The sequence below is a fragment of the Cebidichthys violaceus genome, unplaced genomic scaffold, assembly GCF_023349555.1.
Source record: "Cebidichthys violaceus isolate CVI_PGR_0920_01 unplaced genomic scaffold, fCebVio1.0.p SCAF_2, whole genome shotgun sequence".
In the NCBI taxonomy this organism is placed as follows: Eukaryota; Metazoa; Chordata; class Actinopteri; order Perciformes; family Stichaeidae; genus Cebidichthys; species Cebidichthys violaceus.
Genome location: NW_027176372.1, coordinates 9224081 through 9337180, shown reverse-complemented (window position 1 = coordinate 9337180; position 113100 = coordinate 9224081). Strand labels below are relative to the sequence as shown.

The window sequence follows — 113100 nt, the reverse complement described above, 5'->3', positions numbered from 1 at the left end:
AATTAATGGATAAATTAATATTAAATCGCATAGTCAACTATTGTTGCTAGCATACTCCCATCGGCCCAGTTTATTTATTTATATTTATTTATTTTTTCTTCTAATGTTACCTTGGTGTGTGCTTGCATCATAGACTAACAGTTGACTTGCATACGGTCATTTTATTGCCTTCACTTTTATTTTGACATTTGTTTACTTCCGGACTACCTGTCTTACTTTGCGTCGCTCTTCAAAAGAAAAAAACAAATAATCCATAAAACAGACAATCAAAACGTACACGGACCAGAGGGGCAACAATCCTCTGACGCCTAGTGGCACTGCTCTGACTACTGGCGACACTCCTGTGACAACTGTTGGCACTGGCAGCTTGTGGCACATAATGACACCTACATATAAGCAGAGGAAGAGTGAAAATATTACTTTTTTTTTTTTTTAATGATTCGAAAATTTAGGCATAACCACTTGTCAGGGTCATTTGGCACTTTGTAGATGCTTGGATGTCACGAAAAAGTGAAAAACAAACAAAAAGAGTGAAAAACGTATTAGTTATTGATTATTGCAGCTGGTAATCTTTGACTATTAAGGCCTAATAATAAAGATAGTAAAGATTGTATTTTTATTTCAAAACGGTCTAAATCATGACGTTGATGGCGGAAGTATTTAAATAAAGTAAAAGTTGAACCTGGTTGCTCACAGGCATACCGTTATAAGCCAGCTACATAGATTGACTTATTCGGACCGTTACTGAGTTACATTTCCCATCCGATTTCAATGGGTGCTGTTTATATTCAGGGGTTTATGATCTACGTGTTAGAAAACACGTTTTTTCTCCAGTTAATTAGAATCTACTATGATGATAAAACTGATATATGGCAGCTGACCTATCGTAACAACAATGGGTGCTCTCAGGAAATGTGGCTCAGCTCGGCAGCTTATTGACGGGTGCCGAACGAGTGTCGCTCGCTTGCCACAGTTGTGGCGCCTGACTGACGCCTGACTGACGCTTGCCGCTGAAGTGCCACTGACTAGTCACTGAGGTGCCACAGTCCTGACGCCTGACTGGCGCTTGCCACAGACTAGCCACTGCGGTGCCAGTGCCACAAGGAGGATCTCGGCCTTGCACCATGCAGATCATCACCCTGGCGTCTGCAGAAATCCAACAGTTGCAGCTGCAGTTAAACAACGAGCAGCAAACATCCGCTCAGCTGGAGGCAGAGAATCGACACCAGCGCTCGATCCTGTTCTCCAGCAGACTGTCGTTCCTGTGGACTTTCTGCAACAACGAGTCCCTGCAGTGCTCCCGCTGCATGCCAGGCTGGATTGAACACTCATCCCGCTGCTTCCTCCTGTCAAAGGAAGCAGAGAAGTGGGTATCTGCACGACGGCACTGCATGGACATGGGGGGTGACCTGGCCACCGTCTGGAATGCAGACGATCAGTCATTTTTAACACACATGACGTATCAATTTGCACAGCAGCACCCGTAGGGCCCCAATTCTGTATGGAGAGGGTTGCACGACTTGGTGAAGGAGGGCCTCTACCTTTGGGTGAGTGGACACACAGTGGACAGGGATGTCAGTTATTGGGTGCACGGGGAATAATCTCATCCCCTCCTGGGACATCGACGGGCCAGGGCAGGACTGTGTGGGCATCGTCCCACCGGCACAAATCGGAGCGGAGGATTGGCTGAACTCCTGGGACGATATTATCTGTGCCGGTGAGCGACACTACATATGTGAGACAATGGCCCTCAGCCTGTCCTGAGTGACAGAGCTGTGATGCACATGAATGTTATTGCTTAAGATGTGCACGCTCAATTACAGTCACTGGTATCGGATATTACCAAAATGTTGATAGTTTTTAAATTCCTCTTGTGTCTTGTGTATGTCATCAAATTAATGACATTTGTTCTGCATGTTTAAATAGTTATGATTTTTGTTTACCATAAAGTGTCATCAAATAAATTGCATTGTTCTTTATATTTAAGGTCTGTGTGGTTCTATCTTTTCTTTATGAAAAGTTCCTTTATGAAGATCTAACTATGACTTCACTTGAGCCAACACCCAGAACAATAATTACTATGGAAATCAAGTAATCTACTTTTTTTAACTGCCTGGATTAATTAAGCCACAAGATGGCGCTATCAGTCTTTGAAAAAAAGATAACTCTCCTTCAGCATCTACCAAAATATGTTTTATTGAATAGTCAAATACTTTCTGGGTTGATTTCTAAAATTCTTCTCAAAATTGGTTAATGTGGTAGTTGCATTTCTTCGTGACCTTATATGCAACATGTTCTTGATGAAATATATAATCTGATGATGCATATTGCTGTAGTGAGTAGATTTATGTAAGCAGGACAGTGCGTGTTGGATCAGCTCAACATAAACTTAACGTAGGAACATGTCACCCTGTGCAACAGTGTGCCTCATGTTATAGCGATTAACAGAGAGATTCACTGATTCACAGAGAGACTCAGTCGTGATTACAATGATTAGTCCAGATTACCTTCTGCAGCTTGTTGTCGCAGAGCTGGAGACTAACCAACACTCCTGGAAAGAAAACGAAAATGTGTTAATTGATAGATCCCCTTGTTGCACATTGTATCTGTTATCTAAGTAAATCAAACATGTTGAGGAAGGTCGTGTCCAAGATAACATGTTCAGAAGGGTGTATGAGGCACAGAGAGGATGACTGGCAGACATCACTTGCCATGTTGGAAAAGCCCCATGTTCTGACAACTGACAAATATAAACCGTGTCAAATCATTTGAATGCAAAGAGTTCTAAAGCACTGTAGTCCAACAGGTAAGATTTGGGATTAGAACTATCACAGAGACTTGTTAAATACCCACAGAGGGCAGCCGAGCTGCACACAGCTGCTTTATGTCATGTCTACTCAAAACATGTAAAAAGGATAAGAGCAGCTACTTTGAAAAGGTGGTCATGGGGACAAAAACAACTATGAAATGCACATTAACCTGTTGTAAGAATAATACAATCAGAAGCAGTCATGCTTTTCAATACACATGCATGTTTTTAAGAGAAGTGATTTTGGCCCCTTGACAATTACACTTGGATTGTTAATCAATATGAGCAGTAACATAAAACATGTTTTCACACTGATCCAGCTGCAGTAGTTGACTAACAAAGAAAGAACACTGCCACAGCTGCTTAAGGATATACAGGAACACACACTTTATTTTGAACAGTATCTTCTCAAACATTTTTCATTATGAAGTACTAGTAAAAAGCACAGATGATACCAAAATCACCATTCATCTTTAACACCTTGATTCTCAATAACAAAAAACAAAGATTTGCAGTGGAAATATACAAATGAAGGTGAAAAAGGCAGATCTAACATAAGAATTTTCAACTGCTCAAAACAAAGAACGGAAAAGCAAGTGCTGTTACCAAACAGATGGTTCTCAAGGCAAAAAAACTAAACAAGAGTAACTAGCTTACTTGTCTATCATTGTGGAAATGTGACTTTACAAACATCCATTACAGACTACTGTAAGCTGTGCATCAGCCCCGACCACATATACCGGTCAATAAAAGTCAGTGGTTAGTGACAACTGAATGAATTTGTTTTTTAATTCGATTTTTTTTTTTAACCAAAGAAAGCTGCCTTGGCATACTGAGGCCATGGCTACCGTGATGAAAGGTGTGGGCAGAGGTTAGTCTCTTCACAGGTCAGGTCCAAAGGCCACACATACAAAATGATATAAATAAGGAAGTTACCCATTACAAAATAGTTTGTTGGCTTTAAAGTGCTGTTTTTTAACACACACACACACACACACACACACACACACACCTCTGAAGCGAGGCAAAACCTTGAATGCCGGGTCACATCGTTATAGGAGTCGTTATCGAGGCTGCTCTGCAATGTTGTCACGATGTTGTTCAGTTGGTCATTTGACATTATGTCACTGTCCTGATCAATTCCATGTCCACTGTGCTGACTCACACTATCACTCACTGACAATGTGTGGTTGTTGTGAACACTACCATGTCTGCTACGCTGGCTGCTGTAATTTTCACTTGAAACTGTGTCGTTGATTATTTTGGCATTGGTTTCAAAAGGCCCTCTTGTCTTCCTGACAGACTTCAAGCAGGCCTTGGTGTTGGTCCAGATCTCCACTGGAGCAAAGTTGCTCTGACTGAGTTGACTGAGAGGCACCGACTCAGCCATCACCATATCTTCAGACACTGTTTGGACGATATTGAGGCTCCACAAATCTCCAGTCCCTCTTGTGTTTTTGCTCGGGGTGAGGTCCTTGCTCAGGTCAACAAGGATGCAGTCGGAGTCCTTTTCACCACTTTCTGTGTCCATCTCTTCCTCAGAAGCATCCTGCTCCAGGCACTCTGCCTCCCAGGCTTCTTCGCATGGCTTCTTGGATCCCCTTTCAGGAGACTCAAACACCACCCCTCTGGGAACAAGAGGTTGGAAACGTCTGTGGCGAAGGCTGGTGTATGCGGAGGAGCTGAGTTGGCTCTCAGGCTGTCTCAACATGTAGTGTCCGACGGACTCGGGCACCAAGATTTCATGGCGCTTTTTGGTGGGCAGTAAGGCAAAGAAATTTCCGAGTACGTGGTTTCCTACAATGGGTACAAGGGAGGTAGGTTTAAGTGTGGAGACCTTTAACCTAATAATGGCCTCCTTCACTTGCATTGACACCTTTTTGATCCGCATGCTGAGAGCTCCAAGGACCAACTACCAACTGCAAATATAACATTTTGAATCCTATTGTTGGCATCATTTGTCATGAAATAGTGACAGAATAGAACACATCTGGCCATGAAACCGTTTCAGACAATTATCCAATTACTTCTGAGCCTGAAAATGTGGGTGGCTGTGTAGAAGTGGCTGTAATTCCTAAACGGTCATTGAGATTCTTTTGTTTTAGACATTGAATTAAAACTGAAAGTCTACAGTTCAACCACATATTGACTGATTAGTTTCAAATCCATTGGGGTTGTGTAAATAAGCAAAATTAGAAAAGTGTCACAGTCCAAATGCTTATGGACCTGACCATGTTTTCTGCTTACAAACAGGCCAAACAAGCTCATTTAGATGTTTTTATTGGTTTGCTGTTTACATAGTAAATATCAATGTGGTAAAAATATAAGTGACTTGCTATGAGGAAACCTCATTCCAGTAAAGACATAAAGGAAACTCACATTTGATGTTTCGCTACAATTAAAGAGTAGAACAGCTGTTATAAAATAAGTTAAACGTACATCAAAATACAATTACACAGGAAGGGAATAAATCAAAAGCAACTTTTAAAAATAAAAATGATTAAACTTCGCAAAAGTGACATAGAAACCAAAATGTTAGACAGCGGCCCTAAAGGTAACAACTCGGCGAGGTGAATACCTGCAGTGATGAGGTTAGAAGAGAGACAACCTGCTGATGTGGAACTATTTGTCAAAAGTGTCAGAAGACATGACTGGTCTTAAAGAAACAGAACACCAAAAGTGACCCGTTGAAAATATATATTTTAGTGACTTCGCACAGTATAAGAGGGACGTTACCTTCTTCTCAAAACTGCATATTGGTACGGTCAGTTGTTGTTTCCAAAGCTTATCACATGCTGCAAGCTTATGAACTACATTATGTGCATTAATTACCTCCGCCAGGAGGATCGTGCTATTGGTCGAGTGTGTCTGTGACTGAGTAATTCTGCTGCAGGATAATGCATAATATTTTGGGTGGCCAGTAATGGCTGCAAGCTCAAGGACCTCTCGTGGTTGCGGCGACTCACACGTTCTCAAAAGACATTTTGTTTTCCCGTCTCATGCTGACTCCTCACTCACTGCTCTCAACTCTTAGCTGAGTGCGTTGGCGAGCCCCAGTCGCTACTCTGCGCCCACAATCAAAAGTGAGGGGATTACAGTTTGCACACATTATTGTTTGAGAAGGTGTGTATGGCTAACAGCTAACTGAACTTGATGTTGACAGCGGTCGGTTCAGACCCACCTGGCGGAGATCTGCACTCTCCTGAGTGCACCTACTACTTTAATGAGGAATGCTTACGAAGCTAAATGTGCAATTGTTAGGGAATGGTAAGAGCGACTTCATCTTATTAATCAACAATAGGATCACAATGTTCCGTCTGTCGGGGCTTCTCCAGCCAAGTTCGTTCCCTTTGAGTCAAGAAAAAAAAAAAAAAAATATATATATATTCTCTGTTCCAAAACTACAAGGTGCATATTCACTGTTTGTTGATGAATTCCTGAGGTCTTCAGTGCAAAAACTGTCCACAGAGGGAGGTACTACTGGCCGGGCAGCTGTGTGCGGTCTGCCCTTGAGATGAACGTCTTCGGGGACGCGGCGCCCCCGATAGCGGTGGGAAGTGGAGGTCAGTTCTGGGGGGTGGAGTAGAACGAGTGGTGCTGGTGGCTCTGGTCTGGGGGGTTGCTGGCAAACAGGAGAGGAGCGGTCTCTGCTCCGTACCAGCTGAAACGGTGAGAAGAAGCACACATGAGGACACAATGCCTCATCTAAAAAACACTTTGTTAGTCTGTTCTAGATTTATTAAGGCTCTATGCTCATGATATGCATTTTTAAACCTTGCAGGACTTGACAGACACCCTGGAGGACCTTTTTTTTTTTTTTTTTTTTTTTTTATAAATCAGTGATTAATCTACCAACTATTTTCTCTATAAGTCTGTTACTTGTTTGGTCTATAGAATGTTAGACATTTTTTTTCAAATAACGAGTAATCGATTAAGTGTGAAAGTGATCTGCAGGTTAATCAATGACTGAAATGATTGTGTATCTGCAGCCCTACATGAAATAAACAGCAACAGATCACATTGGAGAAGCTGGGGCAGAGGGAACGTTTGTATTTTCTTTTCTTGATAACCAACTTTAATCATTAAACAAATAGAGAAGTGGATGAGTAGCTTTCTGTTGACTGACGAACTGACTGACTGATAACGGTTCCAGCACCTGTGTGATGACAGTACCTCGAGTGTGGATGTGACCCGCGTGCCCATGGAACAGGTGCATCTTCGTCGCTGCCTTGAGGGTCATCAAAGAAATAGGGACGAGGTAGGACCCTGTTGTTGACGGCCATGCTGCTGGTCTGTGAAGAAAAAAAACCACACAGCTTTAAAAGACTTTCACTGCTTCATTTCTTGTTTTCATTTGTTTTTTTAATCCGATTGTGCCGACTACCTCTTGAGCCGGCCGGCGAACTCTGAAGATGAGGATGAGCAGACTGGTCGGGAGCAGCTCCCATATGAAGAGGATGGCGCCAAAGGCCAGGTAGCCTCGGTCGCCCAGTTCACTTTGCAAGTCAGCCTGCACACACACACACACACACACACACACACACACACACACACACACACACACACACACACACACACACACACACACACACACACACACACACACACACACACACACACACACACACACAGTTATCTCGTGGTGTGTTGGCATCTTTACTGGCCGTGCCTTATCGTGACTTTTTTGAGCTATGAACATTTTGACAACCATTACTGCCAACTGGAACAATGCGCTGTGCTTTCACACTCAAACACTCACCTGGTCGGAGACGTTGTACCAGTCAAAGTTGAACGACTCCACGCGCTGGCTCTGGGACAGAACGAGCACCGTCAGGTTGTAGCAGGCTCGGCTGGCAAACAACAAGATCACTGCTGCTCCCAGTGTCGCTGTGCGGCACACTGTGGTCCCCTGGTCAGGTAGAAAGAAACAAGACACGGTCAGCCTGGAACACAACCAGAACCACAGAGAAGTGGCTTATATTTTAGGGGGCGCTGCAGTGACTTGTATTGCACTTCCCTAAAGTATGCCCCTAGTATGGGATACTACAATTCCCATAATCCAACTCGATATTCCCTTTCAGCAGACCCACCCAGATTGGTAAACAGCCCCAATTCCAGTTTGTAAGTTTATAAATGTGCATTCTCTGAGCCCAAGCTGAGATAACCCTGATGATGTCATAGTGATGTCATCAGGGTCGCCTTCTCAGACTTGACAAAACTCCTCCAGAGCCAGAGGCGACATAAGACTAAGAGTAGGACCAATCATGAGGGGTCAACTAATCTTGACGCGCCCCTTTCATTTATAAGTTAATTTCCACATTTTGCTCAAAATAAAGTCAACGCCGCGTCACTTCAAAGCCCGATGCCGAGCACACCTTGCTGATCAGGTAGGGGCTGGTGGAGCGCGAGTGTCTGGTCAGCAGCAGCAGCAAGGCGGCCAGCAGCACCGCGTCCAGGGTGAAGAGCAAGTCGTTGACCAGGACTCGGACCAGGACCAGGTTCCAGGTCCACTCCCCCGACCCGCCGTCTCTGTCCCCGAGGGCCGCGCAGACCACGTTGACACAGAGGAAGACGGTGCTCAGGGCGCCGTACATGCACCGTGCCAGCCACCTGAGGAGGACGGGGAAGCCAGAGTGGCGGATGGATTAGTTCTCATCGAGGTTTAATCGAGATCAGAGTGCAGAACAAAGGCTTGATACTGTATTATTCTGACGGTGGAGTGAAACTTACATTCCTCTGTCCACGTCTGAGCTATACGTCTCTCTCACTTTGAGTAGTACCTGCGGTACAAGAGAGAAATACGCAACAGAGTAAACACAAACGTGACAATAAGAAGGAAACTGAAAGCGAACGACTTGTTTATTAGCCAGTCTCTCGATAGCCTTACAAGGTTTCACTTAAAAGCGGTTATACAGATGGCTTGTGAAAGGAATTCTCCCTGCTCAAAGACCATGAAACTTGTTTTTACTTTCACTTATTTACCTATGGCATGACATCTTTTTTTATCAGTACTCCCCTCTGCATTGCAGCAGGTGTGTCCTAGCTTCAAGAAAACAACCCCTGTCCTGTTCTCCCCGGTCATACCTGAGTGAAATACAGGTTGATGAGGCTGAGAGTGAAGAACTGCAGACAGACGGGGAAGCAGTAGAGCATCCAGTAGACCGCGACGGGCAGGTGGTTGGCCTGCAGAGCGTTGCAGAAGTAGAAGGAGAACAGAGTGGTGCGGATGGCAGCCCAGAGCAGGCAGAGGAACAGGAAGACGCTCTGGTAGCTCCAGCGCTTGTGCCTGTAGAGGTAGAGGAGCCAGAGCTGCGCGTATACCACCAGGAACAGAGCGCCGTACAGGGTGGTGTAGAGGATGGTGAAGCCCAGCTGGACCGACGGGGCGATGGCCGGACCCAGGGGGACCGGGACAGGCAGGGAGGAGTTGGGAGGAGGGGCGGCTGTGACCGGAGCTTCCATTGCTGAGTACTGACGGGACGGACTAACTGTCCATCATCACACAAAATACGCTGCTAAACCTTCCCCCTCTCAGCCCGAACAGTTCATATGGGAGACCTGAAACAAAATCACCAGAGGTCAGCACGTCACGGGCAGAACACTGAGCAAGAGATGGGCACTAATATTTCATATACACCATGAGACCATACGAGTTTGTGGCCAATACTTTTGTTTTTCATCAAATATTTACATCACTATGATAATGCATCTTAATTAGCCCGCTGTTTAATTTGCTTGATTTAGCCAAATATCAGACATTCCTATTTTTTATTTGAAGCATGAAGCGGAAAATTTGTGCTATTTCAGGAAATGTAATTATATAAACCTATTACAATCTTTTATCCCCATTGCCCACCACTATTATACATTGTTTTAGTCTTATAATATTCTGCAATGACCAATAGATCACAAAATATTGTCCAAATGCTGTTATTTTATGCTGTTATCACTGGCCTCGATGGTGAGGTGAAGTCTAAACTGGAACTTTCATTTTCAGGTGCTTTTCTTTAGCATTTCAGAACAAATTGAAGCAGAAACCTGACAGAAATGCAATGCTCATGGGGCATCACATTGTACACGTTGTTCACGTGCCCTGGGTTTTGTTCGGTGACCTTTGACACTCAGTAACCCAGCTAGCTAGCTACATGTCTCTACTCTGCTCTTTGGAACATAAACAACCAGGTCGGTTCAAGTTCCGTTCAGGCAGCTCAACAACGACTCAGCTAACTGAAACTAACTTTGTTCACTAGAGTGAATGTCAACTCTTCCGTCGCTCTGTTACGCTTTTGCTTTCTCGCAGTAGAACACCAAATGTAAGAGCTGTCAGTCATCATGTAACAATAATAACAGACCTTATTTGAAGTGAACACCGAGCTCCTGGATAAACAGCAGACGACGGTGATCCCTCGTTTCCGTGTTGTGTGCTCTACGTATGTCTGGTGGGCGGAGCCACTGCTTTGAATCCAACCGCCAATCAGCGGTGACGGGAAATCGCGGTTTCTTCAAGTTGTTGTTTACTTGTCTCAAGAAGCACGGCGCGTTCATATCGGGTTAAACGTTAAGGGTGGTTTTTATGTCACTGAGAAAGGTGTTTTAATAACCCTGGCAGCTGTTCAATGTGACCCTTTTCCTACTCGACTTTAGCCAGAGTGGAGTCTCATCAGCAAGTCAAACGTGCCTGCTGTTTGCGTTCCGTCCGTTAATCTCGTGCATCACGAAGGAGCTGCTGCATTGTTTACGTGGTCCAACATGCCGATGGTGCTGCGATCCAGAAAATCCCTCCACCCCAGTGAGGCGATTGAGGTGGAGTTGCTGGACGCGACGCCGCCGGTAACTCTGAGAAGGTCGACCCGCCCGCTCGGGACAACTACGTACGAGGTGGGTATTTTTATTACTCAGCTTCTCCGCCTCCTCTTCCTCCCTCCGCTGCGGAAAACTTCACAGTCGGCCACGTAGCTTGCTCGCTAACGTCAACGGCGGCGACGTTAGCTCGCCAACCCGAGAGAAACACTCCAGGAGGGCTTATATAGGAACCAGCCTGCCTTAAACTGTCGTATATATACTGCTATTACCACTTTACGTCTGTCATAGTTGTTTTTCCGGTTAGCATAACCGTTAATAGCTAATAACTGCATCGTGAGTGTCAAACCCCTGCGCCCAGCCAGAACTTACCTAGCAAGTTACTGCATCATGGTAAGTTGTTGTTTTTTCACGCTGACGGTGTTCACTATGTGAAGAAGATGACACGACGTCTTTACTTTTGTCATTGGCCTTTTGTAGATTAAAATACACGTCTTTCAACTTTACACTGTGGAATATAACCGATGCTTTGTTGCGGTGTCTCTTTAACTGAACGTTACCGATCTTGTCTCGTCAGGAGTCTGACGAGTCCGACTCTGAGTCTGTCCGGGGCCAAGTGATGGAGACGCATCCAAGTGTCCCTGCTGACCTGGAGGAGGAAACTGCTGAGGAGGCTGGTGTAACGGTAGTCTATAATTCACCTCGCACCCAAAAACCCGAACAAACACACCTCATGCTGTTCGGTGCTTCGTACAGGCCGGAGAAGCGTATCCACCTAGACTGGATAACTGTTATTTATGCAGCCACGTGGTGAGAGAAATGAAGCTCTGTGTCTGTGCTGCAGCATGTTATCGCCATCAGGAAATATTCGCAGACTAGTGCGGAAGTGTCCTAATCTCATTTAGCCTATACAGTCTATGGTTGTAGAGCAGTGCAGCTCTATATTTAGCATCATGTGAACGAGACTTTACCTTTTGCATATCTACAAGTTAAATGAAATGTTAATTAATGTCAGTCAGGCTTTAAGTTAACGTATTTATATATAGCCAGAGATATATTGGTATCAGTGTACGGGCTGGCAGATCATTAACTATAAATTGTGGTTTAAAATGTTACAGTGAATTCCCAAATATGTTTCAAGTCACTTAAAAACAATGTTTAAATGACAATGTTTTTTAGTCTAACTGCAAAATGTCCTGTTCGGAATATATCATAGGTGTAATTCTTTAGCTGGACTGGATAGTTGTTTTTTTCACAGCAGACATTGTGTCTTGTCATTGTGGGACAAGCACAGGTGGTACTGATAACATTAACGAGGGCTCTGCTCATGATTCAGATGTGACAGGTTGTGACAGTGAGCCAGGGTGTAGGCCTGTAACACCAGCACAGGTGTTACTGATAACATTAATGAGGGCCTTGCCCCCCCCCCCCCAGTTAACCGTGACGGTGAGCCACTATGCTCAATAGCAGGGCCCTGAAACTGAAGCAGCTCGATGGAGTCCACCATGAATTATTTACACCAGGGGTTGTCCTACTGTGACAAGTAAAAACTGTCGCTGGACAATAAGACAAGTACAAATTAAAAAACATTGGAGGAAAATAATCAGTTATTAGTAGCATCAATGTAAATCAAACACTGTTTGGAAAGTTACATGTCATTGTTAACGGGAGGACTACAATACATCTTGTAAAATGAATGCAGCAGCCGCAGAAATATGACCAGTAGACCGGCCACGCCTTTGTGGGCTATCCCGGCTTTCTTCTTTGGAACAATGAAAGACGGCTGCCATGAGATTCCGGTGTATGTTTATTGAAAATGAAGCTTGAAGCAAAGCGAGTTGGGTGTTCAGCGCTAACTGCTATCAGAAAGTAAAGGTAAAGAATAGCCATGGTAACACTCATGTTGTGTTCATAAACAAGTAGGACAACATGTTGAACAGTGTGTGCTGGCCATGCTGACGTGTACCAGACAGACAGAGCTTATTTGAATAGGCGTCGCTACTCTAGCTATTGCAGTGCCACGGAAGCATCTCCAGGTAATATTCAGTGTTACTGTATTGTTGTTACACAGTGTCAAGACGAGGGAAAAAAGACTACAATTTGAGTTTGCAAAAGTCTTTTTAACTGCTGGCTTTAAAAAAAAACATTTCAGGTGTTATGTGCAGCTAAAGGTGTCGTCATAGAGCCACTGGGTTAAAACTTAGATAGATTTTCAAATAAGCTACACACAAGATGCATGTTTGTTTGTTTCTGTCTCATAAAGTGCTGTCTTCCTCAGGAGCTGAAGTATTGCAGCGTTGTGCTGGACCGCCTGCGGGTTGACGACAAGGCTGCAAGAAGAGAGCTCGAGGAGAAAGAAGACATGAACCGCAAAGGTGGGAAACCCGTCTCCCGGATCCCCACTTTCCACAAACGGCCGGCCAATGCAAGCCAGATCCCAGAGCCGCCCGCTCCCAAGAAAGATGCCCCTGTCCCTGGAGCCGCAAGTGGGAGTGCGGAGGCCTTGAAATCCAAGCCGTCCGACGTCAGAGAAACAACACTCCCCCTACCAACGGTCCGCGTCCCCAGTGTCGGCCTGGAAGCCCCCTCTCTGTTCGGCAGCACAGAACTATCAGCGGCAGCCCGTAGCTCCCTGGTTACTGCACCGAAGAGCTGGGGTTTGTCCGAGTCTGCGCAGTACTCTTCAATGACTGCGAGCCCCAGGCCTGCCCTCAGACCAGAGCAAGGGTTGGAGCAGGAAGGGTTGGAGCAGCACATACCAGAGCGAGACCAGCCCCAGGCCTTTGAAACAGAAGCTGGCGCTGCACAGGATGCCCCTGTATCTCACCATCCAGCGGAGGGATCCGTCGGCCAAAAGCCACCGGAGGACCCAGAAGAGGAGTACGGTGTTGTGGTCAGAAGCAGGATCATCCTCACCGCCTCTGGAGACGTGGAAAAGTCGGTGCCTGCGGACATCCTTCACTCGACCAAGGTTAGCCAAGAGGAGGCTATTATGGACGAACAGCCGCCGTGGGAGACGGAGCCGACGCACTCACTCAAATTTAGGGACAGCAGATCCTCGTCAGACGTTGAATGCGAGGACGAGTCTGCGGATGAGAAGTCTGAGGGCCACGATTCAGTGGAGGAGCATCGCGAACCGCTCACAATAAGCCAGCCCGAGGTTTCAGATCTTGCCGAAGAAAGAGCGGACGTCGCCGACTCCACCTCTCCTGTAGCGCCAGAGAAGCCCGCCAGAGCTCAGTCAGCCAGGTCAACTAAGGTGAGCCGTGTTGATCTTACTGCCTCACACGGTGGTCTCAGCAGAGTCAGCCACACACAAAGGAATGTCACCACGCCCTGCAGTGACAGCTTTGGCATGCAACACGGTCCTCAGCTGTTTGGCAGTCTCCTGTCAAAGCTGTCATCGTAGCTTCACACATTTGCTCACGAGTTAAACTGGTGCTGGTCTTGTTCCGCAGAGCTCGGGATGCTCCAGTTTCGCCCTCTTCTGCTTCCTGCCCACCACCTTGCTGCTTCTAGGGGGGTTCGGCCAGCATGTTTGGCACTACGGCCTTCCCCTGTCCGTGGCTCAGCTTGCAGCTCAGCTGGAGCTGCACTGGCTGGAGGGCTTCGGCTTTGTACCAGAGCCTTGCAGCACCGATTGTCGGTAAGACGCTTTGTTCTCGTGGGCCATTGGCTGTGACAAAAGTGAGAATTTGAAGAAATCATTATAAACCAGTCCAACTTCAAAGTTGAGCAGCTCTAGTCTAAGATGATGGCAGCACTCTGTTTTGTTTGTAAGTGGTTGTAGCTTTAGTGTCTCCCCCCCTTTGCTCAGAGTGCAGCTGGTGGAGAGCATCCCTGTGGGTCTCTACCAGTCTGCTCCCTCGTCCAGACGGAGCATCGCAGACAGCTGGCTACGTCTGCTGGACGGGGCCAACAGCTCGGTCCATATCGCCGCTTTCTACTTCACTCTGCGGGGCGGCGAGTTCGCGGACTCCTCTGACTCTCAGGTTAGCTCAGTGGCATGCTCTAATCTTATGATGCAGTAATCGTTTGACCCTCCAATGTGTGTGATATCACGTCTACGCACTTTGTAGGGACGACTGGTTTTTGAGCAACTTAAACGGCTCAAATCCAAAGGTGTGAAACTCCAGATCGCTGTCAACGCCCCCCAGACCTCAAGTGAAGATACGGCAGAACTGGCTGCAGCAGGTACGTTGTCACCCACAATATGGATTTAGTTGTGTTGCCTCTGTGTCGAGGCCACATCATTTGTATGTTAAAATACACACACTAAGGCTGGGTTGCACCAACACAGATTCATTTAATTTAAGATTAGTCTTAATCAGAGTTTAGCAAAACTAGGTTTAAACTGAGCAAATTCATAAGTAAGCAGAGCTTTGTTGCACAAAGAAACTAGCCTTGATTTAGTATATTCAAGTTTAAACCCAAATCCAAGTTTAATCTGCTCTGTATTCCTTAACAAGACATTATATTGTTTGCTAGCTAGCTAGCTAATAAGTCAGTTAGTTAGCCCGATGGTGCACACCATGGCTCTACAGAAAACTTGTTGGCCGAATTAATGCAGAAATATGCCAAAATAATTTTAAAAAAGCAGCAAAATAACACATAAAACAAATAAAAACACAACACACAACAAAAAATCCATTTGAAAGTTAAACTCCTCAAGTGTAATTTAACTTAATTCTGGACCACACTTTTAATTGGTGTTTAAAGTTTTGGTGCAACAGAATCAAATTTGATCTAGATTAAAAAAAAAAAAAAAATTACACTAACGTTTAAAGTTTTATGAATTTAAGCTAGTTCTAAAGTCTGGTGCAACATGATTAAAAGTCAAACCATGATTTAATCAGGTTTAAAAATGAATTACTATGATCCAACTCTGCAGTCATTTCTGATCGTCTGCGTGTTTTTATATTTATTTTCAGGTGCAGAAGTCAGAGAGGTAGACCTCGAGGCTGTAACTGGAGGCATCGTCCACACCAAGCTGTGGGTGGTGGATCAGAAGCACTTCTACCTGGGTAGTGCCAACATGGACTGGCGCTCTCTAAGTCAGGTAGCACGTGTGTCCGCATGTAGCAGTAGATTTGACCTCAGTTGAACTGATGTGGCAACCAGTTAATAGCATTTCTACAGACGGATGTCCACTCTAGATGTCCGACAGAAAGTAACACCGCTGTGTGCTTTGTTGAAACGAGGTGAAGGAGGTGGGCCTGTCGGTGGAGCACTGCAGCTGCCTGGCTCAGGACGCCTCTCGGATCTTTGGGGTGTACTGGAGCATCGGCGGCGCAAGCAACGGCTCCCTGCCGCCGTACTGGCCGGCTCGTCTCTCCGCCCTGTCCAGCGCCCAGAATCCCCTGCGCCTGAAGTTCAACGGCGTGCCTGCACAAGTCTACCTGTCTGTAAGTACAGATCGACTCTGCGAGCTTCCTCCAACAGGAATGCTTTTTTTTTTTTTTTTTTTTTTTTTTAAATGGCCGATCCAGATGTTTTTATACATAATGCATCCAAACCTGACATATTGTGCAGATTTTAGTGGAATAGGAGAATAGCATTTACATCATCATAAAGCAAATTAGTTTAAACTAAACTAGGTTTGGCGGTGAACTAGACTCGTTCACCACCAAATTAGTTTAAACCATTTTCACATTTAAAATGAATTATTCTAACAATGCATGTTCTCTCTGGTTGCTCCCGTGTTTCTCACCTCCTACAGAGCGCCCCTCCGCAGATCTCCGCCCGCGGCCGCTCCGACGATCTCTCCACCATCCTGTCCGTCATCGACGACGCCCAGAGATTCGTTCACATCTCTGTCATGGACTACCTCCCTCTGTCTCAGTACACGGAGCCGCTCAGGTGACCAGCTGCTTGACCTCAGTGATTACCGCTGCACTGTTACAATGGTAGGCACAGACCAACATAATGGTGTGAATCTCAATGCTGAGTCCCTTATTTATTAGATACAGGTGTTACAGTGACAAATAATGCAATGCATGATGGGTACTTAGTCACAACACTGGACCCTGATTGGCTGACGAAGCAGCTCCTCTGAGTAAGATGAGCTTCATCTGCTGACTTTTCTAGTTCAAATGCTGGACACTTGCATAACTGGACTAAAGCTGATCGGCACGGTGATGCTTTTAGAAGTGTCCAAACACATGACAGAGGAAAAATCTCTTGTGTAATCTTTTTTTTAAGTAGCGCACACATTATCCCTTCCTCCAGCAAGAAAGACATCTTGATATCTGCCCGTCTTCTAGAAAGCTAAAGGGTTCTTCTCTCTCAGGTTCTGGCCGGCCATCGACTCGGCCCTGCGTGCTGCGGCCTGCACCAGAGACGTGCAGGTCCGCCTCCTAGTCAGCTGCTGGAAGCACTCTCCCGCCCCCATGTTTCCCTTCCTGCAGTCCCTGCTGGCGCTCAACAGGCCTCAACTGAAGTGTGACATTGACGTGGTGCGTTGGGAGATTTTCTATTTCCTGCACACTGACACTCCGACATAGTGACCTAAACAGAATGCTGTTGTACCCTAAACTCCTGATGTTTTGTCTCCGTGCAGAAAATGTTTACAGTGCCTTCAACAGCTGAGCAGATGAAGATTCCCTTTGCGCGAGTCAATCATGCCAAGTACATGGTCACAGACAGAGTGGTCTACATTGGTATGCTATTAGCAATTTTATTTTATTTCTAACTAAAAAAAGTTCCACTGTGACGGGCTCAGATTGTTATTTTAAGGGTCTGACAACATTTAAGTCTGGAGTTGAGTTGAGTTTTATCTTTAAGTGTGCCAGTGGAGCAGACACATTTCAACCTGTTTCATTGCAGATCAACTTGCCTCGAGTGTCTAAAATCCCCTTTTTCTTTAATGGAGCGAACCCATGCGGTGGGGAGAGTATAAATCGTAGTCCCATTAGCTCCTGTGACGGTTGTGCGTTCTTACTGACATGTCCGTGTTCACAGGGACGTCCAACTGGTCGGAGAACTACTTCACCCAGACAGCCGGAGCGGGCTTGGTGGTGAACCAGACCGGCTCTGTGGTAGAAAAAGGCCAAGAGACCCTGCAGAGCCAAGCAGAGGAGCTGTTCCTCAGAGACTGGACATCCGAGTACGCCAGCAGCCTGTCTCTGGACGACGTGGACATCTGCCCCCGCGGCCCACACTGAGGGATCCTCGTTCAATAAAGCACATTGCGTTGTAGATGAGCATCCTGCCTGCTGCTGCCACTTGAACTTTATTGGGCTTCTGCACAATCCGCTTGCTGTACCGTGTGAATACACACACTTTATTTCATTGCCGTTTACCGGCCAGCTGCCTAGTTTTTGTATATAATTTTTTTTTTTTGTTTTTTTTTACATTTTGTTCCGAAACGTGTTCTTTTTATACTCCCGTTTTGTGCTGAAGATTTTCTTAAAAGCAAAGGAGCTCGCTTTGTATAATTTAATTTTATGCCTGGAGCATTCTGTATATTTTCCCTTTTAAACATGTCGGTGCCAAGCTTCACCAATCTCACGCAGGAGATAAAACATTTCCAAAGAGGTTCATACACCAACGGCCATGTTTGCACTGCTGAAGCAATCGGCTGTTAATGTTTGTGTGCAGTGAAACTATATGATGGGTCAGTCCATAATGCTTGTAAATACTCTACATTTTCCATTCATAACTGATCTGTCTGGCTCACAAAGAACCCAATTTGACAGTAAATAGTGAGCATGCTTTAAAGGGGATTAAAGTGTTCTGTGTTTGGGAAGGAAAACCACTTCTCTAGAAACTCTATTTGACTATTGATGATTAGTGAACATGTCCGTTTCCTTCATCATTACTTACCAGGGTTATGTTTCTGTTATTAATGGACCTGTTGCTTCAGTAACTGATCAGTTTACTGGATGTTTCAGTATGAATAAAACCTTCATGGTTGATGATCTTTCAGAGCTTCATGACAACAATGAAAGGAGTGTTGTCGATTCATCCTAACTACCGAACTTGATTCTTAAATACCTCTCCTGTTATCTAGCCATGCACTTAGCTTTGGTTTAATTCTACTGGTTTTAAAAGGTGCAATATATGGAATTCAGAGCATTAATAGAGCAGTAAACTATTTGTTGTATAAAGATACATAGTGGAGTAATGTCTACCTGAGCAGAGAAGTCACGTCCCCTCTGTGTGTGCTGTTATCAGAGCTTCTCCTTTTGCGAGGCAACAGAAATTCTCCCAATCCCATATATTGCACTTTTAAGATATTTGTCTCCGACGCTGTCAATGGTGAATGGGATTTCATTTGTGGTAAAACTATCTGCATGGACAGACGTTTTATGGGTGAACTGACCCTTTAAATGTTTGACCATTTTTGTGCCACAAAGACCCAGACCATTCATTACGCTTATCTGACTGTCTCAGGACTGATAATCAAGACATTGGCTGATGGTTAATGTATCTTTATTTTCACATCTGAGAATCTTGATTTCACTACACAAATGACAAAAAACATTTAATAAACAAGTAAAAAACAAACAAACAGAAACCAACTAGAAGCTACATTAGATCTGAAGGATCGTGTTATATGTGCAAAAATAATCTTCATGATTAACGTTTTTAAATCTCAGTGACATCTGCTGCAGTTGCAGCTTCATCACCTCTCAATCCATGTTAGAGTCTCTGCTCCATGCCAGAATCTCCCTGTGCTGCTTCTCCATCCATCCGGCTGCGTTTACTCCACTAGTGATAGACGACAAAGAGACAACAAGAAGGTGAACGAAGACGCCTCTCAGCGCAGCGTCTTCTGCTCCATCTCTGATCGGTTCAGCCATTTAAATCCCTCCATTTCCACGCACAGAGGGCTCCAACACGCAGGAGTGTTTCCTCTGACGAGGTGGATGACTTTCTTTCTGCTCTCATTCCATGGAGAGCTGCACACTGTCTGTCTGGCCCTGCTGCTGGTCAAATTTCCTGGCTAAAGAGCAGGAGAACATTTTAATGTACCCAGAATGAAACATGAAACACGTTTGAGGTCATCAAACTAAAACAAACATTGGTCTGTTATTAGAGGTTTACATGAGTGCACTTCCTGGTGTTTAACCAGAAAATAATGTTGAAACATTATTTAATAATCATATCTCTTTTCTATAGAATGGGACAGGGTGAGCGATACATTTTGCATTATAAGCTCAGATCCTGTGAGAGCTACACTGACGCTCACCCAGAGAGTACATCTCCAGCTGCTGCCGCAGGCGGACCTTCTGCAGGCTGTCGTAGAAGTTGGGCTCCGGGCTGCTGCCAACGGTGGGGGGCAGAGTGAAGATACGCATGATCTTCCTCTTGTTTCTAGGTTAGGTTAGAGGTGAACACAGAGAGATTTCAGGGAGAGAGAGAGAGAGACAGAGAGAGAGAGGCCATATTGCTTATAGAGAATATCACCGTTCATTTCTGACGACTCACACCAATAATTTAAATGGACATATTATTAAAATGCATTGTTTGGCGGGTTACATGAATGCAGAATTACCCAGACGACCCGACAAATGATTCTTTGTTTTGATAAAAAAAAATGTATCTGTTATTGTCTTATCAAGATGAAACGTTCTTCCTTCTTTAACATATTCAAAGTGACCTTTAGTGGGACATAATGTCTTTTTGTGGGACACATAAGAGAACCCAAAATGATCTCAAAATATGTAAAAGAAAACAGCTGACTATTGCGTTATGGGAAATATAACCATCACTTATCTTAAATTTGTTACATCTCTTAACAGTGTGGAAAGGATGGCAGCAAATTTATGTCAAATAAATATATTTATGAATAAATAACACTGTATGAAAATAGGTGTCGCTATGAACATGCCATTTTTATATTATGTAAGATTTTCTTAAATGTTTTATGCCACACATGTACGGTGCAGGTCAGTGAGATGTTCAACAAACAGTGAAAGAATTTAGTGATATAATATGTATTTATTTCTTTAAAAATTGTGTTAAAATATATATTGTACTGCATATCAATCAACTACCCGTTGTAACTCTATATATAAGCAACAAATTCATCAACCAAATGATTGAGTGAAGAACTGACTGCGTCCTTACTTTCTGGCGTACATCAGCAGGCCGAAGCTGACCAGGATCACCAGCAGGTACACGTTAGTCGCCTCATTCCAGGCCTCGTGCACCGAGTAGTCGATCGACTCGGGCTCGCTCCCGTGACCCCCCATTTGAAATACGACAACAACGCGGGGAAATGTGTGAAATGGAGATTCTACTGTAGGCGCTTTCTCAGCTCACGTTCAGCTCGCGACGGGACACAGCCGAGTGCTGTAAACACCGACGTCATCTCCACCTCCTTCGTCTTTTCCGTTTCCGGGTAGCGCGCGAGCTCCGGGGCGCGTTGTTGCCTCCTACAGTCCAAGTGAGAACCCGAGCATGCACGTGACATGTTTCTAAACGCAGGTTTGGAGAGGAGTCGAACGAACACACTTCCGGTACAGTAGCTGTCTAATGACATGCTGTTGTTTCTGAACCGAATAGTCGAGATACCTGACCAAAAGTTTAATGAATGAGCCTACTGTTTTTAATGACTAAAATAAATATACGTTATATCTTCAGCTTCACTTCATCACACTTGCTATATGACCCTTGTTGCCTCATTGCATTAAGTACAAGTATTTCCATTTTCTGCTCCTTCACACTTTACATTCAAGATATTCTAAGTATTTTTACTCTACTGCACCCTGATAAAAAGACAGTGTCCGCTGAGTCTTAAGAGGCAGTCTGTATTGGTAATGACTAATTCCCTGCACAGGTGTAGAGACTCAAGAATGAGAATCAGAATCAGACCCTGTTAACTCCAAAGGTGGCCAGCAGGTGGGGGACGAGAAGTCCCAGGAGATGAATGTTAAAGTCAAAATCTGGAAGAAGACAAGCTAGCTCTGCTCCAAAAGACAGAGGAGCTGGAGACATTTAAAAATATGTCCTTAGCGTTGACAGAACAGAGACAAACACAGCAATGAGAGGAGGAAGCCATGGAGGAGACAGTTTGTTTATGGCGGCGAGAGTGGAAGTCGCTCCACAGCAGGACAGCATGTTGAGGGAAAACAGCACAAGGAAAGTGAAGAAGTTCTTCTCCTCCAGGTGGAAAAAAATCAAGAGGATTCTTCTCCAGAGAATCGACTCAGAGAGAGTGCAGGTTTGTGGACCTGTGTGAATATGGTGGTGTTCCTCCTCTAGAGGGAAACTGGATCGAGGAAGACGGATGGGAATCCGCTTCAGACGATTATGTTCAAAGGCACAAACTTTAGGGTTTTCCTTAGAGTTCTTCAGAGTGTTTTTCCCAAATCAAAAAAACATCTTACTCTGGCAATTAACAAATAAAAAAATAATTAAATAAGTATAGAGTTTAAATTTTTCATATGTTCCGTCAGAGGTCATCTTTAACAGCTCAAAAACACTTAACATTTTTAATCACCTTCATACTTCATCTGAGAATTACTGATAAACATGATTTTCAGAAAGTGACTCGTATACCCGTGTTGGCATTTTTTAGAGACCCCAACTGTAAAACATAATCAATTGGAGTAATATACAACATTCAGAGCATTAATAAAGTATTTTTTCTTACAACATTATCCTTATAGAGTATGCAGTCCAGGAAAAAAAGTCATAAGCTTAGCCTGTTAGTCAAATAGCTTGATGCCATTTACTGAATGTAGAGTGATTGCAGACACATTCACACATTGGCACTTACAGGATGGTGTGTTGAGCTGCCTTCCAAGTCGCATACTTTTTCTTTTTACGTTAAGTACGTACTGCAGCTGCTCTCACAAAGTAAGCACTGTTTCATTCAGTATGCACTCAATTGGGACAAACTACTTCCTCATAACGTGGCACCTTGGACTTTGCATTTGTTCCCATTAGCTCTTTCACATGGGTTGGTTGGCACAATGCTACGTCACCACAGACGAGAACAATAGGATGCAACAATGGAAGTTTATTGGTCAAGTTTACAGTCGATCAGAGCCATTCAGTGGTCTGCACTCAGTCCTGCCTGAAGCACCAACATGGCATCTCTGGTATTCAATATGTGACAACACAGGGGACAACTGCAGGCAGCACTGATCCACTGTGGTCTGTGAGGAACCAATACATGTAGAAACACTGGTATTATCGGAGTTGATGAATACAATAGATTTGACTCAAGTCTGCCTGCTGTTCAATCATTCGGAGGGAAAAACTTAAAAGTTCAGTTCAAACTCAAACTGCTTTTTAAACCACATTTAAATCAGTTAAATTATCAGCAAGTACATGATACTTTATATACACAAACACCTTTGTTGCATCACACAGGCTTATTTTTAGTATTTTTTTCAAAAGTATCTTATTTTTCAAAATAGAGTTTTACTAATTCATAACTACAGAATACATAAAGCTGCATTTAGCATAATTGCTGCGATGAATAACTTCATACATGAGACAGAGACGAGAGCCAAAGCTCAGTACACACAAAGTAAATGACTGCAGTGGTTCATCGTGGGTGTAACAGCCGAGGCGCTGCGGGAAAGTGTTTCTTACACGGTAGACAGAACGGGGAACAAAATATATAACAATACAAAAACAAACACACAATCTCTCTGGTTGCTACTCCTAGTGAATATGACCACGGTATGGGAGCGACAACTCCACAAAAAGCTGAGGGGTGAGTGCTTTGTCTACATGAGCACGCTTCTGAAAGGTAATGGCTCAATGTCGGATGCACACGCGCTTAAGAAACCAGCTCCAAGTTCAGCGTCAGAAACCAAACCGGCCATACCGTACGTGGACAGACGCAATATGATCTGTAAAAACTTCTTAGAAAACCTTTTACCGACGCTCGAATGCTTCAAAGTTATCACGGTGGTCAAATCGTTAAAGAAATAAAATACGTTCGCAGAAGTAAACGATTATTTAGGTCCGTCTGGGGCAAAAACACACAGTAGGAGTGCTGGCGGAGGAACAAAAGAGGACTTTTCAAAAGAGGTCCGAGACGTTGACCCAACTCAAGTACTTGTGACGAAACAGCTAAATGCTTCAAAATAAGACTCGAAATATAGCAAAGAACCAGTGGCAATTCACAGCGTTTCAGCAACGATAACCAATTAGTTCACTAACACACACACACACACACACACACACACACACACACACACACACACACACACACACACACACACACACACACACACACACACACACACACACACACACACACACCAAATCAAATCTTTATCACCAAGGAAAACCAGAAAGCGAGCGGTAAATATGCTGTTATTTATCATGTATTTACAACACACAAGCTATTTTTTTTTTTTTTTTTTAAACAGGTGTAAGCGAATAACAAAGCCAGTTAGTTATTGGACCACACGGGGCCTCGGTGTGGGTGACGACCTAAACATGCAGATTCAGTGCTCCCTCTAGGCCTTCGGGGTGAAAAGGGGACCACGACACTCGGCGGGTAGAAAGACAGAGCGGCTCGCGTCAGTGTCCACATCAGGAAGCTCTCAATCTCAGATGGACATTTGTCTGCTTTGGAGGATGACTTCAAGCATCCCCCCATGTAGAAAAAAAGGTTTCAATCTCAGGATTTGTTTTCCCCAGATGTGTCGCCATGACGACACTCCTATTTACAGTCGATCTGCTGTCACGTTAAAAACTGCTTCTGATACTTTCAAGCCACTTTGACTTCGGGTGTAGAGTCCACCTGCAGCAGTTTAAACTGGAGCCGCGGGTGAACAGAGTGTGGATGTAAAATACTGCCACTGTGCATATAGCTCCGCCGCCTTGCACGTCAAAGAAGAAATAAACACCTGGTTTCTGCATGACGTGGTCTGAACTCTCTGCTTCTCATGCTCAATCTGCCCTTCTGCCAGCGGTGGCTGTATTAGTAGCAGTGGATGTGTGCCGTTACAGCATCTACAAGCTTGTTAACTGTATTAAGCTGAAACATCTGTCCTTAGTGCTGTGTGTGTGTGTGTGTGTGTGTGTGTGTGTGTGTGTGTGTGGGGCTTTAAGCAGGCTGGACTGAGGTCAGCATTTCATCAAAGCATTGGCAGTATTTTAGCATTATTGCTGTAGCCAGGCTTAGTCGTGATCGCGGCAGCTAGCGGCTTTAGCAACTAGCGGCTCTACACTAGTATCAGCCACCGGGGTGTCAAGCTGTGTTGGAGGATACTGCAAGCTATTCCTGCCCGTCGGACATTACTCGGTAGGTTAGCCTTCTCGAAGCGGATGCGTGCGGCGGTTCGGGGAGCGGCGTGGGCCGTGAGCTCTGAGGGGGAACAGGCGTAGAGGGAGCACTGATTGATTCACTGGTGTCACATCAGTATGTCCAAGTCGTCGCCGCGGTCGACCTCCTCCGTCACCCGCAGCGCCAGCACCTCCTCGTTCAGGAACAGGCCGCTCAGGTGCTCCTTGCGGGCCTGCCGCTGCTCTTTCAGCTGCCGCTTGCGCAGAGCCTTCTGCTGGAGCTTGCGCTGCTTAGAACGTTTCTGAGACGGTGTGGAGAGAGAGAAAGAGGTTAGAGAGGGTACCAAGATGAGGATTAAGGTGTTGAAAATGAGGCAACAAATTAACCAGAGTAGGATCGGAAACAGTGAGGACCAGTACCCCTTCACACACACTTCTTACTTTTGAGTCTCGTATACGTTCCGCGGCGCTGGAGAGGTTGCCATCGCTGTGAGCTCTGCTAATGTTAGCAACACTGCCTCCACTACAGGCCGACGCCGTACCACCTGGAACACAACGTGACACAAACAGTTTAACAACCAGGAAGAGTCTTGAAAATAGTTGAAATTGAGCTTAAAAATTGAGCTCAATGTTAAAATTTCTCATTCCTTTCCGCCCCTCCGGTGGCGGCGCTGTTGCTGCATCTCACCTGCCACGGAGTTGGAGGCCGTGGAGCCGGCGGAGGAGCTGGCAGAGCTGACCATGCTGGCGTTGCTGCTGCTGGCCGCGCTGACCCCGCCGGTGCTGGCGCTGCTGTGGCTGCTCCTCTTCCAGCCCTCTCTGGTGCTGCTGGCCCGCTGCCTGGGACTGTGCTCTCTGATGTAGTTACGCACCTGGTGACATCACATGGATCGAGAAGAAGGAAAAAATGAATAAATGAGCTTTTCACATGCTGCGCTATCTATGGGTCACCGTCTTGACGAAGATCAAGCCAAAATGAATTCATATTTATGCTTATGTGCATTTAATATATAATCTGACTTTCATGAACAACTCTTAAAGCTTTTCACAAAATTAAATTACTTTGCAGACTGTTAGTGAATCCCTGAAAATGTGGCAAGAATGCAGCCAATGAAAATCTTTTTTTTTTTTTTTTGTATGAATCGGTTTCATCCATGGGTTCATTAGACTTGCGCGGTTGAAGCGGTGCTTTTCAGAGTTTCTGCCCACCTGCTTGAGTTTCTCGTCCGTGAGACAGTTGAGCTCTATGATGAACTCGCTGTCGGTGGGGGAGATCTGGGCACAGGGGTCGATGATCTTGATGATGTCCAGCTGCTCTCTCAGGCCCATCTCCGTGCTCACCTTCCGGCTCAGGTACTCGATGTATTCCACCTGGGAAACAAGACGCATGGGTGAGATGTTTCTTCCTTTCAGCCAGGTATCAGCCTGTTTTTGACTGCTGGGGTAATACGGCTTTGTTCACCTGCTCGTCATTGGTCATGGCGCTCCATGGTAACTCATCCAGGTTGCGATGAGGGTGGGGTTTGGGCTTCCTCTTAGAAAACAGACAGGGCGAGCTCGGCACGCTCGGGATGATGTCAGAGAGGACATCGCTGCCGCTGGCGATGTCACTTCCTGGCAACTGGGAAGACAGAAGTGAGACCGATTATCTCTTCCGTCCTCAAAGCACTTGAATTAAAACCAACGAAATCACTTCTAGGTTAGATAAGAACAGCTAACAACCAACCTGCCACTCAAACTCGCTGTCGGACCAATCCCAGTAGGTGCTGATAGAGGAGGAGACGTCACTGCAAACGCTGCCCTCTGGAAACAGGTCCAGAGAGGTCAGTTCCTGGTCATCCAGAAGGGAGTAGCAGTCGTCCTGGTCCCCCACGGACACAGAGGAGAAGAGCTCCTCGCTGCACTCCGAGCTGGCAACGCTGGTCCCACAGGAAGTAAGGTTCCACCTGTGGAGAACAGTGAGTGAACGTCAAAGCGCTTTCTGTGACGCGCTTCTGGAAAAGGTTTAGAACGTTTTCCTGAGACAGAGTGGTGTACACACAAGGGAAGGATACACTTCAACTATGTCAAGGCCTTTTCACATTAAAAAAAACAAACAATAGGGTGCAGGAGTCACTGAGGGCAATGTTTAGACCTATGATTCTTTAAAACAAGAGATTAAAACGCTGCTCTTTCACATGATGCACAGTCAATTTTGTCTGCCACTACTTCAACTACTCTGCCATGAGGGTGGATATCTTAAATTCAATTTTGGGAAAAGTTTACCAAACAAACAAGTGACACACGTGTTTGAACAGAAAGACACACACTCTCTCCACTTGCCTGTTGCTGTGGAAGCGGTGCAGGGGATCTGTTCTGTGACAAGATGAGAGCTGACAGCCAAAGTCGCTGACATCCAGGGTTCCCACATCGCTGAGGTTGGCTCTTTGGGAGAGGAGAGGGAACGGCTCCTCCGGGGCCAAGAACTTCTCATACAGAGACTCAGACATGGCTAGATGTTCCTGACACAGAAACAAAAAAAAAGGTAAGACAAACAAAACGGGGCACTTTTTAAACAGAGCCACAGTCTCAATAATCACCACCAAATTGAATAAACACATCTGGCACAAATTAAAAAAAAAAGAAAAAAAAAAGGCAGTATTGCCTGTATTGGTTGCAGGGAGTATTTGACAGCACTGGGTTGTACAGGTGTCCATAACTGTGTCCACATGATATTCAACTTTCATTTCATTTGTTTGTTTGTGTACAAAAAGACACACTGCTGATGTTCTTCTATACCAACGCAGCATGCTGCATTTAGAATGAATACATCATCAACACCGCATCATTAACAAAGCTGAAGTATACTATTGGATTTTACATATTTTCTGTAAAGAAAATGTTGGAACGAGTCAGGCAAAAATATAGGGTTTTTGCAATTTTCATAATTAGGCTAAGGGATATAATGTATCTATTTTCCCAGATATGCAGAGATATATTAATAGTTACTCATGTGCAGCAGATTAATGTATTCTATGATACCTTCTGTTGTGGGGGCTTAGCAGTGAAATAAACGTCACACTGAGAAACCCAAGTGGACTGCTTTTAACGTGTTATCTTTCTCCAGCTGTATGGGCCATACAGTGCGATACCTTTAATTACAGACATAATGAGCTGAAACAAAGTAAATAACGAATGCACTTCAATAGTCTCTCTAATACGTAGTGTACACTCTGTGTACACTAAAACAACATGCAGTACTACAGCAATGTTGCTCAACAAAGCTGAACTTTCTTTCATTCAAATATTAAGAAGCAGCAACATTAGCTACTTGAGCTAATTTGCTGGTAACATTTGCAACGTTTGCGGACACGGCTAGTTGTTATGGGTGTAATTTAGGATGCTAAAGAGACAGCTAACACTAGTATTACTTGTTGACAATAGGCGTCATCCACGTTAAGCATAGCTAATTGTTGTTTATCTCAACAGACTCAAATGCTGTCTTTGAACACAATGTCGTACGAAAATAAAAAATAAAAAACAGTGCAGCATTAAAGTATAGCTACATTAGTGTGGATACACCTTAACGTTACATAAACCGTAATCGTGTTTGGTAAAGGCGAACAGCCTGTGATTTGAGCACAACACAAGCTAACATCGTTAGCTAACGTTAGTTGCTAATCCTCTACATGTCCACGTAGCGATTACCGAGCCACAAAACGACTCTTAACTAACGCTGACGTCAATCTTTCCCCGACAAAACAAATACAGACGGTTTATGCAGCTTGGCAGCGTTGTGATCGAGGAGCTATCTACCTCAAAACACCAACCTTTTTGTCGTTCAGAGAATGATCATTTCTGCCACCTCCATTTGCAAATCCTTTCTTTTCTAGCGATGACCTAAGTTGTCACCGCGAGACTCCCGGGAGTGAGCGCAGCGTCACGTGACGTGAAGGCGGAAGCTATCACGTAAACACAAGAACTAGCTTTAAAGAAAGAGCACAAACGACCGTATATGCGTACATTTCTCACGTTTCTATTTGTTAACGCCACATAAGGCATATTAGTGCATGGTGAGTCATGTCTGCAAGCCATACAAAGGACTCCAGCTTTTTGGGAGGCAGGATACCAGCAGAAATCGACTCATTGTCGAAAAATCTCAAGGATGTGGACCAGGAGATGTTCAGAAGACTACTGAAAGGTAAATAATATTACTAACGTTAACGATAGCGGTTTACGAGATCGTTACATGTTATTATCTCTATAAAACAGAACATTTTAGGTTTAAATGTCTGTTGCTAATACGTGTATTAGTTGCTCAATGAGTAATATATTGGGGCACCAGCAACCTCAAGTGTTATTCTGATAGAAGACTAACGGTACCTGCTGGAGACTCCGGACCTGCCCCGTGTCCCTCTGCTTGTGTCTGCTCCGGGGACCCTGAACGAGTGCAGCACTAGCAGTTGAAAGCCATTACATAAGTGAGCCAAACGTGTGTGTTGGATTCCTGTTCTGTCCAGCTGTGGTGAGCGCCCTGGAGGGGAAGGACTGCAGGGAGCTGATGAAGTCCATAGCGGAGAGCAGCCTCGTGCCCCAGGAGAGGCTCAGTCATGTCGTCGCCGGGATGTACCGAGTGCTGTCTGAGGCCATCCGCGTACCCACGTCATCACTGAAACAGGAGGTGAGCTGCGGTTACACGCTGGAGAGATCAGATGTTGGAGGTACATATAGGCACAAGACAGCGCAGGCCTTACTATAACAATAAGGACTGCTTTGGATTGAGCTGTTTCACTTTTAGGAACCAATCCACCGAAATGGAGAAAAAATCATTAATGTTATTAGTTCCACATGTCCTTCTCTTGCTCTTTTACAAGACATGTGATGTGTCTTAACTCCATGCTCCATACTAATTCCTATTGAGTGTGTGTGTGCTGACACAGGAAACAATAGGCCTGTCTCACTGAGGACATTTTACATGTCACAGGAAAAAAAGAAAAAAGCAAAGGTGTAAATAATACAGTTAATTAAGAATTCCAAACAACCCGTCTGTGTGGGTATCTAGGGCAACACATGCTAATGTAATCACGAGCATGAAATTACAAATTTTTAAGATGTAAACATTTTAAATCTTGCATGAAATAATAGTCAACGTTGTGTTTTTGTCCACGTTTAGGCCTTCAGAGAAGATCTTAGAGAACTGAGGTAAGTTTTATCACACCCTTAATGTTTTGATGCTCGTTCTTACGCACAGCGCAGTTTCAACCCCAAATGCTGAATTTGCCGTTGTCTCCTTTGTCTATTAGGATACCTGAAGACTTTATCACAGATTTCTCCAGTGTGGTTTTTGGCAACAGGTTCGTTGAATTTACAGCCTCTAAATTTAGACTTTTATACATTTAGTCTCTGTTTTTGTGTCTTCTCGTGAAGCTCACAGAGCTCCTTCGGTCAGAGTTGTGTCTGGTTTTCATCACCACAGGACTGGGGTCAAAATATTTGAATGCCATTCACGGAGAAATCATTGCTGTGTGACCCCTCTCTTCGTACTTGCAGGCGTGCCGCTCTAGACGCAGCGACCTCGCGGAACGACCCACACCTCTCCACGGTAGAAGACTTTAAATGGAGGGTGGATGTCGCCATTTCCACAAGGTAATGTACCAACAAGTTCATTGACGCTTTTCTTCGTGTTGTTTGGTGTGCGGTAGTTCTTTCTTGGGGGAAAAAAATCTCTTACAGGGTGTGAGGTGTTTTTAAACATTTCTTAAGGAAATATCATTTTGTCTCCACAGCTCTTTAGCCAGGGCCCTGCAGCCTTCTGTTCTGATGCAGATGAAACTGTCTGATGGGAGCTTTCACCGCTTTGAGGTACTCAAAACAGTTGATTTGTTCCTGATGGTACAGGCAGGTTTACATTCTCTTTGAAATGACCAGTTTTCTCTCAGAATGTATGTGTTCCAGATCATAAATACAGACCCTACTCAGTCGAATGCTTGCTTTTTGACACCAGTGCTAAAGATGTATAGACCAATATGCCGATATTCATTAGATAAGCATTGATTCTAGTGGTTGTTGAAAGAGAGAGCTCACCTAGTTCCAGGTGTTGGGCAATATTTAATCGTGGACAACGTCATTTTGTCCACATGGCTAGTGTTCCTTCTGCACCGTAGTGTGTGTGCTTCCAGTTTATCTCCAGCCGGTGGATTGAAGGAAGGTGGTTGTTAGCCAGTGGGCTAATGTAGGTCTGTTTCAGTCGTTACATAACAGGATCACAGGGGAATAATTAAGGTAATATTTATTAACTACAGCCTAACCTAGAACCTATTTCTGATACACTGCGACGGTGAAGTCTATTTGTTTATGCAGTAACAGGACGTTACACTTTTATACATTCACTACAAAGCAGAACAGATGCTATAGAACTGTTCTATCTCTCAGCAAATCCGCCTTTTTCTAACAGAATAATGGCAGATCCTCTGACTGTGTCTCTCCTCTGTTCTTACAAACCTATCAGTTCAACTGACGGTAGAACACATCCAATCCGACAAAGTGTTGTAGTTTCACTGTGCTAACAGTAGCAACCATTCTGCCTTCACTACCCAGAAACAACCATTATGACATCAGAATGACATTCATAACTTGTGTTATAAACATACAAATGGGCTCATTATAAATAATTAGTTATAAAAGAAATAAAAAGAGAAACTCAACAGCAAAATGGATCAACCCTTCAACGAGTTAGTGAGTTAGCTCAACAGGGGGCGCCTGATGATTTCAGGATAGATGCAGCTTTCAAAGTAGGCTGCTAATGTGGACACTGTACACACCGCAGCAGTTACGTGATCCGATTACACCAGAATTAGAAGATTAGCAGCAGCAGCATCCGGTGTGCAGATTCTATTGATGGATGCACCTTATCTCCACCTGATATGTGTTTCTCAGGATCTGATCCAGAGTCTGCTGCTGGAATCTCTCTTCTTGATCAGTGGGTGCATCTTTTTTAGTTCAGTGACAAAAGGGATGATGACTCACTGTCAGCTTGAGTCTTTAATACAAGAATGAGAGGCACAGAAATGATAGTAGATACAAAGAAGACCACATGTATGTGTGGTGGTTTAGAATACATTGGTTTGGGAGTGGCCCACTTTCACCCTGTAGGGAGGTCAGAGGTCAAACTCAGACAAGGCTCGTTAAATGTGTATTATTTTCACATGTTTTTCTGAGATATTTACCATATTTACAGTAGGCTACCTTGAAAACATCTCACAAATGGTAAAAAATCATAGATATATTTTTTCCAAATATATACGTATAATGGAATAAAATATATTAACAACAGTGAATGTTCATAAGTTGTTTGTTTTAATTCTGAACAATTTGTAAATGTATTATTTTAGTATCACTAGCTTTTTTTTTAAACTGGTTAAGTTTTTTTTTCTTCCCTTTTTTCCTTGCTGAATTTGACACAATACACATAAACATTAACTAAACAACAAACTAAAAATCACAGCAGTGCATCATTTCCAGACAGTTTCAAATCATTCAAAGTTACGAGTTCAACAAGCGAACAAAGCTCTAGTCTTTTCTTTTTACAATATAAGTTGGTCTCTCCAAAGCAAGACAGACGGCCACTTCCTTTATCCACATTCCATTAGAAAGAACATCCATATTCTTCCACAATAGTGTAATTATCCTGCTGGCTTGTAAAAGTCCAACGTCAATGAGCCGAGACATTCTGCAGAGTTACAAAAAAGTCTTGAGACTATTTTCCCAGAACACCAATTTTGGCTTATAAAGAGATTTATAAGCCAAAATTATAACTATAAGGCTTATACATTCAAGCACACTCTTCTAGCATCACTTCCTTTATCACTAAATGACAATCAACTGTTTGGTAGAGCATGTTTTTATAAAATGATTCGACCCTTATTAGACTTTTTTGTAAACAACAGCAAACAGAGTCCTCATCATGCTCAGTGGGACTTTTTGTTGCCAACTTCCTGTAAGGCAGCGAACTGAAGAGGCCTACTATTTAAAGACGGCGATATCCTGTGGATTTTTTTTCAGCCTACCATACCTAAACCGAGTTGAAGAGATGGCTCAATCAGGTCGACTTAAGTTCAACACATATTTCAATAAGGTGCAGTGATTTGAAAAAACGTGCCGTACCGAGCAGTCGGGCAGAACGTTTATGGGTTTTAAAAGACGGCTGTGGAGAAAAATGGTCATCTGTAATATTGTGCTGTATCTAACTGGACACCTCGTCTGTGCTTCCTTGTCAGTGAACTGTTGTTTTCTCGTTCAGGTGCCTGTGTCTAAATTCCAGGAGCTCCGGTACAACGTGGCTCTGATTCTCAAAGAGATGAACGATCTGGAGAAGAGAAACATCCTCAAAATCCAAGACTGATTTACCACGCTGGCCTGTTAATTCATCTGTTATGTAATCGGCCTCTCATGGTGTTCTGATTTGATGGTGTTGGCATCCATCTTAACTGCTGACAGAGTGCAAAATGATAAGAATAGTTATCTAGCTGGCTGCACCACAGGAGTAGCCAACACTGGCCAAACTGAAGACAAAAAGGCGAGGACTCGTGGCCTTTATTTAAGAAGAAATCTATAAGTTCACTCTTTCCCTTGCCTTGTTGTAAACTGTGCATATTAGCATTATTTGATTCAGTGGTTGATTCGGGAGATTTGAGACTGCTGCAAAGCCTCCATTGTGCCAAAATATGAATGCAGTCAAGTGAGCACTCAGACACTCTCTTACTAAGTAGCCACTTTCACTGGTGTCATGTGATCTGGTCTGAACATTTTGTCCACATGCGTCTGAAACACGAGGATTCACAAATCAATGAATGAACCTTTTTTCTACTCATGTTTTGTTTTTATTTCTACATGTGTTTCAAACCACTGAAAGAACAACAATGTGTGCTGGTCCTTTGGGTTGTAGCACTGTTGTATAAAAAGAAAAATGGTGGATTCTTATGGTTCTTTTGTATGTTTGCCATAATAACATCAAGACTTTTTACCTCTTAAAATCACATTTTTCTAATAAAATCTCTCCATTACTGTACAAACAAAGACTGATTTGTTCAGATTTCATTCAACACTTTTCCCCTACACAACGCCATCACACACACGAGGGAAGTCAGTCGACACACAAACGCCTAAAGGAGTAGCCTCAACAGAAGCGATAAATAGATGAAAAGTCATATAACAATGCTGTTATAAAAAGTCTTATTCAACAGTCCTCAATCATACAGTGAGTCAAGGCTTATGCACCTTATTGTGTAAGCAAATGAACTGAACCAGAAAGGGAGTGCCTCGTAAAGCCTTCACCCAAGAGTTCATTTAGCTCTACCTTATAGAAATTCTTTTCAACACAAGAATTGCTCTCCAAAATGACTCATTTAAAATTCACTTGAATTCCCATTACTCTCTTCTGAACATATCTTTTATCAGCTTCATTGCTTTAAACAGTTTGAGCCGCATCGATTCTACGCTATGACTCTAGGTGATGTCTGTCGATCCACCACTTTGGTCCAGACTGAAATAGCTCAACAGCTATATGAGGGATTTTACAGACATTCATAGTCCCCAGAGGATGAATCCTGTTGAATTTGATGATCTCTTGACTTTTCATCTTGCACAACACTGAGGTTGACATGTTTGGTTTTAGGTGAAATGTCTAAAAATATTGGAAGGTTGTTGATAAAAGTTGGTGCACATATTCATGTTCCCCTCAGGATGATGATCTGTAATAACGTTGATCACTTGACTTTTCCCATTTTAATTCTACCAATAGTTAAGTTGATGATCAAATAGCTGCAAAACTAATGACATTCCCGTCAGCCTCAACTGTGCTTTGTGTTTACCACCAATTATCAAATATTAGCAATTATTCTGAAATAGAACACCGCAGATGTCCACCTATGAGACCACACACCAAGAATGATGTGACTTAAGTTTCCCCAGTTGAGCCTCCCAGTAGCTCCCTGAAGTCTGTGTCAGCAGAGTCTTCGAGGCAAATACTGTAATATATCAATATTTAATATAAAAAAGTAGTATAAAATGCATTATTATTCAAAAAGCACGAAATAGGCTTTTAAAACAGAAAGTACAGAAATAGAAAATGTAAGGCTCAATAACTATATAGTATTTAAAATCTGTAAATTATTTGGATTAAACATTTAAAAGAAAACACAAGAATTGTCTTTGTGTAGGATTTTGAAGTGAAAGTTGCAGACACTTCACTTCACATCACTGTTATGAGTCTCCATCCTTCCGTTATGACCATACAGATAAAAAGAAGGTTATATCTTACACAACAGATCTGTTCTTTACTTTAATAAGTGACAGACCTGTTCCCGTCTTGCTCTACCGAACAGACACCAACACAAATCTGCCTGTTAAGGCAACCATTAAAGACCACATCTGTTCAATGAAGTACCAGTAGCTCAAGTTTAAATCTGATTAAAGACCCTTGCCACATGCAAACTCGGTTCTTTTGTGCCTCTCACTCCTGTGTGTATAAGCGCTGTTTCCACAAGGAACAAAACATGAGATATCTCTGGTGTTTTAGACAAGCGCAAGTGTATGCTTGTTATCCATCACATCTCTCTTTCTTGTATAATAGTGTGTGAAGAGAACTGCTGGTCTCTCTCAGCCCAGTACACACTGTCCAGACAGCCTGTGCTATGAATACCTGGCTAGACTGCATTGTTGGCCTATTTAGATACACAAATAAGGACATTTTAAGATGTGGAGGGACACAAGGATCTATGATTATTGCGTGTGTGTGTGTGTGTGTGTGTGTGTGTGTGTATGTTTGCGTGCTTGCGTAACACTCTTGATTGTCCTCATTTGCATTTATGTCAGTCTGTCTGTTTTTGCATGTGTGTCAGTCTGTCTGCTGCCCTGTGCATGTCAGTCAGCGGTTGCGTCTGTGCGTGGGATTGAGTTCACGGGCCAGACCGGCCGACCTATATTTCCAGCACCGCTACTACTGACATGGACACTGATGGACTGACTGGCCTCTAATCTCCACTCACACACACACACACACACACACACACACACACACATACAGGTTTTATTTTGAGGCTGCAGGATATACTAATTCAGGTTGTGCTAATAATACCATGTGGTATAGCATCAGAGCAATTCGGAGGACAATCCCGTAACCAGAGTGATTAAACTCTGACCTTAACCCACTTCTGGTCTTATAGTGAGTCTATGTAACTGGCTGAACACCAGCCACTGTGGACAAAATTCACTATTACAGGATGATGGGAAATGCAAACAATATACAGTACCACATGTAATGTCAGTTACACAGCAATATCAGTTTAAATGTTATGGCTGCATGCTCAAGGACCGTGCAAGGCCGAGATCCTCCTTGTGGCACTGGCACCGCAGTGGCTAGTCTGTGGCACTTCAGCGGCAGGCGTCAGTCAGGTGCCACAACTGTGGCAAGCGAGCGACACTCGTTCGGCACCCGTCAATAAGCTGCCGAGCTGAGCCACATTTCCTGAGAGCACCCATTGTTGTTACGATAGGTCAGCTGCCATAAATCAGTTTTATCATCATAGTAGATTCTAATTAACTGGAGAAAAAACGTGTTTTCTAACACGTAGATCATAAACCCCTGAATATAAACAGCACCCATTGAAATCGGATGGGAAATGTAACTCAGTAACGGTCCGAATAAGTCAATCTATGTAGCTGGCTTATAACGGTATGCCTGTGAGCAACCAGGTTCAACTTTTACTTTATTTAAATACTTCCGCCATCAACGTCATGATTTAGACCGTTTTGAAATAAAAATACAATCTTTACTATCTTTATTATTAGGCCTTAATAGTCAAAGATTACCAGCTGCAATAATCAATAACTAATACGTTTTTCACTCTTTTTTGTTTGTTTTTCACTTTTTCGTGACATCCAAGCATCTACAGAGTGCCAAATGACCTGACAAGTGGTTATGCCTAAATTTTCGAATCATTAAAAAAAAAGAAGTAATATTTTCACTCTTCCTCTGCTTATATGTAGGTGTCATTATGTGCCACAAGCTGCCAGTGCCAACAGTTGTCACAGGAGTGTCGCCAGTAGTCAGAGCAGTGCCACTAGGCGTCAGAGGATTGTTGCCCCTCTGGTCCGTGTACGTTTTGATTGTCTGTTTTATGGATTATTTGTTTTTTTCTTTTGAAGAGCGACGCAAAGTAAGACAGGTAGTCCGGAAGTAAACAAATGTCAAAATAAAAGTGAAGGCAATAGAATGACCGTATGCAAGTCAACTGTTAGTCTATGGTGCAAGCACACACCAAGGTAACATTAGAAGAAAAAATAAATAAATATAAATAAATAAACTGGGCCGATGGGAGTATGCTCGCAACAATAGTTGACTATGCGATTTAATATTAAGGTATCCATTAATTATTATCCAATAATAATCTTCTACTACTTTTCGATTAATCTGTTTATTGTTTGATGCAATACAGTTCGTAATATAGTTTAATCAAAATCCTATCGTGACAACAATGAGTGTTGTCAGGAAATGTGGCTCCACCCGCTCAGCTCGGCAGCTTATTAACGAGCGCCGAACGAACGAGCGCCGAACGAACGAGCGCCGAACGAACGAGCGCCGAACAACTGCCGAACGAGCGCCGAACGAACGAGCGCCGAACAACTGCCGAACGAGCGCCGAACGAGCGCCGAACAACTGCCGAACGAGCGCCGAACGAACGAGCGCCGAACGACTGCCGAACGAGCGCCGAACGAGCGCCGAACGACTGCCACAGTTGTGGCACCTGACTGACGCTTGCCGCTGAAGTGCCACTGAGGTGCCAGTGCCACAAGGAGGATCTCGCTGTCTCTCCAAGGACCTTTCATTGATGACTCAAACTTTCTCAAAACACCTTTAATTTCCTGTTTTATACTGCCACTGACTGCCTGCTGACTCCTCACTAACTACATTACATTACATTACATTACAGTCAACTACTCTTAGCTACACTCACCTGGCCAGTAGGATAACCCAGCTGAGTGCATAGCCGACCCCCAGCCGCTACTGTGGGCCCACAGTGGAGGGGATGCAAGTTTGCGGTGTGTTTGGCTAACAGCTAACTACCATACACACACACTGCTGTACGTCGCTGCTCCTCAGCTGCTGCTACGCGGGCAGACAGCTTGATGAGTTTAATTTTGATTAAGGCAAGATTGTATGACGTGTCTTACGCTACGACTTCGAGCCGATTGCGTGCTTACATCTTGTTTTTGAGTTTGAATGAAGTGTGATTCATGACACCATTGGTGTCTCGACGAAGGGGTTAGTCATCACACAATACAGCAGCGGATGTTGCAGACACACCTGGACGAGATCTGCACTCTACTAAGTGCACCATTCTAGTTGCTTATGAATGAAACTTGCAAGATGAAGAATAATGTCATTCATCCTTTAATAGTCACATAGTCTTGCTTCAACTGGGGACTTAAATAATGCTGCCATGCCACATACCATGCTCTTACCAGGAACCAGTTTTAAACTTTTTATATGCATACAGTATAACATTATATGTCAGCTTTTGACAGTATTTCAAATTCTAACGTCTGGAATTTTTTTAATTTGTAGCAGTGGAACTAACAAACATGATACCGCATTACTTCAACAAAATTCTCAATGTGTTAAGTAAGATGTCACTTTTTGTCATTATAAAACGTTTATGCAACACTGACTGAGGACGATGACCAGAGCCTCAAAGTGGTGAGAGACTGCTGCCTGTCATAGTGATCCAACACTGTTTGATTAGTTAATATCTGGCATAAGAATTCGTTGCCTTACGTTGTCAATCAGGACATTGATCTCAATGTGTTAAGTAAGACGTCTGATCTGAGGGGCGGCGACAAGGGATGACATGCTCTTCTGTTAGTATATGTAATGGAACGATCCCTCTTCAGATGTACAGTTTGTGTAAGAGCTGATCACATTCACATCTCTCCATTGTACTCAAACTGCTGCCTGTGTGCCATAACATTTAGAATAGCTTTTCTAAAGATATGTAAATGGTAATTATAGTTGATCCATAAAAGAAGAAATGATTTTATAACGACATTTTTTTTTATTTATGTAAAGCAGTTTTGACTGTCACATAACTGCTTGTTATATAACGGGTGAAGCCGTCACATAACAGGTAATGCCAGGAACTTGAAGCAGGTCACATATTTGCTATTTTTCCTGTATAATTATTATATAAACATTACGCAGAGATGGAATACCTCTGAAAGCCAACTCCCATGGGTTGATTATTGTGCACCAGATCAGTTTTATAACTAAACCAACTACTTTTATTTCTGACTATCAAAATGACTGATACATCAGTATGTCCACTAAATGACGCCACACCACATCCCAAGACACCCTGTTTGGGAAGATCTCTGAGGAAACTCAAAAAATCATATTTAAACCCGAATTAGTTGGAATAACTTCTTGAAATGTGATACCAATAGAGCTCATTAGTTGGTGGCCAGCATTGACGCGCTACTACTTACTAAACTCCTACATGCAGGCCAGACAAGCTCCGACACTGACTCTGTTACATGGCAGATTGTTTTGTAACCCTTTTCCTAAACTCATCCAATGAGAACAGCTGGCCGGCATCACATGACACAACTTTTACGTAACGTTTTTTTTTCCTCCTGCACCGCTCCATTGAGAATAATATGGGTGCTTCCTGGACTTGGTCATGATAGCGTCAGAAGACTTCCCAGCAGCACAAGCAAACATGTACCGCAGCGGGTGTTTTGACGAGACACGCTCCACATAGACGAGGGGACAGACTTCTAACAACTTGCCTGGTATGGGGACAGAGAGCGAGAGTATGCTGCAGCTCGCAGCGGAGGCTTTCCAATCGAAAAACTTCGACCTGGCCGCGGACATCTACGAGTGCCAACTAGCGGGTCTCGGAGACCCAGGGAGCCGACTGGAGCTGATGGTCAAGCAGGCTGATGCGCTCGCCTTCGGGGGCAAATTCACAGAAGCGTTCGACATGTACCGACAAGCCTCGGAGACCGAGAGACTGACCCCTGTTCACCTGACCAACCTCATAGAGTACCTGTCGGGTAGTATCGGGAGGCAAGACGGGGGTAATGGTCGAAACGGGACCCCGAGGAAAGGAGGAGCGGCGGTGGCCGCTGGGTGTCCGGGAGTTGGTGCCGCGGGCTTCGGTTACGAAGACTTCTCCTGTCGGATATGTATGAGCTTTCTGTTCGAGCCCGTGACCCTGCCTTGCGGACACTGCTTCTGTAAAAAGTGTCTGGAGAGGGAGAGGAAGGAGAAGGAGCGGCCGGTGATGTGTAAAGAGTGCCGCGACAGCTCCAGAGTGGCCGACGTCCAGAGTTACAGGGTCAATGTGGTCCTCAGCGACCTGCTGGCCAAGTGGTTCCCGACCTTGCACCAGGCCGGCCGACTGAGGCGGGAGGGCAACGGACTGTACGCCGAGAAGAAGATGGAAGCAGCGCTGGAGAAATATAACCGAGCCATATGTATAGGTAGGACACCGAACTACTTACTCTTAGTATGAGAAACTTAACACAGCGGCTTTACAGAACGGGTTTCTACTGCGTATGTGACCGGGCTAACTCGTTTTTTTTTGCTACTTTCAACTTGATATTTGTTCTATTGTTTGGCTACTTTTCCAGCACAGCGAGGTTGCTGCTACATAATATCATGTGGGCGATTTGCCGTGAAACGATAAAAGGAACAAGACGACGCTGTTATGTGACTTTGTTTCGTAAGTGTGTCATGTACTCCGTGACACACTTGGAGGCGGTTAGCTGCCTCTGCTGGCATCTGAGAGCCACAGCGCCATGTGTTGGATAACACGGTTATGTAGGCTGGGCTCGCGGACCAAACATTGCGTAAGCGCGTAACACCCCGCCCCCCCCCCCCCCCCCCCCCTAGCCCCTCTCATTGTATAACGACAAACAATGATTCAGGCTAATGTGGGTCAAGGGTACTATTTCAGGTCACCACCAGGGAATCTGATGCCCATAGCAGAGGTTGTTATATAGGCAGAGGTGGTGGTGACACAGGTGAGCTGTGGCCTGCAGAGAGGGATTAGTAGTAGTGCAATAACCTGTTATATGCATAGAGGTGTTGATCAGGTTACATAGTGTGGTATGAAGTTTACTTCTTAAGAAGCCTATGTCACATTACACACCCATCGTGTACTGCTTTGTTATATTGATGTCATATATTAGTCACTCCCAAATTCTCAGAGCTCGTTAACTCCAGCTAATTGCATTAATTTGCTCTCACTTATAAAGTGGTTGTATATGTTTTTCAATAGCACGTGCATAGAACAAAGTTGTGATTTGTCGAACGCTTAAATAACAAATGGCTGGTGATGTATTGTGCAAATCTGGATAAAGTGAACCCAGTTGAGTTTAGTGAAGTGCCACAGTTTGACAGACCCTGTGGCACTTTGCCAACTACTGAGACGGAGCCTCAGAAGTCTGCTTGACCCGATCTCAGTTGACCTTACTGTGTGGTGCTGCTGCAGCAGCTGAGTCACTGTACACGCTGGTTGCATAAGTTTCAAGTGACTCGTTTGAATCCTCTAGAGAAGTACCACCATAGATGATGGAAGCACCAGTTTGAATTACGCCATCATCTCTGCCCGCGGGGCCCGGGCCAGTGGACCATGAACCTCCCAGCTGATGTGGTGCAGCTGCTCAGACACCAGAGACTGACTGTTGTTGAGCTGGTTAGCTCTCACAGTGATAGGGTGGGATTGTCCTGGGCTGTTTCTAGGATGTCAAAGTAATTCAGCATGTTTAGCAAAGGTGATTTGTTAAATAACAATGAACAAAGGATCAAATATCTGTCTTATTTTGGAAGGACCAGCTTCAAACCGCAGTGACTTTGTTCTGCAGGAGGAAGGTTGCCCCATCACTCATTTTTAGTTATTAATTAAAGGCAGGTAATTCCTAATGGAACACTTGCTTAACTAAGGAATTCATGCAAATCAGTTTGTCAGCTGAGTCTCAGCAAGAAAAAAAGAAAGGGGGTAGCACTTGTTGTACTTGCAGAATCTGTTTGTACGTTACTCTATTTATCAATATATTTTCTGCCCCTAAACAAGGTCCCCTGCATAGTGTTTGTACTGGGCTGCTTGTGTGTGTGTGTGTGTGTGTGTGTGTGTGTGTGTGTGTGTGTGTGCAATGCATGTATCACTTATTGTAGGGTTCAGATGTAGTTTTTTAGAGTTGGATCTGGATTAAGTTTAGGTCAAGCTAATTGTTCTCTTGTCATACTTTAACAACTATTGTGTGTTAAACTGCATTTTCATCTATTCGGTCACCTCAAATCTTTTAAATTGTCCTGTAAATTGAAATAATTATAATAATTTATGTGAGGTGAAATATCCCCCCCTGGTTCCCATCGGGCTAACCGCTATATTAGCATATATTATTGTAGTTATGAAACCTGGAATGTGGGTGACCTTGATAGTGCAGCACTGTTTTGTAAGGCGGCACATTTTTTTTAGTTTTTGCGTAACGCGTTTTGTAATGTAGAGGAAAGTGTTCCATTTAAGCATGACTTCTTTTGTGTAACTTGAAACCGTTACATAACCAGTATAGTCAGCTTTTTAAGAAATCAGAAAATAAATATTTGGTGGCTGTGCTTTTTTTTTATTCTGCAGTATGTTGTGAAACCGTTTCCTCAGTACATTATGCAAAGATTCACTGCTTCCAGCTGCTCATATGTGACACTTTTCTCTGTCTTACATCACTGTGAATTGAATATCTTTGGCTTTTAGGCCGTTGATCAGACAAAAAGAAGCAAGTTGAACACATCACCTTGGGCTCTTGGACTCTCGTAACACCAACAATCCATCTATCAACATAACTAACTGACTGTCCCTCCTCTCCCCCGCAGCACCCATGGACCACATACTGTTCAGTAACCGCTCCCAGATCCATTCCAGCCTGAGACGATATGAAAGGGCCCTGAGAGACGCTGAGGTGGCCTGCAGACTCATGCCTCACTGGTCCAAGGTATGGCAGACAAACGGTCCCTAAATGCATATAAATATGTAATAATCAGTTGTTATTCAAATATACGGATGCGAGATAAATGATGCATCTTCCTCCTTCCTGCAGGGTCATGTTCGTAAGGCCCAGGCCCTGGTGTCGCTGGGCAGGGCCGAGGAGGCTCTGAGGGAGTACCTGGTCTGTCTGTCCATAGAGCCGGACTGTAGACCGGCCAAGAACGAGGCTCACAGGGTAAGTCAATATTAGTGTTGTAGTGGACACCCACAGATGAATACCCTTAATTCCATGTGTCACCCCTCAAAAGACCAACAATTATTTTCATTGTTGTTTATTTTCTTGATTAATTGATTGTTTTTGTTTTTGGTCTATAAAATGTTAATCAGTGTTTCCCAAAGCTCAATATGACGTCCTCAAACGTCTCCTTCTGTCCACAACTTAAATATATTTTTTTGTCACAGCAGAGCAAAGAAAACTGAATAATCACTTTTAATAATTCATAATTTAATTTAGCCTTTTTCCACCTAAATATGACTCCAACCGATTAATTGATTATTAAAGTAGTTGATTGATTTAATAGTTGAGAACAAATCGATTAGTCGTTTTCAGCCCCTGGAATTGTGGTATTTTAAATGCATGCAGAATAATCTCATCCTTGTCTTCTCTCAGCTCCTCTGCGATCTCCTGGCTCCGGTCACCGATCAGGTCCCTGAACACATCTCGGACTACTCCAACGCGCACATGTCTTTCAGAGCGCACGTCAAGAACAGCATCAGCATTCACACTCCGCACCAGGTAAGAGATGCTGCGCCTCCCGCAGTCAGCACTTATTGATGTCGAGCGGACATGAGGTTTAATTATCCCTCTCCCTCCCTCAGATCTTTAGTCCCAGCCTGTTGTCATCAGTGTCCAGTCTTGCCCTCGACCCTCCTGCACCCGAGAGGCTAGAGGGCGGTGAGGTCAAAGGTCAGGGGAAGCCTGCGGTCAGGAGGCCGGACCACTGCTTTCTCCTCAAAAGGAAACGCAGGATCGCAGAGGAGGAGGAGGAGGACGGAGGACAGGAGAGGAGAGACGATCACAAGAGAGCCAAGTTCGGTGAGCTTTTGGAGTTTGCGCGCAAGCACGCGCACACAGCCGAGCAACACACTCTACTCTCTCTCCACTAGCGGCGTATGTGTCTCATTTAGTATCTGTTGATCTCTCCATTCAGAGCCAGCAGAGGGGACGGATCAACCGAGCTCTGCGGCCGGTGACGTCTTGGACCCGACAGATCTGGATTGTTCCCTGTGTATGAGGTGAGGTTTGCTTCACAGCGTTGGATCTAAATATTTACTGACAGTCAACGCACCACCATGCAGGAGTTGCGTAACGTGTGCCAAATTGCCTCGGTCGATGTAATCATGTGATATGCAGCAGCTTTTATGCAGAAATACAGCCCGAAAGACAGGAACAGAATGGGTCTTTGTCTTGTCTAGCAGACGACCTGAAATGTATATTTATTTCTCTATTTTTTGACAATTTGTAACTGGGAGATAAATGGCTAATTAAAAATACTCATCAGTTGCAGCCGCACACTCTTGGCGTCCACGGTTTTGAGGTGTCGTGTTTTTCTGTGTCCAGACTTTTCTACGAGCCAGTGACGACGCCGTGCGGTCACACCTTCTGTCTGCGGTGTCTGGAGAGATGTCTGGACCACAACCCCAAGTGTCCGCTCTGCAAAGAGGAGCTGTCTGAGGTACGACACGGTGCCATTTAGCATGATCTGAACTGAATCCAGTAGGGAACCAACCCTTTCTCTTCTGATACCACAAGTCAGAGTGTCTACCCCCCCCCCCCCCCCAATTTAAAACCTACCTCACTGTGGAACTCATTGAGGTCATCTTTCTGTAAGGTAACGTGATACCAGGGATCGCTGTGGAACTAAAAACAGAGTTGGTGCCCTGCCATGACCCAATGAATTGACGCACAAACTGTGTTTTCATTTGGATCGGTCATGTCATGGCCGATACCCGATGACTCAATAAGGTCACTATCGAGGCGGCCAATCAGGAGCCGGTACATCTAATTGGTGTATCCCTACAGTTCTGAATCACGAACAAAATAAGAGGATATTATGGGGGTAAAGCGGGCTTCTACATTGAAACTCTCTCTATGTTTTTGCCAATATGACCGTATCTTTAATACATTCTGTATCTCTCCCCAGTACCTGGTCCAGAGGCAGTACTCTAAGACGGTACTAACGGAGAACCTGATATCGAAGTATCTTCCCTCGGAGCTCATAGAGAGACAGAAAATCCACCAGGACGAGATGGCTGAGCTCTCAAAGTAAGTTTGTGTCCTCCTCTGCTCTTCTCCGGCGTCTTAATACTTTACTGAGTTTGCTCTTCTCCGTTCACTGACACAACCTGTGCTGTTGTTTGACCCACTGACATACTGTAGATAGCACTCGTCTGAGACACTGACCTCTCAGCGTGCAACACCTCAGGCATCAAGTATCACATTTCTGAAGGCCGAAACAATTTCCAACACATAACTGGAGCAAAACTGATCTCCTCTTACAGTAGACAGTGGTGTTTCTTTTTTTGTTTTTAGGGGCATTTGGCCTAATAGTTAGTTGTGAGTTATGGTGCAGATGGAGTTTGTGCAGATGTTTTTGGAATTGTAGACCATTTTCTGAACATTTAAAGGACTTTGTTACAGAAAATCAAGGTTGTATTTCCACGTTAAACTCATGCCCCTTCTTCGTTTTCTCTCCTCAGTCTTAACAAGAATGTGCCTATATTTGTGTGCACCATGGCCTTCCCCACTGTCCCGTGCCCTCTCCATATCTTCGAGCCGTGCTACAGACTGATGATTCGCCGATGCATGGAGACGGGAACCAACCGCTTCGGCATGTGTCTGGGAGACAACCGCAAAGGGTCAGTGCTGGGACAGCGCATTAAGTGTGTCGGGGGTTATGTGTGTTTTAACACACCGGTGTCAGAGTATGGATCCAGGAAAGTGTAATAATGCGCCCTCTGCCTCATCCCGTCTCTAGGTTCGCAGACTACGGGTGCCTGCTGGAGATCCGCGATGTGAAGTTCTTCTCCGACGGCCGCTCGGTGGTGAACACTATCGGCAAACGGAGGTTTAAAGTCGTTCAGCACAGCGAGAGGGACGGATACAACACAGCCGACATCGAGTACCTGGAGGACGTTAAGGTATGAGAGAGAGGAGGACTGGACAGATGAGGAGTAGCTGGGAGAGGGATGATGGGATGGAGAAGGGATGGCTTGATAGAGACTTAGCATAAGATGTTATAACTCAAAGGATTGTGTGTGTTTGTGTGTATAGGTGGAGGGTCTGGCAGAGCGTGAGCTGCACACTCTGCACGACGCGGTGTACGACCAGGCCCTGGTGTGGGTCAACTCCTTGAAGGCCGAGCAGAAGGAACGCATTGAGGGACACTTTGGACCCATGCCTCAGAAAGACTCTGAACTTCAGGTACACGCACACAATTTACAAAGTCACGCTTTTTAAAATCAAATTACTCCTTCTTTCAAATGTGTCGTATGTGTCTTTGAAAATAGAATATGATTCCTGAGGCGGCATCCACTGAAAACGGGTTTTACGAGGCAATAGGATTATGATGATGATGATAACAACTTTAATTATATGGCAACGTTGAAAACAGAGTTTACAAAGTGCTTTGATAGACAAAGCAAAAGCAAGATAATATTACTACAGACAGCCCAACATCGAGGTGCAACAAAAGTAAGAAAATCTAAGGTCAAATTGAAACACTGATAGAACAGTAGATGAAACAATAAAAACCATAAGACCAATAGATACAATAAGAACAAATTAAATTAAATGATAAAATAAAAGCAGTAAAAAAACTATATACCAGGAAAGAGATTGAGCTCCTGAATGCAGACACTGAGCCAGACAAGGTCGCAGAAAAGGGACTCTACTGAACAAATGAATATGATAACACTCAGAAAATCAGCTTGACCCAGAGCCACAATTATCATAAGACCCGAGTAGAATTTTCTACATTCTTGTGTCTTTAAACCCCTCTCCCTTTGTGCCTTCCTCCTTCAGGACAGTCCTAATGGCCCCTCGTGGTGTTGGTGGTTACTCGCCGTTCTACCGCTGGAAGCCCGAGCCCAGCTTCCGTTCCTGGCCCTCACCTCTCTGAAAGATCGCCTCAGCGGCATCCGCAAGGTGCTGCTCTTCATGGCCCACAGCAGGCACCGGTGACAATAACTCTCCACACCTGGAAAATGCAGTAACCCCCCCTCTCCAACGCACACACACACACACACACACACACACACACACACACACACACACACACGCACACTCTCCTCCAAATCAGCAGTTGACCTGCTGTTCTTCCTTTTTGATGCACAAAGGAACTGACGTTGAACCCGTTGCACCTTCCCCGTTGTAGCCACATCCCGTTCAGAAAGCAGCGCTGGACTCATCTACGGGTCAACTGCAAACTTTAACAAAAAAAAGAAGAAGAAGAAGAAAAAGAAAAGCTGCAACGGGATGGTTGATGTGAATGCATTGATATCTTCCATTCATAGCATTCTCTAGAAAACCAACCGTGCAGACTTCCGCTATGTTCAGACAGGAAGGAAATGTGATTTTAGACATAGCGTAAACAGCCTCATCTTCCGTTATAGAAGTATATGTTCTTGTCTTCACATTTCCATGTGTTCAACAACAAACCGCTGATGTGACTCAACTTATCCAGGTTCCATTGCTGCCTTCATGGCCTTCCTCCATTTTTGTAGTTTATGCTCTTCCTCTGGAACTCAAACAAACCGTCTGCAGTCTGACATGAGAGACTTCTCCAAAAAGCTGAGCTGCCTGTCTGAACGTCGCTTTAGCTAACTCAACCCATCAATGTCCCCACTCCCTGTGTCTTTAAATGTACATATAAGCTCTGCAAGAGACCAAACAATGGATTTGCCTCACTAATGATGAAAATACTGATTAATTGGTGTGCCCGTTACTAAGTGTAGACATCTACAGAAGATGTGTTTACTATTCTGACCACCTTTAATATAACTTTAACTTCATTTCATATTGGCTGCTATTCAGTCTTCCTTCCCTCCTTGCTTCCTTTCCTTCTGTCCCTGTCTGACTCAGCCCATCATGCAGCTGAATGACAAATGACTGAACCTTTACTTTGGCGTGCTTTAAGGTGTTCCATTCAGACATTTTGTTTTTGTCTGATTTTTTTTTTTTTTTTTTTCATTATTTATTTTGGCATTATTTATGCATGCAGTGACATTGTTTACATTTCACAGAAAGAGATGTTGAGCCACTCCCTTTCCAAAGGCTTTTTTTTTTAACTTACCATTTGACCCCAAACATCAGCAGTGATACCCTGGTAACTGTAGGGTATTATTACTGTAAAATAAACACTACATCAAAAAGCCTACATGCTGTCCAGGACAAACCCTGGAAACTGGAGTTAAGGCCAGAGGGTAGTATTTTTATTGGCCGCTTGCAATGCCAGCTATTTTGACTAAAAACATATTTGGTTTCCCTTGCCGTCAGCAGCCTCTCTATGGCTGAGATGCTTCCCGGCTATAAGAGAAGCAACATCTGGATTTCTGATAACATTCTGTCCTATGTGTATTTATTCACTATTTATTCTGACTTTATTTTGCACTTTCACTTGAAGTAAGGGAAAGAACCGGTGCAGACAGGGTGTGTATTTCCACTCGAGTCAAAGTACACAAGTATTTGAATTACCACAGAATAAAGTCAAATCTTCTGCTGGTTTAATCGGTAAACGGTCCCCAAGTGATGTATGTGATGAGTAAAGGCCAGTGCCTTCTGTAACACGGTGTGGGACAGTTTTACATAGCAGACTCATTTTGAGGTTCATTTCCCCCCTTATGGAAATGTATCCATTCAAAACAGGATTTTTACAGAAAAGAAATGCTTGTAAAATAAGATAAAAACCCATTTTGAGAATTTCCCACAAACGTATTTCTGATGTTGTTTGACGACATATTGAGGCCTTGCTGGTGTCTGTGACGTGACTGTTTGTACATGGCCAGGGCAACTCTCTGGAAGATGCAAGAGATTATTGAGCTTTGCCTTCAAAATCTTTTATTTTATACACGCGTGTTTGATTTTTACATGTTTCTATGTCAATCGGGTTCTTTGGATTTTATAATTTTCTTCACTTACTGTTGTGTCTCCTCTTGTTTCATCTGTGTGTTAGTCCAGGGAGCGTCAAGTCATCCTCATTTATTATTTTGTATTATAAGGGCCAAAGCCGTCTAATGCTATAAAACGGAGAAACTGATTTAGATATAATCCCACAATCTTAATATTTTCCCTACAGAAATGTGTTGGTATTGTATTATCAGATGGTTGCACTATGAAACAATCCAAATTCATATTGTATTATATCTATTGTATAATGACCCTAGTGTTACATTCAGTTGGAAGGTGCTTCTCTGAAGAAACATTTGTACTAACAAGCTAGTACTGACAAAACAAGAATAACTACCACTTCAATCATCTCTCCACATGTCTGAAACTATTTCTGTTTGCTAATATCGTAACTGGCAAACACTACGAAGCTATGACGCTCAGACTGGGCAGGAAAGGGAAAAGCCATTAGCCAGATATAATCACCCCTCCAGTGTAAAAGCATATCGCATTCAGAGACAAATCCAGATAGATGTGAAGAGATAGATTAAAGGGAAAATCCATGACATGACATGCTTATTCTATTATTTTTTTTACAATTTACTAGTAAAAAAAAATACAAAAACAGATCTTTCTATAGACATCGTCACATGAGTCATTGTTTTTTCTTTTCTTTTTTTCCCCATCTCAGAAATTGAAGCATGACACTAAAATGATGTTTCAGTTTAAAACTGATATCTGTGAATTATTGTTTATCTGTGACAGCAGTTCTAGTGCCTTAAGTTGGACTTCTTCCATTTACACTTTGATGTATAAACTGCAACGGTGATTACTGGGTGCTGATGTTTTGTGCGACGACCTGCGGTTCCTTAAATAACATCTTCATTTTCTGAGGAGACGGTGTTAATCAGGAAACAGCACAGTTTATAAGCTACGACCCAGCTGGGACGTGAAAACAATGGCATTTGTCAAGTTCTGAATCCTGAAAGTTCAGGGTGGTTTTAAGCTGCTGTTGCAGCTTGATGGTCTCATTTTGACATTCTGTAGCACTCCAGACTCTGACGCTGACAGCAAGCATTTATTTTTCTTAGTGTCGTGCGAACGGAGCATCCCTCTTCCTGTCTAACTGTAAAATGGCTCGAGATTTTAAACGCCTCCAGTTGGTTCAGTGACAAAACAATGCAGGCGTAGAAGAAGTGCGATTTTACAGATTGTTTGTAATCCAGCTATGCAAAAAAAACCAGTCGCACAGTGGGTCATTGCCCATTGATATCATGACCTTTCAGAATTCAACCACTGACCTTTATGAGGAAGTGTAACTACCTCTGGCATCCTCCTAGAGCACTTCCACAAAGAGAGAGAAAGAAAAACTATGCCTCCAAATGTTGTTGTGTTCCTGTCATTGTTGTAGTTTGAGAGTTAGACAAACAAACAATGTATATCCTCCTTGTCAACTGCTCCTAAAATGAACCTCTTTTTTTAACTTGTACCCATGTTAAAGTGCACCGTCATCAACACCGAGTTTACGCCACTTGTCAACTGAAACTGCAAAAATGTGAATTCCAAGCTTTCTGTGTAATGTGTTTGACACTGATCCCGAATATTTGAAGTATTTGGGGAGCGCTTGATTTATCTCACCTGGCAAAGTGAGCAGCTTCTTTGAAACAAAGTGCATGTCCTCTGCTGTTTAAGTGATTTGACTAAATTCTGGTAAAACATTCATGCTTTGTGAACTCTAAAAAATCTTTCAGATATTTGTGTCACTACATTGCCCGCTTCTTTCAATGGTGGTTAACCTCCCGTAGAGCTCCACGGCCCGCTAAATGTGTCCGGGTGAATTCGCACAAGATGAATGTATGTATGTCTCGGCATCTCTCTGATGTTCTCTGTACAGGTCTGTTTTTTTATCGTAAAACTTTAGTATGCATTACTTTTGCGAAAGTACAGTTCTGAAGCTACAACTTGTGAATAAACCAAAAGGTTTGTGTTCTCGGTCCTGCATGGGATCGTGATCACGCTGGACTGGATTTGAGAGTCATGTCTCTTTTGTTTGTTTGTGAGTTTCTTAGAAAGTAACAGATCAGATTACTGGTTAATAATTCAGAAGATGAGTCAAAACCTTCAGTGTTCCTGAATTCTGCTCAACAGTCTGTAAGGTGAGTGATGTGGGAGGCAGTCAGCGCTAAATTTATTTTCAGAAGCAATAGCACTTCTTTAAAAAACAAGTGTAGTTTTGGAGGGCTTTACAAAGCAAGACAAAAACATAAAGAATTACTTTGTACTTTGTACGCTTTAGACAAAAAGACTGAAATACTCTCATTTGGGACAATAACTATGAAGCTGCTGCCAACAGACTACTATCTTAGCTTAGCATAAAGACTGGAAACAGCTAGCCTAGCTCTGGACGAAGATAACAAAATCCACCTACCAGCACCTTTAAATTCACTTAACACTTAAAAATGAACACTTTATATCTTGTTTGTTTAATCTGTACTAAAACTGGCCATCATGCTAAGCTAAGCTAAGCTAACCATACTTTTATTCTCAACAAACTCTTCCCAAGAATGCGAATAAGCATATTTCCCAAAATGTAGAACTATTTATTATCTCCGTCAGGAGAATCACGTGAATGGTCGCGTGCATGAGTGTGCACCTCTGTGTCTGTCCACGACATTCGGCTGCAGGAAGCTGCATTATATTTTAGGCGGCCAGGAATGGCTGCATGCTCAAGACCTGCTCATGGTTGCGGTGACCCATATTTTCTCCGAACACCTAATATTGTCTTTTATGCTGCTGCTGACTGTGGGATTAAAGAGGTTATGAAATGAATGGAGGAGAGCAGTACTGAAGTTGGGTAACGTATCAAGCTGAGCGAGGTTAGATTATTAGAATGCAACACCAGCTCATATGTACACATGCTGGCAATGTGACCAGAGTTGTTGCATTTCCTAAGTAAGCCCTGTTATATACCAGTTAGGTAACAGCTCACATTACGTGTTTCAGAGTGGAGTTACTCTTCAGCTACATTTAGTATTTGATGGGGTCAGTAGAAGGTGGGCCGAGTAAAACACTGTAGGTTAGGAGGTTATTGCCAAAGCAAACAGTAAATCTACACTACTGCTGTTAAAACCAATTTGGGTCATGAAAACATTCCTCTGACGTAGAGGACCTCTGGAGGAAAGTCTGCAAACCACGGATGGATTCGGATTCAAGCAGAGGTGTGTGTATGTGTGTGTGTGTGTGTGTGTGTGTGTGTGTGTGTGTGTGTGTGTGTGTGTGTGTGTGTGTGTGTGTGTGTGTGTGCACGCGTGCGTTAAACAAGAGTGAGCAGCCAAGAAACGACTGCTGAAGAAAACAAAACTTACACTCAGAGAGAGAAGACACATTTGAGTGAGAGAGAATGTGTGAAAGGATTCTTACATGTGGAGAGAGAGAAAGATTCAAGCTTTTGGATTTTAGGATCAAAACCAAAAAAAGGGACAGCTTGTTTTCACACATACATAGGACTCCAATATGCTTTTCTGCACACACAGAAAAGAAAGAAATAAGCTGAATAACAGAGATATACAGAGAGAGAGGCAGGGGGAAAGCTGGACAGACAGGAGAAGTGTTTATGCAAGCAATGCAAATGTAGGTCACTCAGTCTGAGTTAGAGACTTACAAGGAGGCAGAAAAGTATTACAGAAAGAGAGATGGAGGGAAAGAGCAGTGTCTCCTTCCCTTCCTGGCTCACTCTTTGTTTGTTGCTCTTCAGTGTAATTACACTGCAGATTAGCAAGTTTAGCTCGTTGCAGTCCCACGAGGACTCTTAAGGATTTGAAGGCCTACTTGTGCCAAACCCGGGCGCCTCTAAATATAGAGGCATAGAAGCTTAGATGAGACCATACAGTAAATTTCTACCATAAGAACCTCTATTCAATGTTGTGGTGAAGTGGGACCTCTGCTCGCAGGAGGCCGCGGATCTCTCGCTCTTTCGTTGTTGTTTGAGCAACGAAGTCACGCTAAGAAAAATCAGCTGGATCCGGCTTACAATGAAAAAGTATTTATAATTCGCAAATGCTAAAAGACAATTACAAACTGAATTACACTGTCGACAGTAAGGAATCGCGAAACCGAGTTCAAAGACTCTCCCCCCCTACCGGCCTACAAACGCCAGTTCACAGTAAAGAGGATCGCCAAGAACTGAACAACATCTCTCCGAACAATGTTTTTATACCCAAAAGTCAGTAGTTTACTTTCAAAAGTCCACTATCAGCTTTGTGATTGGTTGGAATCTGATTGTCTCCTCCTGTCCTCGGACAATGCTCTCCATTGGTCTAAGTGATCCGCATAATATCTGAATAGTGTCCTCTGGTCCAACCTGTCCTCCTCCTCATAAAACTGCATGTACCCGACCCCCATGTTTTCTTAGGGCTGTCTTCATCTACATCTCTGTTTGATCAATACGTCTCCTTCCCCCACTGTTCACACCTCACATTCCTGAAGTCAGCTCACCAAACTCATCTCATTATCATACAGTTGTTTTCGGATCTGAAAAGCCTGTCTCAAAGGTCTCTCTCTTTCCCTCAAAACATTCAGTTACTGTATTGTATAGTTTGATACATAGAATGATTATACTTTTATGATTTAACACTTTTCCAAACAAACATGTTATAACATTATATCCACCACTAGGAGTGATTATTAAACACACTAACATTGCTTTTTAACTTTAAATTCTTCACAATGTCTAGGATGTATCCTGTTAATGCAAGTGCTCAATATGAACGAGACTCATTCAACCACACACCGATATTAATGATTACATTTGTCTTTTTGAGTGAAATGTCTTGACAATTATTGGATGGATTAGGTCAGACATTTCTTAAAATTAAGTTTAGCTTCATTGATGCTAGAATGCCCTAATTTTTCCTCTACGGGTCAAAATGTAAATTTTTGGTTTATGAAAAAAATAACTCAGCTTTACTTTGTGTTCAGTGTTAGTAAGCAAATGTTAGCATGCTAACACGCTGATCTGAAATTAGGAGCAAGGTTAACATGACCTGCTAAACATTAGCACGTTAGCGTTGTCATTGCGAGCATGTTAGCATTCTGGTGTTAGCATTTAGCTGGAGGCACTACAGTGTCACAGGGCTGCCAGAATGATTGCAATCCTGTTTGACTGAGCAGCAAAACGTGTTAAATTGTTAATAGTAATAGTAGTTAATTTCATTTTAAATAGGTTTGTGATTAGCAAAAGGCTTCATTTTTGGCAAAAACAATCAGGATATGTTTGCAAGGAACTCCGAGAAATGCGTTTCAAGTCTTCAGGTTATTTACCATGGAAGAAACAAATCAAATATAGAAATAACGTGAAATACAAAAAAACATTGTTATATGTATTTTCTCTTTTATGCGTGCATTTACTGTGTATGTCATTCATTGTGTTAAATGAAAACAAATATTTTGCTTTTTGTCTTTAATAAAATAAATACAATTTAAATACAATTTATCATGCCACATTGAAATCAATACACAACACAAATATGTTTTGGGTGTATTGAAATGAGAGGGAAAAGGACAGGAACGAATAAGGCTGAATGTGGTGTTATCTGTCCTAAGCTGTAAATATGAAGCATGTCCTCATCGATCGCACAGCTCAGCTTAAATATCTCACTGGAAACAGAGCGGTCATCGGTCGAAATACAGGCTTTTCCTGCAGGTTCAAACCAGCCACTGTTGTCGTTGTGTTAATTAGAATTCTCTGACACAGTGGGCTATCAAATGGTCAGCTATAATGTCACTGGAAACAATGACAGTTGGAGAATCCGACCTCACCCGGTCCAGGGTCACTCCAGTTCGTACGCAGTGGTCAAAGAGGTCGGGCCAGTCTGGCGGTCTGACCACACCACAAAGCATGCAGACTGTGGGTCTAATTTTCTGCTGTGTTTCCTGTGGAAGTCCAGCTCGTTTTCTGCTGCCAGAGAGATGACGTGTCCCAAAAAAAAAAAACCCACACTGTAGCTTTAGCAACCTATCTGACAACCTGAAAGCAAATGAGACCGCTTTGTAGCTTTTAATGTCCTCTGCAGAGCGTTTTAGCGTCCTCCAGTTTTGTTTTTATGGCCAGTGTTTTGATTCAGTCTCACTGTTCTCAGTGTCTGTTTTCAGGGAAAAAGCTCTGGAGAAACCCCCAATGTGTGCTTCCTGTCCAGCACCAGACAGCAGACAGACAAAGTTGGCGATTAGCTGGTGGACGAAGTGGAGCATTTAGTGGCTAAAGAGCCACAGCACTCCCTTAGGAGATGGTGGAGGCCACAACAGAGCTATAGGCGAGCAGAGCAGGTCAGGGACATGACTCCAGATGTATGCTCATGTCATGTTGAAACAGTTTGCCAACACGTCAGCCAACTTCAAAGGGGATGATATCCCAGTGTTATGTCTACAGTTTTTCGCTGCCCGCAAAGTGTCCAGAAATGCAGGTGAATGCATGTTTAGCAAGTACAGTGGATGATTCATATTACCTGTTTTAAAGTGAGCAAGTTGCACTAAAGCTGTTCTGCTGTTGTTTTCTGGTACAACATCTGTAGCATATGGTATAAAAATGCTACCAGACATGAGAGTGCTCTAGCATGATTGAATTATGGGAGCTGCAATTATGCTTTCATCACTAAGAGGATTTTTTGTTTTTCACAGCTAGATAAGTCGTGTTTTTGGTCTCCAAAAGTTTCTGTGATCTCTACTGATCATAATGGCCTAAATTTACTTTAATACCCCCCCCCCCCCCTTGTCTCCTCACCTCTGTGATTCCTGCCAAGTTGGTTAGTTATATAACCTGTAAATGAGAAGGTCAGCACCCAGCAGTCATCGCTATGGATACCTGGCACGGACACACACACACACACACACACACACACACACACACACACCGTACATCTTGACTGGTCCAGTTTGGAGCTGCGTGTGTGTGTGTGTGTGTGTGTGTGTGTGTGTGTGTGTGTGTGTGTGTGTGTGTGTGTGTGTGTGCGTGACAGTGCATGTAAGTAGGGCAGCGGCAGCAGCGTTACCTAACGCACCCAGAAAACACATCTGGGGAGTTGAAGCGGCCCTCTCACTGATTACAGCTTCCTGTACGCACGCACATGGTTCATTTACATGAACCATCAACCACACACACGCAAACATCGGCTCACGTTTGGCCCCAATTCTGACCACAAACACAAACACACACACACACAAACACACACACACACACACGGAGGAGAAAGTCACAGATGTCACAACACAGATGTGCGTACGTGTAAGTGCCAAGACTGTACAGTGAGTGTTCAAGACACTGACACTCAAATGGCTGTAAGTCATCCGTTTTTAACAAGTCAGTGTCATTTATTGTGTAATAAATCCAAAATAGTCATCAGAAACACTGCAGATCTGAAATCTATTGTGTGAAATTGTGAGAAGTAGGCTAATAAGTCTCATTAGAATGTTTTGGGTTCATTTGAGTTATCGTCTGCTATCATCTCAAAGCTTGAGATGCTTCAATGAAAGTGACTTTAAATGAGTGCGTAAGGGTTCGGGGTGTTGCTTAAAGGGGTATTACACAGACTTTTACACATGAAGGGCAGCTTACTCGTCACAGGAAGTACGACTCGGCCTGTGAAAACAGTTGAGTAATGTTCGCTGTGACTCAGGAAGAGCTCTCTACAGTCCACACTGATGACGTCAATGGAGAGTAACAGAGAGCCAGCGTTACAAACCCAGTTTGACAGACAGCGCATCTACCAGCCATGGAGGGTCTAATGAAAGGAGATCAGGAAGAATCAGGAAATCTCCGCCTGTACTGCTTTCATTTTTACCATTTGTTTTTCAATTTGTTTTTTTGTGAGTGCCCCATTTTTTTGAGAAGTGTATCACTAAATGCTGGACTACTCCTTTAAGAGCCCCTTAAATAGAACATTGGGCTGTTTTGAGGAGAGTCCAAGAAAAGTTTCAGTATTTTTTGTTCAGTTAACTGATGAATTATATTCTTTCAAATGTCTCATTACACTCCTGGGGATGCAGTTCTGGTCGGGAAATAATGAATGAATGAATCCTTTTATTTATTTGACTAACAGTGAATTCTAAATATATTATATAATAAAAAAAGTACTATAAAAACATCTACCAAGCGCTAACTTTTAATCGTAAAATGTTAACTCTACGGAGGTTGCTACACATTCCCAGACAAACTACGGAGGAGTTGATCTCAGTGACTTCAGTTTAAAAAAAATACATTCTTGTGGCTTAGAAAGAAGTCAACACATGTGGGTTGAAAAATTCCAAATGCCTTACTTAGAGACACACAAGACATGCATGCTGATGCTTTCACCCGAGTGTTCTACACAGTGATTTATAGTGCCGTAAAGGCATTTTAACTTTCAAACCCAAATGGCTGAACTTGGCTGTGTTACTATGAGAAAAATACAGTCGACATACACACAGATAACAAAAGAACCCAGAAAAAAAGGTTTAATTTGTTCTTTACTGTGCATTTTATGTACAAGAGAAATTCTCAAAAGGCAATACAAAATAAAACAAAATGCATAAAAATAATATATAGTTACTGTGAGATTTAATTGATGCAAAGGAAACTTTTCAGCCGTGAACACTTTCCTTTCGTGATGTGAAGCAAATCAATCTCCAAGTGATATATTAATGTTTTGATTGCTGTTTCAACTACATGTTTGGTTATGATCGGAAAATGTTTCCAAACCAGCCAACATGACGCGCTGAAAACTATTAAAAACACATAAAAAGTGGATGTGATGATAGTTTTGCTGGATTCCTGAACAGATGACCTTTTGGGAGATGACAGATTTCTGTAGGACGCCAACAGACACTGTGTAGTTTCCTATGCAAAATATCAAAAGAGAAACATTTCAAAAATATAATTTACGATGACAACCAACACGTTGGACACACTCGAGCACAACAAACATTGGTTTAGTGTCAGTGGAACGTGTTACAAGAATATATATTTGTTTAAAGAACCCGATGCACAGACGGCAGATTGAGGAGACATGGATCAGCAAGTTTTTACCAAAGCTCATGAGCGGCAGCAGTTGCTTCAGTCATTTTTTACTCCAGCTTAAATTAGATGTTATCCCATTTCACTCTGGTCATAGTGTTTTCCACATTCCTCAAAATGTGAGCCTGTACCACTGCCTTACAATAAACACACACACACACACACACACACACACACACACACACACACACACACACACACACACACACACACACACACACACACACACACACACACAGAGTGACAGAGAGACACTTTTTTCTCTCCTTCTCATCGTCACTTTTAATCAACTTTCCATGAATAAATCTTTTATTTTTAATAAAATAATCCTGTCTTCCCTGAAATATTTACTGATATCGGGTGGAATCATCTGAGTTATTAGATATTAGATATTTTCTGCTGTGAGACTGCAGGTATTTCCTCTCATTCAGGCACATTTTAACATACTAAGACTGTTGAAAAAATATGGATCCACTTCAAGTAAGACGCATTAATGATTTGGGGGTCCCACCCTGCCATTTAGAAAACATCAATGTACACCATGAGGATGTAAAGAAAGAAGGAGTTAGGCTGATCCGGTCTTTAGCTGTGATTGGCTGGTTTGCACCAATCTGAAGACTTAAGCCAGGATAGAAAACAGGAAGTAAGAAAACAACAGAAAACAGCAACTCTTTGTGTGCAAATGCATTCTGGTCCATCTAGACTCTTGGCCCCGCTTCAGATCTGAAGGGTCAGATCTGACCTGCTTGGGCTTATGTACAAAATCTCACTGAAACCAGTACCCCTCACTGGACGATCTGGGGCATCTCGCTCCAGGCTTTGGCCTTCTTCTTGGCCAGGGCCATCCAGGGAGGCTCATCCTGGGGCAACGCCGGGGGAGGCAGGCCTCGCTGGGAGGCCGGGGTCTGGCTGGAAAGCCCTGGAGCTCTTGAGCCAGACTTTTCCGGGGCGGTTCTTGAGGAATAGGGAGGGGAGGTGGGTGTCGTGCTCTGGGGCTGTGGTGTCTTGGATGAGGTGGCCGTTTTAGAGGGTGACAGCGGGCTTGTGCAAGAGGGAGATTTTTGGGGCACAGGAATCGGAGCAGGGGATGACCGGGACCTTTGGGGAGGGATAGGTTGGTGTGGGTGTTTGGCGGTGGCCGGGGGAAGCTGGGGTTTTGGAGGGACAGGGCAAGGCAGCGCCTGGGATTTAAGAGGTTGAGGTGGCACCGGAGTCGGAGGAGAGAGAGACCTCCTGGCCTCTTTTTCTACAGATGCCGAATGCTTACTGATCTCCACTGGAAGAAAAAAAATAGAAACATACACACACACACACACACACACACACACACACACACGTCAATCAAACGCATGTGACTTATCAGTCATCTTAGTATGTAACTTGTCAGCATATCAATAATGAGGAAACATGTTGATAGACATATTTCTTTTCTTTTTCTTTTTTTGTTTAATTTAACTATTTGTTTATTTTATTTTGAAAATTCTTCCTTTCTCTTTTAAATTTCTTTTTTTTTTAAATACTGTTCCAATCTCAAACTATATTTTATATCACCTGTTTTATATCTGTAAATGTACATTCATATTATTGTACTTTTTTCATATAAATGGAAATGAGCATTGACGAAACAACAATATATGCAATGTATAATTTTGTTTGGTTGAATACAAATATTTGAAATATAAAGTTAAAAAAACGCCTTGCTCAGCAGTTAAGAAAAAATAAATACATATTCCTGTTAAATGACTATCTTGATGTCTTTGTGAACTCAGAGGGTGAATGTTAAAACGTGAACTGAAGGGACTCTTGTTGGGTTGGTTGCAGTAGCACAGTTTGTCCACATGAGGTCAAACCTGCATCAGTCAAAAGCTTCACGTCCAACGGTGGTAGCAGGAGAGTCCTGATGAGTGAACTCAAACTGGACCTGAGGTCGTTACAGAAATCCAGCGTGTTCAGCAGAATACAAATTCAAATTCAAATTAGACTAAACTAAATAAAGCCTGTTGTTGCTGCAGCTGATGGGTCTTTTGTAAATGCGTTTTTGGCAGTACAACGTGTCATGCAATTTCAAATGACTGTGTGTGTGTGTGTGTGTGTGTGTGTGTGTGTGTGTTCTGACCTTTGCCGGTTGACTCTGCTGTTCTGTTGCTGTGCTCCTGGCTTGCAGCTGAGCTGACATACAGTGGCAGTGAACTCTTCCTCTCTTGCTCCTCCTGATGACAGAGAGCAGCACAGATGTACACACTAGGTTATGTGGCTGGAAACGTGCGGTGAGCCAAAACAAGGTTTACAATCCTATAATCTCATACGAGTGCACCTCCATCTGAACTATGTATTTTAGAGAACCAAAACCTAAACATCGTGTCAGCTACAATGCAGTTTTAAAACACACACACACACACACACACACACACACACACACACACGCGCACACACACACACACACACACACACACACACACACACGCACGCACGAGTATGTGCGCTGTTTTGTTTTTATCACCCCATAAACCTCAGCTGGTACCTGAGATGGAGAAAAGGAAGAAGAAATCTCAGCTTGTTACCTTCCTGACAGTAATCTCATCGAGCGAGTTTTCTTTGTAGACCTTCTGTTTCTGTTTGGCCACAGAGATCCAGCTGGGAGGATAAGATCCACCTGAGAGACCACGAACTGGAGCCGGGTCTGGATCAATAAGACAGTAGCAGACACACTGTTACACCATGGGCTGAATCAGGAGCTGCTGACTCTTCAAATCTGATTCAGCCCAAGTTTTGGGCAATTACACATACATATGCATAAGAAAGCTGTGAGCATTGTGCCCGAAAATGAAAATGATGTGTGTTTTTGTGAGTGTGTGTACACACACCTGACGTGCGTTTGTTTTTCCCTCCGCTGTCTCCGTGTATGTCTGGTTTCTTGGGGAGGGCGGGCTTGATGCTGACTGGCTGACTGATGGAGGGCTTCATGCTGATTGGCTGCTGTGAGTCAACTCTACAGCTGGTTGGCTGAGCTTGAGGCTCGATGGGAGGCTGGAAAAGAGTGATGAATACAAAATTCAATACAAAAACTTACTTTACACCTGTGTTCATTAATTTGTTTTTGGCCACATGTGTCAGCAGAAACAAGCTACAAACACATACGCAACATATTAACACCTTATTGTTGTTGTTCATCGTTTATTTAATGATCACAAGGGGCACAAGGGGAAGGGAATCACCTCTGTGTTTTCCTCCTCTGAGCTGAAGAGGTGGAGAGCTGACGTTTTCCTCAGCCGAACTCCAAAAGGACTGTCGGGGTTTCCCTCCGCTACCACGGAGCTCTCTGCAGGGGGACAAGTTCGGTCTGCGGTTTAACTTTATTTAAACTCCAACCGCAAGTTCACTTCATGTGACACCAAGACAAAGACCAGAACCAGGTACCCAAATGAACAAATCTTCATGATCTATCTTTGTCCCTACCTTCTGTGCTCGCCGTGATCAGAGGTTGAATGGATGATGGAGGAGGTGCAGGGGCGGTCCCTGCACTCCTCACTCTACCAGGGCTCAACACCAGTTCCACCTTGGCCGAACTGGCTGGCTCGGCCTCCACTTCGGGGTCCTTGCTATTCGCAGCCTCCGCCTCCACATCTCCGGGCCCTGTGACGGCGGACGGGGACGAGGGAGGAGTCAAACTCTCCCCTGCCTCCCCCACAGAGAGTGACCTCTGCCAGGCGGGGGCGATGGTGAAGCGGGCTTTGCTCTGATCTGAAACACTGGGCGGCTGCTTAACCTCTTCGCCCACAGAGGCAGGAGGTGCAGCCTCTCCCTCCGGGGCTGACGTTTTTTCTTCTTCTACGGCTTCCACCTCGTCAGCTGGTTCTTCTTCTTGTGTGGCTGCTGCAGCGTGACCAGGTGTCTCACTTTCGTTGGGGTGTGCGGCAGTTGGGGACTGTTGGAAGAAAGGCGTGGCTTTCTCTGAGCTTGGAGAGAGTAGATTTATGTGGATGGTGGTAGTGCCCGTCTTACTGGGAGTGATGGCTCCACTCTCTTGTGCCCAAGTCTCGTCATGTGACCCTGGAAGTGACAAAGAAGGAGGCTTGGCAGAAACGTTAGCTTGTTTTGTGGACACTTCCACGCCTTCCTGCTGCAGATCTCGTTCACTCTTGTCCTCCTCTTGCTCTGATTTTTGTCCCGGCCGGTCGATCTCCACGCCTTCCTCCACGCCTTCCTCCACGCCTTCCTCCACCTTCTCTTCTCCATCTTCCCTCTCCTCTCCGAAGCTTCGATCGGAAGCTGCTCGACTCTGATGCGCTGCCTCGTCGCCCAGCTCTGTCTCCTCGTCATTGATGCTCACAGTGTCATCTCCAACCACAACATCTACACCCTCATCCTCCTTCTGCGGCAACATGGCAACTTCCTCGTCTGCTGCCTCGTGAAACGTCTCCGTCATCTCCTCTGTGGCCTCCCTCTCTTCTTCTATCGCCTCCTCTGCCTCCTCCACTCTCACCTCTGCCTCCTCCACATCTTCCTCTTCCCTTTTCTCCAGTCCCTCTTCCTCCACCTCTGGCTCCTTCTCCAGCTCTATTGCCTCCTCCTCTCCCTCACTCTCCTCTTCTTCTCTTCTCTCTTCCTCTGCCTGGTTGACAGTGTTTCTTGTTTGTACATCATCTTGTTCCTCGGGGGTGACTTCCTCTTCTTTCTCTCCGTCTTCTTCTCGCTGAAAGATAAAGAAAAGAGAGATTTAGCGTTTAGCCACTAAGAAACTTTCCCTCAGGAGTCGGTGGAGACCAAAAACAGAGCTAAAAGAGAGAATATTGGACTGATATTCATCAAGTGGCCGGAAACCTGACATTAAGGAATGCTAATGTTTCATATCTGCTGGTTATGTAAACGGGCAACTGTTTGCAATGAACTTTATGTATTTGGAGATTAAATATTACACAGACATCAAGTAAAATACAAATGATAAAATTATATTATAAATATTGGTAACTGCATCAGAGTAATGTACATCACGTCTTGCCAAGAGGTCCAACAACTCGATTGTTTTTAGATTTCACTACATGAGTATTTTGGCACGATGAAAACATTTCATAACAGCCACCTCAGGATCTGAAAAAACATTCTCCATCACACCTGACTAACTCTCTCTGAGAGAGAGAGAGAGAGAGAGAGAGAGAGAGAGAGAGAGAGAGAGAGAGAGAGAGACGGGGAAAGAATGAGAATAACAGTGTTAGCGGTGCTGTCTGCAGATCGCATTCAGAGAGAGAGAGAGAGAGAGAGAGAGAGAGAGAGAGAGAGTTTGGTGAATCTCTCTTGGTATGAACAAATTCAAGAGGTTTCGGATAAGGATAAGTTAGGGTCCCTGCATTGATTTTTAAAACTACTTCACTCACAATATTAAAAATGAGTCAAAGATACATACATCATGTTGACAGACATGTTCCACCACTTCTTCCTGTGCTGCTTCTTCTGCCTCCTCTTCTTCAACATCTCGACAAGAAGGAGTGCTCAAAGTGGCGACCTCTTCCTCTTCCTCTTCCTCTTCCTCCGCAGTGTGATCGTACAGGAGGAAACCAGCGGCAGCAGCCTGATAACCGACAGGCTCGTCCACCACTGCCTCCTCTTCTTTCACCTCCTCACCTTCCTCTACCTCGACGTCTTCTCTTTCCTTTTCCTCCTCCTCCTCCTCCTCCTCTTCTTCTATCTCCAGGACGACACCCTCAGGCTCCATGCCCAGCGAGCAGGACGAGAGGGGAGTCTTCAAGGAGCTCAGCACTTCCTGTAAGAAGGAGCTCTCCTCCTCCCTGTTGTCCTGGACTCCATCTTCTTCTCCACTCAGCGCCAAGTCACTTTCAACCCCCCTCTCCTCTGCTCCATAGGCAATGCCTGGAGGGTCCAGCAAGTACTCTCTCGGACCAGCAGGGGGCTCTGGCGTTGCTCTAGAAGCAGATATCAATGGGTCAGATTGAAAGAAGGAGGAAACATAAACAAGAGAGACTGAGATGAGGAGAGAACAAAGAGGAAATTATATTTAATCACCCGGGACTGTCCAGAGAGGAGTCCCTGGGGCTATGCTTGGAGGAGGGCCGAGGCTGGGCGTCTGGGGCTTCCTCCTCAGAGAGCCGCAGCTCAGGAGGAGAGGAAGAGTCCGGGCCGTGAGAAACATCCTGCTCTGCTTGGGACTGGTCCTCTCCCTCCTCCCTCTCCTCCTCCTCATCTCTCAACAGGGAGTGTCTGGAATGCTGTGGCTGCTCCTGCTCCTGCTCCTCCTCCTCCTCCTCCTCGTCTTCTTCTTCTTCTTCCTCCCTATTCCCTGTTGGTTTCAGCTCTTCACCACTTACAACTGGACCACAGACAGAAGCAAATATCTCAGAGGTCAACCTGATATGACACCATGGCACAGAGAATATGGTATGGCTGCCAACGTTAAAATTAAATTATTTAACCAAATCAAAGTCACAGATTTTTCTATTTCTTCAAATTGGTGGACAATGTACGACATAAACTTGAAAACTGAATTGAAAACTTTTGCATTTGAAAATCAATCATATGCTGACTTTAACTCATTTCTAATGTTTTATTATAATGGTAGGAATCTCTAATTTCTTAACATCATAAGAGCCATATTTATTGATATATTTATTATAAATAATTGAATTAGAGCAATTAAAGTCTTGGTTGCAAACTGTCTGCAAATTTGAAAATAAAAAAACATACAATTTCTTTGTCACTAAGGCAATGTTATGCTCAGGAGTAAACTGAAGATTTATTGTCAATTGAGCTTTTATTTCAATTATAAATTTGGGTGTAATTATATATTTTTGATAATTCAATTTGCAATATGCAATTTCACTTTGATAAAATGATATATTTGAATATTAATTATTATATTATTTAATATGAGTCATTGATTTGAAGTGATGAATAAATAAAATAAGATGGAGTGCAGTTGAGCAGAAAGAAAAAAAAAAGAATAGTGCTGACCTTCTGGTGTGTTCGGTTGTTCTCGCTCCTCTGCAGCTTCTGTTATGGAGGAGTTCAGTATCTCCTCCACCACAGAGTCTCCCTCTGCTTTCATCTCCAGCCTCTGCATGGACAGGAGACCCGTCATTCATTCTCATCTGACAATTTGGTCTTTACCACATCATTTCTAGCTAGCACGCCATGACTGGCTGAATGGTGTAGCGTATGTGCTTGTGCCAGTGCGTTAGTGCGTCTGGATGTCTTACAGCGACAGGTTTCCTCCTGTTGCCGGCTTTGTGTCTCAGGCCCAGCTTGTGTTTGGCAGCAGAGTTATCCAGACAGCCGAAGGGACTGGCCGGCTGACTGAAATCCCCCGGGACCACCAGGGGGCTCACAGCTCTGCTGGAGGCAGCGCAGGACAGCTGGGACGAGAAGGAGACAGCGTTTCACAAATAACTAACTGACAAGGGGAAAATACTCCAGGGGCATTTGGAAACACAGGTGAAGTTGATTGTGATAAAAGGTGTTTTTTTCCCCCCATAAACGTTGATGGCAGCAGATACAGAAAGCAGAGTGAGTAGAGCGAGACCAGCAAAGAGAGGGAGAGAGAGAGTCCAGCTGGATAAATATTAGCTGTCTTTATCTGCAGGACCAACACTTACCTCTCTGTCCTCTTACACTTGTTTCAACATAAAATCTTACAGAGGTTCTTAACTTTTCCCAAAAAACACACAAACCTGAGTCCAAATTATTCACAGTTTGACATCTCAACACACGCTAAAGGAGCACAGTGACAGTTTTAAGTGACACAATTCTGTGTTTGAGAACTTTTTTTATACTTACAAAACTGTGAGGTCTGTGACTTGCCCCAACGTTTTGCTTTTTCAAATGTAATTTTTGATGCTTTGAGCGCCACTCTTTGCTCCACTGTACTGGGTACAGTACACTGGGATCTTAGGAAACCAAAACTGTTTACATGGCTTGATACCACTGAGGTCATGTGATATGTCTTCATGATGTTGGTGAACTGACCATTTAAGACTCACATTACTGTCAAAAAAACTCACTAGGCCGTGTGGCTGTTAGAGGAATATGATCCAGGTTCTTCTTTGTTGACATCTAGATTTCTGTTTATGGAGCTTTCAGGTCTCTATGTGTATGTGAGTGAGTAAATGAGAGAGAGAGAGAGCGAGAGAGAGAGAGAGAGAGAGACAGAATTCAAACTCTATAACTACAAGCAGACACACCGACTGCCAGAGAAACCATTGGAATGCACTCTGAACACACACACACACACACACACACACACACACACACACACACACACACACAGTGGGTCAGTAGAATAACACGTACAGTATTATGGACAAAGACAAGAGAAAGACAGTCAGAAAAACTGAGATAACAAAGTGACATATAGTGGAAGAAGAGGTCAAATAAGACTTCCGTTTAAGGTTTGAAGAGCAGCTAGAGGGTTATGACCAAACCCACCAACACACGCACGCACACACACACACACACACACACACACACACACACACACACACACACACACACACACACACACACACACACACACACACACACACTGAGGTACATCTTTAAGCATCACACACAAAGCACATGACAGCTATTTACTTTGCCTCAGATATAGTGTGCATTTGTGTTTGTAAATTTACCTTGTGAATCAGAACTGCATCAGATCGTTAAATTCTCAGGTGGAAATAGACCATAATTTACTAAATGAACATCATGCTGTCATGAAGACTTAAACTAGAGACTGAGACCATAAACTCATGTTTAATGTTTACTGAGGTAATAAATCAAGTGAGAAGTAGAGTCATTTTCTCATAGACTTCTATACAATTGGACTTCTTTTTAGAACCAGAGCAGTCGCCCCCTGATGGCCATTAGAAAGAATGCAAGTTTAACGCACTTCAGCAATGGCTTCGATTTTCAGACACAGAGATCGCCGCCTGGTGTCTAACTGTGTCTGCCTGATTTTTGGTTCTGAACAGTTAATGTACGGTTGGTTTCACTGAACACCTGTGTGAGTAAACCAAAAACAGTTGTGGACCTGAGAAGCAAAACAAGCTAAAAGACACTAAAACAGCAAAGACTTTGGTTATAATTCTCTGCAGGTTTCTGCATCATGAACTTTCCCATTACACACAGTCATTTGATCCATTGTTAATATAAAAATAACAATTAGTGCAGCTTTAACACCCAGCATTGGAAGTTATTCCTTTCCATCGTGAATATTTCAAGCTCAAAGCCCAAAACTGCAAAACCATCCAAACTACATGTCAACAATCGACAAAGCCTGCGCCCTTTCTATTTACAGTAAATAGACAGACAGACCCAGACCCAAGCACCCGGAGGGATTATAGACTGACATGGACTCACTGTCTAGCTCAAAACTGTCAGCCCTGCCAGGAAATCCAAGTTCATTTTCAGAATAAGATCTCAAAAAACCATAGTGTGTCTCCCTGAAGTCTGTCGTGAGTACTCAGTGAGTGGAAAAGCTCCAGAAAGTGCCACTGCAACTCAGAAGTCACTGCAGTCCTCCTTGACCGCATTCCTATGCGTGGAATGCTCTTTAAAGTGGATATTTTCTGTTTTTTGTGTGCACGTCTCTGTAGCGGGCCATCTGTGGTTCTTTTCAGTGGGGAAATGACTGGCCAAAAAAACATTCTGAAATTGCTAAAACGGCACTATCATTAAATGCTCATTTGTCATACTTTGCTGACTGTGCTTTTTGCCCACATTAAAGCCCGGCGAGACTAAATTAATAGTTTAGGACATTAGCCTTATCACGAATTGGCACTGTCCAACTGAAAAGTACTCATTGCAGTGAACTGTTCTAACGGACAGTGCCGTTTGGGAGCTTATGGGACATTTCGAACGACTCAGGCTGAAACTACAAACACTCATACGGCAGGTCAGCGGCAGACAATTAGAGGATACAAAGGGAGAAAGAGGAATAGAGTAAGAAAGAAGGATTAAGGGGACTTTTATTTAGTCGCGTTTCGGTGATTAGATTCGATCATGAGATGTTTTTTATCGTCACGGTCACATGAGGAGAAAAGTCACCCTCACACAGCCGGAAGGTTCCTCTGTATAAGGTTCCTTTATAAAGCACATATCGTGCACACAGTTCGGCTGTGGATAGGGGAATTCCCTCGCCATGTTACTTCAACACTGTGTGTTTAGTTGTGGATTCATTCGTGTTCTTGAGGGCAGTGATGTAGCGCTGCAATGTAATATTTTCATCTGACAAAAAACATGAATTATTAATTAAGCTTTAATGGGGAACCAATTTTACACATCGGTCTGTTTACAGGAGGTCTTACACTGTATGTATGGAAAAGTTGATTGGAGCCTTTTGAGTCTCCAGAGGGAGTTTATGTAAAAGCCTACAGACTACAAGTATGAAGATGAAAATGTCCCATAATGTAATAGGAGTGCAATGCTAAATTGTTGGGGTACTCTACCTGGTCGCTGTCACTGTCTATTCCCTCCAGACTGATGGAGCTGTTCCTCTGAGCCTGATTCGGGGATGCAGAGACAGAGACAGAGAGAGAGAGAGAGAGAGACAGAGAGAGAGAGAGAGAGAGAGGGGAAAGAATGAGAATAACAGTGTTAGCGGTGCTGTCTGCAGATCGCATTCAGGTGGACGTTACTTAGTCAAAATGTGTTACCATGACTGTGTGAAGTGTTGTGTATTCAGGTGGACTACAGGGCAGGCCGTCGTCCTCAGACATGGCTCCGGCGTCTTCCGTTCTCTTCACACACATGAGGGACGGAGGAGAGCCCAGCCTGATGGCCTGTCTCAGCTGGAGCTGCAGGGGAAAACAAATAATTTGACTTTGTATGTGTGTATTATCTATTGGGATCAAAAAAAGAATTGATATCACGGCTACACTTTGAGATATTACAGCAGGAAGCAAAAGGTTTTGTGGGTGGCCAAATCTGACAGCCTGTGTAATAAACTACAGCTTTACGAAAAGGTAACAAAAAGTGTGTTTGAGTACACGTTTTTGTGTGTTTACAAGGTTTCACGTTACGTTACAGTCCCAAAATCCCCACTGGTGTGGAGTATGATTAACAGAGAACGACGTGTGGGGACAGTAGGCTGGCACTCAAGAGGGAAAGTGTTTATTTTAGGCCATTTGTTTGGCAAGTATCACAGAAACTCAAACTAACAGACCTGTTATCTGTTACGTGTTGCCCTGTAACAGTCGCTCAAGGACGGGTGCAGAGCAAACAGAGGACAATACCGCTTTTCTTTAGCCGGGCTGGACGCTGGCACACACCAAGACCTTGACAGAAGAACACCGACCGCTGCAGATTTTTAATGTTAATGATAATATTGTTACAGTAACTCGAACACGTCGAGAAACAGAGAGGAGCTCCAACTAAAATAAGGACATGAGAGTAGCTTCCCTCAACCATTAGCAGTTATGTTGGGAAGCTCAACTTGCTAGTACATGAAATTGCTAATTTTGAGCTTAAATGAGTTTAACATTTTGTGTTACAGACATTTAAATTGATGCCATTTCTTTTTTGAGGTACCTGCACATAAATGAGAGTTGATTCAAAATAAAACCAAGAGCTAATAATGTAGGTACGAGTGTGTGTGACCGCCACAATATAGCAAACAAGTTAACATTAGCAATTTGAAAAGAGAAAGTGAGCATTTCCTGTTTTCACTTCTTGTTTAACTGTGTGTTTGCCTATTTAATGTTAGATGACTTTCTTTAGGGAATATCTCAATATGTCAACTGTTACAGGACATGCTAGCAAAGCCATTAGCATGCCAAATTCAGTTAGCTACCATTGGGGACACCATTGTGTGATTGTTTTTAATGGAAACAAATAGTGATATCCTTGCACTGTCTTGAGGGCTCTGTTGTAGCACTTTGTAGGGCGATAGAATACAGAGAATATCATGTAACAGTTCAGTGACTATAGGAAATGTTAAGAAAAAAAAATCTAAAATAATACAAATATTTGGTGTAAAGTCAAACAATTATTACAGGTGTGGATTTGGATCAATGACCTCAGAGTATGAATTAATCAATCAGTGTTTTCACTTTATCCTCAAGATCATATTTCTATCTAATCTACATACCTGTGCAGTTTCACTTGTGAAAGAGTTTTATAAATTATTATTATCACCTGTGTGTTTGCTGTATCATCTGCCAACAGACTCAAACTTTCTCTTTGTGTTTTAGCTACAGGAGAAAGTTTCCCTTTTTAGAAAATCCTTATAAGATGTTTTAATTGTTTTAATTCCCACTCCCCTGTAGGAAGCTTAGTGGAGCAGTTTAACTGGAGGTCAGTCTGTCTGTCTGGGTGTCACGTCTTCCCACTTTAGCCTGTTGTTGTGACAGGCATTTGTTCTGTCTGTCTGCTTTTCTTTTCATCAGCCGCTCCTTCATTTTGCTTTGACAGACACTTCAGTTTTAACCTCCCTCAGTGATAACCATCAGCTCTGCCCGTCTGACTGAATACACTCCAGATCAGCTGCTCTGTCTCTCTTTATCGCCTTCTTTATTGATAATATGATTCATGACCACTCAGCACAAGGTCATAGACACTCTCACGCCCAAACATTTATTTGTCTATTATTCCTCTTTATTCTGCCGTCAAATCCTCTTCTCTGCTGCTTGTCTCCACATGCCAAGTCTTTCTCCAGGAAGAGACAAAGATACTTGTTGACACAGGAGCTTAAACTTGGCTCTTTGGATTGAACAATATCTCAAACAAGAAGGGCATGTAGAATACTTATGTGTATTTATTTACCTGTAGTGATTTCACTTTCCCATGAATACTGTCCTGAGATGCTCCAAGAGCCTCGTTGGCCTCCGACGAGTCCGAAACAAAGATGGAGTCGTGTGACAAGGCCTTGCTGCCCAGGCTGATCTTTGACCTTTGGGAAACAGGAGGAAGACAAAGCAGAAAGTGATGTTTCGCAGACAACTATAAATAAAGACAACTGGATGTGAAGAGGCCCCGGTGTGTCAGTGGTTAATAACAAACACCACTGACCCACAATCGTTTACCCCACTAGAGTTGTTTCTCTTCTTTTATCAAAGAAAATAATTAAAAAATAAAATCGATACTCTCTTTTTCTGCTTTTGTTTGTTGATAATGCCAACTCCCCTAACGACTAGGAGGAGGAACATAGAACGACTTCGATAAAATTGGAACAGACATATCCTGTGACACCGAGGAAAAGTCAAGAGTAGCCGAGTCAGGAAGTGGTACGGCTTAGGGAAACAAAGGAAATTAGGACTGTCCACAGGAAGACACATTCAGCTTCTTGTTACGAAAACAGGAAGCTGAGGCTCAGCTGAGGAAGAACAGGAAATGGATGTTAAAACATGATCTTCATTTCTTAAATTATCTTTTTCACACAAGAGGAGGCATTTATCTAAATGGACAGAGGAACCAACCAACTGTGTAGGAACATAATACTGGGCTGCAGGAAAATGAAATTGGTATCTACTAACGGCGGCTATGTTTTGTTGGTGAAGCTCTTAAAAACACTTACAATAAGTGGTCTGAATAGAAAACAGGAAGGTTTAGGGATATCTTTGAAAAAAACAAGGTGATATTGCCAGAACTGTATTCATATCCATTAGGGTGGATCAACTTTTTTTTTTTTTACGCAAAATTTAGCCTTTAACAAACCATTAACCAAACCTGTCCCGTACAAAGAAGTATTTAAATCAGTTTTTAGTCCCGTTGACAGGCACTTAGCATGTGTACGTAACTGTGTCAATGTTTGAATAAGAGTTATCGTGTGTTCTTTGTGTAAGTATGCATGTGTCTGATCTTACCCAGAGCCCTTATCCTTCTCTGATCGAGTGAGCGTGTTATTTTGGGATGTTTTGCTGACATTGTCGCTCGATTGGCTGGCTTTAAGCCCCGCGTCTGCTCCAGCGGCCGGTGGCTCCTTTCTCTTCTTCCTGGCGAAGAATTTTTTAAAAGTCTGGAACTTGGACTTCTTCTTTCCTGTGAAGACAGAAATGATACAAAAAAAAATACAAAAAAAATGAAAGAAACTGGTTAAAGTCCTTTAACAGCACGCTTTATAACTACCTGCCCAGTGATATGTTAATGAGACAATTACACACACAGCATCTTTACACACTATCCTCGTATGAACTCTAGTTTGAGCAATTAGTTGGCTGTAAAGTCCCAGGTAGGCATCCCTGGAGAAACTACACACACTAATGTGTGTTTACACAGAGACGCACGTAAAGACAGACACACACACACACACACACACACACACACACTCCTCTGCTTGTAAACCCCCCCAGTGAGTCCACCTCCATTAGCACCGCAGTGGACAAACTCAACAACTCTTTTATAACTCCTTAAACAGCTACAAAGTGCTTTCACTGCTTTCAGTCAGCAAGGCGCTCATCCAGAACTTGAACAGCCCCCTGGTCCTCTCTCTGTCCCACATTCAGCAGGGCTGTGGGCTGTCTCAAAACATAGACCTTCAAACTCCTGGACCAGTTACTCAAACTGGACTTTCTGGATCTATTTAATGTCTAGCTGGTACCTGAATCAACACAGCCCATTTCTGTTCAGGCTGTGTTCGGCCCACTAAGAGTGTACAGTCAGTTAGCACGATCATGCTTTGAGCTTAACGCTAACATCAGCACTCTAAAATGCACACAGTGACAATGCTAACATACGGATGTTTAGCGAGACAACATACCAGCATCTTAGCTTATCAGTTTAGTACATTAACATTTGCTAATTAGAAGTAAACACATGGTACAGCTGAGGTTGATGTCAATAGTTTTGCAGGTATTGTAGCAGTCCCAAAAAACTTCAACCTCTGGAGACAATGAATGTCTGAACAAAATGTCATGGCAATCCATCCAATTGTTATTGATAGTCTAGACCAAAGTGGACCAACTGGCCTTGTGGAGGGATTGTAAATAAACATTGAAATACAGACTAAATCCAGAGTTACTCATACCAGATGGAAACTTCCTTATTGTTGCAAAAACTAATTTGGAGCATGTCCGGTGGAGAAATGATCGTATACTATCCTAGCGCACGGATAAATGATGAGTTGTGACACAAAACAGAGGGAAACAAATTCATATCCCTGGGTCATAAAAATGCTTTTGGAGAGACACATTCTTTCTACACAAGCTTTGTAATTTCTGTCTTTCTCCCTGCGGGGAATCCTTCAGCATTCCTTCCTGTCTTTAAATATACACTTTCTGGTTGGAAATAAATCACAGTGAAAAATGTCTAGAATCTCAGCCTGGTACAAGATGCCAAGACGCTTACGATTTCTGGGTCATTTGCTAAAGACCACGTCACGCTTACTTTTTAAGCTACAGATTTTACATTTTGTATCATACGTACATATACAAGCAGTTTGCTTTCTTTTCTTTTGAGATGTCATGTGTGTTATTTGATACATATCATACAAAGCATCACAAAAAAATAAGTGCAAAATCAAATTGCAGCCACATACCGTCTGCATGGAGGGCTAAATAGAGCACCTGCCACACTGTTTTGATGAGTTGCCACCAAATCAGAGATAGATGGTTTCTATGAAGAAATGTTGGCTGCAAGTTCTCCCCTCTTCTGTCTGTTCTTTTCTGCTTCCAACCAGCTTTTCGTGATGCCTCAGAGGCCTTTCTGCACTGCCAAGATGAAAAATCAGGGGGAAACACCAGCCGACGGTGCTATTTATTGTGCTATTTTAGGCACAATACACTATTAAGTTAAAGGTCTGCACTCAGAGAGACGAAAAAGGCCACTGCCTCAATGGAAGGTCAGTGGACCTCCATGGTCATTGTAGCTCTGAGATACTTTTATATAAACTTTCTCAGTAAAAAACATGACTACATTCACATATTAAAAATAACATCATGGCGATTTCAAGGCAGTTCTATTAGGGGGTACTGACCCTGGCTTACACAATGAGAAGATGGTGACCTTTGACAGGGAAACAGTGTCATGGGCAGAGCGAGAAAGAGGAGGAGAGGGAACCTAAAACATCTCTACATTGTTTTGGGGTCAGGACATGGTGATTGTCAGGAGAGCTGGATGAATTCTAAAAGCAACATTTGTTATTTTGTCCCAGAAATGACATGAGGAAGAGGAAGATGATGAGGAGGGGAGAGGATGGAGGGGTCTGCGATGTATTGTTTGTGCTCTAAATGTATAACTAAAGAGAACAGGTCGATATATTGTCTCAATTATTGTCAGTATGTGTACGTTTTTTGTAAGTTATACTATGATGATTTTGTTAGAATATATAAGCTAAACTTTAATTAAAAGGCCTTGACAACACATTTCTTTAATCAGCCTCTTACAATGAGCAATGAGGTCCTACATGAACTCATATGTTTTCTGCCAAAAGTAGTATTTTGCATGAGAGATTTCAGTACACGTGTTCCTCTAAAAGTTGAAAAATTCCCTAATAGCCAAATTCACATCCACTGGAAAACATTAATGTTATTGCAATTCAACACCAGTTTGATACTGATTTCTTTCCTGAGTAAGTTTAATGAGTAATACATGAACATAAACTTTGACTCTGATTTATGCTTGTTTGCAAAGTCCTGCCATGAAAGGAGCAGGCCTAAACTCGTATCACTTCTATTTACAGACTCCAATCCTCTCAAACTGCAGATCCAACTAAAACACGGCCCATTACATTGGGCACCAATCAGCGATAAGCTGCTGGTCTGGCACCGATACCGGCGCAACACCAACAGATTGTTATGGACATGACTGGCAGACATCATGATCTGTGGAGTCACGCCTGATGTTCAGCGCTCCCAAATAGAAGTGACTCACCAAACCTAGTGGTAATAGTCTGTTTCCTGCAATAATACAGTTACACTGAAATATCAGAATTAAAAGATGAGCTAGTTTAGAAAGTTTCCACATTGTTGGACCGTCCAATAATCTTAACAGCACTGAAATCCCTGCTGTGTTTTCACATCACTCTGACCTGCCAATGCACTTCTTCTTTGTTTCCATAATATCAGCAGCATGTGTGCTATCCATCTGTATCGACAGTGTGCATCTGGGCTTTGTGTGTGTTTGTGTGTGAGAGAGATGACGATAGCTTTCGCTGTTCCTTCATTTCCTGCCAACAGCAGCGAGGATCTCGATCTAGATTGTTAAAGCTGGCCTGATCTTCTCTGCTGTGTCTGTGTACATATTATTATTGCTGATATGATGTAGACCTCCATATAGTACTACCCACCCATTCTGAGAATAATATAGTCAGTGATTTTGGTCCAAGCAGTTCCTGAGAAACCATTTTGACTTCAAAGCACATACTTAGTTTCAGTTGGTTGTATTCAAATCTAGCACTTGTGGGTGTTCTAAAATGTACACCAATTAGGTCTTGGTAAAAGAATATAAAGGGAGTGACCCATCAAAACCTCAAAAAAAGTTAAACATTTAGTCTTGGGTGTCCCAGATTTATAGAAACACTACAAATATTAATTTTGTTTGAGAAACTCAGTGACATGAATAAACTACAACCTTTTGGGAAAATGTACCTCTCTCACCGAAATCATGTCACATTTCTTTTAACTGAACATTTAATCAAATTGTTACCTGAACACTCTTCCACGACCTCAGCTGGCTCCTGATTGGCCATCACATCTGGAGGTCCTGATGCCATGGCAGCGCTGTCACTGCTGCAAGACAGGGAGAGAGATTGATGAGCTGAACTACTCCTCAATAAAATATTTGTCCAATAATGTGACGATAACGCGACTAATTGGATTGATTTATTCTGTTTGCACAATACAATATATAATACAAACGATTTTCTTTAGGGAGCCAAAAAGCACAAATTAAGTTATCCTTGGGTGCAATTTATTCAATCAAGAGCACAATAAAAAATTCTCCATGATATCTGCCGCCTCTGGTATTTTGTAACTGTATTTATCTTAATCTGCCTCCATCTCCTTATTGCTCATATGTCAACTCTTGCAGTGTGATCAGGCTCTCTGGATTACAATGTGATTAAAGTCCCCTTTGGGAGTCGCGTGTCTGCCAGTAAAAGTGGCTTGGCATGAGCAGGTGGCAAAATTTGAACTCACACAGGACTGAACGGACAGAGCAAGTTCATTTGAAGGATTACACAGTCATCTGTAACAAGCCACTGCCTTATAAAACCATTTTCAAAGCCTGTTGGATAAACTCCTACATGCATTACTACTGCTCTACCTCTTCACTCCTTAAAAGTTGAGCTGTTATGTTACACTTCAGTCCGACCTAAAGTCCATCTCCAGTCCAATCCAAACAGTCTCTACAGAGGCATCTCGGCTATGTTTCCAGTGCTCTGCTCTGCCATCCACCTCCGTCAGCCGAAATGTTCACGTCTTGGTACCGACGGACTCCCAGCATCCCCTGACACAAACTCAAACAGACGCGAATTCCCATCACCAACTGATATCTTGTTATTGCACGGAGAGTGCAGCAGCATCAGGCTGCTAAGTGGACATAACAGCACGAGACGACAGAGGCTAGTATCGGACACATTTAAAAATAAATCATAATCGCAAACCCCCAGTTTGTTTTTCAGTTTTAAATCAGTTCAGCTCCAGCATGCTGAACCAGTTAGCTGCTCTCTCATAGAGGGATCATTAATTCTTCAAGTTTTACATGACTATATTCTAGGATCAAATTTAATTAACTATGTGCTTTACAGAAAAGAGTTCCTGTGCAGTTTGGCAGGAAGCTGAGTCATATGCTGATATGGTCAACATGTCAACATAGACGACAATAAGTTTGAAACCATCCAGCCTCCAAAACAACAGTTAGGGGCTGCTACAAGGCAACACAGATGTGCAGTAATGCAACTAAACAAAAAAAAAAGACATTTTTGTTATTTCTTCAGTTCCTTTTTAAAAAAAGTTTACAAGACCGCCATGTTTTCCACGTTTGCTGTTAGTGTGTACTCGCTCTTCCTCTCCATTAAGGATGCGGCTGGAGAGCTTCTTGTCAACTGTGTTTACAGTGAGTTGGTGTTCAAGAAACAGATGGAACATTCCAGAGGGTTTGTTGACGTGCTGAAGGGCTTTCGTCAGTGTTACCGTTACACAACCATTAGCTATGACCATCATCATCTTCACCCTTGTTAAAATCATGAGAACCACCTTCACCTTCCTTGTCGTCTACAGCAGAGAGAGAGAGAAAGGACCGATATAAACTGTAACAGTCTGTGCTATAACTTCTTTAATAAACACTATTTTGACGTTCACATTATCGCATCACATGGCCATAAACAAAGACGCACACTGCTGATGCTGTTGTTGTTGGTGCTGTTATGAGCCGATAGTGCTGGACTGATCCATTTCCTGTCTGATGCCACAGGAAGACGCTACAGCCAAAAGAGCCTTAATAACATCTCTAGGAAACAGATACTGATACACAGAAACACACACCAACTTCATTGTTGTCTATATGAACTCAAGAAACAATGAAGTGCCGATGAGAGAAGTGAAACCAGTCTAAACACCCAATAACACCAGCACAGGACTTTATGTATCAACAGGTGAGCAAACTGAACATACCAAAATAGGCAAAGGCTATTGGCTTTTTAAAATGTCCCAAATCTTATATTTGGTGAACTAAATAACTCTATCATTATATGAGTCTATAACATTGTTGCTGACATTTTACAACTGCCTGGTAAAGAAAAGTATCCCATGAATGGAATCACTGGAAATATTACAGATGATGCATATGCTACAACTACTGTAAAGGAATATTTGAATTGTGGAAAATAGTCTTATTCTTGTTCTTGATGAGAGTTAGATGAGAAGATCAATACCGCTCTTAACGTTTGCGCGTTGGATAAGGAGCTGAAGCTAGGAGGCAGTTAGCTTAAGATAGCATAAAGACTGGGAGCAGGGGGGGAACAGCTAGCATGGATCAACACAATGGTGTCCCATTTGTTTATTCCACTCATAAAAAGAAATGTAAAAACGACAAGTTGTTGTTTTAAGAGCAGTTATGTAGGAAACTATAACTATCTCATGCTAGCTAAGCTAGGCTACAGCAAGCTAATCGACTTCATACAGATATGAATGTGGTACAGAATCAATCTTCTCAGGGGGTCAGGGGTCAAAAGGACTGACCTGCGCCCACTTCCAAAGCTGGTTCCCCATGGTGACATCCTCCGCTTCATCTATGAGGATGGAGGGATGATGGGGAAAGGAGAGAGAGGGGAGGAAGAGAGAGACAGATTTGAAAAGAGAAGAGTGAATCAACAAGACAGGGTGAGAGAATTATAGATGAGAGGGTGAGTATGGGACACACAAATATGGAGCAAAGGGGAGGGAAAGAAGGCAAGACCTGAGGAAGACAGTGAGAAAACATATGATACAGGGACAAACATGGGGGGAGGGAAGGGGGTCAAAGAGAGGGGTTGTGGGAAAGAGCAGCATGAGAGGAAAGAAGAGTCAGTTAGATAAACAGACGAATATTAGGAGGACGAGAAGGACATAAGAGAAAACAGACTTACAGTAAACACTGAGGCCTTCCTGTGTGAATCAGCGGTGTGGTTGCCAACCAAAGTCTTTGCATGTAAACTATACATTTTTTGAGAATCAATACAGTATCACAAAACATAACATCGTGAAATGCAAGTGTATCAATATTTTTTTACAACCCTAACACATAGTATATCTCGCAGTTTACATTATATCCATTGATTCAGATGAATGTTACATATCTGATCTCATATGTCTGAAAAGGGCTTTATAAACAGGCTCACAGTCGGTATTACAGCGGTAACTAAGCAGTAAAACATAATATCACAGTGCAACATGTTGGAGAGGGTGTGGAGACCTTATAAACATGTGGAGACTCTTTTCTCATAACATTGAAACAATATTTCACAGTCCAGCAAAGACATTTAACCAGCTGGAGCTCCCTCTTCATTTTACATTCTTGTGTACGCAAATAACATTGTTTTGTAGATCTGAACTTGTTATTTGGCATAATGCTAAACCACAACAGCAATATTGGGTGCTTAATTACTTATTGTTCTGGATATTCCAACTAGTATTTTGTTTTTCAGGTCACTATATACTTTTTTTCCATTTTGCATTGTTTCATGACATTGCTAGCAGCTGTTTAATAACTTAGTTTTATTTCAGAAACTTCTGCTATGTTGCACTACACTTTGGAGGCACATTTGGAAGTTACCAAGGTTGCATCTGTGCATGAGAGAGAGAGTGTATGTCTGTGTGTGTCCCGCTCATTATGTAACATGGATTAGCACGTAGAGGTACTCTGACCAGTAGGGGTTCAGCCTTTATTAGGCACATGAAATAACCTCATTAACACCCACACAGAGTGAGCACGCACACCAAATACACACACACACACACACACACACACACACACACACACACACACACACACACACACACACACACACACACACACACACACACACACACACACACACACCGGTCCATGATACCCAGCACCAAGTAGTATCGAAACTTCTCCAGTCAAACCATACCTGCATTTGATCTTTTTTGTACCCAGATCTAAAAAAAATAAATAAAAATCTCGCAGCCACAAGCGCTCTTCAATGGAATGCAAAGTCTGATTGGCCCACTACCGCAGCAGCTACAACCCATACAGTCTTTGATGCGGTGAAGTCCAGCTCTGTGTATTGACGGAGTTGGCAGTTCATCATGTCGAGATGCCACCAAAACCCCTGAGGCGTGCAATACAAATTAATGCTGTGGCGTCTGCATTTTACACAACTGAACACTTCCATTCACATGGGTGTCGATTGAAGTACTCTTTTGGTATTGGCATCAATTTAAGGGTCCTGGTGCTGGTATTTTTAATCTCACGATACCCAGCCCTACTGGACAGAACAGCGTCTGAGTCTACCCTGATCTAGCAACACTACTGATTAGCAGTGTTGCTAAGAAATGAGTGCTCTTTTGTCACAGATGACTATAACTTGACTTTGTCCACTGGGTTCCTGTCCTTCTGACGTAGAACAAATCCAATCTAGTTCAGCCTTAATCCCTCAATGGAACCAGTCACCACAGGCTTACGGTGCAGACTAATTGGCTCTTGTCAGCTAAGACATGCAGATGTCTGACATGATGTCTGACATGATGGCTGACTGTGGCGACAATGAAGATCCCCCCAATGGCTTCTAATATAGTTAACAAACCCATTCATGATGATCTAAAATAATTTCTCTGCCTACAGGCATGTATCTTCGGATGCTGAAAGGGTTAATCAAATCTGGTAACATAGAGGCTTCTATAGTAAATCCTATATTGGACTTTGAGCTTTTACAACACAAATCCACTCCACTCCAGTGCTAATCCTTCTGTTCCACTTGCACTAAATTAGGCTTATATGGACCTCACTACATTACTACAGCAATTAGGGAGTGCAGAGTATTTACAATGAATCAGCAGCAGAGGCAGAGCTTAAAAAAGTAGCCTACTGCGTACGGCAGCTTTTAACCCAGATATCTGGACGCTGCCGAGTAAAACCCCTTAAGCGCTGACGTCCATCGCTGCAGAGTTTCAGTGGTCGTAACTGGGACCAGTTAAAAAAATGTTTAATGCTATCTCCCTTAGATAATGTGATTATGTTACAGTAACAATTTCCCATTAGATTTCCTTTAGCTATGAGGATGTACACAGTAAAAACACAGCTAAACCTCAGTCATGGGAGAGCAGTTAGAGCCGAAGGAGCGAACACTGCTTATGAATGAAATTCTGTTCTCTGTCACACAATCCATCCCTTGAAGCAGGGCTACTCATTCACATGCCATCAGTGTGGGTTTTCCGAATCTGTAGTATTATCAAGGACATCTATTTTTAATTCATGATGCCTTGAGAACAACACACACATTAAAAACTCTAAAAATATCGGGACGTTCGAGGTGAAGATCCCTGTGATGGGTCTAATGTGGACAATTTAAACTCTGGCTACAATATTCAGTCTGTTATTTCAATAGCAATGAGCACCATCAATACATCACTGCGAGGAATCCATAGGGAAACCCCAAAAGACCAAAAGACCAGTCAAAGTCCTATTTTTAGGTGCTTGGCCAGAGAACTTAAGAATATGTTGCCCATGCAAAAAACGAGCCCTAGACTTGAGTCCCCAGAGTGAGTGGAGATGAGAGGCCGAGGCGGTGCAAATGAATTGGCCGCAGTAATAAGATGTTAGTGGGCCTGTGACGGGCCGCAAGCCTTCAATTTCCAAGGAGAGAAAGAGAGAGAAGGATTTTTCCAGTCAGCTGAAACAATGAACTTGGCTGACTGAGATTAGCCACTGGATACAGACATAGCTATAGAGAAAAGACACATTGTATATACAGACATAAGCAGCATGCATGTCAACTTAGAGAGTATATACTATATACTCTCTAAGTTATATAACATGCAGTATGCAATTTAAAGACGTGTCCATTTTAAACATTTCAATTTGCCATTTTCATGTGTAAAACAACCTGAGATTGTGTTGACATGCTGTAATAAAAGACACTTTACAGAGAATTCTTTTAGACATAATAGATACGAATGAGGCTAATCTAGGCTGAATCTCATCTCCAATCTCTCGCTTTTCTTTACTGTGCACATGCTAAGAATCATGCTAGGATCAGAACGCCTTCATTCGACAGTCCCTTTGCTTCAAAAGAAGGACTGGACCAAAGCTTTCCTGAGAACAGCTGGAATGAATTTCAGTAAATTCTTTCTTTTTTTTAAGTAACTGGATACCCAAGATGCAATTCAGGACTGAGGGCACATTGCTTTAACTCAGTTTACTACACTGAGTATTAGAAAACTAAGAACACTGACTTCCAGGAGAAAAATCTACCTAACCTAATGAATAACAGCTTGAGCATTTTCTATAGTAAAATAAGACTTGTTTTGATCATGAGCAAAATTCAGACCTAGAATGATAATTCAAATCATCCTAAACTAATCAGGTAACCTGAGCTGATTCATGTGTGTACCTCAGCTGCTAATTTGGCTACCAGACAATTGAAGCCGGTGACATGAAACTGAACTGTTCTTGACTATTTTCGGTGTTCCAATGAGGCGGTGAAACGTCAACCAATCATGTTTTCGTTTCACCCTGTTCATTCCGTTTAAAAAAATGCCTAAGCCAGTTTCTAGTGCTTGACCTATTTACCGACAAAACTACGTCAACGAGCACTTGAGCAACACTTCAACGGCGAATCGGCGACAATGTAGCTAGCCATGCTTGGCCGTTTTGTTACTTTTTTTTCGCTCAATGTGTGAACATAGGTTCACTTATTATCATGTTATATTGTGTTTTGTGTAATCTGTCCAAAAAACTAAACGCAAAATCAATGATGTTATGGAGAGCTACGTGCTGGAACTATGTCTTGGCTGGGCCAGTGACTTCCTAGAGTTTTGCTGCCAGTCCAGTCTTTGTGCTAAGCTAAGCTGCTGGCTCTAGCTACATATTCAGCGTAGAGACATGGCAGATGTCATCAATAATCTCATTTCACTCTTGGCAAGAAAGCAAATATGTCAAATGGTCATCAAATTATGACGTAGAGTAGCTTTTCCTGGATCTGGTTCAATCTGGAATGGTTTATTGAATGCTGTGCAAGGTCCAGACCGGCTGTTTCCTCCTGCCATCTTGTCACATGTCCCTCTGCATGTTATCTAATAAAACATTAATTGGGAACAGCACGTAAAAAGGGCAGCAGCCACATCCTTCACTCTCTTATTACTCTCTCCCCGGATGTTAAAAAGCTTTTACACAAGTTTTGTTATTGTCTAACCCATCTCCATTACTTGAGCCAGAGGACCATACAAGGATATGAGAAATATATAAAGAATGGGGCCAGATAACAGCTCCACACCAACATGTCTTTGTTCCCCCCTCCCCTCCTTGTCTTTTCATTCTGTTTCCTCCGGTGTCATTATCTCACCATCCCTCCTCTCTCTTTCTTTGTCTGTTCCTCTGTCTCTCGTCCAACCGCGCATGCCTCGCTGGGAACATGGCCTTTAAAACCGCGGTATTTCCCCTTGACCCATTCAACCATTCAATGCCTGCATAGTCAGCAGGAGACGGTGACTACGGAGGACATTATTCATACAATTTCAGTCCTGTGATCCGAAGAATGTCACCGTTGCTTTGACTTTCCCATGGATTTAAATGCAAAAAAGATTTGAGAAAGTAACAGCAGTCAGTAGTATTAGTAGCAGTAGCAAGTGTTAGTGCCCAAGACTTCCCAAGTGTGATATTATAACTGCATGGGTCAGAATGGATAATACTGCTTATATCATCACACAAACATCAAAATAAAAGATATGTTGATACATATTTCGGGATCCACACTTTGAATAAAAACTGCTAAATCTTCGTCAACCTTGGAAAAAAGGTTTAGTTGACCTAAATAAAAAAATGTTCTACTACCAAAAAGACTTTTGAAAAATTCATTATTTTCTTAATACCCAGAATGAGGGAGGCTCAGTGTTCTTTGCTTTTGCAGCTTGCGAACAGTAGAAATTTCATACAGTATTTGCTATCGTTACATTTTTTTTATGTATACATTACTTACGTTATTTATGCGAGAGTCGACTTCTGTATTCATGCTGCCCTTTTATGTTTTGGGACACAGTTCATTTCACTACAGGTAGAGCCAACATGGTGTATATTTTAATGGTAATAATAATATATTCAAAGTGCAATTGCCTTGGTAATCAGCTGCAGGAATAGACATTTAAGATTGCAACGCCTTTAGTTCACATTTAACTGAGAGATGTAGAAAAATAGGACCTTCTGGAGTTTTCCAGTGTATTTTGTCAAGTGTAAGAACCATGCGTCTGTTTCTTCATCTCTAAACTGGACAGGACCTAAATAAACTTTAGAACAGCGTCACACCAACCTGAAAATCACCGTCAGCTTCAGATTTCATTGGAAATACCGTTATTGACCAAATAATATTTACAATACATGAACTATTCTTTGGGGTTTCTCCTGTACTCTGCCACATTCTCTCCTCCATCTCCTCCTGTCTGTGCTCTTAGCAACACGCCTTAAATGGACTCGAGACAGAATCTGACCAAACCCTCTCATCAGTCACTCTGCTCAGTCTACATTCATTTACAGCTGCATCACCGTTCCTGCTGAACAAACTCAACCTACTGTAGTTACATAATGACTGTTGAAAAGATGGGGCCTGGTGAGAAAGTGAGAACACACACTTGTCCTCAGCTTCAAGACTCTCATCTACTTTCAGTGCGGAGCTCAATACCACCGGTGGGCTAGATTAAGATTCTAAACTTTTGAGTGAGTAAAAACCAGCTTTTGCTCTGCTCTCTATAAATATAAATATTCAAGCATGTAACACGTTGCATTATGAGTTATGGCCAATTAGGCATTTGCAAAACTGTTTATTCACTGTTGTTTTACCTGTCAAGCTTTCCATTCTCCTTCTTCCAGCTGACAGGTTTTGAAAGTCGGCCTTAGATTTATGCCTTAGTGTTCATATTTTGTTGAGTTAGTTTGTTGTTAGTTTGTTTCACATGTAATGAAACAACATGTGGACTTTAAGAGTGAGGCATCACCAATGCGTTTGGCAAACAATAATGCTATCTCACATAGCAAGTTTGACTGAGATTGCTGCTGAGATTACCGCGCTCAAGCGAAAGAGGAGATCTTCACGAAACATCCGAAATGGACATTTTCTGATGACTCTAGTCATTATTTGGTCGGCTTTTATTGGTTTGCAATTTTTGAACACAACGTAGAAATAATTGACTTTTTTTAAAGCGCAACGGGGAAATTGTAAATTTCAACAGTGTTCTTATAGGATTTAAAGGCTTAATTCACCCAAAAACAATACAAATTGTATATAGTGGGCTACTTACCTCCATAAGCTCTTTTTGGTTACAGTAAAATGGCATTAAGGTGAGCAGAGCGCACCCCAAAAATGAAAGCATATCAGTGCAAACAAACTTTGAAGGTGCTACTCGTTTTGGAATAGTTTAGCAAAAACAATTGTGTTTCCATGAACCCACGAATGCATACAAGACACTTTGATAGTGCTGCACTGCCTGCACATGAATTTTCAGAAAGTTTTTTTGTAGATTTTATAACCTTTATTGCTATCTTTCTTTTAGCCTCTGTCGACGTCTGTTGTCACTTTTTTTCTGGGACCACAGAGAGCCTAGAAGCCTCTTACTATATACAAGTTATATTGTTTTTGGTTAAACTATTTCTTTTAACCACTACGCCAAACATATGAATGGTCGACTTGTTGAAAGAACAACTTCATTAGTTCAGTTTGAAGACACCATCAGTCTTGCGTACTGACAGTTCATAGTAAGAAGTAATTCGAGTTCATCTTTGTTTCAATATTGAGCGAATTCCAGGAGAACACAATTGTGGTTCTTGAGTTGGATCTGTGTGTAGCTGTCTCGCAGATCATCCCCACTCCTAATTCACTTTCTCCCTGTGTCATACACACACAAACAAAATGTTTGTCTAAGTCAACTCGGCTGAGTGGGCCATAAAAGCTTTTATTGTTGTCATGTCATGAGACTGAGAGGCCCAAGACAAAGAAAGTGGAAAGGGGTATCAGTGCGCCCAACACCACATCTCCACAGCTCTGCTACAAATTAAGTTACTTTACTATAGTCAAAAAGCTAAAGGCCCTCATTATCCTAACCCGCTGTGGTCCAATCACACTGCCAAGCCCTGGACTATATATAGCAAGTCAAAGCATTAAAATCACTGAGGACTCCTTTCAACTATAAAAGAAAACATGCACTCAAAATGGAATAAGGAAGAAGTCTAATGTAGCCACAGCTATCAAGTATCAAGCCATCAGTTGAGCAACAATATGACTGATCACACATCAGAGAGAACTTACGGGAGATAAGGTTCATCGACCTGATTCTCTTGCGTAAAAACAAAAACAAAAGCAAGTCTAGTCCTGGGATTTTCAGACTAGTCATTCACTTCCAGTGTAAAATCACTCTCTGAGCTCTGAGTCATACAGCTGACTGTCAGCGCCGACTACAAGCCATTGATTGTTTTCATAAACAAAGAAAAACAAAAGTTCGATGAGACAGCTGCAATAAAAGGCAGTGTCAACTCTGGGGAAAAAAACCCCAGTGTGCTATTAAAGTCAGAGCGCTCTAAGAAAAGATTTGTAATTTCTGTCAGCAGTTGGATTTGTGCTGTGGTCAGCACATTTGGCTCTTCAGTACAATATATGTCCACTTGTGAAATAACACCTGTTGTGCTATTAAGTATTACAAGTAGTCCATGGCCTCTATTACGAGAGTTGGAAAACGGCAAATCCCTTTCAAGAGCCAACTGACAATCATATCCTGTGACACAGAGCTTTAATAACGTTATACATGATGAGTAATGTTGTGTTGTCAGGTGTGTCACAACAAGAGTTTGCAATATTGTCTGTTGGTGCAACAGAAATGAGCATCACAATATTGCTTCATCATAATCATTTACCAGTAGTACATGCAGTGGAAAGTACAATGGCATTATTACAAAAATAAACTTACTCTCTGCTCTTGAAGCATCCGTACATCCCAGCCATGTTGTAAAACTGGAAAAGATTTCCCAAAACAAAATACTTCTTTCTCCCTCTTTGCAAAAATAAAATATGTTTTTTTTCCTCCCTGGTTTGTCCACAAATAGACAAACCTCAATTCCAACACCTTGTGCTGTTGTCCCGCATCAGACCCCCTTTTCTTTCTGAGGACCAACGACTTCTCTCTCTTTGCAAGAGAAGATGCAACTCCACGACAGAAGACAGCTCACTCTTCCAAGTCAAACCATCTTCTGAGGCTCCTCCCCCTTTTGAGCTCCGCTGCAGTCCGATCTCGCACAGAGCTCCCTTCTCCAAATTTTAGAGGCACAACAGTAAGTCAATCCTAATAACCACTCATACAACCGCAGCCAAAGTGGGATTATACCAGGATCAGAATATCACACAAGAAGCACAGAATTATGGGAGGGAAGTTTGCAAAACAGAAATCTCCTTTTCAAATGAATCAGGAATGTCCTCAAAAGCAGGAAAAAAGTATTTTCCTGTAGAATCAAGTCTCACAGAAGTGCAGAACAAATCCTTGTAGTGGTTCAACATAGCAGTGAGCTATAGAAGGAGAACAATTGACTAAATGAGTGACTGAGTTGCTGCTGCATGCCTCACTCCTCTCCTCCCGGTCACCATGGCTGGAAATGCAGCAGAGGGAAGGCTGGAAGAGGGAGGAGGATAGAGAGGGTGGAATGAGGGAGGAGGCAAAGTGGGAGCAAGAGACTGCCCCCCATGACCTTATCCTCTTTCTTTGTCTCTCGACTGCTCAGTGATGTACAAAATAATTTACTCTGTAAACTGACCAATGCCAAGATTTTATTTAGTGATGAATAACTGGGTTTAAACATATGCATCAATTATTTTAAACTGTGCTAGTAGTGCGTGCATCCGTGCAGGTTGCGCCGCTAGTGATAAAACTGCCGAGTGCATCGTCGACCCCCAGCCACTGCCCTGCAGCCAGAGACACAGTTGGGGCAAACCATAGAATGTATGACTACGAGGAAAACAATTTACCCACTTTTATTGATTTGGACGGTGTATCTGAGTTATCCCATTCCTTTTTATTGGCCATCAACCTACCTTTTACATGCATATTGTGGAAGAAATAGATAGCTGCTGAGATAGCCAATGGAGTAGCGAGCTAGCTCTTGTGAGCTGACAAGCACTGTCCTGATAAGCAGCTAGCATCATGTGGACTGAGCGTTCTGACATCTTTTAGCTCATTGTTTCGGTTTCATGGCCCCCAACTTTTAACATTATTGTTTTGAATCAATCTCTCGGCTCTCATCAGCATTGTTTCCAGCGGCAGCATGGCAGCTGCTTTCAATGAGAAAAACTGTGACAAACCCACTGTAAGCTACTCGCTGAGCACCAAACAGCAGGCAGACAAAGTTAGCGTTGTTAGCTGGTGAACATAGTGGAACATTTAGCTGCTATTGAGCCAGATATTCCCTCTGGGCTTGGTGAAGAGCAAAACAGAGCTATAAGGAGAGTGAATATTGAACTTTGATTTGTCAGGGACAAATTGGATTGAATTGGTCTACATTCAGTATAGACTTTCCTGGTACACTGTGTTGTTCTACTTTCACATAATGGATTTGCATTGCCAAAATCAGTCAATATACAGCACTTAGTGATGACAGCATGGAGTTTTCTCAATTGAGAGATGCTTGTGACAGGACCTTTATAATGGAGGTTGTAGTTTGTGCCAAAAAATGAAGGCTGAAAAGAAGTAGAATGAAAAGTTTCTCTCAGATCTGATCGCCCCTTACTGTATGTCAAGCTATAAAAAGTATTCAGCTTGTCTGGGCTAACTTCACACTGAATCGGCCAACTCTTTCATGTCGCAGCCCATCAGATGCGCAAAAACAGAGCCTTGTGTTAATCGTTGTATCCATCTCAGCAGGGGGCCTACTGGTCGCGCAACAGCCTGTCGCAGTTAATCACTATAAGTAGGGAGCTCATCTACCTACAACCACTACAGCTCCCAGTGCTTATGCGTGTGTGGCTGCCAGGTGACATGAGGGTTGATCCAGAGACTCCCTATTGCTAAAACACACACACACACACACACACACACACACACACACACACGAGAAGGAGTCAATTCTTGCTATCTGGCTGGTTTACTTAAATGATCACTGTGCAATCATTACAACCAGATTGTCTTCCATGACGAGGCACGCCTTTACACGGTTCAATAGTCTGTGGATTACTGAGATATCAAGGCGAAGTTTGAAGATTTACTCCTTCCAAAAATACTTTGCCATCCAATAGCACCTCTGAACTAAATCTTTAACTTAAGAGTAGCATCTTAGTGCTGAGGCGGCTGCATGAACACTGGCCTGAAAAAGTGACAAAAACATCCAAATCCCATTAATCATCAGACCACTCACAGAGGAGTGGTGATATCTGGGGTGAATTTCTCAATTCCAACGTGCCCAGACCGACCGCTGTCTGTGTGATTCATTCCAAACATGTTTGAAATTGATATAAGCTGTCCAAGTCACCAGAGTGTGTGTGTGTGTGTGTGTGTGTGTGTGTGTGTGTGTGTGTGTGTGTGTAAACAAAGACAGAGTCGGTCTGTATCAGTTCCAGAGCTCTGCAGCTCCATTTCAACAGCATAATACACAAACACTCGGTCGCTAAGATCAGTTTTGGCACGCTGCGACTGAGAAATTCCTTTACACACACACACACACACACACAGACACACACACACACACACACACACACACACACACACACACACACACACACACACACACACACACACACACAACACATGCAGTGCTCACTATAGGAGCATCTACCACATGATACCAGTAAACCATCAGGAAGGACCCTCTCAGGGTGAAGTAATGTTGACAGAGGATTTACACCATTTTAATGTATGGGTTAATCAGTGTTGCCTCGGTTTTGCTCAAGATTAATTCCAGGAATCAGGATCCTGGGATTCCCCATCCGGAATCTCTCCGCCTCTGCTGCAGCAGGGATGTCAAGACACTCAGGAAACGTAATTTATCAGGCACATAAATCTATGAAAATAGTCAGTAAACAAAAAGCTTAAAATTCAAAGAAATGTAGAACACTTCCAGTCTGGTTCCTCTCATGTAAAACTCGGTCAATTCAATCAGACGGGGTAAGTTGGCGCTTACTAGAGCGGCGAGAGTGAACCAAAACAATGAGCTGAAAGATGCTGAAAGATGCTAAAAAGCTGCGTACAACGACGCCACCCAAACCATTTGACCCGTTGCTTTAATTGTCCAGGTAGCAGTCACAGCACACCCAATCCAGGAATGCTACTTTTCCTTTTATTGGTGGGAAAATTAACTCAGCTCTCAGTCTTTTGAAAGGACATCTAAATGCACCCCATGTGGAGGGAGATTTATGACCTTTCAGTATATGAAACACTTGGTCTCTCACTCGCTTTTCACTTCCCAAAAATCAACAAGAGGAAGATTTTCAAAATACAACCATCCAAAGTCTCTGTGTACGTGTGCTGGATGAACTACTCAATGCTAACATGTCCGAACGGATCCAAGCATGTGGCGCAACTCTTCGTGAAATATGTAAATGTTCTTGAATGTGCGTGTGTATATGTGTGTATATGTGTGTATATGCATGTATCAATCATGCAGCTTTCTGTTTATAGAGCCAAGAGGAATGTCGGTCAGTTTCCCTTCGAAGAAAAAAAAGTGGATGTTGGTATTTCCTGAAACGAGAGAGAGCGAGAGAGAGAGAGAGAGAGAGAGAGAGACAGAGAGAGAGACTCTCTAGAAGACAAGCTGAAGGGCTGTCCTTTCAATAATAATAATTTAACTTATCCGTGACTAGTAGATTTTTATACTGCGTTTTTGACTTTGAGAACACACAAACAGCAGTAGGAGAGACGTGGGTAAAATACAGTTAGAAATAATGAAATGAATGATGGCTGAGTTCCATTTAGCTGCTTTAGTTTAATGTCCTGGGGCCTAGACAGTCGCACAGTCAGTTGTGACAGTCAGTGACGACTGCTGACCAGTGGCAATAAAAAAAAAAATTGATTTGTGGTTTTCTAACAATATTGTGGAGCGCATAATGAGAAGGGAAAGAGAGAGAACAGTAACATGTAGCAGTGAGGACATCGCCAGGGGTTTTCATTCGTCCGAGCGAACTGTCCTACCCAACCTGATCGCAACCTCTGGTTCTGTAAAGGGAAGCAAATGCTGCAATGCCTTAAACTTGCACTCTTTCTAATGGCCACCAGGGGGCGACTCCTCTGCTTGTAAAAAGAGTCAGATTGTATTAAAGTTTATGAGGAAATGACTCTACTTCTCACTTGATTTATTACCTCAGTAAACATTTTAAACATGAGTTTATGGTCCCAGTCTCTAGTTTCAAGTCTTCTTCAATACAGCGTGATGTTCATTTAGTAAACTATGTTCCATTTAGAGTCAAGTAGACCATAAAGCAGGGTATGCTTTAGGGCGGGGCTACCTTGTGATTGACAGGTTGCTACCATAGCGTTTTCCGGGCTGGGAGTGTTTACCTAAAAATGTCTGATTCAGCGTTCAGTTGTACTTAGCTCCACCCTCTCGTGTCACCTCTGGTTGCAAAAAGCCAAGATGGCGTCGGTCAAAAACCAAAATGGAATAACGTTTTGTGTTTTGATAAAGAGTTCTGCAAAATGTTGCTGGATTTGTATTGCTCACCAATACTAAAACATCCTCCAACAAGTGAATCCTCCTCCCGTTAGATTTCTGAACTTGTGGTCGACCAAGAGGCCCTGCTTTTCTTTCCTCTCCTCATTCTGCTTTATTCTTTCCATCCCCTTCCTCCATCTCCATCACTTCTTTTCCCTCTGCTGGCTCCAGTTCCTCTCACCCACCCCTGCAGTGCAACGCCTTGCCCCTCTCCTCTGTTTTGTGGTTTCTCTCTGTCTCCTATTCTCTCCATTACAAAGTGCACATGCTGATCCAGATCTCTCTCTGCTCAGAGGAGGAGGAGGAGGGGAGTCGCCCCGTAGCTCTCTGAATTCCACCTCACATCTGGAAACCATCTTCTTTCTCTCTCTGTTTGCCAATCTCTCACCCCCTTCTCTCTGTCGCTCTATGTTGTAATGTAAATAGCCCTGTAATCATACTCCTGCACTGAGCCAGCCGCACTGGGTGGTGTGTGTGTGTGTGTGTGCGTGAGAGAGATTACACAGAAAACACTCACACACACACACACACACAACAAGCTGAGATTTCTTCTTCCTTTTCTCCATCTCAGGTCCTAGCTGAGGTTTATGGGGTGATAAAAACAAAACAGCCTTTAAATCTACTTGCTCACTCACACACCTATTCTGTGTGTGTGTGTGTGTGTGTGTGTGTGTGTGTGTGTTGAAGCAGCAACAGGAGGCCCACAAGAAGTTGATTCAAAGAGTTTAACTGAATGACAACGGCCTAATAACCTGAAAGCTGAAGGTTTTATAGAGCGTCAACACACAAATGATGCATCTCGTTGCTCCGACTGTGGTGGATGGTCTGTGAACTTGTCCTCAAGTTAGGGCATGGACGAATTTTCAAGATAATAGCTCAGCAAACTATGTTTACCAGCAGATTGGTTTTCCCTCCTCTCTGCCTTTAATAGTATCAGTAGAGTTGTGTATTTACTGTAGAGGGTCTCCTCCACCATGACCTAACCAATGAAATCCACTCTGGATGACATCTCTAGGCATCGCATCCTTTTTTTGATTCAAGTGCAGGGCAATTTTTTGTTGGAACCAAATGCTACTGTGAACGAACCTTTAGACCGACACATCTACTTTTCCTGACCGGCGTGTGCAAACACCTTCACTTAAAGCTTTGTCCGCTCTGGGCTACCGTAGAAACATGGTTGGCCGGCTCCGTGAAGAGGACCTGCTCCACATATATGTCACAGGTAACAAAAACACAATGATTCTTATGTCATCCCCATTCTTAAAAGGGGCCTGCAGGGGATTTATTAACACACTTCCATAGAGTTATCCTATATGTTAGTCCTCAAGCTCCAAAAAGGCTAGATCCTACATTTCCCACATTACATCCAACCAACAAAATAATTTAGTTGGACACTTCTTGCCTGGTGAAAACACTCCAGAGCCATGCAAAACATTACTTGACAAGCATATTAACCTTCATTTGTAAAATGTATGGAGTTCCCCTTTAATGATGGAAGAAGTAATACCGGCCTCACTAATCAACTTTCAGTCAGGCGTCACAGAAAGAAAGAAACAACCCACAGACATCTACAGTACAGCAGAGGCCCATTCAGTTCCACACTGAGCAGGACACAACAACAGCTACACGTCTACGTGTGCATCAGTGAGTTATCATGATACCATTTCCTCACAGAGAGGAACAGTAAACAGGACGTCACTATAAAACCTCTGAGGGTTTGTTCAATGATCTAGTGACAGCCTTCCTGATCAGCCCTCCTGATCAGGAAGGCTGTGACAGTTGACAGGCCACACACACCCATATTTATCAAGCTCCTAAGTCAGATTACCAGCACTGATGCCCCTTAAGCTTGCACATCCTCATCCAGTGCGATAACGCTAACTCGATGTACTGCAAACAGGAAGTCTAACATCACCGTTTATCAGGGCTGTGGAGGCTGTGCGTTCACTTTGTTGTCACAGAGAAACACTCAGCGATCGGAGAGTGTATCCTCGTGAGGATCAGATCAGCAGATCTCAGATCAATAGAGCCTTTCATCCTCTCACGCTGACAGACAGCACGACTCTATTCTGAGTCGGTCTGTGTTCAGGATTACAGTGGTTCCCACACAGTGAAATATAACTGTTTAATCTGGACCGTCCTTGACCTGCCACTACCAAACACTGAGCTCACACACACACACACACACACACACACACACACACACACACACACACACACACACACACACACACACTGTCACACTGTGTGTGTGTTTTCTCACAGTGTTACAGTTTGGTGAAGAATGGCTGAAAGTAAAGAAAAAGGAGGAAAACAACTTCAAATTTCAGTCGATAATAAAAAAGGAAGAAAACACAGTTGGGCCTTTAAGTATCCACTTATTAGGACATGCATATGCAAACAGCTGTTCTGAAATAACACACTTAAGAGCAGAGCATATCCAGGGTCCTATAGGGCCTATCTAACAGGATAAGTAGTGACCTCTAAGTCCAAGTATGTTTGGAGTGAATAATGTAACAAAAAACATTCAGGGTAATCTGTGAGTAGACTTCATTATTTATCTGATCACCAACACCCAAACATACAGTTTAGCCAACATTTAAAAAAAGTACATAAACATACAGCGTAGCAAAATCAGTTCTCAGTTAGAATATCACAGAGATGTCCCAAATAAAACCATTAAAAACTCCCTATTGGACTTCAAGAACTCTTGAGAATGATCAGAGCCATAAACAGCCCACCTACATCGCCCCCTTAAGACCGTGATTCAAACACAAAACAACACTTCTCCTCACTCAACAACTTCAGCCGATGCACAAACAAAAGCAAAGCGTAGCCGGACACCACATAGACCGCATGTATCGATCAGCGTCATAATTCCCCGCAGCCCAATAATAACTCTCATAAATAGCATCTCCGCCAAAAGTGTCTCTCTCGCGGACCTGGAGTGCATCTAGAGAGCACCGTGAAGGCGGCGGGCAGACTCACCGTGTGTGCTCTACCTCAAACGGTCTCAGGGTGAACTCATCCCTCAGAGACTGGAACCAAGACATGAGCGCTGCTAGTGGACTAATGATTGGATTACTTGTCTCGGTCCTGGCCTGCGTCCGCTGCTCCACGGCGCTGCGTTCAGAGGCGGCTCGGAATGCTCTGAATCCTACCGCCACTAGCTGATGTTCAGTAGTATTTTAAAAAAAAGAGTGCAAATAAAAATAATATGAAGTAAAGTATAAGTAGATTTATAAAAATGGCTCAGGTTTAAAATACTTTCTGGGACACAATTATTTCAATGTAGCATTTGTGACACAATAGTATGTTTCATCTGATATTCCAAATGTTCTATTTCTCAGCAGTGTGCTGCTTCAGTTGTGACACTGAACTAATAAAATGGTGTTTGGCAGATTGAACTGTGATCAAGCATTTAATATGTGAGATTCACTGAAATTCGGATGTTTTTACATTTAAACCTGGAATTTACACAATACATTAACATTACAATAATATTCTAAATTAACTCAAACCCTTAAAAAGTTGTAGCTTCTTAGGCTTTAACAGACCACTAAAGCGTCCCTGACATGGTGACTGAATGAATATGCGTCTGTTATTGTATTTCTTACAGGTTTGGGTGCTGTTAATTAGTTTACATTTTTACGAGGAACACGCGAATGCAACTTAAGCACATAGCAGAGCATCGGACCAACTGACCTCTGAGGAGATAAGAAAATCATGTCCGCTGCTAGAAATCTCCTTAATAACAAACAGTTTAACCATGTGTCAACTGTGAACATCTCTTTGCCCGAACAGTTAAACAACCACACTACTAAAAACTAAAAAGCAGCTCTCTGTCGATTCTTTTCAAGACTGAATGGTCTATACTTGAGGAGCATGCAGCAGTAGTAGAACCTCTGACAGTGTGTTTGATCAATCCAACTAAACATAGTACTTCGGCTCCAAATGTTTGCAAACGGTCTCAGGTTAAATATAGTGTGGTGGAGAAATGATAGCCTTTTGTTTACATGACCTGCAGAACTATAACATACCGTTTGTTCTCTTTTAGTAAAGAAAAGGGAAACTAAGGGAACCCCCAGTTAATTAGTCACCAAGACTGGAGTGTGTTTTTGTGTTAAATTTCAGTGAAACTGTTCTAATCTTTTGGGATTATTGCTGCCATCTAGTGTTGTGGCTGGGTTAAGGTACCTTCACATTATTTTGACATCAAATTTTGAATTGTGTTTGAAAGGTGATATATAATAAGCACCTCACGTTAAGTCCTCCGTCACTTTACTTCACCACCATGACATGTGATGGAAAACAAGTGTCGACTTTAGAAAACTGGACGATAGTGATTTTAAATTCAGTCTCAGGCAGTTGAACCTTTCTTAAATATTATAAAACAAGTGACAATATCAAGAGGCAGAGTAGAAAAAAAATTACTCTTTAATTCAGTCAGTAACATTCAGTTAACATGTAAAAAGACATTTAAAACAGAGACTTTATCTTTATTATCTTTAAATCCTTTAGCTCATGTCACGTCAGGAATAATATGAAGATTATTGCAAAAAAACACCTTGCTGAGGAATCACTCAAACATGCACAAATGATGTATCAAATGTGTATCAAATACAAAAAGAGAGTCTCCATAAACCAGTTTGGATGGGAATCTACTCATGGGTGGAATAAGTGCCTGATGGTAAATCACAGCCTCTCCGCCTCCTTAAACTTGCTGAGCAGTCCGTCGTCTGCCCTCAGGGGGAAGTACATGGTCCGGGTTTTGTAGTACCGGGGGTCGGACTGGAGGTTTTGGATGACGTCCGCGAGGAGGTGGGCCCGGTCCACGCCGCAGCCCGGCGCCTCGTAGCCCAGCTTGGTGAAGTGGACGTGGAGGTGGTAGTAGGACGGCTGGTAGTGCAGGTAGACTCTCAGTTTACTGGCTGGAAGCTTGTAGCGCTGCAGGACGGCCTCCTAGATCACAACGACAGGGGCGTGTTTGACATTTGTCCACTGCTGTCTGTTTTGTATCCAATCATTAACAGCTATGTCTGGTCCTAGCTCTCTAAAATAGAAAGCGTGATTGGTTGAAGATAGTGGTTTAAATATAAGGTCACAATAATGGCAGCAGACTGGAAGAAGAGGACGTTTTCCGCTCTCTTTTTTTCTCCCCTCACCTTTCCTTTCTGGAAGATGTTCTGCAGCAGCGGTAGATGCTCTGACGTCAGGTCTCTGAGACTCCTGATGTCTCTCTGTTGTGCGATGGCAATCAGGTACAAATCATCAACCTGACAGAAGAAGACAGGTATTGTTAAACTGCGTCGCCCATTAGGACTTACTTCAGAGTTGACATGAAGTTATTTCTCATGCCAGGAGAAAAAGGCTGTAGTCCTGAGTATAAATGTCTGAACTCACACGGCTGACATTTATTCCACCTCATGTCCTCCCTGGTACCGACTGTGGTCAATATTCCTGTTAGCTCACCTGTTTCTGGTCCCATTTGAAATCTGGGAGGAGGACAAAGCCCACTTCTGGGTCCGGATCTTCATAGACTATCCTCTCAGCCTCGGCCTTCTTCTCCAAGATGTTGTGGACCCACTAGGGGGGGGGGGGGGGGGGGGGGGTGTCAGTCAACATGTTGGTGTTGTACATTCACATGTGTGCATTGTGATGCCAATGTAAGCCTGTTACTGATGCGCTACAGGAGGAGGTTTCAGGATACTGACCTGCACGCTGAAACTCTGCTTCTGAATGTAGGGCAAAGTGATGGACTGATAGTCCTCCCCCGTCTCCTCCACCAGGAAACTCTCCTGCCGCTGGTATTTCTTCACGTGCTTCTCTGTGGCCGGACACACGACTGTGGTCTTGATCTCTGCAAAACAGAAACACACAGGCTATCAACCTTTAGCTGATATCTTGGGTCAGTTCATTTCCTTTTCTCATTCTGACCGTACCATTGAGTTGAGGGGGAGCCCGCAACCAATATGTGCTGTAGATGTCGTTCTTCATCTCCAGCTTCAGCCTGGAGCCGCTGAAGAGCTCAGCCAGGGAGTCCTCTCTGATGGGAGTCTTCTCCAGGATGACCACAGCCTCCTGACCGGCAAGCTGGTGAAGACACGTTCAACGGTTTCATTTCTGCCTGCGCTGATCATGAGACTCCTTATCCCCTCCGAATAGAATAAAGGAAAAACAGCCCCTCAAGTCGTTGTCATAGTCATTTCTGTAAAAATTAATTTTCACAATAAATCACTGTCACGCAGACTATTATTTTGAAATATCTAACCGGAAGTCAATGTTCCACCTTTGCTTCACGAAACTACTCAGACCTTTGAATTAATACAACAATAAAAACATTTTCCTCTTAAGTTACGAACAATTGCTCTCCCCAGCATGACCAAGACTAGAGTTAGTTAGCTAGCTAAACTGCTTCTTACAGCCAACAACAGCCTTCAGGTTACCTCTCCGTGGATGAAGATGTTCTTCTCTCGTGCAGAATCACTCAAGACGGCGGACGTTTTAAACTCGGATAGTATATTTTCAGATTCAGGATGCTTTTCAGCTTCTTCGCCTCCATTCTCATTGTCAGCTTTCGTCCTCTTGACTCTTTGAGATAATTCATCGGTTCCGACACTGTCCGCTTCACGTTTAGCCGCGCTGTCAGCCATGTTTTGTGTTGCCGCCTTTGTGGCCAAAGATCGTCTATGTATAGGAAGATAACTTACTCATTAACAAACACCCCAAATTCAATCAGCAAGCCTAGACCCTAGACCTCTAAGCTCGTGGCAAAGTGTGTGAAGATCAGAAAGTTTTTTCCCTATTGTAAAATATTTCTGGGAATTATAGGTTTATAGGTTTATGTTCATATATACAGTATATATGTATATATATATATATATATATATATATATATATATATATATATATATATATATATATATATATATATAATATACAGTATTAAAAATAAATAAATGAAATACAAACAGGGATGTAGTGAATGTATGTGCATAATAAAAATAAATAAATATAAAGAGGTGTAAACACTTTACAACAGTATTGTAAAATACATACAGTATTGTATGTATTTAATTTATTTATTTGTAATACTGTCTACCATCAATTTAAATTACGTCTACTTTATTTTATATTTTATGTTTAAGATTTCAGCCCTATATTTCAATAGGGCATATTTAATGTCTTATATTCTCATTTCGCTTGTGTGATTTCCTTTTTAAAAATACATATTTAAAGAGTATTGTTGCAGGAGCCCGAGATCCAAGATGTTCAATGCCTCAACGACTGTCTCTCCGTAATTGTTGTGCATGTGAAAATGAATAATTTTAACTTGAATTTGATACAATAAATCTGTCAACTGTTTATTATTGTTTACTGTTTGTTTAGTTCTTAAACTTAGAATTACTTTAATAAACGTTCCACCCATATTATTAGGGATCTTGTTACAATTGTTGCAGAGTGAGACCTCTTTTATTTAACATCTCTTAGCTACAGCAACGTCAAGTTAGACAAAAAAATACACACACAAGACACCTGTGTGGCATTAAAAATGATTGACACATAATTTAACTAATATGATTAGCGTTGTGGGGCGGGGCGGCTGCTGAGTGGACCAATGAAAACATTTCCCTCAGGGGCGACACGATAATCAGGAAGTTATTTAAAAACGACAACGACGCCCTCAGTAGTTTGGCTATCAGACCGTGTGGAGGACGGAGGAAGCAGCAGAGGGGATGCGAGATTAATTTTGCAAAAGTGAACTTTATCTGAAGTTTATTGTGTCGTTAGTCTTCTCTGCCAAATCAGAATGTACCCTTGTCTCCGAATATGGCTTCCCCTCCTGGTCCTCCACACACTTGCTCTCGCTGTTGCAAGGAGAGGTAACGTGAGAGTTTGTACTAATACACTGCTGGATAGCAGAACTTGTGAAAATACCACACAGGCATTCAAATAAAGACTGGTTGTCTTGTGTTTTTTGGCTTGTAGATGTATTTTAGTGATATGTGTTCGGCTGTCGGCTCCTCTGAACAGTAAATCTCAGTAACTAGCTTACATTAGCGGTTAATGAGTGTTTATTGTGTTTACTTAGTGGCTGCAGCCAGAGTAAACTGACGTTAATTAAGTTTACTCATTGAATGGTGCTTTGTTCGTAAGGTTTGCGTGTACCGTCAGGCTTATTGAGTTTTGAACTCTAAAGTTTCTGTTCAGCTTTTATCTGTTAATGAATGTATCCGTAGCACTTTAACTGTCTCAATGTAGCGTTAGCTGATAGTTGCTGTTTTTACCTGTTTAACAGCACCTAGTTTTAGTTTTTTGATCATTTTATTCTTACTTGCTATTGAGCTTTCTTTTGCATTAGTCTGCCTCAACCCTTTACTTACTAGGTTCATTTAAAAGTGGGAAAAACATGAATAACGTGTGTGTGTGTGTGTGTGTGTGTGTGTGTGTGTGTGTGTTTGCTTGCTTTCAGAGAGGAAGAATGTCCTCCTCATCATGGCGGATGATTTGCGGACATCCTTGGGCTGCTACGGAGACTCTGTGGCAAAATCCCCAAACATTGACCAACTGGCATCCAAAAGCCAAGTTTTTCTCAATGCATATGCACAGGTCAGAGGGTGTTGTATATGTTTATTGTATGACAGTAATAACTAGAAAATTTCGCAAGAAATTTTGACAGTGTAGCTTCTACTGCCTGAAGAAAAGCTGACGCTTTTATTTTGAAAACTTACCGGATGCTCTATGCCTTATCGGTGTCTGACTTCCTGCCTGGGTCGATCTGCTTTGTGTTAATTGACGCGATAAACCCGAGCCTTGGGCTCTCGCGCCCCCTTCATTGAGGCAGAGTAGTGTTTGCCTCCCCTTAATGTCAGATCAGCAACACTAAATATGTTCTACACAGACGTGAAATACAGTACCTATTCTATGGAAGGAAAGGACATATAATAAAAGTGTCTACAAATATTACAGTGTGCAGGAATGAGACAGCAAAAGGCACGTGCTCAACCCAGTTAGTGAGGGATTCACAGTCTGAGGTGAGGAACAGCTCGTCACTGCCTCACCTCACTGTCTCCTCTTTGTTTGAACAGGACATGCGCTAATTCAGAGATTTTGATTGTAAAAATGTTTGGAATAATACAGAAATTACATTTATAGCGCAGATCAGTAGAGAAATATTAATATTTATTTTATTTTAGCATTATTTGTTTTTTACATTTCATCATCACACCCTGACCGCACGTCCCTGCGTAGAGCTCTGGGTGAACACAGACGGCTACAGTTTGTACTTCCTGATTCAACAACAACAGGACGTCAGTGATGACAGGAGGAACATCGCTCCAAACGCGCCGCTCCAAACGCGCCGCTCCAAACGCGCCGCTCCAAACGCGCCGCTCCAAACGCGCCGCTCCAAACGCGCCGCTCCAAACGCGCCGCTCCAAACGCGCCGCTCCAAACGCGCCGCTCCAAACGCGCCGCTCCAAACGCGCGTCACTGCAGTCTCATCGCGTCTGTGCAAAGACTTTGTATGTAATCTCATCGCGCGAATAATTCGCCCTGCGTTCGGTGTGAACACAGCTGTTAGCCTCGTGGGGAGGGGAGGGGGGAGCTGCGCTCATGTGATTGGTTGAAAATGAGGCTGACATCTGATTGGCTACAGATAGGTCCATGTTAAAAAAAAATTATTTGTGAATCCGGCCAGGCAGGGGAGTCTCAAAAAACCCACCAACAAATGTGAAGAGATCCACAAACAAATACACACAAATCCACAAACAAATAGAAAACATCCACACACAAATACATACAAATGCAGAAATATATATTTTTTTTAATGAGAAAACACTGGGAAACACCTGTCAAACAAATGCACTTTATACCAAAACTATGAGTCAATCAATAAAATAAGTGCACCATGAGAGAGATAAGACTCTTCCGAACGCCCTGGTGTGTTTTTTGTTTGTGGTGTTAAAAATGTGAGCTCCAGGGCAATGTACAAAACTGGTACCGTCTGCTTTCTTTGTGAAATTACTTTTCTGATTTAACATGGAGTCTAATGGAGCAGTCGGTTGGAGTTCATGTCGCTCTTCGGCTGTTTGAGCCGAATGTGTAAGTCAGTTGGATTCCATAGACACTTTGTTGCGACCAGCACAACATTTCCAAGCTTTTTGGCCAAAAATGGTGTATAAAGAGTAAAAAATGTGTGAATGGGAGCAATTTGTTTGTAAAAATCACAGAATATTTTCCTGCTCTGCTCCACTCTGACCGTGATGTCATCACTCTAGCACTTAACGAGCTGCGCAATACACACCCATTATAAAATCTGAAACAGACCCAAAATTTTCCTGAAACTTCATCTGTGACTTCATGAAAACTATGCTAGCTAGCAAAATGTCCATTTGGCTCAATAACGTCCATCAATTTGTCTACGTTTTAAACTTTGAATAATTTTTCTACGTTAAAGTATGGCTGGTCAATATGGGTTCAAAGTTAAGTGTTTTTTTTGCTTTCTTCACGCCGAAATCCCATTCAAGTCAATGGGCCGATTTTTCACCGTAGATCTCGATTTTCGGGGAAACCGATGGGCGAATTTCTTATAAAAGTCATAGCTCACGATTCCGATCAAGCCGCACGTGTTGAATTATTTTTTGAGCAGGTGTTGGCAACGCTGTGTGACTAGTTTTGCGGCAAACTCTGATGTGGAAGATGGAGAACGAGGATAATAAGCCTGCAGGATTACAGTCAGTGTGCTTTGTGGCACAGGCAGTATTACTGCCTGTGCCACAAAGCACACTGAATAACCATGGGGAAACTTTAAAGGTGTAATTTCCTCTCTCAGCAAGCCGTGTGCGCTCCCAGTCGTACGTCCATGTTGACCAGTCGCAGACCGGACACGACCAGGCTGTACGACTTCAACTCCTACTGGAGAACCCATTCTGGAAACTACACCACCCTGCCACAGTACTTCAAATCCAGCGGGTACTTCACCATGTCTGTGGGCAAGGTATTTCATCCAGGTGAGATTAATTGCATACATTTTGTAATAGAAATTCAAGTGTATGCTGGCACAGCAGCTCATTTAGGAAGTGATACAGAAATGGTTAGCAATGAAACTGCACTAAGAAGCAGATTCACCGCAAGAGGAACTCAATCTGCATGACTTTGTTGTTTACTTAGTAGACATTTTTTTTTCTCCAATTATATAGAAGTAACAGTAGTTGTCTTTTGATTTTCTTTCTTTAGGTATTGCCTCTAACCACTCTGATGACTACCCCTACAGCTGGTCCACCCCTGCCTACCACCCAGCTTCATTTAGATATGAGAAGGAAAAGGTGTGTGATGAAAAAGTCAAATTAGATCTTGCACACATTTAAGAAAATCAATTTAATGTTTTCCTTTTTAATGGTCACACTCTGGTGTAGCACCGCCGTCAGGCTTCAGCGATTCACTTTTCTATGGAGAACATAATGGTGTAAACCTTGCTGAAGTGCTTTGAGTGTTGTGCATGTTACACCTTGCTCCTGTAATCAAGTCACAAATGATCTCAATGTTACTCCCGTTCTCTGTGGACCTTCTAGAAGCAAAGGAGTCACATTTTGAAATGTCTTGCTTCATAAAAATATTGTAGGCATGTTTAATTCCTACTAAATTCTCAATGCAAACTGATAAAGAATTAACTTTATAATGTCACCCGGGATCCAGAGAAGAGTGGAAAGTCAGTCAGCAATACTTTGTAAGTGCGAGAAAGTATCTTGTTTCTGCATGTTCTGTTAGTGAACGAACCACAATAATTTGTATTGAAATGTATCTGAACGTAGTCACCACATCATGCTGCAGTGTTCAGGTCTGAATGGAAACAGCTGGGTGAACTCGATGAGAGCGTCTGTGTGCCATCAGTTTTACAGACCGGCCAGCAGACACTGAAGAAAGAAACTCTCATTGCAGCATGAACTCTGCAGAAAAGACACTTCACAAAAAAAAAAAATTGTTGTTTTCCAGATGTGTAAAGGAGAGGATGGTAAACTCCACGCCAACTTGCTGTGTGCGGTGAACGTGGCGGAGCAGCCTGGGGGAACCCTGCCTGACCTGGAGAGCACCGAGGAGGCGGTGAGGTTACTGAAGAGCCGGGCTGACCACGACGGTCCTTTCTTCTTGGCTGTGGGCTTTCACAAACCACACATTCCCTTCAGGATACCTCAGGTACGGGACTTTTCTCTTTTTAGTTTTTATTTATTGAAAAAAACAGATGGGGCCTTGATTTGCAGTGCACTGGCAATATGTTGGCTATATATAATAGATATACTTTTTTTTTTTTATTAAAAATAGTGAAAATGACATTAAACAAAGAAAAAACAAACACAACTCATGCGCATTATTTTGCACATCCAGAGTGAACGCATCAGTCATGAACCACAGTGAAAATACAGCATCAAATCCCTCCTCCCCATCCACAGGTTCTTCATATGAACACCTGTAAGAGCCTCTGTGCACTGCTGGAGATATGATGTACGTAATGGGGAGATAATAAGTAAATCAAGTTATATTGTGAAAACCAGTAATGATATAAGTTGCAGGTTCCTGTCTCAGACTTCAGTCCAGTCCGAGTTGATGCTAGCTGGTTTTAAAAGGCTCAGGAGGTTTTGATGATCACATGACTTTCATAGTGACGACTTGATCTACCAAAATAGCTACAAACATTAGAACCAGGGACATATGACTTCAATACGCATACATTTTGTTTGGAATACGGAGAAGTGACACTTCTTCTATGATGTTTGTTGTGAATAAACATCATAGTGTGTTATATTATATAGGAAGTGTGATGTGATTTGAGGATTCACGCAGTTTTTGCGATACTAATACCTTAAATTTGAGTCCTCCTTAAATAGATCAGTTCCAGCACCTGTTGATGTGGAACAATCATTTTGATTGTTTCGTGGCTGGAAGAACACCGTGATGTGATTTCTAGAACGCTTGAACAAGTTCATCTGTTAACATAGCTGAGGAAATGCTGAATCTCTGTATGTGAGCCACAGCAGTCAGTGGTGTCATCCTTTCATTTCCACGGCTCATTCCAGTGCAGCGCTAAAGAGCAATGTGTGGCAGTCAGCTGATCATGTGCTTGAGGTGTGTAACGGCTATCTGCATGCTCGGTGGGGCAGTAACTGTTCACCTCAGTACGCTGGAAAAGAGGATCCATTCACTGTCTTTTTAATGCGGTGTGCTACACTTTGGTCATCCTAAAACAAATGTCATGACCGTTTGTGACCTGATGACCTTCTATTGATTACTGTAATGAGCTGTTGACCAGTGTTGGTGCTCATGCTCGTCTAATGGAGCTACGTAACGTGATGATGCTGAGAAGAGCCATTGTGATCCTTGACTGACGAGTTGCAGCTTATAGTCTTATCTGATAACAATATATTGGCAGCTATTACTTTTATTACATGGCATATAACTTACTCAAACCTCTTCGGAAGGGTTTCCATAAATACTTATTTTTATAATATGTATTTAGCGTGACATACAGTTGAATAATAAACCTGTGACTGTCTGGTGGACAAATTCAGTAATTGGCCTGAACCATATATTTGGCATTCCTGTATAAAACTTTGTCGGCTGACATGTGTCTTGATATATCTGCATTATCCTGATAATCAGTCTAGCCATATGTCAAACCCATGGACTGAAGCTCAAATATTCTTTGTGTAATGCTCATTCATGAAGACATTCACTCACTGCTATGCATTATACAAGTCCCTTATTCCCTGGAGCCTGAGCTGGAGTGGGAAAGTGTAAGTCATTCTCTGCTGCAAGAGGCAGTTTAGCTTGACGGTGTTGTTGTGGACAAAGACTCATCTCTTGCACAACTCTGATTTTTCCAGAGACCGAGGTCTGAGCGTATAAAGCCTGAACATGAGGATGAATGATGGCGTGAACATAGAGGGGCCAGAACGGAACAGAAGAGTGAGAAACGCATGCCATAAAGAACAGTGTTAAGCCTCGGTGATAAAGGGAGCTAACATTAAGTTCCCACAGAACTCCATACCCTCTGAGTCAGTAGATCACTGCAGAGTTGGCCTTCAATAGGAATACAGAGTCAAAATTTATTTAGGATTTTCAAACTTCAAATTGCTTTAAAGTAACAAAATATATGATCCATCAGTGAGAAACATAGGCTTGGATAACCGCAGACTAACTGCACATGACCGCTATGACGGGTCTGGACCGCTCCTAAATAGCATTCCTACCGAAGAGAAAATCAAAATATGAGAAAAGTGTTCTTTCGTACGAGCCATTTAAGCACGTATCTGTGCGTACTAGTGCAGCTTGCATGAGGCCCGATGAGCCCAGATATACACCCATCGAGGTGCTAGTTTTGATCTGGGGGTGTATTTATTTATTTTTTTAAACTGACTAGAATACAGAAAAGGAACCTCTGAAAGCTAGACCTTAGAGATTAATACTGTATGTGAAGTGACTTTAATGAGGACTGATCTAGATATATGGGAGAGACCATTTGGCATGAAGGAGGAGAGCATGATGAAGTGGAATGAGAGACGAGAAGTTTCCTACAGACGGCAGGTTGAGGGATGAAGAGGGAAAAGGTCAAGCCAGCTGTCACCATGTGATGTATGATAACATGTGATTAACCCCATAATGTCTGGAAACACAGCAGTGTCTGCCAGATTAAAAACTGATCTTAATATGAAGTCATCTTATTATTGGGGGGGGGGGGGGGTACATGTCACGTAAACAAAAGTACACAAATACTGTGCTTTCTCAAAAGCAATCGGTGGTTTAAGTTAAAATGTTCATTCAGTGTTATATATTCACTCTTTGCCACTGGAAGAGCCCAAAAACGTACAGATTTATTATGTTTAGAAATGACAAATACTGAATTATGTATCTGAAATAACTTGCAAAAGGACCCAAAGCACTTTAAGACAAATGCAACTCGCCTAGTCGTTATGTTGCAAATTCTGATTCTACTCAAAAAATGCATGTGTTCCAGGAGTACCTGAGTCTATATCCCATTGATGAAATGACTCTGGCCCCGGACCCCGATGTCCCTGCACTGCTTCCACCTGTGGCCTACAACCCCTGGATGGACGTGAGGAGGAGAGACGATGTCCAAAAGCTCAACATCAGCTTCCCCTATGGGCCGATTCCTAAAGACTTTCAGGTACGAACAGTGCTGCTCACAACACTTTGAAGACGTATACAACTTGTCTGTGTTGCCGCTACTCCTTAAAGCACTCTCGTGTCTTCCAGCTGCGTATCCGTCAGCACTATTACGCTGCCGTGTCCTACATGGACGCTCAAGTTGGGCGGCTGCTCGGTGCTCTTGATGAGCTGGGGCTGTCTGACAGCACTGTGGTGGTGTTCACCTCAGATCACGGTTAGTGGACGAAGATCCATCTCTCTCCAAATACTTAGTGAAATGATTAACTCTCGTCACATATCGGGCTCTCAGTGCACATTATTTAGGAAGTAGTGCTAAATCTTCTAGACGTGTAATAAATATTGCAGACGTGTGGCAGTTTTGCTCGTCGGTCACCTCCAGAGGGCAGTGTTGTAACAGCGTATTGTTCCGTTACCTCCTACAAATCTAGCTGTAATCTAGCTCTAAAACCACAGCTCTTTCTTGCACTACCTCTTCTTTTTTTTTTCTTTCTTTTTTTTTTTACTTTCTGACTTGGAAACTCCATTTCTCTTAATGTCTCTTTCAGTGGAGGATGCCGGAGTGAATCTTTTCTATGACTGTTTTGATTTATAACCAGTAAAGCTCAGTCAAAAGCCGTCGTTTTCAAATGCTAGATGACTGAGTCTGTGTCTAAAGTGTTGTTTTTATGCCATAGATTCACAGCTTTCGTTGGCTTTATTTCTCCCGTCTGCCTCCGGTCTTTTTGAACTAATGTCTTCTATAATCTTTTTGTCTCCCTCTTGTTGCAGGGTGGTCATTAGGAGAACACGGCGAGTGGGCTAAATATTCAAATTTTGATGTTTCGACGCGTGTCCCCCTCATCTTCTACGTTCCTGGGGTCACCAGACGCCGCGACTCGCTACAACAGTCTACCTTTCCCTTTATTGATGTCTTCATGCAGCCACAGCTCAGCTTTAAAAGTAAGGCCCTTCACTGACAACAAATTACTATTGATTAACATGTACAATCCTTTTTATCATTTAATTAAAAGCACCGTGCACATCAGGTCACAAAGGGGAACTCAACTATGACTTCATATTTCTGGTCATTCCTCATATGAAACATGTATGATTATGCCAACTTGACTTAAATGAAGTCTGATTTACACGGAGAGCTCCCGAAAGTATTTAGACGAGGATACACTTTGATATTTTTACTTGAAGTGCAAATGGTGCAACGATGATGAAATATAAGAGCCGGGCGTCTGGTACTTTTTGGAGGATATCTTGGCTAATTTGCTGTCAGTGGGTATGTAAGACTGTCTCTAATTGGCTGACCTCTCTCTCTCTCTTCCAGATGACAAAGTTGTCAGAAACATGGTGGAGCTGCTGGCTGTCTTCCCCACCGTCTCCTACCTGGCTGGCCTCAAAGCACCTAAACCTTGTCCTGACATTTCTTTCCAGGTATGAATTGGTGAAAATGAATGTTTAATGAATCTGGTAGTTTTCTCTTACTAAAGCTATGGTTATAGCTACAGCTTCATCTTTGTCTCAACCACAGTGGTGAAGATTAATCAGTTTAATTTTTTTTATTAGCAACAGTGGGGAGGTAATGTTGGTCATTCCACTCACTTTGGTCCAGGCTGATGTATCAACCAGGAATTTGTCATCACTACAATATCTTCCACCTAATGGAACGTATTACACACACGTCATCAATTTGCTGACAACATGGCCACAAAGACACCCTTGCTGGCAGTTAAACTAAAATGTAAATATAAGCCAATACAAACATTAATAGAATAAAATCAGCTCATTTTAAAAAAGGACCTTCAAGGCATTTATTTGCTTTCACTTGTTAACAAACTGCTACAAATATGAGCCATAACATGAAGCTATTTGAGGTATTCTGTAGAGGTGTGAATATACGTTTGGAAGTGAAGGAAATGGCCTTTAAATAACGCGTGAATCTGCTAAACATGCCAACAGTTGTCATCGTGAGCATGTTAACACTGTGATTTAAGTACTGCCTCACAGGGCTTCTATTGTAACGTGGCTGCAGACCCTCGGTCTTCTTGTATTTACTTATTTAAATGTCAGACTAAAGTGAGATTCTAAATCGAGCTCAGAATGTCCTTCAGTCTGTAACTCTGACAGAGCTTGTTGAACTTCTGTGATCCTTTTGGTCTTTAGTTGAAACCACGGTTTCCTGTCGTGTCGAGCTCGTACTTCACATTTTCCACAAGTTGCAACACAAGAACCGAACAGAAAACCTTCAGGCACCTTCTGTACAGTTGGTTCAACTGGAGCTCGCATCAACATTGCCAAACAAAGATAATGGAAGTAAACACTCGGTAAACAAGCCCAAACATTTCCTTCCTCTTACCCTTTGCTCTGTCCTCATGCTCTCAGGAGGAGTTGTGTACAGAAGGAGCCGACCTGGCCCACACCTTCTATCACCGAGAACGAGGAAGGAATGGAGAAGCCATATCTTTTAGCCAGTACCCTCGACCAGCTGCTACTCCTCAGGTACCAGGCGGAGTGTTTAGAAAAGCAAATGAAAAAGGCCTCCATGAGCTGTCTAAAGATCAAATCTTTTTTTTTTTTTTTTTTTTTCTATCATTCAGACAGCTGGCATATTTTTTTAATTCATGTCAGTGTTGCTTTTAATAGTAGACTCGTATAAAATGTTCAAATGAGTGCCGGTCATGGAAACTGAAGTCGCTCTCTGACCTCTTTATTTCTTTAGGTGAACTCTGACCTCCCCGACCTTAAAGACATAAAGATCATGGGTTACTCTCTGCGCTGCTGGGACTATAGATACACTCTCTGGCTGGGGTTCAACCCTAAAACGTTTCAGGTGTGTGTCACATATCTATGTCTATTACTCCTCCGTGTGATGTTTGTGTGATTGATCCGTCCATCTTTGTCTGGCTCAATATGTTGGAGACCTTTTCCGTGACAGCGGCAGATCATATTTGTCGATGATCCGTCTGCCTCTCCCTCTAGGTGAACGTGTCGGATGTCCACGCTGGGGAGTTGTACATGTTGGAAGGCGACCCTGGTCAGGACCAGAACGTCTATAGCGAGTCCAACCACAGTGTGATGATGGCAAAGATGGCAGGCCTGCCTCGGGTTAGTTTGAGTTCATTTTTATTTACAAAATACTCTGCACTGCATTTATTCAGTCATTTTCCTGACTTGTGTTCTGACTTGTGCTTTCTGTCCAGACTATGGGTGTGCAGATGAGAATGAGGCTGCAGCTCCTCTACCTCTCAGCAGGGAGGAAAACGAGTAGAGGGAGGGCGTGATGGTGGGAGTAAAACCGCAACAGATGGACGGATGGAGACGAGTACAAAGGGAAGATGGATGAAAAACTGTAGAAAGGAAGAATGCCTTGAATATTTCTTCTACTATAATGCCTACTTGATTTAGTATTACGTGGTATCACTATTAATCTTTCAGGCTCAGTCCTTCAGGCTAATGTTCCTTGTGAAGAACTCATTGGCAGGCAGATCTGTGATCAACACACGAGCAAAGTGAATAAGAAAGCACTTGTGCTGTGTTGTTTTCTTCTTTGACATAGAGAAACTTCCATATATGCACTGACACCTGAGCAGCTGACCCAAGAAACCTTTTTTCAGACAACTTCACCCAGAAGCATGAAGTCGTGACGGACTCGTCTGATTGGCCGTGACAGTACCGCCTCCTCCGTGAAAGCGATTACATCACCTTTCACATGCTGTTATCTAGCAAAGTGGTTTCATTCTAAGGAATACTGAGGAAACCTGAAGACACCAGATTCTCTCTCCTCTGCGTTCTCTTGGTCATCCGTCTGCCTCAGGGTGTCGTCTCTCCACTTTGAACCGCTAACAGGGACTCGCACAGTTTTGCACTGTAGTGTTAAACAATATGACGTTTCTATTTGCACTCCATGTCACTCGCAGCTATTTGCCTCCCTCCTTGTAAACAGTCGGTTCAGATCAATTTGCGGACCCAGAATGAAGTGAGTAAAAGCCACCCATAATAATTGGATGCAAATGAAAGCGACTGGAGCTCCGTCGTGTTGCTGTTCCAATGCATGCGCCGTGGCAATTTTCAAAGAAAGCAATTTCAGCCTGAATTTCAGGTCCAACAATGAATTGCAGGGTTTGGGTCTGTCAACTTTTATTATAGGCTACACTGGCTTCATGTTAATGGGATGCAGATGATTCATGTAATCAGCATGGATCATATGTCAGATGAAGTCTTATTGAATTGGCTCACTTATTCGTTCTTTAAAGAATAAAAGGTTGACCTAACTGCATTTGTGACAGTTGTTTCTGTGGTTTGTTCTTTTAACGACGGAGAGAAGCAGTGATGCAAACTGTCCATACAGACCGACGCTAACGGAAAGATGAGCTTATCTCCAGTTCGGTTGCATCAGAGCAGCTTGGAGTCTGAGCTCCAGCTTTCTGAAGGGAAAATAAAAAAGAAATGCTACAGAAATAATTCAAATGTGTAGCTTGGCAAGGACATGCTGTAAATATATTTGTCTGATTCTATAAATTTGTTTAAAAAAAATAAAAAAATAAATGTTGCTGCAAAAGTTGACTTTTTTTTTTTTTTTGTAACTTTTGTGTCTGTATTCCGGTTTGTCCTGCAGAAACAAAGCCCACTTTGCAGCCTGTCCACACAAGCGGCTCACCGCTCTGTTGGGATGCGTTTGTGCTCACCCACAGCACACGTGTAAAGCTGCAGAGCGGTGAGGGAGCTCCTCAGGGACCTCTCCTGTCTGTTCTCTCTCCTTCCTCCCTGCATCGTTTTCTCTCTTCTGGAGCACAGACTGCTTTGCTAACCCGAAACTGAGCGTTTCCTAATTTGTGCATGACTCCACTGAGTCAATCCGTCCGGGCAGCGCGGTTTAAAGCTTTGTAATTGCATTTTGAAATATAGTAAGAATTCAGTCTCATGCCTTTTGAGTTTTTCCCCGTTTTCAATTTCTGGGCAATCATGCAGAGCATGTGTGGAACTCTGCTTGAAGTCTGTATGCTACAAATGAAAAGCCAAAACTTTCCCAGAGACCAGGGAAACACTTCACATCTCGTAATCCTTTCTTCTCATTCCATTTACCTCACACAATATTCACCTCATGGGATGTGCTTGTACCTTTCCTTATGATCCATTTGTTTAATGGACTGTTGTGTAAGAAATACTTATTTTTAAAACATGAAGATTTTTAAAGTAATTTTTTTCTTTTTGGCCATTTGGGGGAAAAGGAAACAAACTGACACAACACTGGCATATCACCTTTTACAGGTACTCTGTGGACTTCTCCACCACTAGTAGCTCTATGGAGCAATAGTTTTATGAGTGTTTGCATCCTGCACCAGGACATAGCCATACACATTACTGCCTCCAGTTTCATAGTATTCTGCAAATATTCAGAGACTCACAGAAACAAAGGCAAAGACGTAAACGATGCACGCTTTAAAATGTATTAATTCAATTAAATCTCCTTAGCAAATGGGTTTTTTTTTTTTTTTTTTTTTTGCGAGGAAAGAAATGCATTCATAAGTTTGTTGGACATCAAGGATACACACAATGAATTTCCTCCAGCGAGCTCTTTGGCATAGCAAACCGTTCTTTACACCAGCAGAGCAATGTTGGCGTTCATTCTGGTCACCGGATGAATGCAAGTCCAGGATTTTCTCTCCTTTTTAGCGCCGTTTTGGACTCTTTCAGCTGCTTAATGCTCCACCAGCTAGATGCTAACGTTGTCTGCTGTTTGGCGGATTTATCAGAGCTTTTTCAGAGTTGCATGGTCATGTTTTTTTGAAACGCAGGTCTGAGTAAGTGCAGCTGTAGCTCTCCTCCTGCCTGTATTCACATCGGCCCATATTTCAGCCTCAGTGGTTTTATCAGATCAATATTTATCATCACAAGCGGTGATCTCTGACCGCTATCAAATTGATCTAATGGCAATTACATTAGTGTTTACCTGCTGTTCCTCTGCTGCTGCCCTTTCTTTTTCTCACTCTATCTTACCTGCTCCGTCCCTCCTATCCACTCAGCCTTTGTCTCACTCTCATCGTCTGTCATTGCGTTTCATATGCTGGTAATCGCATTACCGCTATGGGCTCACATTCTGGCAGGTCACGCTGCCTTTCTGTTAACGTTGCCGACATACACAATTACTTTAGAGAGAGGGAGAGTGTAAAAAAACGCTTAGCTCAGCTGTATGACTAGGGATCGTCTCAAGGGTGTGTGTGTGTGTGTGTTTACTGTGTGCGCATGAATCCAGAAATAGTAAACAAACTGTAGTCTACACAGGAAGGCAGAGAATCAGGAAATGAGAAAGACCCTCTGCCTCCCAAGGACTTGAAGTGGTTTCAGAGTATTTCTCAGAGGAGCTGTTTTTCACAAGAAATTCCCCTCAACAGCCAAATTAATTTAGTAGACTCTGCTGTCTCCTTCTTTTGAAGCTGCTAAGCTGCTTACAGTATTTTATCTGGCTGGTTTTTGCATCATACTAGAGACTTATTGTAGAATATTATAGTGCGCCGTAGCTGCTAGTTCAGTGGGGCTGCCAAATGTCCCACTGTGTTCACCAGCTAGTCTCTGTCAGAGCTTTCTTTTGCTGAAAAGCGCTCCCTGCTGTGGTTCAAATTATCATTCTTAT

At 42.9% G+C, this 113100-nt stretch overlaps 9 protein-coding genes across 15 annotated transcripts; 4 read left to right on the top strand and 5 right to left on the bottom strand.

Moving 5' to 3' along the window:
- Positions 1 to 5072: 5072 nt before the first annotated feature.
- gpr137 (G protein-coupled receptor 137) lies at positions 5073 to 10239 on the bottom strand. Its single transcript, XM_068714252.1, has 8 exons — positions 10162 to 10239; positions 8894 to 9367; positions 8540 to 8589; positions 8185 to 8419; positions 7569 to 7718; positions 7194 to 7319; positions 6983 to 7101; positions 5073 to 6470 (listed from the first exon to the last, which is right to left on the bottom strand). Exons 2-8 carry the CDS (start codon positions 9269 to 9271, stop codon positions 6374 to 6376), a joined length of 1155 nt encoding a protein of 384 aa, XP_068570353.1. The 5' UTR covers positions 9272 to 9367; positions 10162 to 10239; the 3' UTR covers positions 5073 to 6373.
- pld7 (phospholipase D family, member 7) lies at positions 10118 to 18557 on the top strand. Of its 3 annotated transcripts, none has more exons than XM_068714248.1 (12): positions 10118 to 10687; positions 11187 to 11294; positions 12888 to 13868; positions 14068 to 14255; positions 14427 to 14601; positions 14689 to 14803; positions 15541 to 15668; positions 15811 to 16014; positions 16329 to 16468; positions 16899 to 17064; positions 17169 to 17268; positions 17570 to 18557. In XM_068714248.1, the coding sequence occupies exons 1-12, from the start codon at positions 10559 to 10561 to the stop codon at positions 17770 to 17772; spliced, it is 2637 nt and encodes an 878-aa protein (XP_068570349.1). In that variant the 5' UTR covers positions 10118 to 10558; the 3' UTR covers positions 17773 to 18557. The 3 variants fall into 3 exon arrangements, with proteins under 3 accessions (XP_068570349.1, XP_068570351.1, XP_068570350.1); XM_068714249.1 differs by lacking the exon at positions 10118 to 10687 and adding an exon at positions 10719 to 11002; XM_068714250.1 differs by lacking the exons at positions 17169 to 17268; positions 17570 to 18557 and having other exon boundaries at positions 16329 to 16515; positions 16899 to 16965.
- Positions 18558 to 19025: 468 nt separating this feature from the next.
- Positions 19026 to 20955, bottom strand: smim19 (small integral membrane protein 19). The gene is made up of 3 exons (XM_068714253.1): positions 20684 to 20955; positions 19803 to 19927; positions 19026 to 19556 (listed from the first exon to the last, which is right to left on the bottom strand). Exons 1-3 carry the CDS (start codon positions 20806 to 20808, stop codon positions 19498 to 19500), a joined length of 309 nt encoding a protein of 102 aa, XP_068570354.1. The 5' UTR covers positions 20809 to 20955; the 3' UTR covers positions 19026 to 19497.
- Positions 20956 to 22560: 1605 nt separating this feature from the next.
- Positions 22561 to 29315, bottom strand: fam199x (family with sequence similarity 199, X-linked). Of its 2 annotated transcripts, none has more exons than XM_068714246.1 (8): positions 29174 to 29315; positions 27134 to 27312; positions 26538 to 26757; positions 26274 to 26432; positions 26021 to 26182; positions 25500 to 25683; positions 25253 to 25356; positions 22561 to 25113 (listed from the first exon to the last, which is right to left on the bottom strand). In XM_068714246.1, the coding sequence occupies exons 2-8, from the start codon at positions 27298 to 27300 to the stop codon at positions 24940 to 24942; spliced, it is 1170 nt and encodes a 389-aa protein (XP_068570347.1). In that variant the 5' UTR covers positions 27301 to 27312; positions 29174 to 29315; the 3' UTR covers positions 22561 to 24939. The 2 variants fall into 2 exon arrangements, with proteins under 2 accessions (XP_068570347.1, XP_068570346.1); XM_068714245.1 differs by lacking the exon at positions 29174 to 29315 and adding an exon at positions 28621 to 28695.
- Positions 28752 to 33859, top strand: commd5 (COMM domain containing 5). The gene is made up of 7 exons (XM_068714247.1): positions 28752 to 28991; positions 29311 to 29471; positions 29964 to 29992; positions 30094 to 30144; positions 30341 to 30436; positions 30577 to 30652; positions 33090 to 33859. The coding sequence occupies exons 1-7, from the start codon at positions 28871 to 28873 to the stop codon at positions 33189 to 33191; spliced, it is 636 nt and encodes a 211-aa protein (XP_068570348.1). The 5' UTR covers positions 28752 to 28870; the 3' UTR covers positions 33192 to 33859.
- Positions 33860 to 39519: 5660 nt separating this feature from the next.
- On the top strand, positions 39520 to 51027 carry LOC137875206 (LON peptidase N-terminal domain and RING finger protein 3-like). The gene is made up of 12 exons (XM_068714244.1): positions 39520 to 40330; positions 42723 to 42841; positions 42947 to 43069; positions 43505 to 43630; positions 43714 to 43930; positions 44046 to 44130; positions 44456 to 44570; positions 45039 to 45160; positions 45595 to 45753; positions 45873 to 46035; positions 46169 to 46318; positions 46919 to 51027. The coding sequence occupies exons 1-12, from the start codon at positions 39640 to 39642 to the stop codon at positions 47075 to 47077; spliced, it is 2229 nt and encodes a 742-aa protein (XP_068570345.1). The 5' UTR covers positions 39520 to 39639; the 3' UTR covers positions 47078 to 51027.
- Positions 51028 to 57481: 6454 nt separating this feature from the next.
- Positions 57482 to 94364, bottom strand: zgc:66433 (uncharacterized protein LOC321250 homolog). Of its 3 annotated transcripts, none has more exons than XM_068714241.1 (16): positions 94287 to 94364; positions 75615 to 75697; positions 71837 to 72011; positions 70797 to 70923; positions 68690 to 68830; positions 68483 to 68536; positions 65255 to 65410; positions 65010 to 65112; positions 64065 to 64368; positions 63448 to 63964; positions 61503 to 62739; positions 61262 to 61365; positions 60911 to 61073; positions 60608 to 60726; positions 60163 to 60256; positions 57482 to 59322 (listed from the first exon to the last, which is right to left on the bottom strand). In XM_068714241.1, exons 1-16 carry the CDS (start codon positions 94349 to 94351, stop codon positions 58832 to 58834), a joined length of 3933 nt encoding a protein of 1310 aa, XP_068570342.1. In that variant the 5' UTR covers positions 94352 to 94364; the 3' UTR covers positions 57482 to 58831. The 3 variants fall into 3 exon arrangements, with proteins under 3 accessions (XP_068570342.1, XP_068570344.1, XP_068570343.1); XM_068714243.1 differs by lacking the exon at positions 94287 to 94364 and adding an exon at positions 86579 to 87242; XM_068714242.1 differs by lacking the exon at positions 94287 to 94364 and adding an exon at positions 78149 to 78343.
- Positions 94365 to 95712: 1348 nt separating this feature from the next.
- dcps (decapping enzyme, scavenger) lies at positions 95713 to 97959 on the bottom strand. The gene is made up of 6 exons (XM_068715359.1): positions 97745 to 97959; positions 97241 to 97391; positions 97013 to 97158; positions 96771 to 96884; positions 96464 to 96574; positions 95713 to 96260 (listed from the first exon to the last, which is right to left on the bottom strand). Exons 1-6 carry the CDS (start codon positions 97949 to 97951, stop codon positions 95994 to 95996), a joined length of 996 nt encoding a protein of 331 aa, XP_068571460.1. The 5' UTR covers positions 97952 to 97959; the 3' UTR covers positions 95713 to 95993.
- A 1021-nt stretch (positions 97960 to 98980) lies between these two features.
- On the top strand, positions 98981 to 110752 carry ids (iduronate 2-sulfatase). 2 transcript variants are annotated; one of them, XM_068714239.1, is made up of 13 exons: positions 98981 to 99181; positions 99772 to 99908; positions 102133 to 102310; positions 102537 to 102625; positions 103293 to 103493; positions 106309 to 106479; positions 106569 to 106695; positions 107250 to 107420; positions 107797 to 107903; positions 108852 to 108968; positions 109189 to 109299; positions 109449 to 109574; positions 109670 to 110752. In XM_068714239.1, the coding sequence occupies exons 1-13, from the start codon at positions 99109 to 99111 to the stop codon at positions 109748 to 109750; spliced, it is 1689 nt and encodes a 562-aa protein (XP_068570340.1). In that variant the 5' UTR covers positions 98981 to 99108; the 3' UTR covers positions 109751 to 110752. The 2 variants fall into 2 exon arrangements, with proteins under 2 accessions (XP_068570340.1, XP_068570341.1); XM_068714240.1 differs by lacking the exons at positions 107250 to 107420; positions 107797 to 107903; positions 108852 to 108968; ... (1 more) ...; positions 109449 to 109574; positions 109670 to 110752 and having other exon boundaries at positions 106569 to 106700.
- Positions 110753 to 113100: the final 2348 nt, after the last annotated feature.

Bases quoted from the DNA above. Each gene is read 5' to 3' on its own strand.
- ids (XM_068714239.1), top strand. From the start codon at position 99,109: ATGTACCCTTGTCTCCGAATATGGCTTCCCCTCCTGGTCCTCCACACA. The intron at 102,311-102,536 runs GTGAGATTAATT...TTCTTTCTTTAG, and splicing joins GGGCAAGGTATTTCATCCAG to GTATTGCCTCTAACCACTCT. The intron at 107,904-108,851 runs GTATGAATTGGT...TCATGCTCTCAG, and splicing joins GTCCTGACATTTCTTTCCAG to GAGGAGTTGTGTACAGAAGG.
- fam199x (XM_068714246.1), bottom strand. From the start codon at position 27,300: ATGTCTGAGTCTCTGTATGAGAAGTTCTTGGCCCCGGAGGAGCCGTTC. The intron at 26,433-26,537 runs GTTGGTTGTTAG...CTGTCTTCCCAG, and splicing joins ACAGCGAGTTTGAGTGGCAG to TTGCCAGGAAGTGACATCGC. The intron at 25,684-26,020 runs GTGGGCAGAAAC...TGATGTCACCAG, and splicing joins CGGACGAGAAACTCAAGCAG to GTGCGTAACTACATCAGAGA.
- pld7 (XM_068714248.1), top strand. From the start codon at position 10,559: ATGCCGATGGTGCTGCGATCCAGAAAATCCCTCCACCCCAGTGAGGCG. The intron at 16,015-16,328 runs GTAAGTACAGAT...CACCTCCTACAG, and splicing joins CTGCACAAGTCTACCTGTCT to AGCGCCCCTCCGCAGATCTC. The intron at 17,065-17,168 runs GTGCGTTGGGAG...GTCTCCGTGCAG, and splicing joins TGAAGTGTGACATTGACGTG to AAAATGTTTACAGTGCCTTC.
- dcps (XM_068715359.1), bottom strand. From the start codon at position 97,951: ATGGCTGACAGCGCGGCTAAACGTGAAGCGGACAGTGTCGGAACCGAT. The intron at 97,392-97,744 runs GTAACCTGAAGG...TGTCTTCACCAG, and splicing joins ACATCTTCATCCACGGAGAG to CTTGCCGGTCAGGAGGCTGT. The intron at 96,261-96,463 runs GTGAGGGGAGAA...GTTGTGATCTAG, and splicing joins ACATCTTCCAGAAAGGAAAG to GAGGCCGTCCTGCAGCGCTA.
- commd5 (XM_068714247.1), top strand. From the start codon at position 28,871: ATGTCTGCAAGCCATACAAAGGACTCCAGCTTTTTGGGAGGCAGGATA. The intron at 28,992-29,310 runs GTAAATAATATT...TGTTCTGTCCAG, and splicing joins GTTCAGAAGACTACTGAAAG to CTGTGGTGAGCGCCCTGGAG. The intron at 29,472-29,963 runs GTGAGCTGCGGT...GTCCACGTTTAG, and splicing joins CGTCATCACTGAAACAGGAG to GCCTTCAGAGAAGATCTTAG.
- zgc:66433 (XM_068714241.1), bottom strand. From the start codon at position 94,351: ATGTCTTGGTTCCAGTCTCTGAGGGATGAGTTCACCCTGAGACCGTTT. The intron at 70,924-71,836 runs GTAAGATCAGAC...TGTTTCCCAAAG, and splicing joins GAGAAGGATAAGGGCTCTGG to GTCAAAGATCAGCCTGGGCA. The intron at 61,074-61,261 runs GTGATTCCCTTC...ACTCTTTTCCAG, and splicing joins CAGAGGAGGAAAACACAGAG to CCTCCCATCGAGCCTCAAGC.
- LOC137875206 (XM_068714244.1), top strand. From the start codon at position 39,640: ATGGGGACAGAGAGCGAGAGTATGCTGCAGCTCGCAGCGGAGGCTTTC. The intron at 43,931-44,045 runs GTGAGCTTTTGG...CTCTCCATTCAG, and splicing joins TCACAAGAGAGCCAAGTTCG to AGCCAGCAGAGGGGACGGAT. The intron at 46,036-46,168 runs GTATGAGAGAGA...TTGTGTGTATAG, and splicing joins AGTACCTGGAGGACGTTAAG to GTGGAGGGTCTGGCAGAGCG.
- gpr137 (XM_068714252.1), bottom strand. From the start codon at position 9,271: ATGGAAGCTCCGGTCACAGCCGCCCCTCCTCCCAACTCCTCCCTGCCT. The intron at 7,719-8,184 runs GTGTGCTCGGCA...CTACCTGACCAG, and splicing joins GCCCCTACCTGATCAGCAAG to GGGACCACAGTGTGCCGCAC. The intron at 7,102-7,193 runs GTAGTCGGCACA...TTTTCTTCACAG, and splicing joins TTCGCCGGCCGGCTCAAGAG to ACCAGCAGCATGGCCGTCAA.
- smim19 (XM_068714253.1), bottom strand. From the start codon at position 20,808: ATGGGGGGTCACGGGAGCGAGCCCGAGTCGATCGACTACTCGGTGCAC. The intron at 19,928-20,683 runs GTAAGGACGCAG...AACCTAACCTAG, and splicing joins CTGCTGATGTACGCCAGAAA to AAACAAGAGGAAGATCATGC. The intron at 19,557-19,802 runs GTGAGCGTCAGT...CCTGCTCTTTAG, and splicing joins GCTGGAGATGTACTCTCTGG to CCAGGAAATTTGACCAGCAG.